This window comes from Lampris incognitus, chromosome 13, assembly GCF_029633865.1.
Source record: "Lampris incognitus isolate fLamInc1 chromosome 13, fLamInc1.hap2, whole genome shotgun sequence".
NCBI classification, from domain to species: Eukaryota; Metazoa; Chordata; class Actinopteri; order Lampriformes; family Lampridae; genus Lampris; species Lampris incognitus.
The window spans coordinates 32,859,441-33,003,619 of NC_079223.1; the positions used below are offsets into that span (position 1 = coordinate 32,859,441).

Here is a 144,179-nt window from a genome sequence, read left to right on the forward strand (position 1 = left end):
GGAAACCGGCGGCACTGCGTGACGCTTCGGCTCAAAATGGACCAGCCACTTGTTGAATCTTTTTTTTCTTAATCCCCCTCCCCTTTTCTCCCCATATAGTCGGCACAATTCAACCATAATTGATAGACATGGACCCTTTAAGAAAGGGTTTCCGGGTTGAGAGGACGGAGCGAGGACTAGGATGGCTGGAGCAGCGCCATGTTGCTCAGATCAGTGAAGACGTTTCGCCTCTCATCCAAGAGGCTTCCTCAGTTCGTGCCTTTCTGACTAGACCAAGCTAGTCTGACTGACTGGTGATGAGACTCAGAATTTATCCTCTTGGAGTCGTTATCAGAGCTATACATGTCCATGGCTCTTTGTGTCCCGATGTTTACCAACGCCCGTCGCTAACAGAGCCATAGATATGAGTGGCTCTTTTGTGTACCGATGTCCAGCCGCGCCCGTCGCCATCGGAGCTATTGATTTGCATTTGTTTAGCAGCGACGGTCGTTGGGGATGTTAGTTTCGACTTCATTATTCAGTGGTCATGAGAGTCGTTGGAGCCGTTAGTGACCGACTGTTGTTCTTGGAGGCTAGGCTTCTTGAGTCTCCTGGGTAGAGACGAAAGGACGGCATTGTAAGTGGGAGATAGGTGGTGTCGCAGACCTCCTCCTCTGTTGAGGGATGGTTTTTCCAGTTTCGCATAGATGGCTTCCTTCACCCCTCTTTCAAACCATCTATCTTCTCTGTCCAAAATGTGTACGTTGCTGTCCTCGAAGGAGTGTGTCTTCTCCTTTGGGTGTAGATAGACTGCTGAGTCTTGTCCTGAGGAGTTTGGTCTTCTGTATTGGGCCATCCGTTTGTGTAGTGGTTGTTTGGTTTCTCCTATGTATAGGTCAGTGCAGTTCTCATTGCATTGTACAGCATACACCAGATTGCTTTTCCGGGTGTGTGGTACACGGTCTTTGGGATGAACCAGTCTTTGTCGGAGTGTGTTGCTGGGTTTGAAGTATACCGGGATGCGGTGTTGTTTGAAAATTCTCCTGCGTTTCTCGGAGACCCCAGAAACATACGGGATAACTGTGCTCTTCCTTCTGTTCCTTTTCTTCTCGTCGCTCACCTGGTTGGTATTTTTGGGAACATGTTGCAGTTTTCACAAAAGTCCAACTGGGGTAGCCGCAGGTTTTTAAAGCTCCCCTCAGGTGTTTGTGTTCATCTTGTTGGACCTGAGTGCTGCTGGGCACATTGTAAGCTCTGTGTTGCAAAGTTCTGATGATGACCTGGATGAATGAGAACATTCACAGACAGGGGAATGGGGTGATGATGGGACAGCAGAGGTGTCCAAAGTCTGTGGTGGGCCCGGAGCCCATGGACTGCTGTAGAGCTTGCTGGGAGAGGGTCGAGGAGAGAACGTGCATGCCCTCTCACCCTCCGTCATTTCACTCTGTGGCTGAGACCCACTGCATTCAGATGAGGGACCCTCTGCACCAGCCCTCGGGTTTTGTGATGGCCTTGGCTCTGCCATACATAGATTGACTCGATTGTGATGATACAGGGAGCCCTCGACCTCTACCAGATAAGACCGTGGGGCCACTTTCTGCAGACACACTCCCCGTTGCCAGATGCCAGTCCTGTCTCCTGGTAGTGGCTTCATCCGAACTGCTTCTCCGACTGCGAGCTCAGGTAAGGCCTTAGCAGTCCTGTCGTAGATGAGTTTCGAGATTTGTCTCCTGTGCTGCAGTTTATCTACAACATCCGTAACGACACGTGGCTCAAGAAGTGCATCAACCACTGGCAGAGCTGACTTCAAACGCCGTGACATCAGTCGTTGGGCAGGACTGCTGTCCATACCCTCCGTTGGGGTGTTTCTCCATTGTAAGATTGCCTTCCAGGCATCTTCGCCATCCCGTAGTGCTTTCTTGCACAGGTTCTTTGCGATTTTGACCGCTGCTTTCGCCTTCCCGTTTGCCTTGGGATGCCTTGGTGAGGAGGTGATATGGTCAAACCCCCACTCCATAGCGAATTGGCGAAACTGAGTACAGGCGAACTGGGGCCCATTGTCGGAAATGACCCTGTCAGGTTGCCCATAACGAGCAAATTGAGCTGCATCGTTTTATTGTTGTTTCCGCGCTAAGGTCTGGCAGAACACCAATCTCCCAGAAATCTGAGTAGTGATCAACTACCATCAGAAAGTCTTTCCCACTGTGTTGGAAAAGATCCAGACTTATGATTTGCCAGGGGCGTGTGGGCAGTTCATGGCTCAGCATTGTCTTCTTTTGCTGCTCAATCGCTCATTGCATGTAGAGCATTTATTGACATAATCCTCGATTTTGCTCTGCATTCCAGGCCAGTATATGGTCTCCCGTGCTTGTCTGTAGCAGGCCTCGCCACCGATGTGACTGCCATGTACTCTGGCAAGCATCTCAGGATGCAATGATTTTGGGATCACCACTCTTTGCCCCCTAAACAAGACTCCGTTCTGGACACTTAGCTCCTCTTTGATAGCCCAGAACTCTCTGACTGCCTGCTCCGTTTCATCCTTATCAGCGGGCCAACTCTTCAGGATAGTAGACTTCACGACTTGCAGCTGTCTGTCATTGTCTGTGTGTTGCTGTATCTGTAGCAGCCTTTTGTCTGTGACATTCAGATAGTCGGCCATATTTATGTGCTCAATTGCCAGCTGCTCGTCCACCATACTGCAGACTGTGAGCTCTGCATGCATAGAGCCAGGGTGTGTTTTGGAAGTGACAGCCCTGCTTAATGTGTCACTCACAAACATGTCCGGTCCTGGTTTGTAGATCACTCTCAGGTTGTAATTCTGAAGAGCCAGTAGCATGCTCTGCAAGCGCTTGGTAGCATTGAGGAGAGACTTGATGAAGACTGCTATGAGGGGCTTGTGATCTGTCTCCGCTGTGATATTGTCTCTACCATATAGATAATGATGGAAACGCTGGCAGGCAAATACTATGCTAAGACATTCCTTCTCTATCTGCGCATAGTTTTGCTCTGTAGGCGTGAGTGCCCTTGACGCGAAAGCAATAGGCTGTCCCTCCTGCATCAGACAGCAGCCCATGCCATGCTGGCTGGAGTCACTCTGTACTGTGACGGGTTTTGACACATTATAGTATCGCAGCACAGGCATCTGTGTCACAAGCTGTTTTATCTCCCTGACAGTTGCATTGTGCTTCGGCAGCCAGTGCCAGACTGTGTCCTTGTCTGTGAGTCTCCTCAAAGGCTCGCATACTTCTGAGCCGCGGGAGAAACTTAGCCAAGTACGTGACAAATCCGATGAGTCTCTGCACACCCTTGACGTTGGATGGGGCTGGCATGTCCAAAACCGCTCTGACTTTCTCCGGGTCAGCTTTTAGACCTGCAGCCGAGAGGATGTGGCCATGGAACCGCACATCAGACACTCTAAACTGAAGCTTCTTGACACTGAGCCACAGTTTCACTTGTCGACAGCGGTCCAGAAGGGCTACCAGCTTGTCATCATGGTCCTCATTTGCCTCGTCCTCGCTGTCGCCACAACCAATGATGAGGATGTCGTAAGCTATAGGCTCCACTCCCTCAAGCCCTTCCAACAGCTCATGCCGTTTCTTCTGGTAGACCTCTGAGGCTACTGACACACCAAACGGAAGTTTCAACCATCTTTTCTGGCCCCAGGGGATCCAAAAGGTGGTCATGAGGCTGCTAGCCTCATCCAGTTTACACTGAAGAAAAGCATCGACCAGTGTGAAGACCTTAGCTTTAGGCCGCTTATAGAGCATATCCTCCAGTGTGGGCACGAGGTAATGCAAGCGTCCGAGTGCCTGGTTGAGATGGTGTGGCTGTAGATATATATGCAGCTTTTCTGGTCTTTTGACTATGACCATATTGCTGATCCAATCCAAGGGCTCACTGACTGATATGATATGACCCTCTCTTTCATATTGGTCGAGCTGAGCCTTCACAGCTTCCTTCATAGCCACCGGAACATTGCGTGGTGCACTCTGCACTGGCTGAACCGCTGGATCCAAGTCAAAATGAACTTCTCCAGGGAGTGCCTCCACAAGACCAGTGAAGACATGCTGATATGCTCTGATGACTGTACTTCTGGCGAGAGGCATGGTGAGGCTGTCGTCCACTGCGTTGAGCCCTTCTACTCTGAGCTCCTCTCGGATGGTAAAGTGTATGAGCCCCATTTCCTCTGACGTGGACCCTGACAGCAGTGGCAACTGTCGTGTATTTACAACCTCAAAATCCAGCTTGTATTTGCTGCCCCGTACAACACACTCAGTGGTAAGGACCCCAAATGATGGCAGACCTTGGTCTGAGTACATTTTCAGTGTGGTGCTACTATGCTTTAGTTTCTCTTTGGCAGCTAGCCTCTTCTTGTCCCTGAGACTCATGACATTGCACGTAGCTACTGAGTCAAGCTGGCATCTCTGTAGTTTGCCATTCAGGCGGAGATTGACAAACCATTTCCTGCCTTTTGTTCCCACTGCACCAATGCTTTCTGTTGCATACACATCATTTGTGCCCATGACTGTGTTGTCTTTATCCGTGTTCAGTCCCTCAACTGCGTGGAGTTTACCATCCTTTTTCTTATTTTTATTGCAAACTCTCGCAAAGTGATTGGCTGTGCCACAAGCATTGCACGTCTTGCCATATGCTGGGCAGTGTTCTCTTCCCCACTCGTGCTGTGCCACAGTTTTTGCATGTGGAGAGGCCCCTACCTTGAGATCTGGGGTTCCCACTCACCTTCTCTGTAGTACTGGCTGATCTTTTGAATATTTGTTTCCCTACAACATTGACATTGTCCACGAGTGATCTCTCCTGCTCCATGGATCTCAACTGCAAATCACTCAGCTCTGCTGCTCTGCATGCTTCAATAGCACTGACTAGAGTCAAGTCCTTTTCCCTTAACAAGCGTCTGCGTGTGCCCTCTTTAGCAATGCCGATGACTATTCTGTCCCTGATTAAGTCATCTCTTAGGGCTCCATATTCACATGTGGAAGCTTTCTCCCTGAGCCGTGTTACAAAACAGTCTACTGTTTCACCTTCCTCTTGTTTACAACAGCCAAAAACGTAGCGCTCATAAATCACATTTTTTTGCGGGTTTGAAATACCTTTCCAATGAGTCCAGCATGACGGTCGCGTCTTCTTGCTGCGCGTCGATCAGATTTAAGTTGTGTTTGTATACATGTCGACATTCAACTCCCATGACACTCCTCAGAGTCGCCTTGTTGTCCTTGTCCACCAGCCCTGTGGCTAAAGCATAATCTTCACATTCTGCTCGGAAGATTTCCCAATTCGCACTCAGGTTGCCACTGAGCTTCATCGGAGCTGGCGGGGGTATGGTCGCGGCCATGGCTATTCACTGCTTTCACTGCGGTACGGCTAGCTAGCATTAGCAAAACAAAAAACTTGCAAAACTCGCTTGACGGCTCAATGTCCCTTCAGCCACCAAATCGCCTAATCAAAGGTCCACTTCTGACACCATGTTTGAGCTAGCGGTGTGTAAAAACGAGGCATACTCCAAGTTAAGTTAAGGGGCTTTAGTGTCGAACTGTTAAGTATCAGCAATACTGCGTGCCTTACGTAACATTAACTACAGTTAACATCCACTGGGTGGTGATATAATACCTCCCGTAACAGTGTGCGCCTTCTGACCAGAGATTAGGCGTTATTACTTTCTTTTAATGTCGCACTGATACTGTTCTTTTGGAGACACCTTCCTCCGTCTGCAACGTCAGACGGTTTCCGGCAATGTACGCATTTCCTCTTAAATTAGTCAACTAGATCACATGACCAGTATCTTGCCTATTCAACGTAGCTCACTTATCTGAACAGTAGGTGTCATTATTACCCCAAACATTGTGAAACCAAAAGTTATATTTACAATTTTTTACGATATGATTACACAACAACACTTATACTAAACAATTTCCTCTGGAGAGGTTTTTTAAGACATTAAGAAAGAAGTACATTTTCCTGCTACAGCTACAGTGAGCCTCCTCAAAAATCCTCTGCACCAGGATGAATACGAGAAACTTAAGGCTCACCTGTTGAAAACGTTTGAACTTTCTGACGCTGAGCGGGCCGGCCGGCTTTTCTCTCTACAAGCCCTCGGTGACAGTAAACCGTCTGAATTTATGGACAGGATGCTGGATCTCCTGGGAGAGCACAAGCCCGACCTCTTCTTCATCCAACTGCCTTCTCAGGTACGGGCTGCTTTAGCCAACACCGCCATCACGGACTGTCGTGCTCTGGCCGAGGAGGCTGATAAACATTTTCCTGGCTGGTCAACAGCACTGTGCGGCCGCTTTTTTCCTGCCCAAACATTTGCATCACTGCCTGGAGAGACAACAGTTGCCGCCGCAGCAGCAGCTCCTCAACAGCGGCAGGATCACGTCAGGGTCACCAATGTGGAAACTGCAGGAAGTAGAGACGGACAATTTCTCTCATTGACTACACGAACGCGTGTCATTTATTCTTCCGTACAAAATCACCATCTGAGCAACATGGCGCTGCTCCAACCATCCTAGTCCTCGCTCCGCCCTCTCAACCCGGAAACCCTTTCTTAAAGGGCCCGTGTTTACCAATCCGGGGAGGGCCGCAGATAACCACGTTACCTCCGATACATGTGCAGTCGCTAGCCGCTTCTTTTCACCTGACGGTGAGGAGTTTCGCCAGGGGGACGTAGCGCGTGGGAGGATCATGCTATTCCCCCCAGTTCCCCCTCCCCCCAAACAGGCGCGCCGACCGACCAGGACATATACCCACATCCGGCTTCCCACCCGCAGACAAGACCAATTGGGTCTGTAGGGACGTCAGACCAAGCCGAAGGCACGGGGATTCAAACCGGAGTTCCCCGTGTTGGTAGGCAATGGAATAGACCGACGCTACCCGGACTCCCTTGCTGAGTCTTTAAGAATTCGGGTTCTGGAGATTTCCACCGGTGCTAGATAGATGTACATCATACAGTTTGACTTTCGACAGTTAACAGGAATAAATTCCTAGAGACGAATCAAACTACAGAGACTGGTTTACGTTCCAATATTGTTCTGTGATGATTGTGTCACGGCAAGAGCAGGAGAGGAGTCAAACGCAGACAGCAAGGACATGCTGGGTTTGAACAAAGCCTTAATAACAAACAGCAGGAACAGGTGGCAGGTACAGACAGCGGGAAAGCTCACAAAATGACATGGCGATCTGGCGACCAAGAGTCTCCGTGGGTGTGTGAGACGAACTGACAAAGAGCCCGACTGACCAAGGGGCATATATACATGGGGGGGGGGGGGGTAGGGCGCAAGTCAGGACAGGACCCGTACAGCCAATCGGAGAAAGGGGAGGGAGACTGGGCACAGGTACCGCAAAGCCAATGGGAGAAAGTAACAGGTGCGTGAAGCCGGGCAATCAGGGTCACGGGCGCAGGTAACATTGAAACATTGAACCATCTGCTGGGTCCATACTTGGTCGGTTCGTACTGTCATGGCAAGAGCAGGAGAGGCCCCAAACGTAGACAGCAAGGATAGGCTGGGTTTGAACAAAGCTTTAATAACACAAACACTTACAAACAGCAGGTACAGACAGCAGGAAAGCTCACAAAATCATTTGGCGATCTGGCAACCAAGAGTCTCTGTGAGTATCTCTGGGAGTGTCTCTGTGAGTGTGTGAGGCGAACCGACAAAGAGCCCGAGTATATACTTAGGGGGGCCAATCGGGGAGATTGGGCGCAGGTCAGGACAGGACCCATACAGCCAGTGGGAGAAGGGAACAGGTGCGTGAAGCCGGGCAATCAGGGTCACTCAGGCACACGGGTGCAGGTGAACTGAAACAACAATCGGGATGGGCGAGCCCCGATGACCTAGATCACACACCCACAACAGATTGAGCAGTGATAAAACGACATCCATGTACTTGTCTACTACAAATATCTCCAGACTCAACCAGACGAACACACTTCCTCTCTGCTGTTCAGCGTTTGTGTTCATAGTTAACACTAACAAGTAACCCTTTAAACTGCAGGCCACTCATTAGACAAGAATAACCAAGTAGTACACAGGTAAATAGATGAACTGAACTAGGATGAGCGGTAATTAGTGAGTGATAAATGAGTAAAATAGGATCTTTTCTTTATCTCGTTTGCTTCCTTGTCATTATAATGTGATGTTGAATATAATCGACATCAAACACTGTATGGGATAAATTCACACATCACATTGTACAAAAAAGTGTCTTAAATCTTTTGTGTCACAGGGATGAATAGTAATTATAGTTAAACTGGGATCCATCCATCCATTATCCAAATCGCTTATCCTGCTCTCAGGGTCGTGGCAGTTAAACTGGAATGAATATGAGGTGAATATTGAATGAGCTGCTGAGTAACATAACATAGTTAAGAGAGCACAACATTCAATAGTCACCTTATATTTACACCATCAGGAGTCAGAAATGACTCATTCATGCCAAAAATTTAAATTTAAAAGATGCAAAAAAAAAAAAAAACAACCCTGAAACTCATCTGTCATCTCATCACAGCTCAATAAGATAAGATCTGATTCTCTTGATATTTGATGGATTTGAAACTGACAGAAACTGAAGGCTTTATAAAGTTTAGACTTGTATACTGGGAAAACTGGTAAATGTGAGTTAGTGCTGTTTTTCAGCCCACCCAGCACTTTTAAACCAGTACAGAGAAGTTTAATGCTTTAGACACAACACACTTATAGAGTCATATTTCCTTTTATTAGTTCATTATTTAAAAAAGAAAGTCACCACAAATATGTGGAATCCCCTCATCTCTCTCTCTCTCACACACACACACACACACTCATACGCACACGCACACACCATGAACAAGTAGGAGAAGCTTATAGGAGTGCTGGTTATCGTGTTTTACTCCAGTTCAACCAGTAAGTCTCCCTCTCCCACTGTCTCTCCAGGCTTACAGTGAACACTCTTCACCTAGATACACACACACAAACAAAAGAAGCACATATTACTTGCATGTACATTACACAAACACACTAATACAAATGGCTTAACACAGTTACAAAAAGACAAAAGGATTATACATGGATATAATGATCAATGAATATTATTGATCTGTCTTATAATGATGTTGTTGCGTGGATAAACTGGAGATTACTGCAATCGTGCTTTTCCTTCATGCTTTGTATTGGAACTGGTTCTGCTGTTCATAATTAATAAGTAGTGAAGTTGAACCAAAAGAGCAGCAGTAGTCGTAATGATAGCACTAGTTGTAATATGCTAACAGTAGCCATAGTAAAGGTAGTACTAGTTGTAATATGTAAGCAGTAAGAGAAGTAGCAGTCATAATAGTTGTACCAGTTGTAATCATTTGGCAGTAGTAATGTAGTAAGAATAGTAATGTAGTAAGAAATGGAAACGGATGATCCACTGTGGCGACCCCTAACGGGAGCAGCCAAAAATAGTAGTAATAGTAGTAGCAGTAATAGTAATGTAGTACTAGTGCTGATAACTTAACAACAATAGTAGTAGTAGTAGCAGCAGTAGTTCTAATATGTTAGCAGTAGTAGTTCTAGTTGTAATACCTTGGCAGTCTTGGCAGCAGCCATGCTGTTCTGCATCTTCATGGCTTCAATCACACAAATCTCCTGACCCTCTGCCACCTACAGACAACAAGAGATCATAGCAGATATAAATGTAAATACACACACACACACGCACACGCACACACACACACACACACACACACACACACACACACACACACACACACACACACACACACACACACACAGATATCTTTACCATATCCCCAGGCTTGACAGAAACAGCTACCACTGTGCCAGGCATGGGTGACCTCAGGATGCTGCTGGTGTCTTCGGGAACTTTCTCTGGCATGTAGGAGCTCAACTCAACAGCCAGTCTGGGCAGCACACGCACTTGAAACTACACGCATGCACGCACACACACACACGCACGCACGCACGCACGCACGCACACACACACACACACACACACACACACACACACACACACAGAGATATGAATAGATATATGCTGACAGAACTCATCAGAACCACAAACACCAGACGATAAGACAGGATCAGTAATTTGAGATTTTCAGCAGTCACCAGAGCCACTTTTAAGAATTGATATTAACTAGATCCTTCTGAAAATTCAATTTAATGTTCTCTGGTTTTAGAAGGTTGACTGTGGCCTCCTCCCCACAGTGGATACTACAATATGACTTCACTGCTTTATGTCTAAATGGAGAGTTGCATGTTAAATATATTTTGGTCCAATATCCCCCCCCCCTTTTTCTCCCCAATTGTATCAGGCCAGGCCAATACCCTACTCTTTTGAGCTGTCCCGGTTGCTGCTCCACCCCCTCTTCCAATATGTGGAGTCACCAGCTGCTTCTTTTCACTTGACAGTGAGGAGTTTCGCCAGGGGGACGTAGTGCGTGGGAGGATTAAGCTATTCCTCCCAGTTCCCCCGCCCCTCCCAACAGGTGCCCTGACCAACCAGAGGAGGCACTAGTGCAGCGACCAGGACACACACCCACATCTGGCTTCCCACCTGCAGACACGGCCAATTGTGTCTGTAGAGAAGCCCAACCAAGCCGGGATTAACACGGGGATTCGATCCGGCGATCCCCGTGTTGGTAGGCAACAGAATAGAACACTACGCTACCCAGATCCCTGGTCAAATATTTAATGGTAAATGCAACAAAACAATTTTCAGTCATTTGGCCAATTGCATGACAATACTTTCTTGGTCAAATCTATCTTTTAAATAAGTTGCAGAACGTCTTTCTGACTATGGCAACCATTCTGTTAGAACAGACCAATTTGTCTGTTAAGATAAACTGTTTCATGAACAGATTCATGCAATAAAAACACTGATATTTTAAGTCATCTGGAAAATTATTAAAAATGCATTTCCAGGAGGACATATACATACAAAGGTATGCATCCTAAACAATGAATTTAGACATATTTCCAAACCATCCATCATTGGTATGGCATGGTTCTACTCATATCAATTAATGGTTTTGTTCAAGTACAATCACAACTGATGGATAATGCAGTGGATTCAAGTAATAAAGTCCTCACTGTGTACTATATTGATGGTGAATTTGGTGTTGTCCTGCTCACAATGCCTATATATACCAGAATGCATTGCTGCATGCTAGCTTCTATAGTGTCATCCATAAAATCCTACATGCTAATGTTGTGGGACGTAATTTCCATGTTTGGAAATGTAGCTCAGCCGAGATCATGTGTTTTTGAACAGCGTCTTCACAGTAAATTAGAGCGGAGATTAGAAACCCAAACTAAATTAAACTAGTTTTTCTGTCCGCAAACTGACATCATGATACGTTAATTGACGGACAGGAATAAAACTTTCCTTTGCAGTCCAGAGATACAGAAACAATCAGGGACAACTGCAGGTGTTTTTCATATGCTATCCCTGTTGCAGATGGAGATAAGGCTGAAAATTGGAGAAATTTCCCTTTAACGTGAACAAGTTTATTCACAGTAACGAAAAAATACTTTACAATCTATGTATGACCCAACTGTTAATATAACACCAATCTGTCGGAGTCGGAGTTTTATCAGGCGAAGTTTGGATTCTTGGTGTGATATGAATGTTAATACTGTGATAAACTAGAGTGGATTTACAATTTCCTGCAATTTCAAACAAAGTGTCAAACAATTATATGTAAGCTACATATAAATTGGCACATACATAACATACATGTTACACATACATTACACAGACATGTCTGTCCTGAGCCGGTTGAGTTGGTAAAGTAAAAAAGGTCATGTTGTCTGACTCGAAGGAAAAAAACAACGTGCTCCATAATATTAAGATTACTTGTTTAAGGGTTAAACTCGAGATTAGTCTGAACCAGAGGGACAGAAGTCAACCAGGAATACTATCTCTTAGGAGCAAAAATGTGTGAAAACCTGGGACTTCCAGTTTGCTAATGGAGTGGTTAGATGCATAGTGAAACCACGTTCCCTATTGCAATTTAACCACAGAATAACTCATAACTTCAACATTTATCAGTGAAAGGGATAGATGACTGGGAAAAGAGACATCAAAGGCTATATAAAAGAAAAAGAAAAATGCCAAAAACTCCAGATAAAAGTGCCTTGGTGGTGAAAACTAGCCACATCAAAGCAGATCACGCTAGTAATCGAAGTGAATCTGCCGAAGGCCAGAGGAGCCCTGAAACAAACATACACCCAAAAAGACTCAGGGCCTATGCTCGTCTATGACTTTTCCAGATCTGCCGCCCTGTGTCTCACTGAAACCTTGCTTAGTGAGCATATCACGGACAGTACACTTCATCTGCCACAGTTCCAACTCCGCGGGAGGAAAAATGTCCTGAATTTGTACCAGATTTTGAGAGTAGATCTTACAACTGGGTTATTTGTAAAGCCAGAGGGGTTGGTTGGAATAGAAGAAGTTAAATAAAGCTATTAGGGAAGATGAACACAAGACAGTGCCTCTAACTTATACCATGGCAAATCCATTGATTTAAACCAAAAAGAAATGTTGTGGCTGTGTGCTGCCCAATAATATAGTTGGAAATTTGGGAGAGATAGTCCACCATTGAATTTGCATCTCTGAAGTACTGATTTACAGATTCTGGGTGCCTTTCCACACAATAGAAAGCTAGAAATAGGTTTATCAATTGTCCTAAAAAAAAAAAGAGTTTTATCAGGAATACGGGGAGACACTGGAACAGAAACAGGAATTTGAGCAAGATGTTAATTTTAAGTGTTTTAATTCTTCCAATCAACGACAGATGTAAACTTCCCCATCTTTGAAGGTCAGAATTATTTTAGACAGTAAAGGGGGGGAACTGGCAGAAAAGGGAGGTTAATGTTCTGGTTACATTGATCACCTGGTATTTAAAGCCAGAGGGATTCAATTTAAAAGGGATATCAGACTGTTTAAGTTGTAATGCCGGAGCATCGATAGGAAAGCATTCAGTCTTGGAGAGATTTACTTTATAGCTTGAGAATGAGCCAAATCGCTGAAGGATGGATAGAATAGCTGGTATAGAATGGTTTGGATCTGAGACATACACCAGTAAATAATCAGCATAACGTGATAGCCTGAATTCCATGCACAATTGTGATGTCCCAGTAAAAATGTGAAAGGACCTTAGAAAGCTTGACAAGGGCTCCATTGCGAGTGCAAACAATAGGGAGGATAAGGGACAAAGTGAAAAAACTGGATTGAATGCTGTTGGTGGAGATACTAGCTTGTGGAGATGTATAAAGTAGGAGTATTCAGGAAATAAATACATTTCCCAGCCCGAATTTACTTAGTTCAGTAAACAAGTAATCCCATTCAACCCTGTGGAATGTTTTTCAACATCGACTGAAATGAATACTTCAGGTGTTGTTGTGGTAGTTGTAGAATAAATAATATTGAAGAGGGTATGCACATTATTTAACAGCTGGCGCTCCTTAATAAATCCAGTTTGTTCATCCGAAACAATAGTTGGAAGGATATTTTCCAAGTGATGGGCCAGAGCCATAGCTAGGATCTTAGCATCCACATTTATTAAGGAGCGAGGTCTGTAAGAGCTGAGCTGCAGAGATTTGGATCTTTGTCTTTTTTTTTAGAAGCAGACTTATGGAGGCTCGTCTTGAAGTAGGAGGGAGAGAGCCTTGTTGCAGTGCTTCCTTATATACAGAATACAAAAGTGGGGCCAGATTAGCCTGAAATCGTTTAAAAAAATTCAACTGGAAATCCGTTGGGGCCAGGAGCTTTATTGTTTTGCATGCTTTTCATAGCAAGGGTGATTTCCTCTCCAGTTAATGGTGAATTGAGTTCTTTAGCAACCTCAGGGTTTATAACAGGGAAATTGAGACTATTAAAGGAAAATTTCATTTCAATGGCGTGAGATGGCAATTCAGACTTATATAAAGAAGAATAAAACAAGCAAAAGACAGGGTTGATGGTGGTAGGATCAAATGCAATGTGCCTGATGAATCTTTTATCTGAGGGATCATGTGAGAGGCTGCCTAGTGATGTAGTTGGTGAGCCAGGAGCCGGCTTGCCTTACTGCCATGCTCGTAATATGTGGAGCGTGAATGCAAAAGAAGGTGTTCTGCATCAGCGGTTGTGATGAGATCAAATTCAGTCTGTAAATCAACATGACGTTTGAGTAAACTGGCAGAGGGGCAAGTACCAAGTTGTTGATCCAATTTACTAATGTTAATAGAGAGCTCTTGCAGTTTGGCTTACAGTGAGTAAGAAGGTCAAAAAGTCATTTTATGGAAGGTCTAAGTGTTCAGGCTGTTGAGGAACCTCACAGCCTGAAGGATGAAACCGTTGTATAGTCTGATGGAGGCAGTATGGATACTCCGGTACCTCCTGCCAGAGGGGAGGGGAGTGAAGTGGATGTGGGAAGGGTGGGTGGGATCCTTCACAATGCCGGGTGCACCGTGCATCATAGATGGCCTGGATGGATGGGAGAGCAGTTCCTATGATCTTTCCAGCTGTCTTCACTATCCGCTGTAGGGATTTTCGGTCAGAGGCCTTGCAATTCCCATGCCAGACAGTGATACAGCTGGTCAGAATGCTCTCTATGATGCCTCTGTAGAATGTGATGAGGATGGGTGGGGGAAGACTCGCCTTCTTCAGGCGCCACAGGAAGTGAAGATGCTGTTGGGCCTTCTTGGAGAGCGCAGTGACATGTGAGGACCAGGAGACGTCCTCTGTGATGTGAACTCCCAGGAACTTAACACTCTTGACTCTCTTCACGTCCGTATCATTGATGGTCAGAGGGGTATCGTGGGCGCTGGTCTTTCTGAAGTCAATAACAACCTCCTTGTTAGGGTTTGTAGAACGAACCCAATAGCGACAACACAAGACAAAGTAAAGCACCAACCTGGCAGGACTCGTAGAGGAGAGCCGGCCGGGCCTGGACAGAAGGGGGAGGCGCTTCAGGCGGAACTTGAGAATAGCTTCTTAAAAACGGGAAAACGTAAACTGCTCCCTTAAAGTCCGAAAGGGAAAAAACGTAAACTGCTCCTTTAAAGTCCGAAAGGGAAAAAAACACAAACTGCTCCTTTAAGGTAGAAGTCCAACCGAGTAATAAGATCCACAGTGAGAGAGGAGAAATTAGAATATCAAAAACTTGATCTCAACTAGAAAATCACGATGGGAAAATCCAATGGGGAAAACACAAAGAGAGTTCTTCTCCAAACAAGCTCTCAAGGAGAACTGACACAAGGGAATAATCAAACAAGCAAAAACACGGAGAATACTACAATCTGTACTCCACCGGGAGACACAGAAATGTCACAAAACTCGAGACGAAGAATTTACTCACGGGACTGTTCAGGACGAACTCGCGACGAGTTCTGGAAAGCAAACAAACTTATACTAGAGTGGTTAACGAGTAGGTAGGCTGCAGGTGTTTCAGACGCGCCCTTCCCCCGCTCTCATTGCTGGTTGCCAGGTTGGTCAACAGACCGAGCCCTAACAGTACCCCCCCCTCTACGGGAGCCACCAGGCGACCTGCCAGGCTTGTCAGGGTGACGGCGATAGAACTCAGCGAGCAGACCAGGGTCCATGATGAGCTGGCGGGATACCCAGCTTCGTTCCTCCACCCCATAGCCCTCCCAGTCAACCAAATACTGGAACCCCCGTCCCCTGCGTCGGACGTCCATCAGCCAACGGACCTTCCACTGTGGATGCCCATCCACAATCTCAGGGGGAGGCGGAGCTGGGGCCGGAGGCATAAGGGGGCTCTCGGAGACAGGCTTTACTCGGGACACATGAAAAACCGGATGGATCTTCATGGAGGCCGGGAGCTTAAGACGCACAACTGCAGGACTGGGTACTTCCTGGATCTCGAAGGGTCCAACGAACTGGGGATTCAGCTTCTTGGCAGAGGACTGAAGGGGGAGATCCTTGGTGGACAGCCAGACTCTCTGTCCGGGTTGGTAAGCTGGTGCTGTGGATCGGCGACGGTTAGCTCCTCGTCTGGCACGTTCCGTAGCACGGAGCAGCGCAGCCCTGGTGATCTCCCAGACACGACGACAGCGGTCCAGATGAGTCTGCACGGAGGGAACCTCCACTTCGGACTCCTGTGCAGAGAAGACGGGCAGCTGGTAACCCAGGGATGCCTCAAAGGGCGAGAGGCCGGTGGCGGAACTGACCAGGGAGTTGACCGCATACTCGACCCAGGGGAGAAACTGACTCCAGGAGGTTGGCTTCTTGGCAGCGACGCAACGGAGAGCAGATTCCACACTCTGGTTCATCCTCTCAGTCTGTCCGTTAGTCTGCGGATGATATCCCGACGAAAGGCTGACCGAGGCGCCCAACCCCTTGCAGAAAGCACGCCACACACGGGAAACAAACTGGGGCCCTCTGTCTGACACAATGTCCTTGGGAAGTCCATGCAAACGGAAGACGTGGCTCATCAGGAGGTCAGCGGTTTCTGAAGCAGAAGGAAGCTTAGGCAAAGCCACCAGGTGAACACCCTTGCTGAAGCGATCCACCACCGTCAGGATCACTGTGTTGCCCTGAGACGGAGGAAGTCCAGAGACAAAATCCAACGCCACATGGGACCAGGGCCGACTGGGAATAGGAAGGGGCTGCAGCAGACCAGCCGGTGCCTGGTGAGAGGCCTTGCTGCGGGCACAGATGGTGCAGGCCATGACGAACTCCTTGACGTCCCTCCTCATAGTGGGCCACCAGAACCGTCGAGCTATGAAAGTGAAAGTGCGGTGGACTCCAGGGTGGCAAGCGAGCTGACTGGTGTGGCCCCATTTGAGGACCCGAGACCTCACTGAGTCCGGAACAAACAGTCGGCGAGGCGGCACGTTGCTCGGGGCTGGACTGGAGCGCAAGGCGCGCTTGACCACCGTTTCAAGGCCCCAGGTCACCACGCCAACGACCTTGGTCTCAGGGAGGACGGGACTTGGCTCCACCGTTACAGGTTCCTTAAGGTGTTGACGAGACAGAGCATCTGCCTTGGTGTTGCGGGAGCCAGGACGATAAGTCAGTGTGAAGTCGAACCGACTGAGGAAACTGGCCCACCGTGCCTGCCGACCATTGAGACGTTTGGTTGCCCGGATGAACGTCAGGTTCTTATGATCAGTCCAGCTGGTAAATGGATGCTCTGCCCCCTCCAGCCAATGGCGCCATTCCTCAAGTGCAGCCACTACAGCGAGAAGCTCCCGATTACCAACATCGTAGTTCTCCTCGGCGGGAAGGAACCGGCGGGAGAAGAACGCGCAAGGATGAACCTTCTGGTCGGTCTCTGATCGTTGGGAGAGCACAGCCCCCAATCCGGTGTCCGAAGCGTCCACCTCAACTATGAACTGCCTCTTGGGATCGGGATGGAGTAGGACGGGGGCACTGGTGAACCTCTCCTTGAGCGACAGAAATGCAGAGCGAGCAGCTGGGGACCAGACGAACGGCTGAGAGGGGGAGGTTAGACGGGTGAGGGGTTCTGCTACAGAGCTGTAGTTTCGGACGAACCTCCTGTAAAAGTTCGCGAACCCGAGGAAGCTCTGCAGTTCCTTACGTGACTTAGGATCCGGCCATTCCACCACCGCTTTGATCTTGCGAGGATCCGCTCGAGTCTTGCCTCCCTCCACGATAAAACCTAAGTAGTCCACTGACTCAGAATGGAACAGGCATTTCTCAGCCTTGACGAACAGCCGGTTACGAAGGAGGCGTTCGAGAACCTGCCGCACGTGCTGGACATGCTCCTCGAGGGACCTGGAGAAGATGAGGATGTCATCAAGGTAGACGACAACGAATTGGTCGAGCATGTCGCGAAGGATGTCATTCATGAGTGCCTGGAACACCGCCGGGGCGTTGGTGAGGCCGAACGGCATTACCAGGTACTCATAATGACCACGGGGAGTCTTAAAGGCTGTCTTCCACTCGTCCCCTTTCCGGATCCGAACGAGATGGTAGGCGTTCCGGAGATCCAGCTTAGTGAAGACAGTCGCCTGGGTCAGGGGTTCGAGGGTGGAGCTCATCAGAGGCAGGGGGTATTTATTCTTGATGGTGATGTCGTTGAGTTGGCGATAATCAATGCAGGGTCGGAGACCACCATCCTTCTTCTTAACGAAAAAGAAACCAGCTGCCACCTGGGAGGATGAGGGTCGGATGAGCCCTGCCGCCAACGATTCTGAAATGTAATCGTCCATAGCAGCCTTCTCGGGAATGGAAAGGCTGTAAAGACGACTGCTAGGGAGAGAGGCCCCAGGACGGAGGTTGATAGCACAATCATATGGCCGATGCGGAGGGAGAGACTGAGCCCGCGTATTGCTGAAGACCTCCCCGAGATCATGATACTCGGGAGGAACAGAGGAAAGATCGGGAGGAGGGGCAATCGGAACAGTCTGGACTGCTGGACCAGGTGCGGCCTGAAGACACCGGGCGTGACAGGAGGAGCTCCACTCCAAAATGTTACCAGACGACCAAGCAATGTGTGGCTCATGCTGAGCCAACCAGGGACGCCCCAAGATCACAGGAACTAAGGGAGACTGGATGACGAAGAACTGAAGGCTCTCCACATGGTTTCCAGCAATAGTGAGAGACACGGGACAGGACTGTCGGGTAACACTGGCCAGGCGGCGCTCATCCAGAGCAAAGGCCTCTATTGGCCTCTCCAATTCCTCACATGGAATGTTAGCTTGAGCAGCAAACGTAGAGTCCAAGAAACACCCATCAGCTCCCGAATCGATGAGTGCGCCTACAGTGAGCCGCTGGTCTGCCCAAGCCAGGGTAACGCTCACAAGATGGTTAGCCGGAGCAGGATGGCGGGAACAGGAAAGACGGCTCACTAGGATCTCCCGGGGTCCCAGTGAGCCTAATCTTTTGGCCGCGTAGGACACTCGCTGATCCGGTGTCCCTTAAGACCGCAGTAAAGACAGAGACCTGCCTTGAACCGGGCCTCACGTTCAGCGGGATTCAGTCGTGTACGCCCAAGCTGCATAGGTTCCTCCTCTGTCACTGTCTGGGAGGAGGAGAGGCTTGCCACAGGGGAAGTGGAGTGCGACGAAGAAGAGCCCCCTTCGGAAGCTCTGGATGGCTGAGAGGTAGAAACGGTTCCCCGTAGACCTCGCTCGCGCCTTCTCTCGCGGAGACGTCCATCGATGCGGATGGCAAGGCTGATAAGGTCGTCGAGAGAGGTAGGATCCTCCCGGGTGGCTAGCTGATCCTTGACGGCATCGCTGAGGCCCCTACGGAAGGTTACCCGAAGTGACTGGTCGTTCCAGCCACTCTCAGCCGCAGCCAGCCTGAACTCGACTGAGTAGTCAGTGACACTGCCACTGCCCTGCTGGATCCTGCTCAATCGGACACCCGGATCCTGACCGTACGCTGGATGATGGAATACCTTCCGAAGCTCAGCCACAAAGTCATCGTAGGAAGAGCAGAAACTGGCCCCCATGGACCAGGAAGCAGTGGCCCACTGAGCAGCGCGGCCAGTCAGCAGGTTAGTCACGTAAGCAACTCTTGCAGCATCTGTGGTGAACCCCCTGGAATGGTGGGCGAAGACAAGCTCACACTGCATGATGAACGTGGCACAGGTCTCAAAGTTGCCATCAAAAGGCTTGGGATTGGAGATACTGGGCTCCCGGAAATCCGAAACATAAACGGTAGGATTGTCTAAGGCAACGGCTGCGGGCACTGCTGGAGGAGGGGCGGCCGGAACTGGTGGGACAGCTGGCTGGATGGTGATAGCCGCTGTGAGAGTTTGCAACTGCTTAAGAACCTCCTCTTGTTGGCTCGCGAGCGCCGCTTGCTGGGCCGAAAGAGAATCCACCGAAGCCTGGAGGGGTTGCACCTGAGCCCGGAGGCCCTGCATGGCAACAGCGGCCTCTTGTAGTTGCTGGCCGTGGGAGGCTGTAAGTTGAATCTGCTTATAGAGAGCAGCCTGGACAGGATTGGCGTCTAGGTTGTCTGGGTTCATAGTGAGGGCGAGTTCGTACTGTTAGGGTTTGTAGAACGAACCCAATAGCGACAACACAAGACAAAGTAAAGCACCAACCTGGCAGGACTCGTAGAGGAGAGCCGGCCGGGCCTGGACAGAAGGGGGAGGCGCTTCAGGCGGAACTTGAGAATAGCTTCTTAAAAACGGGAAAACGTAAACTGCTCCCTTAAAGTCCGAAAGGGAAAAAACGTAAACTGCTCCTTTAAAGTCCGAAAGGGAAAAAAACACAAACTGCTCCTTTAAGGTAGAAGTCCAACCGAGTAATAAGATCCACAGTGAGAGAGGAGAAATTAGAATATCAAAAACTTGATCTCAACTAGAAAATCACGATGGGAAAATCCAATGGGGAAAACACAAAGAGAGTTCTTCTCCAAACAAGCTCTCAAGGAGAACTGACACAAGGGAATAATCAAACAAGCAAAAACACGGAGAATACTACAATCTGTACTCCACCGGGAGACACAGAAATGTCACAAAACTCGAGACGAAGAATTTACTCACGGGACTGTTCAGGACGAACTCGCGACGAGTTCTGGAAAGCAAACAAACTTATACTAGAGTGGTTAACGAGTAGGTAGGCTGCAGGTGTTTCAGACGCGCCCTTCCCCCGCTCTCATTGCTGGTTGCCAGGTTGGTCAACAGACCGAGCCCTAACACTCCTTAGTTTTTTCTATATTTAGGAGGAGGTTGTTGTTTTTGCACCTCGCTGCCAGTTGATCCACCTCCACTCTGTATGATTCATCATTGTTGCTGATGAGACACTGTAGTATCATCAGCAAATTTTATAATGAGGTTGGAGGTGGATGATGCTATGCAGTCATGAGTCAGCAGGGTGAACAAGAGCGGACTGAGCGCACAGCCCTGTTGCTGGATGCAACAGTATGATGAGTCATACAAATGATACACACAGAGATGGATGCTAACTGTTCGAATTTAGCCTTGGTGTAAAACCTGTAAATTTGCATACTCATGACTAGGGATGGGATGATATAGGATTTTATCGCAGATCGTGATAACAAAAACATCTATATTTATTTATTTATTCATATTTATTTTTATTTATTTAGCATTTATATTTTTGTTATTAATACCATTTTGTTGTGGATTTTGTTCAGTATAATAGTAAATGAAAAATAAATAAATTAATTAATAAAAATGTAAAAAAACCCAACGCGTTGAGCCGACAGATTCTCTGAAATCTGTATGCTAATTTTCAGGAACATTCCCAGTAATACCACATACAGTAAATGAGGGGCAGGATTAAAGAAGAGGACACAAGGTTTTCAATATTGGATTTAGCAAAGAAAATCTCATGTTCACTGCTGGGACGGCTTGGATTATAACCTCTCTTCATTCGGTACATTTGTTATTAGCTACCAGGACAAAGGAAGACAGGAGGACGATGTTAGCTCAAGACTACCACACAGTGGCTTTCGGTGAGAGTAAGAGAAGGATTCCTGTGCCCCTGCTAAACTTCCTGTTGGTTCCTTGCTTGGCAACCAGCTTTCCCACTGCACCAATCACATGCAGACAGACACACAGCCAGTCTTACCGATGTGCCCAGGTATTGCAGATTGATCTGTCCTGAAGCATCTCTGGACATGGACTAAAGCACAAGACAGAGACATTTCAGAAATACTTTCTGTACATAACATTATCCCAGCACATTCAAACAGGACTCATTATTGATATATCCCACATTAGATTACTAGTCTATGATGACCTCTAAGATAGAAAACAGTCTGAACTACAGCATGGAGAATGGCATCAGTACGTCCTGACCTGAGTATACAAACGTCATCCTGTCATCACCAAATCCTTATAAGAGACAGGACGTTAAATATCCTAAAGAATCACACCAAACCAAGTATCTTTAATATCATCAACTGTAGTTTTTACTATATAGCAGCTATCAAATATAGGGTATCGTCAGTGAATCAAAAGGTGTCTAAATGCTTAACAGTCAAATCAAACTAGTCACAACAAATCAGGCAATCACCGATACTGATACTAGTTTGAGAAATTGGGCCGATGTCGGGTTAAAATGGAGTATTGGTATCGAAGATTTTACTAAAGACTAAAATCAGATACCAAAAGCCACGAGTAAAGTCATGAATAAATCAAAATGACTGGATTTACAGCATTTTGGGCACAAGGAAGCCTGTTTTTTGTTAATGGTGGAAAAGAACTGATTCTATCTCAATTATTTTGCCCATCGAGCCCAAGCAAATGGTCTAAATCTGCACTGTTAAGTAAAAGCAATGGATGGCATTGGTACTTGGTATCGGCTTATACTTTAAGAGTCGTACTTGGAATCGGTATCAGCAGTTGGTGCAACAAACTTATTAGGAGGACTCCTAACAGTAATGTATGGTTATTGTGCTACTAAGTGGTACAGTGGTATATAATTTGGTAAAGCTGCAGTATGCCAACTGTCCTGGCCTGACTGCAGTGCATGTGGTTACTGTAAATGAAGATGTGACAAAGTTCAAATTGTTCATTCACGACTATGCGTGCATTGGCTATGTATGAGAGCTACCTGCAGCATCCTTTGTGTGCCATTGATGGTAAGGGGAAGCAACTGGGAGGCCAAGTTCCACTCACCACTAACCACAACCTCCTCACCTCCCACCTCCACCTGCGAGAGAGAGAAGATAACCAAAAAGACAGATGATGGATATCAGTATGTGTGTGAGAGAGTATGTGACAGAGAGAGAGAGAGAAAAATAACATTGTACTACTTTTTGTGATCCAATAGTGACACAATGAAACATGACATCAATCAAAGTCAAACCATGACAGAACTTTACTGGCTGCTTCCAACAGACCATCACTTAAACAGCTTTACTGACTAGCTTTTGCAAGTAATCCTACACAGATTTGTATGTTTAATTTTTACATTTATATGTTTCTTATAATTACATTATTAAGAGTGGGGTGTCCATGGGAAACTAGCAGAGATTTAGTGATGTGACAGGTATGTGAAATGAAGGATCAACAGAAAAACAAAAATCATCTTTATTTGGCCATGTATGTTTACACATACACATACACGGAATGTGACTCCGGTTCATTGGCTCTCATTGTACTTATATAGAATAACAACACAAAATATACACATTTAAGTGTCTTAATGTCAGTGGTACCCACATCATCATGCATCATTGAGTGAGTGTGTGTGTGTGTGTGTGTGTGTGTGTGGCTCACAGTGTAGACATTTCCAGATCTTTTAACAGCCACAGTATGATATTCCTTTTCCAGCTCCACACACAGCTCCCACTGATGGCGCTCCTGTGGCATGATGGAAACTCTGAAAAACACAAACATACACGCACACACGCATGCACACACACACACACGCGCACACACACACCCAGCTGATGTTTGAGGCAGGTGAACACTAACACAGAAAAAAGATGCAAAATGAAAGCTGACATGTTCAGGGGAGACACAAGAACAGGTGAGTAAGTTAAACTAAGAGCCTGTTCTCTTAGGATAATTTTAAAACGGTTCCCACTCTTAATAGGAAATCCTTTTCCAGGACTTTATCTAGATATCCATGCCAGGCGTTGCTGACAGAAGGTCATATTATTCAGTATTATCTAACAGTGGAAGTCTCAGCAGTCTCTAAATGGACTGTGTGACTGAACACACTGATGTCACATCTCAATACACAAACACATGGAGACAAATATGAAGAAATCAGCTAACAAAATACCGTTTTAGAACCTTACTTTGTAATTTTCTACAGTCTCAATATTCAAGGACACGTGAACAATTTTATCCTTTTCAAGGTGTTTTCCATGACCGGAAAACTAGTCTATAAAGTTCCAGACTTTCCAGGATTTGTGGGAATCCTGCTCAAGTTTGTTCTCTTTTGGCTAACTTTTTTTCTTTTAATTAAAAAAAAAAATCTTTATGTCAGCATAATGGCTTCGTGAGGAAGCTAACTGCTTAATGGAGTCGGCATTGCGTGTGTTTGGTGTCGCTTCATGGTGTGGTGTGACTATTTTTGATTTGTTCACCTTGTAAATAAATGCAATGCCGAAAATTAAATGAAAGTTTGAGCATACCATTTTTTTTTCCTTTTTCTTTCAGGGCTTCTGTTATTTGTCAGTTGAAACTGGAATATTTGTGGAACCACAATCACAATTTATGTCATAAGAAATCTAAACCCTATCGAATGCAACCACTACAACCAGTCTAAAAACAACAGATTGGGATTTTTCTTGTGTGTCACAGGGTGTCTGCAGGTATCAGTGTCAAATCTAATACTTTTAAAGACTTTTAAGACCAAATATAAATAAATTTAAGACCAATTTTAGGACAAATCATGTAAGCTTCAGTGGACAGGTGACACTGGTAGGGGTAATTCTAAGTTGAGAGGAGTCAAATTAATTAGGGTGACCAGACGTCCCGGTTTGTCCAGGATTGTCCCGGTTTCAAGCTGGGTGTCCCGAGTCCCGTCAAATATCTGTAGAATAGTAAAATGTCCCGGTTTCAACATCCATCCCCCACCATGTCCGGTGAAACAGACAAGCTTGTCAGTGCGTGCCTATGCGTGCGGGTGTACACGAACATGCGGCACACTTTTTAGGGTCCCCATTTGGGATTTTGAAAATCTGGTCACCCTAACTTTTTCGCATATTTGTTCTAGTACAGCCAGCTCCATAACCATTACACAGACAAAATATTTTTGACACTTTGGTTCATTTCATTTTGAGAATTGTACATCTTCTCCAACAGGTCAGTGCAGCAGGAAATCTAGATTAAGTGGGGAGGTTAGCATTAGATAAACTGTGGTATTTACAGGCTATTAAAATTTTTGGATTCTGCTGCAGAAGAACTTATCAGACTCTGACAAGAATAAACAAAACCTTATAAAACTTTAATGTAGAAACTAGGACCTCATGAATTCAAACTTAAGATAATTTACTGACTTTTAAGGCCTTAATACTTGTAAAATTTAATTTAAGACTTTAAGGATCTGCAGACATATATTGACCTAGCAGACCTGGAGTGACCGACATGTCTACAAGGGGGATCTCAGGGGAGGGTAGCTAGCCATCTCGTTGACAGTCTTCTTACCGCTGACTGCCTTGAAATTTATGAGAGCGGAGCTGAGAGGAGATGTAAAGAGCTGCAGCTGAGGCGATCAATTCCCTCTGCCCCTCCACACTCAGCTGGTGACCTTTGAACCCATCGGGGTAAACCTCAGGCAGGAAGTTGGTGCTGATGTCCCCAGAGATGAAGCGAGGGTGTGTAATGATCTCTCGCAGCAGAGGGATGTTGTGAGCCACGCCTGGAAAGAGACATTGTTAAGTCGAGTTAAATTAAATCAACTCAAGTCAAAACAAGTTATAAACTCATGTGGTCTTGGTACAAAAACATACAAACACAATAACAGTAAAGCATCAAACAGACAACTTAAACAACACAAAAAGTACCCCTCACAAATACCATTCTCTCTTCAATGCCAGTTTTGCCAAACAGAAGCTATAATCAACTAAAATGAAAATGAAAATAAATAAATGGATTAATAGCAGAGAAAATGTTCATTCATGGTACAGAGCTCATGAACTTCAGTTTTGTTGAACTATTGAATACATTGCTATACATACAGTGCATCCGGAAAGTATTCACACACCTTCACTTTCCCCACATTTTGTTATGTTACAGCCTTATTCCAAAATGGATTAAATTCCTTTTTTTCCTCACCAATCTACACACAATACCCCATAATGACAAAGTGAAAAAGGTTTTGTAGAAATTTTTGCAAATTTATTAAAAATAAAAAACTGAAATACAGGCTCGTAGCCAGGTAGGTGGTTTTCATGTCTGACCCCCCCCCCCCCGAAACCCCACGGCCCGTCTGAAATGGCACCAATAATTATTTAGTAATCGTTTTGATTATTTGTCACCGCCCCTCTAGCCTACTCATACACTGCATCTATCGTGACTGACAGGCGTTAAACCTGTCAGTTAATTTGTTTCCAAACATGATGTATCTTATTGGTCTGTTTCGTAAAACAAATAAAATCACACGCTTTTGATTGGCTCAGGAGTCTGACGAGTCAGCTAAGCAACCTGCCACTGGTTATGCTAGCTAAATGGTCGATCTATAGTTTGCTTTTCAAAAGCAATTGAGCCGCCGAAAGCTACCTGTAAATCAGGCAAGAGCAGTAAAGTTAATATTCGTAAAATCAGTGAATTTTTTTGTTTCAACGTGTCCCGACTCAAAAAAGAAAAAAAAAGAACATTACAGATGATCTTGCCAATAACGTTACCGATTTCCCAGAGCAAGTCTTAGCAGACCCACTGCCCTCCTCCTCGGAAACGGAGCCAGAGTTAGCAGACCCGGCGTCCTCTACCTCGGAAACGTTTTCACGGCTTTGTGGATTATATTGGTGAGAAAATATCAGACGAACAGAGAAGAGAAATATACTCACTGGACTGGACGGCCAATATCGGACAAACATTCCCTACAAAACTAGGAGGTAAACTACCTTTCCAACGTCATTGGATTGACCAGTGTAGCTGGCTAGTATACTCAACAAGGTCCGACGGTTGTTTTTGTAAGCACTGTGTTGCGTTTGCAGTCGAGCATGTGGGCAAGGGAGGGCACAGAAAAGCTGGCAAACTAATTAATGTCCACTTCTCAGACTGGAAACATGCTTTAGAGACGTTCAAAGACCATGCACAAAAGGCATATCACAAGGATGCATGTTTGAAAACGGACAATTTCCAAATGGTTCTCAACAATAAAATGGATGCAATTTCACTGAGGCTAGATTCTGAGAGAAAAAAGCGAGTCCAAGAAAACAGAGAAAAACTCAAAAGCATCATTGCAACGTTTATTTTTTGCGGTCGCCAAGAACTCGCCCTGAGAGGTGATATTGATTCAGGACCAGTGACATTGAATGAGCCAACTCACAATGACGGAAATTTCAGGGCTTTACTCAGGTTTAGGGCTACATCTGGCGACACAGTACTGTTACAACACTTGAGTAAATGTGCAGCAAACGCTAGCTACTGCAGTCCTGATGTACAAAATGAAATAATCAGCATAATTGGAGATGTGATAACAAACAAACTGGTGCAGAAAGTAAACTCCGCGCAGTGTTTCGCTGTGTTGGCAGATGAAATGAAAGATGTTTCAGGGCGGGAGCAGCTTTCTGTCTGTGTCAGATACGTGAACCAGCATGACAGCCAATATAGCATCAGAGAGGATTTTTTGTCCTTTGTTGATATCGAGAAGTTAACCGGGGAGGCAATCGCCAATTCAATCGAAAGTCAGTTGACAAATGCAGGCGTTGATTTACAGTTTTTACGTGGCCAGGGATACGACGGCGCATCTGCCATGAGTGGCCGTTTAAATGGTGCCCAAGCTAAAATCAAAGAGAAGCACAAGCAAGCAGTTTATGTGCACTGTGCCAGCCACAGTTTGAATTTGGTCCTAAACAAGTGCTGCACTGTACAGATGGTGCGAAATTGCTTTGGAATTGTCTCGGAAATCTGCACTTTTTTCCATGATTCGGCTTTGCGGTCTGCCAGTCTGCGACACGAGACGGAGCGTCTTTTACCCGACTGCAAGAAAACGCGACAGACGAAGTTGTGTGAAACGAGATGGGTCGAACGCCACGACGCAGTATTTACATTCAACGAGCTTTTAGACCCTGTGCGATCCAGCCTGCAGAAAATCAGTGAAACCTTCACAGGAGACACATCTGTCAAAGCCACTCAGCTCTTTAATTCAATTGACAATGCAGAATTCATGCTGTCCATGAATGTGAGTGAGAAGATGCTTGCGAAAACCTACCACCTGTCCACCTTCCTTCAGAAGGAAAATTGTGACTTGGTGAGTTGCGTTTCAGCTGCTGATGCTGTTATTAAGCAGGTAGATGAGATGAGGGCTAACTCTGAGATGGAGTTCAGGCAGATTTTCCAAAAGACCTCTTCCCAAGCAGCCAAGTATGGGGTTGAATTTCGACCACGAAGAGGCATGGACTGCAATGAGGATCCATTGAAGGCCTGTGAAAATCACTACGGGCAAAAGCTTTTCATAGTCATGCTTGACTTTTATTCATCACAGATGAAGGAACGCTTCAGCAAACACAGAAATGTGATCTCCAACCTCTGCTCCTTACTGCCATCTAAGGTCAGCATGCCGAACGACAGCTCAGCTCAAGCGCTCTCCAACCTGTATCCTGATGAAGTGTCACCGCATCTGGAAGTTGTAAATTCAGAAATTGACACCTGGCGGGATAAATGGAAAGATGCAACTTATGTTCCACAAAATGCCATTGAGGCATTAAATGCCTGTAACAGTGAGTTGTTTCCAAGCATCTTCAAGCTTCTCCGCGTTTTGACCACGCTTCCTGTCACCAGTGCCCATGTTGAGAGAAGGTTTTCCCGTCTGGGAAGGATCAAGGACAAAATGCGCAGTACAATGACGGAAAGAGGGCTTAATGGACTGACATTGCTCTCGGAGCACAGAGACATTGTGGTGACGCCGGAAGAGGTACTGGACATTTTTTGCAGACAAAAAAGACGATTGGACCTGCTTTTATAAGTTAAGACCCACTTTTATTTATTAATGCATTGATGATTATCTATGAGCCATTAATACGTTGACATTTACGGTACGGTTGGGTATTAGGCTATAGTATACAATGTGGGAGTTTTATTTACCGGTAGCTTTCGGCAGTGTTGCCCGACCCCCCCCCCCAAAAATATGTTTCTGGCTACGGGCCTGCTGAAATATTGCATGTACATAAGTATTCACACCCTTTACTCAGTACTTCATTGAGGCACCCTTGGCAGCGATTACAGCCTCAAGTCTTCTTGGGTATGAAGCTACAAGCTTGGCACACCTATATTTGGGGTATTTCTCCCATTCTTCTCTGCAGATCCTCTCGAGCTCTGTAAGGTTAGATGGGGAGCGTCGTTGCACAGCTATTTTCAGGTCTTTCCAGAGATGTTCAATGGGGTTCAAGTCTGGGCTCTGGCTGGGCCACTCAAGGACATTCACAGACTTGTCCCGAAGCCACTCCTTCATTGTCTTGGCTGTGCGCTTAGGGTCATTGTCGTGTTGAAAGGTAAACTTTCGCCCCAGTCTGAGGTCCTGAGCGCTCTGGAGCAGGTTTTCATCAAGGATCTCTCTGTACTTTGCTCCATTCATCTTTCCCTCCATCCTGACTAGTCTCCCAGTTCCTGCCGCTGAAAAACATCCCCACAGCATGATGCTGCCACTACCATGCTTCACTGTAGGGATGGTATTAGCAAGGTGATGAGAGGTGCCTGGTTTCCTCCAGACGTGACGTTTGGCATTCAGGCCAAAGAGTTCAATCTTGGTTTCATCAGACCAGAGAATCTTGTTTCTCATGGTCTGAAAGTCCTTTAGGTGCTTTCTGGCAAACTCCAAGCGGGCTGTCATGTGCTTTTTACTGAGCAGAGGCTTCCGTCAGGCCACTCAACCATAAAGGCCTGATTGGTGGAGTGCTGCAGAGATGGTTGTCCTTCTGGAAGGTTCTCCCATCTCCACAGAGGAACACTGGAGCTCTGTCAGAGTGACCATCGGGTTCTTGGTCACCTCCCTGACCAAGGCCCTTCTCCCCCGATTGCTCAGTTTGGGCAGTGGGCGGCCAGCTCTAGGATGAGTCCTGGTGGATCCAAACTCCTTCCATTTACGAATGATGGAGACCACTGTGCTCTTCGGGACCTTCAAAGCTGTAGAAATTTTTTGTACCCTTCCCCAGATCTGTGCCTCAATACAATCCTGTCTCGGAGGTCAACAGACAATTCCTTTGACTTTATGGCTTGGTTTCTGCTCTGACATGCACTGTCAACAGTGGGAACTTACACTCACTGGCCACTTTATTTGGTACACCTTGCTAGTACCGGGTTGGACCCCCTTTTGCCTACAGAACTGCCTTAATCCTTCGTGGCATAGATTCAACAAGGTACTGGAAACATTCCTCAGAGAGTTTGGTCCATATTGACATGATAGCATCACGCAGTTGCTGCAGATTTGTCGGCTGCACATCCATGATGCGAATCTCCCGGTCCACCACATCCCAAAGGTGCTCTATTGGATTGAGATCTGGTGACTGTGGAGGCCATTTGAGTACAGTGAACTCATTGTCATGTTCAAGAAACCAGTCTGAGATGATTCGAGCTTTATGACATGGCGCGTTATCCTGCTGGAAGTAGCCATCAGAAGATGGGAACACTGTGGTCATAAAGGGATGGACATGGTCAGCAACAATACTCAGGTAGGCTGTGGCGTTGACACGATGCTCAATTGGTACTAAGGGGCCCAAAGTGTGCCAAGAAAATATCCCCCACACCATTACACCACCACCACCAGCCTGAACCGTTGATACAAGGCAGGATGGATCCATGCTTTCATGTTGTTGACGCCAAATTCTGACCCTACCATCCGAATGTCGCAGCAGAAATCGAGACTCATCAGACCAGGCAACGTTTTTCCAATCTTCTATTGTCCAATTTTGGTGAGCCTGTGCGAATTGTAGCCTCAGTTTCCTGTTCTTAGCTGACAGGAGTGGCATCCGGTGTGGTCTTCTGCTGCTGTAGCCCATCTGCCTCAAGGTTCGACGTGTTGTGCGTTCAGAGATGCTCTTCTGCATACCTCGGTTGTAATGAGTGGTTATTTGAGTTACTGTTGCCTTTCTATCAGCTCGAACCAGTCTGGCCATTCTCCACTGACCTCTGGCATCAACAAGGCATTTTCGCCCACAGAACTGCCGCTCACTGGATATTTTCTCTTTTTCGGACCATTCTCTGTAAACCCTAGAGATGGTTGTGCGTGAAAATCCCAGTAGATCAGCAGTTTCTGAAATACTCAGACCATCCCATCTGGCACCAACAACCATGCCACGTTCAAAGTCACTTAAATCACCTTCTTCCCCATTCTGATGCTCGGTTTGAACTGCAGCAGATGGTCTTGACCATGTCTACATGCCTAAATGCATTGAGTTGCTGCCATGTGATTGGCTGATTAGAAATTTGCGTTAACGAGCGGTTGGACGGGTGTGCCTAATAAAGTGGCCGGTGAGTGTATATAGACAGGTGTGTGCCTTTCCAAATCATGTCCAATCAATTGAATTTACTAGAGGTGGACTCCAATCAAGATGTAGAAACATCTCAAGGATGATCAGTGGAAACAGGATGAACCTGAGCTCAATTTTGACTGTCATAGCAAAGGGTACATGCAATATTTCAGTTTTTTATTTTTAATAAATTTGCAAAAATTTTTACAAAACCTTTTTCACTCTGTCATTATGGGGTATTGTGTGTAGATTGATGAGAAAAAAAACGAATTTCATCCATTTTGGAATAAGGCTGTAACATAACAAAATGTGGGGAAAGTGAAGGGGTGTGAATACTTTCCGGATGCACTGTATATGCTCTATACAATATATCTCCTATCTCTGATATATTCTCCACACCATTGCACTTTATCACCTCTTATTTTCCCTGTATATAGTCAATCCTTGTGTATATATTTGAAGATTGTTGTGTTATAGTGTTGTTATTCTATGTTGAGTACACAGAGAGCCATGAAACCGGAGTCAAATTCCATGGCCAATAAACGTGATTCTGATTAATGGCAGCAGGAACAAAAGACTGCTTCAATATTTTGTCTATGACTGATCTTAAATTTCTGTTGTAAAGGATGAGTAAGATCATTCAGAATACAGAGGACCTTGTTTAGGATGAAGGTCAGTGTGGATCTAGTCTCATCTCAGAGGGACAAAGAGATGAAATACAGATGCACTGGTATGTACTGACACTGATTTTATGTACCTCTGATGACGTAGTTATCCAGGGCATCCTCCATCTTGGCCAGTGCCTCCGCCCGTGTAGCACCATAGGTGACAAGCTACGGAGAGTACAGGTTATTCTGGTACACACCAAACTCAAAACTTGAACAGTGGTGTCAAGAAAAGCCACACTGATGACTGAGCCTGTGCTGAATGGCAGCCATTGGAACCAGTATAATGCTCCCATCACCAAAATGCAATGAAATACTGAAACCAGCTTTTCCATAATGAAACATTAGAACGGTTCATGTATCTCGCATCTTGTACATCTTATTCTAGTCTTGGATTTTAAAAATGATCCACTCTTTTACAAATTGTATTGTAATGTAGGAGCTTTACCTTGGAGATCATGGGGTCATAGTAGATACTGATGTCACTGCCTTCCTGGATGCCGCTGTCTACTCTCACCTGACAGAGAGAAGATGAGGAAAAAGTCTTATTTACTGCTCTAAATGATAAAAAAAAACATCAATAAACTAGACGAGTGCACTCAGTGGAGTGCAGATCTCTGCCAGGCGTACATTTCTCCTCTTCTCCGGTGTTCCAACTTGGAGACAAACCCTTTTTTTTTTTAAAGATGGTCTTTTTGGCATTTTCCGCCTTTATTTGATAGCAATAGTAGAGAGACAGGAAAGAGAGAGGGGATGGCATACAGCAAAAGGTCTGGCCAGATTCGAACCCAGGCTGCTGCGGTAAGGACTCAGCCTTATATGGTACGCGTTCTACCAGGTGAATCACCGAGACGCCCAAGACAAACCCTTTTTTCGCCTACAAGGAGAAGGAAAATACACACACGGACAGAAAAACCAGTGTTTTTCTCGCCATTATATGACTTTTGCACAGCGCCCAAGTCGATTGAACAGGAAATATGGAAAGTTAACATGCAGCGCTCAAGCTAAAAAAATCTACCTAATAAAAATGTTTTGCCTTTCAGTCTGTGGATGTGCAGCCTCCTAGGTGGACACTCGCATGAAAGTGACCAAGTCTGACATGAAATGACAGAGATCCGGCTATCATAATTTCAAAGCCCTTATTAAAAGACTTCAAATGTGTTTAACTGTTGCGGTTTTCATGATATAAAATGAATGAAGGTGAATGGTTGCTCTGCTGACTGACTTTCATTCATGAAACAGCGGTAAGAAAACATAGCTCAGCCATGGGAAATGTTTTATTGTAGCTACTGAGATGAGTGGAAAGGCAGTTGGTCCAGATGACATACCTGTGGAGGTATGGAGATGTTTAGGAGAGATGGCGGTGGGGTTTTTAACTAGATTGTTTAACACAATCTTGGAAAGTGAGAGGATGCCTGAGGAGTGGAGAAGAAGCATACTGGTACCGATTTTCAAGAATAAGAGGGATGTGCAGAACTGTAGATACTACAGAGGTATAAAGTTGATCAGCCACAGCATGAAGATATGGGAAAGAGTAATAGAAGCTAGGTTAAGAGGAGAGGTGATGATTAGCGAGCAGCAGTATCAGTTTCATGCCACGAAAGAGCACCACAGATGCAATGTTTGCTTTGAGAATGTTGACTGAGAAATATAGAGAAGACCAGAAGGAGTTACATTGTATCTTTGTGGATTTAGAGAAAGCATGTGACAGGGTGCTGAGAGAGGAGGTGTTGTATTGTATGAGGAAGTGGGGAGTTGCAGAGAAGTATGTAGGAGTGGTGTAGGATATGTATGAGGGAAGTGTGACAGTGGTGAGGTGTGTGGTTAGAATGACAGATGGGTTCAAGGTGGAGGTGGGATTATATCAAGGATCGGCTCTGAGCCCTTTCTTGTTTGCAAGAGTGATGGACAGATTGACGGACAAGATCAGGCAGGAGTCTCCATGGACTATGATGTTTGCGGATGACATTGTGATCTGTTGCGAGAGTAGGGTGCAGTTTGAGGAGAGCCTGAAGAGTTGAAGGTACTGGAGAGAAGAGAAATGAAAGTCAGTCGGAGCAAGACGGAATACCTATGCGTGAATGAGAGGGAGGACAGTGGAATGGTGAGGATGCAAGGAGTAGAGGTGATGAAGTCGTATGAGTTTAAATACTTGGGGTCAACTGTCCAAAGTAATGGGTAGTGCAGAAGAGAAGTGAAGAAGAGAGTGCAAGTAGGATGGAGTGGGTGGAGAAGAGTGTCAGGAGTGATTTGCGACAGAAAGGTACCAGCAAGAGTTAAAGGGAAGGTTTACAAGATGGTTGTGAGACCAGCTATGCTATATGGTTTGGAGACAGTGGCAATGACAAAAAGACAGGAGGGGGAGCTGGAGGTGGCAGAGTTGAAGATGCTAAGATTTTCATTGGGAGTGACAAAGAAGGACAGGATTAGGCACGATTATATTAGTGGGACAGCTCAGGTTGGACAGTTTGGAGACAAAGCAAGAGAGGCACGGTTGAGATGGTTTGGACATGTGTGGAGTAGAGATGCTGGGTATATTGGGAGAAGCATGCTGAATATGGAGCTGCCAGGGAAGAGGAAGGCCAAAGAGGAGGTTTATGGATGTGGTGAGGGAGGACATGCAGGTGGCTGGTGTGACAGAGGAAGATGCAGAGGACAGGAAGAGATGGAAATGGATGACCCGCTGTGGCGACCCCTAACGAGAGCAGTCGAAAGTAGTAGTAGTAGTAGCTCCAGTAGTTTGCGAGATTAGCTGCACGCACACACACAAACACACACATACACACACACACACACACACACACACACACACACACACACACACGCACGGGTGCGCGTGACTAAACACAATATCACCTCGAGGGTACGGTCTGGAGGGGATAACTATTTTCACCACACAAAAAAAATAAATCAGTGTCATGAAAATTATTTCCATGGAAGTAACATGAAAGGAACAACCAGCTGGCAGAACAAACTCAATTAACAATAAAGTTTTAAATGTCAAGAAAAATCTGGATCAAGAGCTTCTAGTGCTGTTCTAAACCTAACCACATGGAGGGAGATGCAATTTACTGTTAGTATTCACCTAGAATCATCCATCCATCCATTATCCAAACCGCTTATCCTGTTCTCTGGGTCACAGGGATGCTGGAGCCTATCCCAGCAGTCATTGGGTGGCAGGTGGGGAGACACCCTGGACAGGCCGATTCACCTGACCTACATGTCTTTGGACTGTGGGAGGAAACTGGAGCACCCGCAGGAAACCCACGCAGACACAGGGAGAACATGAAAACTCCATACGGAGGATGACCTGGGATGACCCCCAAGGTTGGACTACCCAGGGGCTCGAGCCCAGGACCTTCTTGCTGTGAGGTGACCGCGCTAACCACTGCGTCACCGTGCTGCCCTCACATAGAATCAGTCATCTGAACCCCCCCCCCCACACACACACACACACACACACACACATAAAATCCCTGATATACTTACATCCTTGAGGTGAAGGGGTTCTTTATATCGAGTCAGCCGCCCAATAGAAGGAAGACCAAAGGACTTGTAGGGGTCCTGACAGACAGGACACATACACAGAAAACAAACAAAATAGTAAAAGTGGATTAGATTTAAATAGAAAGAATGAAACACTGAAGCAAAACCTACTGTGGGTTAAAAACATACATGTTTTTGTCCCATGACTAAAGCACTATAGTCTATCTAACTAAACAATAATAACTGCACAGCTAACGTGAATGTCCCTTGCATATTTCTGAACACAATGTAGATGATATTATGGTAGCTTGGTAGCTTGCCACATTCTCCCTCAGTTATTAAACCTATATAGTTTTGTTGGTGACATGTTTGAAGTACATAAACCATCAATAATTCATAATTCATATGATCTTTTGTAAATAGCAAAAGATCTGTTGCTGTTGAGATCACTTTATAAAGATATATTCAAATTATTTTCTGCAACTGCAATAAAAAGAGATGGGTTGGGGTGTTCGGGTAGTGTAGCGGACTATTCCATTGCCCAGCAACACAGGGATCACCGGTTTGAATCCCTGTGTTACCTTCAGCTTGGTCGGGCATCCCTACAGACACAATTGGCCATGTCTGCGGATGGGAAGCCAGATGTGGGTATGTGTCCTGGTTGCTGCACTAGCGCCTCCTCTGGTTGGTCGGGGCGCCTGTTCGGGCTTTGGGGGGACTGAGGTAACAGCGTGATCCTCCCATGTGCTACGTACCCCTGGCAAAACTCCTCACTGTCAGGTGAAAAGAAGCAGCTGGCGACTCCACATGTATTGGAGAAGGCATGTGGTACGAGCGGTCAACGTGTCTACTTATCCATGCACGTTACACTACCCCCCTCCTTCGGGAAGCGCGTCCCCACGCTTAAGCATATCAGCTCCTTCACGCCTCTTGGCGCGTATGCTTCCGTTGGCCTTACGGTCTCACAGTCCCACTTCTGACACCAATGTAGCGAATTCAGAGGGCAACGACAGGAACTGCTGCGGCCAGGACGCGAACCCGTATTGCCCGCACCGCGGGAGACATCGCTGACCGCTCGACTAAAGGGTCAGCCAGCGGCCAACGTGTCTACTTATCCATGCACGTTACACTGGTAGTCTGCAGCCCTCCCTGGATCGGCAGAGGGGATGGAGCAGCGACTGGGACAGCTTGGAAGAGTGGGGTAATTCGCCGAACAGGTTGGGGAGAAAAAAAGGGAGGGGAAAAAAAAGTAATGAGTTTGCAGAGGCATTGGTGCTGGGTTCTGTGCTGTTGGTTTGGATATTAAGGTCAGTGTTGCCTCATTTTATGATTATAGTGTTAAAAAAAAACAGTGAATGAATGAAGTTTGAACTGCAGGCTGGAAAGAAACAATAACTTCAATTTAAGTGACTTATGGCAACTAAGGAAACAACAGAAAATGTAAATACAATATTTACTGACCAGTACAAATGACATTAATGATTCTCTGAAACATTCAACATCCTTTATTTCATCAGAGACATGTGACTTCAATTAAATTAAAATAAGTCAAGTTTCCTTTATTAATCCCTTTGGGGAAATCCAGTTACTGCAAATGGAACCCATCCTAGCTGTGATCTGTGTAGCTAGGAGCAGTGGGCTGCCACCTTCATGCTGCGCCCGGGGACCAACTCCAGTTCTTTTCCTATTGCCTTGATCAGGGGCACAGACAGGAGTATAAACCCTAACGTGCGTGTTTCTTTTGCTTGTAGGGGAAACTGGAGCACCTGCAGAAAACCCACCGCAGACACGGGGAGAACATGCAAACTCCACACAGAGGATGACCTGGGATGACCCCCAAGGTTGGACAACCCCAGTGTTCGAACCCAGGACCTTCTTGCTGTGAGGCAACAGTGCTAACCACGACAGCGCTAACAGCCTCCTGATAAATAATGCCACCGCTGTATGTAAGGAGATGGATGTTGGACTGTTTTAATTAGCGCTTTGTGGTTTCTGGTTGTTGGTTGTGCGTCATTTCATCTTGTTCAATCTCATGTTGATGAACCACATAATGTTTTAATTTCACTCAATTTAAAATTCAGGAGGAGCTCGTGACTTTGAACACTAATTAACACTACTGACTAACCGCGTCAATCTAATTCCACTTGAGGGGAATTAAGTGTCTATCAGACAGTGAAGTAAAGTTAAATGTCACATTACTGTAAAAAAGATCTCTGTTGGCTGTGTGCACGGCTGGAAGGCCATGCTAACTGGTTCTGCATTTGTATTAAACTCAAATTCCTGATTCATTTTGAAGGCTTACTGAAGAAACCTTTAATTCATCATTTATGTTGTAATCTATGGCAAGATGTTTCAGTTGCTAATCTTCATCTGTGTGCTAGTGAGCATTCACTGTTATCTGGAAAACTTCGTTATTTTGGTTAAAGGCCTGAAAAGACTGCAAAATAACATTTTACCTACTCTACTCTTCAATCTAATAATACAGGGGAAAAAACTTGAGGCAATCTATTTAAAATATGGAGGTAGATTAAACAACACTAGCCTGTAGTCATCTCTTCTGATCAGGTTTTTTTTTTTATCTGACCGTGACAACAGTTTGAATTCCATTGGTCGAGTCAACTCAATTTTATTTGTATAGCCCAATATCACAAATTTGCCTCAGTCGGCTTTACAGCAACACAACATCCTGTCCTTAGACCCTCGCATTGGATAAGGAACAACCACCTAAAAAAAAAACCTTTAACAGGGAGAAATGTCAAGGATAGCAACAGAGGAGAGATCTCTCTCCCAAGACGGACAGACATGCAATGGATGTTGTGTTTACACAATTTACAGAATACAACACTGCAAGAGGATGACAGAATTATAACATATACGAAGAGCATTCGTGCTCTTCTGGAAACATTAAATATCAGTATGATTGGACAACAACAACAATACATTCAAATACTTTGCAGAGATGTTGATGCTACTAACATGATCATATCTTTCATGTCCTTTTTGTATACTCCTTTTTAATGCACCCATTCTTATTTTCATAACTTCTTTCTATTTGCCAGCAGCCACCCCCACATGTGCCCTGGCTCTGCCAAATGACAGAAGCTAAGCAGGTGTGGGCCAGGCTAGTACTTGGATGGGAGACCTCCTGGGAAAATGAGTTGCTGCCAGAAGTGGTGTTGGTGGGCCATGAGGGGGCAGTCTTCTCTCTTGTTCTAATAAAAACAACAAATGCCAATGCAGTGACAGGGACACTGTGCTGTAGGAGATGCTGTCTTTCGGGTGAGACGTTAAACCGAGGTCCTAACTCACTGTGGACATTTAAGATCCCATGGCATTTATTGCAAAGAGTAGGGGGTCCCCCAGTATCAATCAATTAAGTTTCATTTTATATAGCGCTTTTCTAGCTTGCAACAGCCACTCAAAGAAAGCGCTTCGCAAAATTTCCAACCTGGCTCTCTCTATTTGGCCACCTATTTATCCCCCTATGTAACTGGCTCAGTGACTCCTCCCTCTCCACCTCAAGCGGATGTGTGGTGAGCGTTCTGGTGCAAAATGGCTGCCATGCATCTCCCAGGTGGGTGCTACACATTGGTGGTGGTTGAAGTGAGTTACCCCTTTCAATGTGAAGCGCTTTGGGTGTCTAGCTAAAGCACTATATAAATGTCCATCCATCCATCCATTATCCAAACTGCTTATCCTACTCAGGGCATGGGATGTTGGAGCCTATCCCAGCAGTAATTGGGCAGCAGGCGGGAGACCCTTGACAGGCCACCAGTCCATCACAAGGCCAACACATTCACACCTAGGGACAATTTAGTATGGCCGATTCACCTGACCTACATGACTTTGGACTGTGGAAGGAAACCGGAGCACTCGGAGGAAACCCACACACACAAGGGGAGAACATGCAAACTCCACACAGAGGACGACCTGGGATGACCACCAAGGTTGGACAACCCGGGGGTTCAAACCCAGGATCTTCTTGATGTGAGGCGACTGTGCAAACCACTGTGCCACCCCTATATAAATGTAATGATTATTATTATTATTTACATGGTTGCTTCAGAAACAACACGTCCTTAAGATGATAATTTAAGCTCTAATGTGAAGTCCTCTTAACAATGTCTATGTATAGTGGAAAACTGAGGAAGACTACTAATGAAAAACTCACGCTCATCACCATTTCTTATACACTGCTAATTTTTCTGTTATAGGTCATTCTAGATGGGTTAACTGGGACTCTGGTCTCATCTGCACACATGTGGACACACTCCTACCTCTATTAGCGTTATAGCAACGTAAAAAAATTATAATTGATCTCAACTTTCAATCTTAAAAATGTTTCATAGAATCACCACACAGAAATATACATACAAAAAAATTAACACACACACCTCGGCATACACACGACTCTCTATGGCCCAGCCATTGATGGGGATGTCTTCCTGTCTGTGCTGGAGAGGATATCCTTTGGCCACACGGATCATCTGCTGAACAAGATCCAAGCCCGTAATACACTCCGTGATGGGATGCTCCACCTTGGATTCAAAATGGAAATAGGATCAAGTTTATACACCTTTCCAAGTTGAACCGTGTTTCCATCCAACTTTTAATGCAAATTTTGTCATTTCAGATAAGTAAAGCTGTAAATGGCAAATACTGAATAAAATGTCCAAAATTCACATAAAGGTTTATACGCTTGCTTGAAGGGGATAAACCTTTATTTGGTATAAGGAAATATGATAAGTTGTGATGGAAATTAATCTATAACATTAAAACAAAAACAAAGTGTAAACAGAATGTAATCACGATTGTCTGTTTCTCCATCTTAACTCCTCTCCATCTTTCTGGTGGTGTTTTAGTAGCACATATAAAACTAGGTTCAGGGTTTTCTTCACTTAAACAGATCTGATGGAAACGTGACCTAATACATCTGATGTTCTTTGGACGTTTAATTCTTTTGTTGGGATTTATTTAAAAGTTAGATGTGGGCATCTGAGTGGTGTAGCAGTCTATTCCGTTGCCTACCAATACGGAGATCGCCGGTTCAAATCCCCGTGTTAACTCCAGCTCAGTCGGACGTCCCTACAGACACAATTGGTCATGTCTGCAGGTGGGAAGCCGGATGTGGCTATGTGTCCTGGTCGCTGCACTAGCGCCTCCTCTGGTCAGTCGGTGCGCCTGTTTGGGGGGGGACTGGGGGGAATAGCGTGATCCTCCCACACACTATGTCCCCCTGGTGAAATTCCTCACTGTCAGGTGAAAAGAACAGTCTGGCAACTCCACATGTATCGGAGGAGGCATGTGGTAGGCTGCTGCCCTCCCCAGATCGGCAGAGGGGGTGGAGCAGCGACCAGGACGGTTCGGGAGGGTGAGGTAATTGCCCAAGTACAACTGGGGAGAAAAACGGCGAGGCGAGGCGAGGCGAGGCGAGGCGAGGCGAGGCGAGGCGGGGCGGGGGGTATAAAAAAAAGGCGGGGGGGGATAAAAAAATGTATAAAAAGATATAAAACATGACTAGTGTGGTAAAGCTACTGCTGTCTGTTATAACCAAACACACCGAACCAGAGATTATCCATCGCTTCAGACAATTTTCCACAAATGAAAACACCTTAATCAGATGACTTTACTCTTTATTGTCTTTTAATATTCTTGTTATTCAATATCTTTACCCTGCTCTATATCTGCATTTAATGTCTTTTTTTAAACTTCATGTAAAGCACTTTGAATTGCCTTCGTATATGGAATTTGCTATTTAAAAAAAGAGTAAACTTGCCTTGTTTCAATAAATATATTGACAATGATTAAATATTCTGCCTGTTAACACAATAATGATTTCATCTATTTGTGTTAGGGGGAAAATAAGACTCGTGTCCTTTGACAAACACACCTCATGGACAAATCTTCCAATCTGTTCACACTGACCTGTAGCCGGGTGTTCATCTCCAGGAAGTAGAAGTTTTTCTGGGAGTCAACAAGGAATTCCACAGTGCCAGCCGATGAATACTGAACAGCTTTAGCTAGCTGCACCGCCTGTTCACCCATCGCCCGACGTGTAGCTGAATCCAGAAACGTACTATAAAATAAAAAAATGTATTAAAACCAGCAGTATTCTCATTCAGGATTCTGTAAATACAATCAACAAAATGGCAATTAAAAAGAAAAAAAAAGCAAGTGATAAGAGGAAGAAAAGCATGCAAAAACAAGCACAAATTTCATTAACTTAACAAAACACTGGATTTACATATTCATGACTGGATGACATCTGACATCCTGTACAGGGACTGCCAACATTCAAACTAAATGTGAGCCTCCTGTCACTCACACAGTCACATCACGCTTTCTTTCTCACATGCTCAAATTAATACTTTGATGTAAAACATCAACACACAAACATCTGAAAAAAACCCTGCAAACAAACATCACAATCCATAACCCAGTTCCACTAAAGATTTGTAACTCAGTAGCTTTTCGTCATCGATGAATGTGTTAAAAATAGATTCGTAGTTTACAATATTAACAGTTGTAGTTTCCAATTTTGTTTTGTTCCCTGTGGTTTTATTGTGAACAACTTCCTCGTTTGTGCAAACCTTTAGCAAACAGAAAATCTTAAATAAGCGCACACAAAATTTCATTCGACATGTAAATCATCTGATACGAACAACATTTTACATGCAACACTACTCTTTGCACGCAGACTTTGTATACCGATGAGCACATAAGACAATTTTTTTGATCAGCCAATCAGGACACAGTGAGATTGTACGATAAGTTTCTGATGGTGGACGAGAACGTTTGAAGAACTTGGTTCGTTTGCTTTTTCTAAACCGGTTGAAAGGTGACCACCATAGCTGGTTATCTGCTTGGAGGGGATTATGGGTTTGGTCACGTCTGTCTGTCCGCGACTAATCTTGAAAACTACTGGACCTATCAGCCTAAAATATTTTGCTAATGTATGAGTGTATGATGGAGAGCTTCTACCGGTTGCGATGATTCAAAACCATCGAAAAACGTTTGTTCTCGCTATTGCCGCTCCCTCCCTCCATTCACTCCCTAGCTCGCTCGACCAACGCTGCTTTCTGTAGCTGCCCAATCTGAGTCAACCGTGTGCATGCACCACTCACATCTACGTTTGACTTGGATTGGGCAGCAACATGATCAAAAGTTATTAAAATAATTTTGATAATCCAAAAACTGTGAAAATTATAAAGGAACAGCTTCCTCTAGGTTGCAGTCAAAACAGGAAGTGTTGCATATTCTTGTCGCTGCCCGATCTGAGTCAACCGTAGATGTGAGTCATGCATGCGTGAATGTAAACGGTTTACCCAGCTTTATTATATTATGAAAATGAAGACAGGGTTAGGGTTAGACTAAAATGGTCGCATAGCAAACCTTTTCCTTTTGAAAAGTGCAAGTTCATATTAGACTTGGTCACATTTGTGCGAGGAGCCGCCTAGGAGGCTGCACATCCACAGACTGACTGGCAAAATGTTTTTATCAGGTAGATTTTTTCAGCTTGAGTGCTGCATATTAAAATCTTTTATTTTCCATATTTCCCGTTCAATCGACTTGGGCAGTGTACAAGTCTTATAATGGCAGGAAAAACACTAGTTTTTCTGTCCGTGTGTGTGTGTGTATCTGTCTGCTGCTGATCTCCATACTACTGGGCCTGTCAGGCTAATAATGTTTGTGCACAGTTATGACTGAATGATCAAGAACTCTCATGGTTACAGTGATTCAAAACCATCGAAAAACCTGTTTTATACTGAGTGCTAACTTCTAAGCTGGTCTGTCTCTAAGTCCGAGTGCTGGAGAAGAGGAGAAACACCTGGTGGAGATCTGAACTCTAATGGGTGCACGCTTCTAGTTCTTAATGTTTCTCACAAATTTCACATTAGCTGTCTGTCTCTATCTATCCCCTCCGAGAATCGCCACCTTAACGTGGTGGGTTTGGGTGTCCCGGTGATTCTGGGAGCTGTGTTGTCGGGGGCAATAGCCCCTGGTAGGGTCTTCCAAGGCAAATTGGTCCCAGGGGGGGCCAGACTAAGATCCATTCCCAAGAAACCCAATGAAATTGCAACAGCAGAGCTACAGCACCTTGCCTAGAAAAGGGAAACTGGGGCCCCCTCATGGAGCCAGACCTGGGAAGGGAGCTCGCCAGTGAGCGTCTGGGAGCTAGGCCTTGGTCCATGGGGCCCAGCCTGAAAAAGCAACATGGAGCTACCAACCCATAGACCCACCACCCGCAGGGATGATCATTGGGGTTGGGTGCAATGCAGGCCTGGCAGCAGGCAAAGGCGAGGACCAGGGCATGCCGACTTCTGGCATTACAGACTGGTCCTCGGGACATGGAATGTCACCTCTCTGGCAGGGAAGGAACCTGAGCTGGTGCGGGAGGTGGAGCGGTACCAACTAGATATAGTTGGGCTCACCTCCACACATAGCCTGGGCTCTGGTACCAAATTCCTGGAGAGGGGCTAGACTCTTTACTTTTCCAGAGTTGGCCAAGGTGAAAGGCGCCGGGTGGGTGTGGGGATACTCCCAAGTCCCCAGTTGAGTGCTGCTGTGTTGGAGTTCTCCCCTGGAAATGAAAGGGTCGCCTCTATACGACTGCGAGTCGCTGGGGGGAAGGTTCCGACTGCTGTGTGCTTATACATCAAATAGCAGTTTGGAGTATCCGGCCTTCTTGGAGTCTCTGGGTGGTGTCCTGGATAGGGTTCCGCCTGTGGTCTCTATAGTTCTGCTGGGGTACTTCAACACTCGTGTGGGCCATGATGGAGAAACCTGGAGCGGCATGATTGGGAGGAACGACCTCCCCGATTGGAACCCGAGTGGTGCCTTGTTATTGGACTTCTGTGATAGTCATGGACTGGCCATAACAAACACCATGTTCGAACATAAGGTAGTTCATAAGTGTACCTGGTACCAGAACACCTAAGGCTGAAAATCGATGATAGACTTTGTGGTCAGATCATCAGATCTGCGGCAGTATGTTTTGGACACTCGGGTGAAGAGCGGAGCAAAACCGTCAACTGATCATCACCTAGTGGTGAATTGGATCAGATGGTGGGGAAGGCTGCCAGACAGACGTGGCAAAACCAAACGTGTAGTGGGGGTGAATTGGGAATGTCTGGCGGAGGCCCCTGTCTGTGAGGTTTTCAACTCCCACCTCCGGAAGAAGTTCTAGTATATCGCAAGGGAGGCTGGGGACATGAAGTCTGAGTGGGCAATGTTAAAAGCCTCTATTGCAGATGCGGCAGATAGGAGCTGTGGTCATAAGGTCATTGGTGCCTGTCAAGGTGGCAATCTAAGAACTTGCTGGTGGACATCGGCGGTGAGGGAAGCTGTCACGCTGAAGAAGGAGGCCTTTCGGGCTTAGTTGTCCCAGGGGTCTCCTGAAGCAGCAGACAGGTACTGGGAGGCCAGAATGGCTGCAGCTTTGGCGCTCACGGAAGCAAAAACCTGGGTGTGGGAGGAGTTCAGCGAAGCTATGGAGGAGGACTTTCTCTTGGCCTCAAGGAAGTTCTGGCAAACCATACGGTGACTCAAGACGGGGAAGCAGGGCTTGACTCAGGCTGTGTTCAGCTGGGGAGGGGAACTGCTGACCAAGGTGAGGAGTGTGTCCATTTTGGGAACCTCAGAATTGCATCTCTGCTCTTCGCAGATGATGTGGTTTTGTTGGCTTCATCAGAATGGTTCCTCCAGCACGCACTGGGGCAGTTTGCAGCTGAGTGTGAAATGGCCGGGATGAGATGGTTCTCTCCCAGAAAATCGTGGATTGCTCCCTCTGTGTTGGGGATGAGTTGTTGCCTCAAGTGAAGAAGTATCTCGGGGTCTTGTTTACAAGTGAGGGTAGGATGGAGTGGGAGATTGACTGGCGGATTGGTGCAGCATCAGCAGTGATGCGGACGTTGTACCGGACCATTGTGGTGAAGAGGGAGCTCAGCCAGAAGGCAAAGCTCTCAGTTTACCAGTCAATCTTCGTTCCCTCCCTCACCTATGGTCATGAGCTTTGGGTAGTGACCGAAAGGGTGAGATTGTGGATACGAGCGGCTGAAATGAGTTTTGTCCGTAGGGTGTCTGGGCTCAGCCTTAGAGATTAGGTGAGGAGCTCCGACATCTGGAGGGAGCTCAGAGTAGCGCCGCTGCTCCTTCATGTCGAAAGGAGCCAGTTGAAGTGGTTCGGGCATCTGATTAGACTGCCTCCTGGGCACCTTCCTTTGGAGGTTTTCCAGGCACATCTAACTGGGAGGAGACCCCGGGGTACACCCAGAACTCGCTGGAGGGACTACAAGTCCAATCTGGCCTGGGAACTTCTTGGGATCCCCCAGGAGGAGCTGGAGGGCGTTGCTGGGGTGAGGGACATCTGAAGTGCCCTACTTAGCTTACTGCCACCGCGACCCGATCCTGGAGAAGCAGCTGAAGATGAGACGAGATGAAATGAGATGAGATGCCTGTCTCTATTACCTAAAATACAGCATTGACATAATATATTACACAATTGAACTGACCTCGAATGTCATCTCAACAAACTGAATTCACTGCAAAATTGAGAGGTATATGACCGACCCAAGACAGCCATAAGAAAGACAGCAATTTTTTTTCTTTTTTACTTTCTCCCCAATTGTACTTGGCCAATTACCCCACTCTTTTGAGCCACTGCTCCACCCCTCTGCTGATTGAGGGAGGGCTGCAGACTACCACATCAGAGGTGCCAACATTGAAAAGTTGAAAACCAGAACAGCAAGGGTGAAAAACCAGAATTTGCCCATAAAAACCAGAACATGGTCATCGGTGGCGAAGTGAACTTGAAAAAAGTACCTGAGACTATTCTAAATGTATTGCTGTTGATTTAATGTTATCATTATTCATTTCACGTGTATTTGAAAGGGTCAAATGTAATGTAATTTAATGTCAAACAACAGTCAGTGAATAAGGCTAGAACTGCTACATCAAGTACTGTACGTTAAATTACTGTATATTTGCTCCACTACAAGGCTTTGAAAAGCACAGCACTATTCCTTTAAATTGGATGCCATTAGACAATTTTCCAAGGTAAGAGAAAAGCTAACATTTTTTTAGGGTGGGTTAACCATCACTTTAACATAGGGAATTCCCCATAGACTATTAGATGACATTAGATCAGTATTTACACCGATCAGCCACAACATTAAAACCACCTGCTTAAACCAGTTTTTTCATGATTAAAAATGCTTTAAACTGTATAAATGTCTCTGTAAACCCTTAATGTTTCATTATATACGTGTACTTACATAAGCAGATAATCAATAGATAGAAATTGTGCTCTATAATAAAACTGGTAAATAACGTCTCTGCGTTGATAATTCCACACACTTCGATCAGTGAAAAATCCGTCAACTGATTTGTTATCTCTGATGACCTTTGTATAGCTGCCATGTTTGATAGTTTTATTGAGCTCTTTTAAATCGTTCAACCCACCATGTTTGGAAATGTCGCATCTGCAGTACTCACAAGACTCATAAAAATCAGAGTTTACTTGGCTTGATAAATGAAAATAGTTTAGAATATTGATCTCTAAACTTTTGGGGGCAAGTCCTAACTTTCTTTGAGGTACACACAGTCGTCATTGGCACTGCATTTAATTTTCTCGATAAACTCACACAGGTTCTTGCTACAGAGAAAAAGACCGCTTACGTTGCAGCTGTTATTGAACTCTTGTGGTCTTGATTAGTCCCGCCTATTTTGGCTTCTCATTGGATGCCCAAGTTAAACTCTGCTATCGGACTGCTAGATAACAGGTGGGGGGGGGGGGATCCAGAAAAAAACGTAGCATTTATGACCTTTCTCGTAGCACCATAGCAGAGGGTCAAATCCGTAGCTACTATGGGTAAACCGGAACAGTTGGCACCACTGCCACATGCCTCCTCTGATCATCATCATCGGCAGTCACTCGGGTTCGAGTATGACTGTCCTCCTTCTTGGTCCTTGTGGGTCTTCAGGTGGGCAAAGAGGCCAATCCTGGAGCCGCATATTTTGGTGCAGTGTGGGCAGGGGTGGGTGGTGGTAATTGTGGGATCGGTTTGGGCCTTTTTGGTGGAAACTCCCTCCTTTCTGAGTCTGCGCTTGTCTTCTGCAGCACGTCGGAGATCATTATTATAAAGTGCAGCTCCTTCCCGGACAAGTTTTTTCCAGGTCGCCCTGTTGGTTGCTGTGTCTTCCCAGGTCTTAGGGGCTATGTGGCATTTTTTGATGTTCGTTTGGATGTTATCCTTATTCCTTTTCTTTTGACCACCCAGGGCACATTGTCCTGTGAGAAGCTGGGAGTATAGGACTTGTTTTAGAAGGCGAGAGTCAGGCATACGGATGACATGGCCAGTCCATCTGAGCTGGTGTTGGGCAATGGTGGCAGTGATAGCGGGAATGTTAGCCTCCTCCAGGACGCTGGTGTTGGTGCGTCTATCTTCCCAGGTGATCTTGAGGATTTTTCGGAGGCACCTCTGATGATGTGCCTCTAGTACCTTCAGGTGCCTGCTGTATGTGGTCCAGGATTCTGATCCATACAGTAGGGTCGGCAACACTACCGCTTTGTAGACCAGAATTTCCATTCTGGCCTGGAGGTCGCAGTTTTCAAAGACCCTTTTCCTCAGTCTTGAGAAAACCCCACTGGCACAGCTGAGGTGGTGGTGTATTTCCTCATCAATATTAGCTTTGGAGGATAGGAGGCTTCCGAGGTATGTAAAGTGGTCCACATTTTCCAGTCTGGTTTTGTCAACATAGATAGTTGGGGGTGGAGCAGGGTTATTTGTGTTGGGTGGTGGCTGGTAGAGGATCTGGTTCTTTTTTATGTTAAGGGCCAGACCAAGCTGCTTGTATGCCTTGGCAAAAGCATCCAGAATGCACTGTAGGTCCTCTTCTGAATGGGCCACAAGGGCATTGTCATCGGCATACTGCAGCTCCATGATGGATATGGTGATGGTTCTGCTTTTAGCCCTGAATCTGTTGATGTTCAGGAGTTGTCCGTCGGTTCTGTACATGATTCTGACTCCTTGTGGCAGGTGTTTACCCATTAGATGGAGGATAGTAGAAATGAAAATGGAGAACAGGGTAGGAGCAATGACACAGCCCTGCTTGACTCCAGTGTGAACCCTGAAGGGTTCCGTTTCATCTCCACTGCCACTGAGTGCTGTGGCTGACATATTGTCATGCAATAGTCTCAGTATCCGGATGTATTTGTCCGGGCAGCCAATTTTTGTCAGAACCAGCCACAGAGCCTGACGGTTCACAGAGTCAAAGGCTTTGGTGAGGTCTATGAAGGCCATGTATAGTGGTTGATTTTGTTCCCGGCATTTTTCCTGTAGTTGGCGAGCAGTGAAAATCATGTCCATGGTACTTCTAGTTGGGTGAAATCCACTCTGAGACTCAGGAAGAATGTTTTCTGACAGGGGGAGGAGTCTATTAGCCAAAACCCGGGCAAGAGTTTTCCCAGTGGTGGATAGGAGGGAAATGCCACGGTAATTTCTGCAGTCTGCTTTGTCTCCCTTCTTAAAGATGGAGACAATGAGGGCATCCCAAAGTTGTGCAGGGATTTCCTCCTTTTCCCATATTTTGAGGAGCAGGGCGTGGATGTGACTAAGGAGAACTGCCCCACCATCCTTCAGGATTTCTGCTGGGATGCCATCAGGTCCAGTGGCCTTGTTGTTCTTCATCTTTCTTATGGCATCCTGCACCTCGTCCCGACTGGGTGGTGCTCCCATATTCTCACTGATGGGTCGTTGAGGGAGTTGGTCAAGGGCCTCCATCTCAGTAGTTGTGTCCCTGTTCAGTAGCTCCTCATAATGCTCTTTCAGCAGCATTAACCCATCTTTGGAGCGAAGGGGGGCTAGGCAGCGGCGGCTCCTCTGATACAGGTGGAGTCGCCAGCCGCTTCTTTTCACCTGACAGTGAGGAGTTTCGCCAGGGGGACGTAGTGCATGGGAGGATCATGCTACCCCCCCCCCCCGAACAGGTGCCCCGACTGACCAGAGGAGGAGCTACTGTAATGACCAGGACAAAAACCCACATCTGGCTTTCCACCCGCAGACACGGCCAATTGTGTCTGTAGGGACGCCCGACCAAGCCGGAGGTACTGCAGGGATTCGAACCGGCCATCCCTGTGTTGGTAGGCAATAGAATAGACCACTACACCACCTGGATGCCCCTGACAGCAAATATTTTCAGTGATTCACAAAAGGCAAAAAGTGATAAGAGCAACTTTCACTGTATGTGTTTTCTTTTTATACAATGGCTGCAAATGTTCAGTGGGACAGACAACACTAAGCAATACCCTTCATCATCATGCTAATGATAAAATTGTTGGTTTAGGAACAAATATTCAGGACATTTCCAAAGCTTTACCGATATGCATCACTTTCTGTTCTTATGCATATCTGAAAAAATGAAACAAACAACAAAACTGAGACATCTCTGGGTTTTCTATGGGTGCAGTTAACCTGCTAATACTTTCTACAATCTTCCTAATGAAAAACCCAAAGCAGAGTTGAGGTGTTACTGACCTCGGAGCTTCTTCTACAACCTTCTGGTTCCTCCTCTGGATAGAACATTCTCTTTCATTCAGCCACAGAGCATTACCATGTTTATCAGCCAACACCTGGACACACCACACGCATGTTATTACCCCCATTCTACATCCCTGCCGAACACACACATTCTACTTTAGAGCACATATATGAAGAACACACACACAGGACTACAAACCCAGAGTTGTACTTGTTAAACTGAAGAGATGCCTGTTATATGTGTGTGCGTTTGGTACCTGTAGCTCTATGTGTCTCGGGTTGTCGATGTACTTCTCAATCAGCAGCCGGTCGTCTCCAAAGCTGGAGGCCGCCTCCTGAGATGAGAACCGGAAACCTTCCCTGGAACACACACACACACACACACACACACACACACACACACACACACACACACACACACACACACACACACACACACACACACACACACACATACACACACAAGGACAGATGGAGGAAAAAACTCAATTGCAGAAGGAGGACAGACAGACAGACAGACAGACAGACAGACAGAAAGACAGACAGACAGAGTTTACCTGGTCTCTTCATCATTCCAGGAGATCCTCATTCCTTTTCCTCCTCCTCCTGCAGATGCTTTGATCATCACTGGGTAACCTGACAAACACCACAGCAGCCTTAAAAGCAGGTAAAGTCAGTATATTTGTTGGAACGGTATATCAGATGATGTGTAGCAAATCTTAACAAGTCTTAAACTTTCATCTAAAACATATCAGTTTTTTTTTTCCTGTGTATTTGAATCTATGTGTGCTTCTGTAGTTATGTATGCCCTGTCAACTGTATTCTGAATAGGGAGGTTCTCTCACAGATATTGACTGATTGATTGATTGATTGATTGATTGATTGATTGATTGATTGATTGGCTGATGATTGATCAACCTTTATTTAAACAGAAAAACTTATTGAGACTTCCATCTCTTTACAAACATGACCTGTTCTTAACAATTTTAAGAAAAGAGACATTGATTGAAGTAGATACAGAAAACCTGCATACTTAGTATCTAGTTACAACTAATCCATCTATAAATAGTTAAACAAATATACAGAAAAAATTGCTTTGTAAGTACATTTTCTTGCTGTTTTTTGGTTTTAAATCTGGCAGTGTTAATCTAATAAGACTATCAACCATGAGTACAGAGAAACCACAGGAAAAGATTCAACCATCTTCCCAACAACAGTCGTTGGGTTTATATGGTGACTCGTGGTGACTGGTTAAGCTAACAACAGTATTTAAACTACACTATGATGTTGTGATGAACGTAAGGTATAAAGCTCAGGTGATGGACTGTTGCTAATAAGACAGAGTAAGACTAGATATCTCCAGATCAGCGGTGTCGCCCTCCAGTTCAATGCTAAAAATCCTATTAAGAAGTGCTGGGTGACATCCTGTTTCATACAACACAACACGTGCACACACAGTGCATGTACACATGCATATATACATAAGCACACATACAAACAAATCTTGACAAGAGCTTCTTACCGATGTCCTGTGCGATCTTCACAGCTTCCTCGGTGGTCTGAGACAGCGAGGGCATCATGGTTAGTAATGAGCCGTCTGAACAGTCTTTCTATTGATGTAAACACTGAGTTCTTGAAATTCCTTACTTGTCTGATTATAAGACGGTGGTTTTTTTATTAAATCACATCTGAAAAAGTGGGATCATCTCACATCTGAGGACTGGGCTTTTTTTCTAGATTCCCCGCCCCTTTATCTCCCTAATTGTACCAGTCCAATTACCCCACTCTTCCGATCTGTCCCGGTCATTGCTCCACCCCCTCTGCTGATCTGGGGAGGGCTGCAGACTACCACATGCGTCCTCAGATACATGTGGCGTCGCCAGCCGCTTCTTTTCACCTGACAGTGAGGAGTTTCGTCAGGGTGACATAGCGCATGGGAGGATCACGCTATTCCCCCCAGTTCCCCCTCCCCCCAAACAGGCACCCTGACCAATCAGAGGAGGCGCTAGTGCAGCGACCAGAACACATACCCATATCCAGCTTCCCGTCTGCAGACACGGCCAATTGTGTCTGTAGGGATGCCCGACCAAGCCGGAGTTTATACAGTGATTCGAACCAGCGATCCCTGTGTTGGTAGGCAACGGAATAGATCGCCATTCTACCCGAACACTCTAGTTTTGAACTATTTTACCATAACATGCATATCTATCTTCTTCACGCATGGAAGGCAACAAATATGCGTAGTATGAAAATTTTATGTACAGAAAGATAATCCATTTTTAGGATTTTGAATGTGGTTGTGAAAACAGTTAAGTATAATTGCTAATGCTAGGCTAACGATTACAAAGTATTAACGATCTGTTTCAGAGAAGGTGTTATTTCCCTTTTTTTGAGAGGAGCTGCTAATGATCCTGGTAGACATCCTGTGATTGAGCTTAGTTAGGGCTAATCTCACTGTTCAACATGCGTTCAAACTGCATGCAGACATAATCACCAGTTTGTATGACTCTATGTAAGTAGAACATAAAGTAAAACCCCAGAAACCAAACCATCCCTTTAAGGAAAAGATATCACATAGCACATCTTTGCGTGCAATCACACACTTGCTCTCTACTACTTTTTTCCATCACTGCAAAGAGCTAACTGTTAAACTTTAACCCAAACAAGACAGTTCCCTTCACCCAAACTGAGATAACAGAAGGAATAGTAATTTGAAGCAATCATTTCCATTCTGGTCCCATGTGGTTTGGTGATATAAAATGTGGGCTAAGTAACTGATCACATTTAATTTGCAAAGAAATTTGACAGAAGAGAAAAATAAGACCGCCCAGACCATCATCACTTGGATGCACATACTTCCATCTTTTACTATGGCTAACTAAATGATGAAAGCTGCACATTGCTCATTATGATTTTCACAGAGACAGTTTCCAGATGACATATCATCAAAGTTTACTGCTATCAAGAATAAATATTTAATCTAAGAGGAATTTAAACACCAGTGGCCAATTAAATCAGGAGTTAAGCCAGGAGACAAAGCAACTCAAAAACTTGACCTAAAAACAGAGACCCTGACTCATCCCGTCCCTCTCACGCTCACTTTCATACAAAATACAAAACGGGCAGCCAGGCTGAAAACGGTTTCATTATCTGAATGCAGCGTGTGTTATATAACCATTTGTGTGTTGGTTTGTTTGTATGTGCCATTTCCATGCTCACACTGCTGTGTGTGTGTGTGTGTGTGTGTGTGTGTGTGTGTGTGTGTGTGTGTGTGTGTGTGTGTGTGTGTGTGTGTGTGTGTGTGTGTGTGTGTGTGTGTGTGTGTGTGTTTGCGAGAGAGAGCGAGAGAGAGAGAGAGAGAGAGAGAGAGAGAGAGAGATTAAATGGGCATACTGGTATTTCCCTGTGTGTGTTAGTTTATGTGTGTCTTTGTGTTGTGTTTCAACATGGCTGACCTTACCTTGACCACCCCGTCGAACCCTGGTATGGTGTTGACCTTGGCAGCCTTAGCAATTAGCTTGCTCTGGATCTTATCTCCCATGGCCTCGATAGCATGAGTGTCCGGGCCAATGAAGGTCACCCCCTCTGCAGCCTAGCAGAGGTACACCACTAGGTTGGTACTATTGCACTTTAGCAACACCTACTCCAATGATGAACATCACTGAATAACTTTAGTTATGGTGGGTTTTTCACTGATGTGGTTTGCCATATTTTCTTGACTAGGTGAGGTTCAATGACATTATCATCTTTAAATCAACACAGCCACTGTATCTATACATCCAGAATAATACCATGTTTACAGCATTTTAATTCAACTGGTTTCCAATACAACAGTCTGTTCACATTATTCAGATTAAATGTTTGCTATTGTGGGGCTCAATCTTGGGACTTGTCCACCAACAGGTGTCACTCAGCCCCAACTACACTCCTGTCTAGCAAGCTTTATTGACTTTTGGCTAAATTCTGACTTTTAAATTATCACAAAATTAAACTGGTTTCAATGGGGACCTTTTGTGTTACTGGGCTGGGTTGTTTTCATGACTTCCTGGCTGAGCCCCTGAAACAAGATCCAGGCAGTGGTTATAAGAATCAACAGTTCCTGAGACAGGTTGAATTTCTTGAGCTGGCGGAAAATAACATCATCATCCTTCCGGCAGACAAAGGCAGATGCACTGTTGTATTAAACTAGACAGACTATCATGAGAAAGTTATGATGTTACTTAGCAACATGAATACTTATGAGGGACACCACCGAGCCACTGGTTCAGATTTGTGAACGACACGTGGGTTAAAATGAAATCTCAGGATGTACCACATTTCACCAACTACATTAACTCTGGACAACCACATCAAGTTCACCGGGGAGAATGTGAAAAATGACAGGTTAGCCTTCTTAGACAAGGAAATTGCAATTGATGATGAAGGACATTTGACTGTTGACGTTTACCATAAACCAACACATACTGATCAGTACTTAAGGTTTGACTCTCATCCACTGGAGCACAAACTAGAAGTAATCAGGATGATGTACCACTGAGTTGACAACGTCCCCACCGACACAGCGGCTGGGGAAGGGAAGAAATCCCACATTAAACAGGCCCTGGTTAAGTGTGGTTATCCTAACTGGGCGTTTGTCAAAGCCACGAAGATGTCCAAACAGTGTACCAGTCAATCAAAGAGAGGAGAGGGACAACAGCTGTCTAAGCATAAACCAGTGGTGATTCTGTATGTGGTGGGAGTGTTGGAACAGTTGAGATGTGTATTTTTCCAAACATTGCATCTCAGTTGCTTCAAACCCCAAAACACGCTGCGCCAGAAATTGGTCCACTTCAAGTATCGGGTCCGCCGATACAAACAGAGCAATATAGTGTACGCTGTTAAGTGCCAGGAGGATTGCAGTGACTTGTACATTGCGGAAACTGAACAGATGCTGCCCAAGAAGATGGCACAACACAGGAGAGTGAATACGTCAGGCCAGGACTCCACATAAAATGTCCCCACAGGGTAGGTGAGGTTGTTCACTCACTCACTCACTCACTCACTCACTCACTCACTCACTCACTCACACACTCACACACTCACACACACACACACACACACACACACACACACACACACACACACACACACACACACACACACACACACATTGTCATCTAATATTCTTATCAAAAGCCTTGCCCCCCGTGATGTTAAAAAGGTGGATGATAGTCAAGGGGAGAACATGGATATCTAGCCACAGCCAAAAGGCTACTGTCAAGGACAAATTTGGCTTTGATTTCGATTATGGACTTCTCACAAGACACATCCTGGAGAAGTCCCACTGAGTAGTGTGTGTGTGTGTGTGTGTGTGTGTGTGTGTGTGTGTGTGTGTGTGTGTGTGTGTGTGTGTGTGTGTGTGTGTGTGTGTGTGAAATAGAGACTCTGTGCTACTCACCAGTCGCCTGGCAAACTCTTTGTTTTCAGACAGAAAGCCGTAGCCAGGATGAACCTTTACCAAGAGAAAACAGTATTTCAATATGGCTGTCTGCTAGCTGCCGCTTTCTGTACATCCATCTCTTCCATTTACAGCCCAGGACTCCTTACAGTAATCTTGGGCTTTAGTGCACCAAATCTAAATATTTATATTGTTTTATTGTCCATCCTGTCATGATGCCATTCTTTAAAAAAAACACTCCGCTGTGTATGAATCATCAAAAGGAATAATGGTGTAACACCAGCAGATATAAGGACAGACTGTCTGAAACATCATTTATAAACCTCATAACTAAACTATGGGCCACCGTCTACCTTTCATGTCTTTGCTCTGCTTACCGCCTGCGATCCGGTTGATGTGACGGCATCCATGATGGCGTCCATGTTGAGGTAGCTCTTGCTGGTCGGAGCAGGACCCACACACACTGCCTCGTCAGCCATCTTCACGTGGACCTGCCAACAAATGCACAGACGGAGGTGAAGAACAGGAATATTCTGTCTGGCTTCATCCTTCCTACGACAATCTGAATCTGTTTATTTGACAAGAGTGTTTTCAGATAAACAGGCGGTTTAGCTGGTGCAGCGCTCGCTGTGACCCTTACAACAGAAAATGTAAGAACTATTTAAAAAATGTACAAAAATGAAAAATAATCTGAGGTAGAGCTGGACAACACCACTCATGGAAGACAACAACTCTTACTGCTTGATATAAAACAAAATCTAGCAATGTCTAATTTTTTTATGAATGGCATTAAAAAAAATTATCACACCTGACAAATAACATAATTTAGTCTGATTTAGTGACTTTTTGGAAAATAGCTTTATTTCCTCTTCTAATAATCCCCATTATCATTGATAGGTTGATAAATTCTTTGCAAATGGAGTTTTCATTTTTTGTTTGCCCCCCCCCCCTTTTCTCCCCAATTGTATCCAGCCAATTACCCAATTCTTCCAAGCCACCCCGATCTCTGCTGATCCGGGGAGAGCTGCAGACTACCAGATACATGTGGAGTCGCTAGCCGCTTCTTTTCACCTGACATTGAGGAGGTTTGCAAGGGGGACATAGCGCATGGGAGGATCACGCTATTCCCCCCTGTTCCCCTCCCACCCCCCCAACAGGCACCCTGACTGACGAGAGGAGGCACTAGTGCACATCTGGCTTCCCACCCGCAGACATGGCCAATTGTGTCTGTAGGGATGCCCGACCAAGCCGGAGGTAACACGGGGATTCGAACCAGCGATCCCTGTGTTGGCAGGCAACGGAATAGACCGCTATGCTACCCGGACGCCCGCAAATGGAGTTTTGAAAGTTAAAGGGTACATACACTACCGTTCAAAAGTTTGGGATCACCCAAACAATTTTGTGTTTTCCATGAAAAGTCACACTTATTCACCACCATATGTTGTGAAATGAATAGAAAATAGAGTCAAGACATTGACAAGGTTAGAAATAATGATATGTATTTGAAATAAGATTTTTTTTACATCAAACTTTGCTTTCGTCAAAGAATCCTCCATTTGCAGCAATTACAGCATTGCAGACCTTTGGCATTCTAGCTGTTAATTTGTTGAGGTAATCTGGAGAAATTGCACCCCACGCTTCCAGAAGCAGCTCCCACAAGTTGGATTGGTTGGATGGGCACTTCTTGCGTACCATACGGTCAAGCTGCTCCCACAACAGCTCAATGGGGTTCAGATCTGGTGACTGCGCTGGCCACTCCATTACCGATAGAATACCAGCTGCCTGCTTCTGCTCTAAATAGTTCTTGCACAATTTGGAGGTGTGTTTAGGGTCATTGTCCTGTTGTAGGATGAAATTGGCTCCAATCAAGCGCTGTCCACTGGGTATGGCATGGCGTTGCAAAATGGAGTGATAGCCTTCCTTATTCAGAATCCCTTTTACCCTGTACAAATCTCCCACCTTACCAGCACCAAAGCAACCCCAGACCATCACATTACCTCCACCATGCTTAACAGATGGCGTCAGGCATTCTTCCAGCATCTTTTCATTTGTTCTGCGTCTCACAAACGTTCTTCTTTGTGATCCAAACACCTCAAACTTGGATTCATCCATCCACAACACTTTTTTCCAGTCTTCCTCTGTCCAATGTCTGTGTTCTTTTGCCCATCTTAATCTTTTTCTTTTATTGGTCAGTCTCAGATATGGCTTTTTCTTTGCCACTCTGCCCTGAAGCCCAGAATCCCGCAGCCGCCTCTTCACTGTAGATGTTGACACTGGTGTTTTGCGGGTACTATTTAATGAAGATGCCAGTTGGGGACCTGTGAGGCGTCTGTTTCTCAAACTAGAGACTCTAATGTACTTATCTTCTTGCTCAGTTGTGCAACGCGGCCTCCCACTTCTTTTTCTACTCTGGTTAGAGCCTGTTTGTGCTGTCCTCTGAAGGGAGTAGTACACACCGGTGTAGGAAATCTTCAATTTCTTAGCAATTTCTCGCATGGAATAGCCTTCATTTCTAAGAACAAGAATAGACTGTCGAGTTTCAGATGAAAGTTCTCTTTTTCTGGCCATTTTGAGCGTTTAATTGACCCCACAAATGTGATGCTCCAGAAACTCAATCTGCTCAAAGGAAGGTCAGTTTTGTAGCTTCTGTAACGAGCTAAACTGTTTTCAGATGTGTGAACATGATTGCACAAGGGTTTTCTAATCATCAATTAGCCTTCTGAGCCAATGAGCAAACACATTGTACCATTAGAACACTGGAGTGATAGTTGCTTGAAATGGGCCTCTATACACTTATGTAGATATTGCACCAAAAACCAGACACTTGCAGCTAGAATAGTCATTTACCACATTAGCAATGTATAGAGTGTATTTCTTTAAAGTTAAGACTAGTTTAAAGTTATCTTCATTGAAAAGTACAGTGCTTTTCCTTCAAAAATATGGACATTTCAATGTGATCCCAAACTTTTGAACGGTAGTGTATATCTCTTGAAACTATCCATCTTTTTATTTTTTAACACTGAATACATATTGCAGGAAAAAAAAGCCTCACGGTGTTGAACAGAATAATGAAGACACCTGCAGCAGCATCAGGCATGCTGAGCTGAACTGGACTGAGCATCTGCACACATGATATCTTCATCTGTTGGCTGAACTGTTATCTTGTATCGGTGACCTTACAGTCTGAAACACTTGAAACTGAATGTCTTTATGCATCATGCTCAATAATCCAGGTAAGAAAATCAAAGAAGTCTCTCTTGTGTCCAGATGAACTGATTCAACTTTCTTTGACTTGAAACTGAACATCTGGATGGTGACCCCCCCCCCCCCGCTAGGAGAGTGACAGTCACCAGAATCAATCCCATGGATTAACATGAACATGTGAAACAGAAAAGGTGTGAAATTTGTCAGCGCCCGAGTGCTTGTTGGTTTGTGTGTGTGTGTGTGTGCTGGGGGTTGATTCACTCAATCTTCATCTTGTCGTTCTATAGAAGTGTTAAGGGGCAGAGGTCTTAATGGTTAGGAGACCATTTTGATTGAAATATTTGGAGGCTGCTTCCTGTTGCTTTGACTGTCCATAGCTCTCTCAGTCAGGTCCCAACAAGGTTTTACAGGGAAGCATCATGATTTAAAAAAAGTAAAGTTCCAGCCATGTATTCCACACACAATACGGCACGGTGGCAGAATGGTTAGTGCTGTCGCCTCACATCAAGAAGTCCCTGGATTCGAATCCCAGGGTTGTCCAACCTTGGGGATCATCCCAGGTCATCCTCTGTGTGGGGTTTGCATGTTCTCTCCATGTCTGCGGTGGGTTTCTCCGGGTGCTCCGGTTTCCCCCACCATCAAAAAGACATGCATGTTAGGGTTAATACTCCTGTCTGTGCCCCTGACAGAGGCATGGCAAGACGAACTGGAGTTGGTTCCCGGGTGCTGCCCACTGCTCCTAGCTACACAGCTAGGATGGGTTAAATTCAGAGCGTAATTTCCCTGCAGGGCTCATTAAAGTATATCAAAATCAAAAAAAAAAAAAAAAACAACTATGAGTTTTCCTGCTGTGAAGGGCTTCATTTTGGCAACAGGCTTCAGTAATTGTTGGAGTAAAAGATTTCATCTTTTGAAAAATTAGGCTTGGTGAATTAGGGTTTGATATAAATACTTGATAATTTCTGTTTCAAAGAAAACCACAAGAGTGGTTTTCAAAGCAAATCCCTGGAAAATCAGCCCAGGCCATTATAAAATCACCATATTTTCAATTATTCATTTAACACCCGATTTTATCCACAACAACTTGTAAGAGTCAGAAAATAAAAGATAAATTCACATTACCACTGACATCATAGAACGCTACACAGTAATCATGTCATAGTAGTACTAAATGTAGTAGTAATAGTACATATGTGGTAGTAGTAGCATATGTAGTAGTAGAGGAAACAGGGGTCAAACAGGGATGCATCCTCGCACCCACCCTGTTTGCCATCTTTATTCAATTCAATTCAATTTTTTAGTCATTATAAACAATGTGCAGGCACATGTTAAAATTTAAATGAGGGCTGTGGCTTCACCAAACAGTGCAAGACAGACACAGACAAACACAGCAAACACATTATAAGATATAGCAAACACAATATAAGATATATATTATTGCTGCCATACTCCACCTCACTGGCAAAAAGCTGCCACAGGGGATCCCAATCCTTTACAGAACTGACGACAGGCTCTTCAACCTTTATAGGTTCAAGGCAAAGAGCAAAGTCTGCAACACCACCATCATGGCGCTTCAGTATGTAGATGAAAACACCGTCGCAGCACACTCCACAGAAGACGTCCAGGACATTCTGAATGCCTTTGCCAACGAATACAGAGCCCTGGGTCTAGCATTAAACATAAAGAAGACCGAAGTCCTCTATCAACCTCCACCCAACCAGCCCACCATTAAAGTGGACAACAAAATTATTGAAAACGTTGATCACTTCCCCTACCTCGGCAGCCTCCTCTCCTCAAAAGCTGACATCGACTCTGAGGTGAACCATCACCTTAGTTGTGCCAGTGGCACTTACACCAGACTCAGGAAAAGTCTTTGAAGACCGGAGCCTAAAGGCCCAAACAAAAATCCTGTAAAGAGCTGTTGTTCTCCCCACCCTGCTGTATGGAGCAGAGTCATGGAAGACCTACAGCAGGCACCTGACAGCCCTGGAACAATACCACCAAAGATCCATATGAAAGATCCTGAGGATCAGCTGGAAGGACATATGCACCAACATCAGCATTCTGTTAGAAGCCAACATGACAAGCATCACCACCACAATAATGCAGCACCAACTCTGATGGACAGGCCATGTAATCCGCATGTCCAACACACGTCTCCCCAAACAGAACCTGTACTCCCAGCTGAAGGAAGGTCAGCGAGCTCTCAGTGGGCAAAATAAACGTTTCAAGGGCAATATTAAGACCAGTCTGAAGAAATTCAACATTACAACAAGCAACTGGGAACAGCAGGAAGGAGGTGCACGTCATAATGGAATGCCACTGTGCCGCCACGAAAAAGCAACAGCACCGCAAGGAGAGAGAGAGAGAGAAAAAGACTCAACCGACACCACTTTCCCCTGTCCACACTGCACCAAAGCATGTGGATCGCGGATCGGCCTTTACAGCTATCTGAAGACCCACAAGTAAGACAACCCAACAGAGAGGACAGTCATACTCGCTTCAAGTGACCGCCAATGATGATGATATGTAGTAGTAGTAGTAGTAGTAGTAGTAGTAGTACTATATGTAGTCATAGTAATAGTAGTATATGTAGTAGTATTAGTACTAGATGTAGTCATAGTAGTACTAGTAGCAGTAGTATATGTAGTAGTAGTAGTAGCAGTACATTGACTACTTAGTATTCATGTTACGTTGAGTATATTTAGTGTAGGAGTCTCTTAGATCCTCTATAGTAGGTGAATAGGAGAATTAAAGTATTAAGTAAATTTACACTGACACAAGTCAGTATAACAGACATGTTAAACTAAAGTAGAAATAGAAATGAGAATCATCTTAACAAAATACCTAAATTTCACTTTTATGGATAAATTTGAAAGGACGTGAGAATGGATGAGAGTATCTATTTAGAGAACTTTCACCAGGTACAGCAGAGGTGAAAAGGAGAGGCCTCATGCTTTGTAAAGCCATCCTGTAACCCTCATGTCAGGAATCATTCACCCAGATGAAATGTCCTAAAAAGAACCCTGAACTTTGAACCCCACCGGACATGGGACATGGCTCTGCAAGGGAAAAACTCAGTTCACCTTTTGGGATGAAGTAAAATATATCTCATTCAGTTAGATGTGGAGTAATTTATTCAATATGCTGCATCTGAGGTTTGTGCTCTGATGTTAACACCACCTGCTGGCCGCAGCTCACACCTAACCAAACACTCCAACTTATTTTGAACTTTCTCAGTTGTGTGAGAGCATAAACTCAGCAGACCAGTCAGGTTTGGAAATCACACATTTGATGATGAAGATGAGGAACATCATGACAGTACCACACCAACACCACCAACATCTGCTGCCTCAGCAAGATCCTGACATGCAGTATGAGTTAGAGCCAGTCAGTATATGGCTATTATGTAATATATGCTGATCTGAGACTAGATGTGTTGTGGGATTGTGTTTCTGGTAAATTTTGTCATTCCCTGGTCTTAAAGGCTGCACTGGCTACCTGAAGCAAAGGCTACCTGTTTGGTCATCATATCCACATTACTGATTATTTATCTACACGTTCTACTGTGTACATATCTTATGAAAGCACCAATAGACATTCACTAAATATCATCACGTTATCCACATGGAGGTGTTCAGTCAGATATATGGTGATAATTGATTTTGCCAGCATCGTCCAGTTATAGTGTGAATGGCTAAATTAGTTGTAATTACTACTACTATGACTTTCAGCTGATCCCGTTAGGGGTCACCACAGCAGATCATCCGTTTCAATTTCTTCCACTCCTCTAAATCTTCCTCTGTCACACCAGCCACCTGGATGTCCTCCCTCACCACATCCATAAACCTCCTCTTTGACCTTCCTCTTCCCTGGCAGCTCCATATTCAAATAAAATCAAATCAAATCAATTTTATTTGTATAGCCCAATATCACAAATTACAAATTTGCCTCAGTGGGCTTAACAGCAACACAACACCCTGTCCAGGATTCAGCATCCTTCTCCCAATATACCCAGCATCTCTCCTCCACACATGTCCAAACCATCTCAATCTTGCCTCTCTTGCGTTGTCTCCAAACCGTCCAACCTCAGCTGTCCCTCTAATATACTCATTCCTGTCCTTCTTCATCACTCCCAGTGAAAATCTTAGCATCTTCAACTCTGCTACCTCCATCTCCGTCTCCTGTCTTTTCGTCAGTGCCACTGTCTCCAAACCATATAACATAGCTGGTCTCACTACCATCTTGTAAACCTTCCCTTTAACTCTTGCTGGTACCCTTCTGTCACAAATCACTCCTGACACTCTTTTCCACCCACTCCACCCTGCCTGCACTCTCTTCTTTACCTCTTGTCTGCACTCCCTGTTACTTTGGACAGTAGACCCCAAGTATTTAAACTCATACGCCTTCGTCATCTCTACTCCTGGCATCCTCACCATTCCACTGTGCTCCTTCTCATTCGTGAATATGTATTCCATCTTGCTCCTACTGACTTTCATTCCTCTTCTCTCCAGTGCATACCTCCACCTCTCCAGCCTCTCCTCAACCTGCACCCTACTCTCACTACAGATCACAATGTCATCTGCAAACATCATAGTCCACGGAGACTCTTTCCTGATCTTATCCATTAAATTAGTTGTAATTATCAGGCAAAAAAAGTGTGAATCCAGCATAATGCTTTCTCATTTCTGTGGCATTTTCCCTGCTGACCAAACCTCTGTCTGAATTAAATGAGAGCAAATGGAGAAAATGGATTGTGACTCACAGCGCTGGCGTCCACGTCACTGTGCACGGCTACCGTCCTGATACCCATCTTCCTGCACGTCTTCATTACCTGGCAGAGACACAAGCACACAACCAAACATGAGACGCCAAAAACATGGCCCCTGTATCGCTGAACAAAATAAAACATTTAAAGACAAAAGAAAGACTAAATGTTTTATGGGCTTATCATTCATTTTATGCTGATGACATAAAACTTCCTCCAAACCGCTGTTCTTTCTCTCCTGGTCCGTTGTAAATCAACATGACTGATGTGTGTTGTTTCTTTATGACAGAAACAAAAATGGAGAAATGTGTTCTTACCCGGCAGGCAATCTCTCCTCTGTTGGCGATGAGGATCTTATCGAAGGTCTGTTGGAAAGAATAAAACAGAGACTCAACAGAGCTTTCTTTCCACTCAACCACCGCAATCAACGTGGAGAAAAGACCAATTTAAAAAGAAAAATGCTATCAAGAGTCATTCATGAAATTGGGTCACTTTTTTTTTAATTCATCTGAGAATGGAAATGCTGTTGCTCTGTATGACAGCTGTATTTCTTGGGGACATAGGAATGACAATACGAGTAACTCTATCCATAGGTGAGTTTCTGTTCTCTCAATGGTTCGTGTTAAACTCAGAAATAAACATAAACCCATTTACACACAGTCAAATCCTAAACCTTCCCTAATTCTACAAGTGGGGTGTGACTTGTACACTGCGTTTGTCTGAAGTGAGAGTTTTATTCATATACCACTAAAAGTAAAGAGCATATCGTCACCTTCTTAAAATAATGGCCTAAGTCATATTTTCATGTTTTTCAAAAAACTGAATAAACTGAAACAAATATAGAATATATGATATTTCTTAATCATTTCACACAAAAAGGTCATGACATTGACAACCTTTTTGTGTGAAATGATTAAGAAATATCATATATTCTATATTTGTTTCAGTTTATCCTGTTTTTGAAAAACTTGAAAATATGACTTAGGCCATTATTTTAAGAAGGTGACGATATAGTATAACAATGTCTGGAAAATGGACCAATGGAACAATATGAGCTTCTTTAAGTCCATATAGAAGAAATCAAGCTGTGTGAGCTGTGTGGTTCAGAGAGAGATGCTGCAGTCTGTGACAAAATAAAGAGGCAGTCAGCACATATTTCTATGCCCACTCTTCCTCCTTATTACAATGCAGTTTTTCTCCAATTCACCCATTTGGAAGTGAACATTAATTTACATAAAAGTGACCAAAATTATTTTTGTATTTAAATAACTGATATCTGCACTTTTCTGTGGATTTGATCACCTCTTATGAGCTACTTGGGGATGCACACCAGCACATGTGCCTCCATATTGCCTCTATCACTGAAAGATGTCCTGCTCCTCTGCTGCTGCTTAACTCTCATCTGACCTGACTACTCCATCACTCTCTGCACCATGTCCAAGAACTGAATCATGTAGCATTAAATCCTTGTCTTCCATATGGTGTAAATTAAGTATTTGTGAAAAATAAAAGCGGTATACCACCTTTTCACTGGGATCATGGACAGTGCTGTAATGTGCCTTACAGGCCTGCGTGCAGCATCTGGACTGGAATGAGGCAAACTGAAAGACAGCAGAACAGAAGGAGAAGATCAACTCCCCATCAGACTCATGAGCAGGAGAAACTAACAGCAAAGAGGAAAACTATCTGGACATACTGATACTGTTCAGCAAAACAAGCAGGAGAAATACGAAATATCACCATACGTCTCATTCATTTAATGTCAGGGTCCATTACAGATACATGGCTTACGCTCCAGAGGCTCTGATGTTTCAACACTGTGGATCTGCAGTCTAAACACTGAAACAATGCAAAAAGGTCAAAGGACTGTTGCTGATTAAATGTATAGCAGAATACAGACCACATATACAGATGTGTGTCTTTTAGGAAGTTGACTGCCAAATGTGGTAAACATGGCAGCTAAGTTCAAACAAAATAACATGGGTGCCTTTCTCTAAACTTATCAAGCTATCAAGATCAGTCGGTGCAATAATGTGTATGAAGAAGGTCAGGCTGATTGCATGGATGAAAATGGGGGACGCAGCCAGTGCATGAAGGACCAAAACCAGCAGGCACTTTGGATGACACCCACTTTATCTGCAGAAGACTCAACTAAGCAATGTTGTACTTAAGCAAGAATTAATTCTTTAGTTGTGTTCAAAACAGAGGGATTACCAAAGCAAATGAACTGCATCCATGCTCTCAGCAAGCCAGGGCCACGTCTCTGATTTGACACGAACATTTAACAGCTTCACTGACAGAAAATGCTAAATACTATTAACTATTTTTGATCTTCATCCCCATTTTACAAACGCTCATATGTGGAGTTAATGAAAATAGTTCTGTTCTTTGTTGAACCTTGGGAAAGTTCTGCTGCTTCTCAGGTTGACAGCAAACTGACATGTCTGGCAGACAGACAATACTACATATAGTTGCCAACCAGTACTCTGCGTTTGGATTTTTTTTTACTGACACCACTTTTTCAGTCTTTAAATTTATGAAAACAGATAAAAAAAATTACACAAACAATGGTGCACAGCTGCTCTTTTTTGGAACTCATACCTTGTTATACTTAAAGCATTTATCATCTCTTTGGTTGGTCGAAAGCTTTTTCTATCTTTCAGTGTTGTCTTCAAAGTCAGCTTTCAATTTAGCATCTCTGTTGATAACCAACTGATCTCTGGTGTGTCTTTATGCATTTTGCACCACATGCAGGATGCATGGTACCAGCTATCTTTGTCCGTAAGAATCTATTGCATAAAGTCAGAATCATTCATCCAAATCCAAATGAAAGGAACATTGCTTGGTCTTTTTTTTTTCATTCACCCTGTCAGACTTTATTTTTTGGCAATGTTAGCTATTGTTAGCAAGATGTCCTGATACATGTTCAATAATCCAGGTAGGGAAATCACAGAAAGTTGAATCAGTTCATCTGGACACAACATTTATTGAGAGAAACGTTTCATCACTCATCTAAGGGCCCGACACACCAAACCGACTAATGGCGACGAAGGCCGACTGTTGCGTCGCCTCACATCGCCTGCCATCTGGGCCAAAAAGTAGCACTTGAAGACACTGCAAAAACTACAGCCGACAGCCAACTAGCATGTATATTCTGCACTGATTCGCTAAGCTGAACAGCCAATCAGAGTGATAGCTCTCATCAACGGGCTCCGCTGATTCAACATGCTGAGTCGCCCAAAAAGCTGCCGACAGGGGTCTGACTAATGTTGACGGTTCAGGACACACCGCAAAAACTAGGGTCACAGATGCTCACCGATGGCCCAACATTGGCTGACATGTGTCAGGGCCCTAAGTGATCTCTTCAGTCTCAACTGACTGCAGGTATCCCCACCCTTATAAACAATACAGTGGCATAAATACCGAAAACAATCAGTTTCATATGCCAATTGCCATGACCATCAACTAGAGCTACAATGGCCATGTATACTATTCACAGAGGATTGGGGAATAGTTGCAATCACAGCATTTTAGATGGTGACAGGTCTGTAAAAACAACATAATGGACCCGGAAGTGGAGCAACTGCGGACGAAAGTTTCAGCCTGCCTCAGCAATGCAAAGGCGCCACCATCCAACATCAGTAGAGATGAGAGCAAAGCTCTCACAACTCTCAGTAAGGACAAAAACATCATCATCCTTTCTGCAGACAAAGGTAGATGCAGTGTTGAATCAAACGAGACAGACTATCATGAGAAAGTTATGATGTTTCTTAGCGACATGAGCACTTATGAGCCCCTGAAATGAGATCCAGGCAGTGGTTACAAGAAAAAAGTGATAGATTGTCTGAAGCTGTTAAAATAGGAAAACGTTATTAACAGAATTTTGTACCACAGATTATACCCAGGGGAAGCTACACCTAGTCTGTATGGGTTACCTAAGATACATAAACAGGATGTGCCATTACGGCCTATTGTTTGTATGATTAACTCAGTGACCTATAACATCTCTACGTTTCTGTCATCTATAACCCGTTGGTAGACAGTAATGAACATCACGTTCAGAGCACTATAGATTTTGTGGATGAGGTGAGGGACACCATTATAGAAAAGGATGAACAATGGTCTCTTATGATGTTAACTCTCTTTACGTGCATTCCTGTTGACGAAGCAGTGGAGGTGCACCGTATGAAATTACAAAACGACCCCACCCTTAACACTGATCAAGTGCGTCTGCTCTGCTCCTGAAGCTATGTCTTCAGTCCACGTGCTTCACATACAGGGGACAGTACTATAGGTAGAGGCATGGGTGTGCTATGAGTTCCCCAGTCTCACCTGTAGTAGCCAACTTGTATATGGAGGAAGTGGAAAAGAGGGCTCTGATGTCCTATCCAGGTAAACCACCTAGCCATTGGTTCAGATTTGTGGATGACATCTGGGTTAAATCTCAAGTTGCTCAGTTGCTTTCAAACCCCAAAACACACTGCGCCAGAAGCTGGTCTACCCCAAGGATCGGGTCCCCCGACACAAACAGAGCAATATAGTGTATGCTGTTAAGCGCCAGGAGGATTGCCGTGACTTGTACATCGGGGAAACCAAACTGACGCTGGCCAAGAAGATGGCACAACACAGAATAGCTAACACGTCAGGCCAGGACTCCATAGTCTACACCCATCTACAGGCCAGTAGCCACTCTTTCAAGGATGAGGATGTGCACATCCTTGATAGGGAGGAACGATGGTTTGAACGGGAAGTCAAAGAGGCCATCTATGTGAAGAGGGAACAACCATCCCCGAACCGGGGGGGGGGGGGGGCAACTTACAATGCTGTGGTTGCAAACATTCCCAAATCTTCGGTGAATAGTACACATGGCCATTGAAACGCTAGTTGCCACAATCATATTTGCATATGAAACTGATCGTTGGTTTCCGTCGTTATGCCACTGTATTATTTATTAAGGTGGGGATACCTGCAGTCAGTTTAGACTGAAGAGGTCACTTAGATGAGTGATGAAACGTTTCTTTCAATAAACGCTGTGTCCAGATGAACTTATCCAACTTTCTGTGATCAATAGCTAGATGGTTATCATTTTGACTGGCAGGCACATTGTCCCATCCCTTTAACTCTACAAACTTTAGTTGAACTTAAGTTAAACCTAAGAGAAAAGTTTGATGGCAGTCAGAAATTTTAGCAATCAATGAAGTAACGTTAGAAATAAAGGGGCATTTTTGCCGAGAAACAAACTTTTCTTTTACGGACAAGGTGAAAGTAAGATGATATTTAATAATCTCTAAATTTGCGCACGGCTGGGGACCGTTACTACTGCTGACATGGGAGGATGAAACATGACGAAGCTTTTGTATTTTCGTTTGCTAAAATCTTGGGCAAGTAAGATAACAGTCCGATCTATTCGTCTCACCTTTACAGAGAACAGCAGTCTCTGCACAGCCTCTGAGGTCCTGCTCCTGTACGCCGCCATGTCTGCTGAACGCCCAGCCTCTCCGCACCGCCGTGGTGACGTAACCGTGACGACTTAGCTCCCCTTCACCCAATCACAACACGGGAAAAGAGCTCACGCCTCTCAGGTTGGACTCTTAACATATCAAGTTTGAACTCTATTTTATGTTTTGTTCTTGTTTTATGGTAAAGCATGTTGCATTGCTTTTTATGTATGAAATGCTTATTGTAAAAAGAAATTGATTTATGTGTAGAGTCATATCTTAAGAATATTCATTTCATATATAAGAATATTCATTTGATATAGTTGTTTTAAAATTGTAACTAATTACGCTCCATTTAATTGTAAATGAGAGTATATGAGAATATGAGAGAGACTATAGGATACGATCCATCCTGAAACAAAGAATCTGCTCCTGTTCAGTAGAATGAATTTGCCGTGCTTTGACCAAAGTATTACATGTTTCCATAGCGACCACTGCCCTGACAGCTGTGATGGGTACAACTCATTCAGTTTTATTCTTGATCAGCTCTATTTTCTCGGGTAGGAAGGACTGGTATGGCCTTCATGAAGGGAGCATACTTTAAGCCACAAGTGAAAATAATCTCCATACTCTTTAACAATGCTAGAAGACCATAAGAAGACATATAAGCTTCTCTGACCTGTGGAAACTAAAGTCAGCCATGTTATTTTTTCTTCCCTGAAGAAGCATTATTCATAAGAACCTGGATGTGTCAAAAGGTCCGGAGACCTTCTGTTCATGTTGCATATGGGACCTTTAGGTCATAGGTCACAACTGTCAGAGGCCAACACCACAGTGTATATGCGAGGCAGCAGGACATATTTATGACTGTGTGGGCCAGACTGAGGAATACATTTTCCTTCCAATACTTCCTCTTTGCACAAATTTTAGCCATACATGCACAGAATGAGAGCCTTCCATGTCGGCTTGCATAACAACAAGCAGAGCCACTATACAGTATCTGAATAGTTAGGCCTGGTGACTGACCTTTACTGGATTGCAAGAAGAAAATAAGGAATCCAATCTTATAAATGAGATTTATTAAATCATAACAAATATTTATAAAAAGATGTTGGGAGGAAAAGTATGAGCCTGACATTGTGCAAAATAAATGAATGCTTTAATTGCAAAAACACTATTGAAATGTCAGCGTTCTGGCTGGACCTCTGACAGTTTGTCTTCCCTTTGTCTACAGTGGGCTGTGCCATTCAACGTAGTTGGACATGTGTGTCCAACCCTGGAGACACCATCTCTGATGAAGGAGAGGACTCATAGCTGCTGCTGACTGCAGGAGACCCATCAGAGGTTGAAAGAGAAGAGTCATGGACCTGCAGAAAAGAACCAAAATGTCATGAAGGTTTCTCTAGTTTGGAATGCTATAGCTTCAGCTCAATAACATATTATAGAATTTAATGCATGCATTGTGGATTGCACAGCACTTTTAAACTGACATTTAATATCATCTTTTTTGCTTGTGTATTCTTCATCATGCTTACTATTGCATCATATGAGCAAGGGGAGAGACCATGCCTGTACTTATATAAGGAGAATGTAATTGCGCAGCACGAGTGTCTTTCTGATGGGGCTGTGTTGTGTTCTGACCTTCATCATGTGTTTGTGTAGAGATCTGGGGCACTTGTAGGACCTGTCACATGCTTTACACATGTAACTTCTGCCACACGCGTGCACGTGCATGTGCATGTGCGTTTGTTGCTTGAAGCTACTGGTGTCTGTGAAGCATCTGGCGCAGATGCAGAAACCACAGCTGAACGGCTTTTCCCCCTGAGAGAGACCAATACAATCCCCACAGTTCACCCACAATGGAAAGCCATCACTGACTCACTGAGAACACAATTCAGACATTGACCAGGACATTGTTACATGGTGGTGTGTTGTTACATGGTATTACATGGCGGTGTGTGTTGTTACATAGTGGTGTGTGTTGTTACCCGTGTGTGTCTGTTTGTGTGTCCTCAGAATCTCCAGCCATGCGAACACGAACATCGTGGAGCATCTGGGGAACGGACACGGAAACGGCTTCTCCCCGGTGTGAACGCGCAGATGGTTGACCAGTTTGCACCGGGCCATGTAGATCACGGTGTGGCGCAAGCAGCCCTCCCATCGGCACACGTACCTGATCTGTCTTGGACCCCCTACGTGTTCCACGGTGACATGCGCCACCAGCTCGTGCATGATGCCATAGGTGTTCCCGCAGAGGCGGCAGAACCCACCTCCAGTCCAGTTGGGCTCCGTCCAACTACACATCAGCTCCTGTTTGATGCACTGCTGCTGCACGTAGTGGAGAAATCCTGCAGGGCGCTGCGCCATCAGCGAGGCCCCCAGCGGGTCTCCTCTGCTCCCTGCCATGACTCTCCTGTCTGGCTGCTGGTCAGGGGGTCCGGGGAACAGGAGCTGTCCGTAACCATATGTGTGGGGGTCCTCATCGGGGAGGTGCTGGTGGAAAGAGTCGGGCTGAGTGCAGGGGTCACCAGGTGCTCCTGCAGCCTCTCCCCGATACATCTGGCTACACAGCAGGAGGTCCGGGGCTGAGTCGGCATTGGAGGGCATGCAGGAGGCACCCGAGGAGGTGAAGGAGGCTGCGGTCTGGCCGTGGTGCAGTTGTGAGTAGTAGTTATGAGGAAAAGAATGAGGTGCTCCGGGCTCCATGAGGATTCTAGGGTCCGCGTCCATCTGCTGCTGGACATCCCAAAAGGAGCAGGCTGCTTTTGGGTAAACTGGATTCATGAATCACCACATGAAACCAGAATAAAAAAGAAAGAAAAAAGATTTAGCAAGCTGAGGATGAACTTTTAACTTTTTACATTTGTGTTAAAAGCCAAGCTGCACCGTGGCCAAAAATACCAGAAAACAAATTCCACAAAGATGTGTGAAAGTTTGAAAAGTATTTTTAGATTAATTTCCTCTTTCAGTAGAAAAGAGAGCAGCGCTGCAAGTCCGTCTGAGACTGATGTGATGCTTTTATCTGCTGCTGCCTTTTACCTCCAACAACCCCGCCACCCCGTTAACCCCGATGGTCACAGCTCGACTGGATGATTGGTCGCCTCCAAACTGCCACTTCTGCCAGTCGGCCAATAAAAAGTCCTCCCATCAATTTGCCCCGATGTGTGGGGGCAGTGCTACGTAAGTATAGTCTGTGTGTGTGTGTGTGTGGGGGGGGGATTTTAAAAAAAACCCAGTCCCCTGAGGCACCGGCTGGGAGATGGAAACAGGGGAACAAGTTGAAAAAGAAAATCAAATCTTCATTGATGTGAAATCATTGGATTAATTAATGGAAACATAAATTACAAACATCCTTTAGGAGGCCATAATGAACCCCTGAACGGTTAGTGAATCAGTAATTATAGTTACAAATTTTTGGTGAAGAATTATTTGACAAATTCTCACAAAATAAACTTATGACTCTTTGTGATTTGTTCAATAGAAAATCTGTGGGAGGTGAAAAGCAATCACTTCTGGATTATTAAATTATTCTGTTAAGTAAATATAAGGTGTGGACACCATGTACATGTAATGTGCATAAATGGGCACTGCATGGTCAACCGATCAATAGGATGAAAAGTAAGTGAATTAAACGGTGATATCAGAGGAGAGGATGATGCACCTCCAACGAGGAAGATTTCTTTCTTTTTCCCAGATTTTACATTTAGAGTAAACCATGATGCCACCCTCCTGCAGACCACTGCCCATACAGGGAGGTATCCTGTGAGCTGCAGAACCTGCAGCTCATGCAGCATGTGGTTCCCCCTGTTACTCTTTTCTTCATTGTGCTTTACTCCTCTACTTTTCATTTTACATTGTACTCATATTTTATTAACAGGGTATGTTTTATCGTGTGTTTTATCCTGTTTGCTGTTGTATTTTTTCACTTTTATTTTCCTTTTAGTTTTATTGTGATACATTTCATAAGTTTGTTTTTGCATTATTATTGTCGCCTTTGTTGCAATGTTATGTATAATCATCATTATCATGGCTGTTCAGAATAATATTAGTGTACTTTTGTTGTTTTTATACGGTCGTTTGTTTGCAGGCTTGGTCGGTTCCATATTAACGTAGGTGCCTGGCGGTGTGTGTGTGTGTGTGTGTGTGTTGGTTTGGTCTGTTTCATATAAAGAGGGAGGGAGAGGAGGAGGAGGAGGAGAGAAGGAGGCCTCCTCACAGGAATGGGACGTGGCCTGTGTTGTGCTCCCTTTGACTCTCCTCTCCTCTCCTCCATACACACACACACACACACACACACATACATACACACACACACACGCGCACACACGGCGGGCCTGACGCGGAGCAGCAGGGGGTGAACAGACAGCAGCGTGCGCCTCCTCCAACCGGAACCCACAGGACGGAAGCAGTCCGCTCCGCGCGCGCCGATTTGCCCCGGTCGACCGAAGAAGAAGAAGGCGGTTCGTTTCCGGGCGGCGGCGGCCGCCACAGCCGCACAGCCGCCGTGTGTCCAGCATGAAACGGGCTGCGCTGCTCAGGCACAATGGCCTCGTCTCCCCGCTGGGGAACAACAACTCCGGGGCCTCCAACGCCGCTCCTCCGCCCCAGCAGCGAGTTCCCGCCGGCGCCGCCTCCGCCGTCGCCGGCTCCGTCCCGGGCGGAGGAGGAGGCGGCGGAGGAGGAGGCAGAGAAGGAGGAGGCCTCCTCACGGATTATTCCAACAAAGGCCCGGCCATCAAAACCGAGCTGGTGTGCAGATGGACGGGGGCCGGGCGGAGCTCCTCCACGCGGACCGACCGGACGTCCGTCTGCGAGCAGACCTTCAGCTCCATGCACGCGCTGGTGGACCACGTCACCGCCGCGCACGTGGCCGCGGGCCTGGACGCGCTCAGCCACGTGTGCATGTGGGAGGCGTGTGCGCGCGCCGGCCGGTCGTTTAAAGCCAAGTATAAACTGATCAACCACATCCGCGTGCACACCGGGGAGCGGCCCTTCGCGTGCGCCTTCCCGGGCTGCGGCAAGATGTTCGCGCGCTCCGAGAACCTCAAGATCCACACGCGCACGCACACGGGTAGGTGTTGAATGCACAGTGACGTCACTCTGTACGCCAGGTAAACAACAACAACACAAAGACATTCACAGGCAGGACTGTTTCTTGTCAGGGCCCCGTTCACCACCGACTCGCATCCTTCTCAGTGGAGGCGCGTCATGTAAGCAGCTCAGGAGTCACGTAAGGTGACCGGTAGCAGTCCGGAGCACAGCAGACCATCAGCATCTGCGTATCTGTCAACAGTATGAACAGTGTCACCGCCATACAACCGTTAAACACAGAGTCCTGCAACTCTGCCAGTAGATTCCAGCTGAGAAGTATAAAGTATTTCTGATTCTGAGGAGTCATGTAAGGTGACTGGGAGCTGCTGGGGGTTGAATCAGGATGGCAGTAAGGACGGTGTTCAGGCTTCTGTCACAGATAAGCTTTTTCAGATGGCATACCGTATTCTGTTCCTCAACCTCTTTTACGTCTAACTTGGCTCATTTTTATCTATTAACATATAATAACACGTTTAAAGCTGTAGTCTTTGGTCTATGTTTAACAAAAGAGTATTGTATCTACCAAAACCAGTCACAGATGTCTTACAGCTGAGAGAACAGTAGCTACAACATGTAACGGGATTTTCATTTTTATTTTATAAGAATGTGAGTTTTTTTTATCATAGATGTCTGATACTGCAGATGTTATTTTAGCACACATGGCAGAACAGAATATAACTGAAATGATGCAAGAAGCTAATGACCTTTAAAATATTAGCAATGATGTCTAATCCTACTGCGAGAACAGAATCGCTGCAGAGATGACACTTTTATTATTAACTGTATTTTATTTGAATATTCATAGCTTGGTGTTTTTCTCCTCATTTCAGGTTACACACAAAATCTGCGGTTGGTCACATCAAGTAAAAACCATCACAGTCTCATATCCCGTACTCCAGGTTCCTTTACATTAAATGTGTATTTTATTTTTAATTAGTTAAAAACACTGTATAGACCTCCATAATGAGGCTATTCTCAAAAGTATTTGAACATATTAAAGGTCCAATCTGTGATTTATGTGACCATATCAAATGGAGGTATATCTCCATACATAACTGAAGAGTTTGAGTTATAGATGTAAAATAATCATCTTGTGTCTTTCTCAGCCGATGGTAATAGAACATGTAGGTCTATTTGACTCCAGCCTTTACAACCATTAGAGATGTGAACAAACCTTTTACAGCATCAGAAAACATTAGAAACTCAGATTTAGTTGTTGTTTACTGTTAGTCCTTGTATTAAGACACATGTCAATCAATCTGGGAGTGACAGCAGCTTCCTGTCCTGTGGTTTGTAGTTTGGTAGCAGGGCAACCCTTTGGTTTACTTTTGGATTAAAGACTAGCTTTATTATAACTATTATTGGTTATGGGAAGGGATGCACCTATATAACTGTTTCACGGGTGACACCGATTCCAAGTAAAGCTTTAAAAACAGTACCAATCCAATCCACAACTTTTACTGAACAGTGCAGATTGACACCATTAGTTTGGACAAAATAACTGAGAGACAATCAATTATCCCACCATTATAGAAACACAGGCTTCCATGTGTAAAAAATGCAGTAAATCAAACCATTTTTCTTTTATTGATGGCATGTTACTTCTGGCTTTTGGTCCTGGATTTTAGTCTCAGGTAAAACCTCTGATACCATACATCCATCCATTATCCAAGCCGCTTATCCTACTTAGGGTCGTGGGATGCTGGAGCCTATCCCAGCAGTCACTGGGATAGGATCCAGCATCCCACATCAGCTCCAGCATCAACAACCTCTGATACCAATACTCCATTTTCTGATACCTCTATCGGTACATCCTGAGTGATGGGGTTTACTTTAATCCATAGGCTAACCATCGATAGGTCCAGGACACTGATAACCTTTCATAATCTGTCTTGTCTTTCAGGTGAGAAGCCGTTCCAGTGTGAATTCTGTGAGCGCCGTTTTGCTAACAGCAGCGACCGCAAGAAGCATTCGCAGGTCCACACGGCCTCCAAGCCCTATGACTGCAAAGCCCTGGGCTGCACCAAGTCTTACACCCACCCCAGCTCGCTCCGCAAACACATGAAGGTCCACATCAAGTTGTCTCCTACCTCTGAACCGCACCATGCCTACGAGTCCATCCTCCATCAGCAGCCTCTCCCGGCTACCCTCGAACCCCTCAATCTTAAAATGAACCACCTCGCCTCCTCCTTCCCCGACAAAATGGCTCATTTCCCGCCTCTCTCCAGCGCCAGCTTGGACAGCGGCTCTGCCCGCGACTTGGACTGCAAGCTCCTCCTGCGGAGTTCGTCTCCTGTGGCAATGCCCCTCGACCTCTCGGTGTCCAGCCTGGTGAAGAGCCGCCTGGCACAGCAGAAACAGGGCAGCAGGAGCACGCGGAGGACCCAGCGGTCGGTCAACCCGCCATTACCTCAGGTGTCGAACATTAAGGAGTGGTACGTGTGTACCAGGACTACAGCCCAGCAGGAGTTTGGCTTATTAAATCCAGAGGACATCAAATCAGAACCGAGCGATGATGAGGAGTATAATACATAGGACAGACCGACTGATAAAAAACCAACACAAGATATCAGATATCATCAGATGCAGGTTCAGCCAGAGGACGGTGTGAAAAAGGATTTCTACAAAACTGATTTCCAAACCGGGTCCTACAATGTAGTGGTCACCTGCTAGCCCTGGGTAGGGGGACTGGAAGCTGTGGTTTGGATGGTTTGTGGATTTGTGGCTATCTCCAATGGATATTCCCACACAGTTCCAGTCCACGAAGCCTCGGTTTCAGATGAACGGGACTTGCTGATCTCCTTCCTCCTCAGTCGAAGAATTGCCCTGAGGTCCCTTTGGGATGGGATTTGAACCTCACACACAAGAAATCATAAACAGAGAAAAAGATCCGTTTCAGGGTTTGCTGAAAACTCCCTTTTTAAGCCGTACAAAATTAAACCTGTGATTTAGGAAGATGTTTGAATCATAGTTTCATTTCATGACAGGGTGGGCAAACAGGACAGGTCATCATAGTTGTAGAAATGTGTATTTTTCTGAAACCGTGTGTTTAATCATGACATCAAGGCAGGTAGTCGCCCATTTGATTTCATGGTGTAAAGGACAGGTTTGTCATGGAGGTCGATTAATAATGAATCCCTGAAGGCTGATGGAGACACACAGAGGATGTTTGCCAGTGTATTGTTCCTCATTCATACACACAAGACAGATAAATGTCTTATAGACTGGACTGGAACATGACCCAGTAAGACTGCAGACAGATTCACCACCTCCATCCACCACCTGTTTACTGGGAAACAAATTAAATCGATGAATTGAACAAAGTGAATGAAAAGGAATCAAAACAAACCATTAGGCTTAGATATATTTTTTTAATATTATTATGTGGGTGTCTCATAAATGTGAATATTAGTAGATCTTGTTTTTAATAAAACAAAAATATCCACATTTAGAAATAAAGTTTTTTTCCCAAATTATAAAGCCAGCCATCTAATCGTTTGGCCAGCCTTGGAATTTAACCCAGTGAACAGACATCCCCACAACATCTCTGTGTTCTCCAAGCAGCCTTTGTTATCAGGATGGGTTATCAGGAAGCTGGTGAACAACAGAATTCTGTCAAAATCACTAAAATCAATCAACCAACATGAGATTTCAGCACAGAAGGCCAGGGGACTTTTTTCAGTTTTAGATCACATTTTTGAAACAGTTTGGACCTTGACTACTACTAAATACATCCATCACCACGTCTGAATCTGTTCCCAGGTGGTGACTTTAGTAGGCAAGATTGTTCAAAACCCAAACGCCAACACTGGTGCAGAGGTTAGTGATCCCCTGAGGTTCATGATCCCCTGATGGAGTTAGGGTTGGTCAATATGGAAAATATTATAACAATAACCACAGCAATTTTTCTCGATACACATAGTAAAAGTTTCATGTTTAAGGCTCCATCCATCCATTATCCAAGCCGCTTCTCCCAATCGGGGTCACAGGATGCTGTAATCTATCCCAGCAGTCATTCGGCAGCAGGCGGGGAGACACCCTGCAAAGGACATGTTTAAGAACATGTTTAAGGATCCAGCTGAGGTTCATGACGTTGAAGTGCTTGGTAATGTAAAATATAATATCAGACCAAAACTAGTTTATCAGATAATACTCCCTCAGATATCCCACACCTCATTTTGTGAGAAATTTTAGAAGTTTAGACAACAAAATTGTATATTATGTTATGTCCTCTGCGTGGAGTTTGCATGTTCTCCCCATGTCTGCGTGGGTTTCCTCTGGGTGCTCCAGTTTCCTCCCACAGTCGAAAGACATGTAGGTCAGGTGAATCGGCCATACTAAATTGTCCCTAGGTGTGAATGTGTCGGCCCTGTGATGGTCTGGCGCCCTGTCCAGGGTGTCTACCCACCTGCCGCCCAATGACTGCTGGGATACTCCCCAGCATCCCGCGACCCTGAGCAGGATAAGCAGTTTGGATAATGGATGAATGGCTGTTATGTTAATATCTGAATTTCATCCTGATACAAAAGCAGTGAAAGTGGATAAATGATAATATTCAATTGTTGCCCGGCCCTAACTCTAAGAAGTGTTGGTCAGTCGAGAACAAGCCCAAGAGATTTACTTCAAATCTCCATTTACGGTTTCATGTGATCTTTCATGAATGAATTGATGAAGTGCAGAAATGCTGTCAAAGGTTCAGTTAGATGTCCGGTGCTGTAAATGTCTTTCTGGCCTTCTGTGACAAATCACACTGTAGAAATATATTAATTTAACCCTGAACAGCCCCAATAAGTTCTGACATTTACGTTCAGTATCATGCAAAAACTGAGGCCGTCATCTGTGAGACCAGTTTAACAGAGAATTTAGCGGTTAAAATATTCATCTTTACGACACACACTGTTCTGTTTCTATCAGTTTTCCTTCTGCAGATGACGTTCTGGTTACATCATGTCTTTGTTTCTTGGACAAATCGTGTCTCGATGCTCTTCGGTGATGGAGTCCTGTCAGCTGTGTTTGATGCCATTTAATGTCATTTAATGGATCTCCTCTTGAGTCCAGTTAGTTGTCGGTCTTCAGTCCTGCTGATCGAGATGTGAGATATAACAAGATGACTCTTTACTCTGTTTATACTTGGCACAAAAATGTGTATTAAGTAAATCTTATACCAATCTGATTTAGTCAAACCACATAAAAAATCCAAGTGTAAATGGACCCAAGGCACATTGAAGAAGGATTTCAATCCGATTGCTGAAAGACTTCATTAGTCTGGACAATATTTACACTGACTGCGTCCGGATTGTCCCTTTCAGTTTTGGTACCAAGTCTGGTCTGGTTGAGGCGGGTTAAGCAGACTGAACCAGAAGACAGGTTAGTTTTAATAGCAACAGTTTTTACTAAAAACACGGCTATAGAAGAACAGATCATTTCCAAGTTGGGTTTTCATTAGCTTTGAAGACTTTGACATATTGAGGTGCTTTTTTAGATTGACTGAGGATTTTAAAGTAAAACCTGATCTAGAATAAAACTTGAGATCAGGCCAGACCAGCGTGATGTTAATAATGTCCATTACAACAGAAGCTTCAGGATGGAGTGAAAACAGATATCAAGTCATCGTTGTGTGACTGACTGGTTGATGTTTTTCCTCTCATAAAGGCACAAACAAGTAAACACAACAAACAAAATGACCATAAGTCAACTGGTTTCTCCCGTTTCATAGATTTAAACCAAATTTTTTTTTCTCACTTTCATCTGTAGTTGTTGTCGTTAAAACAGATTTTACTTCTGGTTCATTCTGTTTCCTCCTCCAACAGATAAAACTTGGTGCTGGTTATCCTGTATAGTGAATGGGGTCTAAAATTGATTTTAGCAGGTTTTGAATAATCTTGGCCGTGTGATGGCCTGGTGGCCTGTCCAGGGTGTCTCCCTGCCTGCTGCCCCATGACTGCTGGAATAGGCTCTAGCATCCCCGTTACCCTGAGAGCAGGATAAGCGATTCAGATAATGGATGGATGGATGAATAATCTTGTCATTTGCTGACTGGTCTTGGATGCTTGTATTGGCCATCACCTTCTGTCGGTCCAAAGTGTTGGTTCTGAGCCAGCTAACTCTGGCTGGGTACAGTGGTGGAGGAGGTCCATTCAGATGTACTGTTAGCCTAAATATTGTCCAGCAAATTGGCTTTAACAGACACCGGGACACAGCAGAAGGTGAAACAAGGGTTATAAATCACCTTTAACATCTCAGAGTGCGTCCACACCAACATGGATGAATTTGAAAATGCATCTTTTTCTCTGCTGGTTTTCCATCTACAAAAAAATGGTTTCCTGTAGACCTTTTTCATGGCCAGTGTACTTCTGTTTTGTCATAGTAGGATAAAGATGGTTCATCCTATTGCCCGTAATGTTAAAAAGCCAACTTTCTGTTGCCTTCGATTTTGTCTGTGACCACTTATTTTGTGTTTCAACACATCATGTACCACAAAACAATTGTTGTTATTGACATGTGTTTATGTTTCTGTTGTCAGACAACTAAATCAACAAAAAAGTAATTTGATCAAAGGTCGCACAATGCTAACTGGCTAATCAAGGCTAATGGTAATTTCTGGGCTGTGCATCTTGTGACCCTTAATAAAATCACTTTGTTTCTAGCCATGCTGTTGTCTGACAACAGAAACATAAAGACATGTGAATGACAACACCTACTACTACTACTACTTTCGGCTGCTCCCGTTAGGGGTCGCCACAGCGGATCATTCGAGAATGACAACACCTGTATTGTGTTATACGCTGTTGTTGAAGCACAAAGTGATCACAGACAGAATAGAAGGCGACAGATAATTGGCTTTTTAACATTGTGGGTGGGATAAGGGAAGAACTGATCTTTACCCTTCTTTGACAAACAGAGGCACGTAGGCCATGTTTGTGAAAAAAGGTCTAACATTTTTATTGTTTCAGCATTTCAATGTGGATGGCAACCTTTATGATAATTGCAAAACACTAACATGGACAAAAAACTTTCTACTCATTTTCAACGTTAAAACAAAATGGCATTTTCAAATTTCTCCTGATTAGTGTGGACATAGTCTACACTCTTTTTCCCCCGGAGAGCAGCACCATGTCGCACCATAGGCATTGGTTTAATGTTAATTTAATGGTTTCTTGTTTAGTTTAGGAGAGAGACATTTATTTTCATCAGTGGTCATAAGTACTCAAGAGTATTTAACCCCCTTCAAAATCTTTGTTTATGGAGACAGTGTCAGCGGATAAGATTACCTCAAATAGAAACACAATGGTGGAATAAATTCACAGACACATTCACTGCCATGAGGATAAGGAGTAAAACGAATGTCCGTGAAACAGATTTTCATTCTTAAAGGGATCCTCTGAGGAAATGTGGAGATGGAGGAGATGTGGAGATGGATGAAATGTGGAGATGGAGGAGTCTCAGGCCTTGACTGCCTTTCAGTGGCACATGAGTTGAGACTACATAGAGCGTATCTGGTCTTTCTTTTCAGAAACTCGAAAGGCATACACATGAAAGCTGAGGTTAAACAAGTGCTCTTCAGAAAGGTGTCGGTCGGTGTGAGGGTGTGACACGCTCATGTCCACGGCCTCATATCCATGCTGGGCAGCTCAACAGAGAAGGCTTTTTTTTTTTTTAGGAGACTGAATTGATGTTGTCTTCGGCAGCCGTCATTTCCTTTGTGCTAAAATGGCGACAGAAAGCCAAAATACATCAAATAAACATCCGGCTCCATCTAATTCATCTCTGCTCAGCGGAGAGGATAAAGGAGGAGTGCGGGAGAGAAATATGGGGACATAAGGGCAATAAGAAAAGGTCAATCCCACAATGTTGTCAGGATGTGGATCAAACCCATTTAGTTTACACCAGGAAAACAAAACCGAATTTTATCTTCCTGTGTAAACCTTTCAAACCTGTACGCCTGGACCATACCTTTCAATGTGACTGTATTGTTTTACAAATTGTGTGTATGTGTGTGTGTGTAAGTGTAAGTGTGTGTATGTGTGTACTTGTTGGATTGAAAATGGAAAATGCTCCCAGATCCAGTGTGTGTGTATGTGTGTGTGTGTGTGTGTGTGTGTGTGTGTGTGTGTGTGTGTGTGTGTGTGTGTACTTGCGTGTTAGCTAGCGTACATGGATGGGTGCAAAGAATAACAGTGCTCCAGCATCCCATATATACATTAGTGTGTGTTGTGAGTGAGTGTGTGTGTGTGTGTGTGTCCTGTGTAATATGTTGAACACTTGCCATATAGAGATATGAGACTGCGTTTACCTCTGAATGCTTATTATTACTGTTTCTTGCTGTGCGTGTGTCCATCTGTATGTATGACAAGCTGGCCTATACCTGCTGCGCGGTTGTAATATTTTATGAGTGAGTATTATTGTGTTCAAATCTATTTTCCCATGTTTCCTTATTGACTCATTAAAACTTAGTATACAAAAGATGTGCCGTGTTTGACTGACTCACTTTCACACATTTACTGACATGACAGAAAATCTGTTGCTGTTTAATATCTACCAGTGATACGTGTATATTATGTCAGGTACATGACCTCTGAACTCTCAAGTACACAAAAACAGGAGGTTTAAGTTGTGTGTTTTAAAAATGAGTCCATCTAAAAAGGCTTGAGTGGATGTCATGAGGGTACATTTCTCAAAAGATGTGCGTTGAAAAAAAATTAAATCCTACATCATGTATAAAAGTACATAACCTGTAAAGTAGTTGATTTGCCTTTTATATGGTGAAATATATGAATTTAAAATTTATTATGCAATAACAGAAGCAGCTAACTGTTAGCTACTGTAAAGAGACTGCTGGCGTTTCTACTCCACATTCGTTCATACTGGACTCCATGTTGGATGTACAGCCACAATCTGTTGAGTGAAGCCACACAGTATGGATTGTGCTGAAAAGTTTTTATATGGACTAACCCTTCTGGCCAGATGTTCAGTGATAACGTCATCGGGTGTATAAGATGGCAAACTTTACATTGACATTTACATTTAAATTTACAATTACTTGTTCACAGACACTTTGATCCAAAGTGACTTACACGAGAGCCAGATGTTACCATATATCATATCATAGTAGTACGATATGAAGTTGTAGTAGTAGTAGTAGTAGTAGTAGTAGTACATTTGCTACATAGTAATCATATCATAGTAGTACTATATGAAGTTGTAGTAGTAGTACATTTGCTACACTGTAATCATATCATAGTAGTACTATATTAAGTAAAAAGTAGTAGTACAGTTAAGGTAAAAATTATTAGCCCCCAAGGAACTATGGAACATTTCCCTAAAATTCTGCCCAATGTTCGCATCATTCATAAAACGTTACATAGTAAAACATTCATCAATTTTAAGGCCCCTATTTGGTACATTTTGGAATGTAAAATAAATCTTCAGGTTTGCTTTACACCAAATGTAGTTTCACAGTGTCTAGAACAGCTGTACGTTGCATCATTGCAAAGCACAAGGAGACAAATTCTGTTAGAAACAAACCTGGGCGTGGTCGAAAGAGCAAGATTTCAAAAAACTTTGGAGAGGAAAATAGTCAGAGATTTCAACAACAATCCCCAGATCTCTGCCCAGATTATTATTGCTGAACTGGCCTCTTCTGGACTTGATGCTTCAAGGAAGACTGTTGTGAGGGCTCGTCATCGTGGTGGGCTTCGAGGTCATCATCCAAGTAAAGCTCCATTGCTCACACAGCGGCACATCCAAGCCAGACTGAAGTTTGCCCGTGAACATTTGAAACATGGGCATGAGTTTTGGAAGTCTGTCCTTTGGTCTGATGAGACTAAACTTGAGCTGTTTTGGCACATGGATGCTGCTTTTGTTTTGCGAAGGAAGGGAGAGGCCTTCAACCCCAAAAACACAGTTGCCACAGTAAAACATGGTGGTGGGAGCATAATGCTGTGAGGCCGTTTTGCTGCTTCAGGCACAGGGAACATTGTTTGGGTGGATGGAATCATGAATAAAGAAGATTATGTTGACATTTTGAAGGATAATGGAAAGAAATCTGCTGCCAGTCTAGCTTTAGGCCGCTGCTGGGTCTTCCAGCAAGACAATGACACGAAGCATACACCCAAGTTGGTCCAAAACTTTTTGAAGGAAATGCTATGAAAATTCTCTGTGTTAATGGTAATAAGTCATTTAAATTAAAACATGCGAGATGATGCAGTTGGCGAACACATGTAGTATGAGGGTGGGTGTTTGAATTAAAATAGGGATCACTTGGCCACTAAATTGGGAGAAGAAAGGGAAAAATCAGAAATAAATTTATAGGAAAAAATTAAAACATGCGACAACTCAAAGATTTTCTCTAAAGTGAGGGATGAAACAAGGTTGCCTTGTTTCTGTTTTTTTTTTTTCCTCCTGCTGGCTCAGGTTTTTTGCCATTGTATATTAAATCCAGTAGGTTAGAAGGTTCTGTTGCTTATCATAATCTTATAAGTCAGTTGGCAGATGATACATTATTTCTTAAAAATGCCTCTCACGTAGAATCACCTATAAAGATAATTGATTTTTTTGATTTTTTTTGATTGAGTAAATCAATAATCAAGATTATTGATTATTGATTTACTCGAGCTTCAGGTTTAGGAATGATAGAGGGACCGCTCAGGTTGTGCGGTTTGGAGCCAAAGCAAGAGAGGCAAGATTGAGATGGCTTGGACATAGGTGAAGTAGAGATGCTGGGGTTGCTTCACTGAAGCCATAAAAAACAATAAGGCTGTCCATACTCTTTTTCATAGGGAGTTTACCACTTCTCCATAGGTGGCAGCTGACTGGCTCCAGTTTGATCAGAATATTCCATGGAAAAAAGCTGGACAAAAAAGTTAGATGTCTCACAAACAAATATGATTTACAGGTGCAGGAAAAAAATAAAATAAAACAACAACAACAAGAAAAACTGACGCCAAGCAGGAATCGACTCCTTTCAATAGTTGCCGCAGCTTGTTTTAGCTCGGTTTGTTGAATCCATCGCATTTGGGTCACAGACGCCAACAGTCTGTTTTTAGCGCCAGCAAAGATTCTGCAGCAAATAAATTACGAGTTACTGCTGGGTCACAGTGTGATATGGTCATCCTAAATTTCTGACACTGTCAGACTTTTGTCCAAGGTGGTTGGTCACAAGACCGTAATATCGGCCGTTTTTGAACCTGTATCACAGTGAAAGCGGACAAATCGCACAGGCTTTAGGAAGAAACTAAAGTAAAAATTCAGGTAAGGTTGTTTTTTAAAGATATAAATATCTTCAGAGTTTGACTGAACTTGCAAAAAAGAAACAAAAACAAACAAATAAATAAATAAAACGTAGTATGTCTCTGTTTTTACCTTTCAGCTTGAACTGAGCGATATGGCCCAGTTTAAACTTGAACGTACTTGTTTAGAAATGAAAAGAATTGTTTAAACCCAATTTGGAAAAACGGGGAAATAGCGCCCTCTGCTTGCCAGGTGCGCGAGTGCGCGCGACGTGTATGCGTACATGCACGCGTACGTGTACGCGCGTCTTCGCGCGTGCGCAGAGCTGAATTTCGATGCGCATGCGCGAACGACGAGCGCGTGTACGTGTGCTTGCGCGTGTACGTGTGCTTGCACGTACGCATACACGTCACGCTGTCCAGCTTTTTTCCATGGAATATTCTGATCAAACTGGGACCAGTAAGCTGCCACCTATGGAGAAGTGGTAAACTCCCTATGAAAAAGAGTATGGACAGCCTTATTGTTTTTTATGGCTTCAGTGAAGCAACCCCAGCATCTCTACTCCACCTATGTCCAAGCCATCTCAATCTTGCCTCTTGCTTTGGCTCCAAACCGCACAACCTGAGCGGTCCCTCTATCATTCCTAAAACTGAAGCTCGAGTAAATCAATAATCAATAATCTTGATTATTGATTTATTCAATCAAAAAATAAATTCAATAATCTTTATAGGTGATTCTACCGGAGAGGCATTTTTCAGAAATAATGTATCATCTGCCAACTGACTTATAAGATTATGATCAGCAACAGAACCTTCTAACCTACTGGATTTAATATACAATGGCAAAAAACCTGAGCCAGCAGGAGGAAAAAAAAAACAGAAACAAGGCAACCTTATTTCACCCCTCACTTTAGAGAAAATCTTTGAGTTGTCGCATGTTTCAGTTTAACTGAGTTATTACCATTAACACAGATGTAGCGCTCCCCTCAACAGTTATATTAATAAGGGCAGGGCTTTTGGGTTCTTTTAATAAATTTTAACCCTGATTAACTCAGTTTTAATTATTGTCCTGGATCCCTTTTTACAGTACACACCTGCAGTTTTTTAAACCTACCTATTATGAACTTACCTTTAAAGTTATGGTTTTAATAAAGATTTCTAACCAAATGTGTCTGTATGTCTCCTTCAATATGAAATCATTCTCTCTAAGCAGGTAAGTATAATAAAATCACACAACTCAGGTTTTACAGAAAAATAATTCTCAATTAATTACTTAACTAAAAATGAGTTTTGATTTAAAATGAAAAAATAAAATAATAATAGGAATGTTCTTCAAACTGAAATTTCCCTTTCTTCAGGAAAACCCTCTTAAGGTTTTTCAACACTCTAAGTGTGTAAGGGATTGAGAAATTGCCTTCATTAAAAGTTTAGAATACCCCCTCTATTCTTTGGATTAAATACAATGTGGGTTTACACCACCAAGTCAGTAGGTGGCGCTGCAGCACTTCTGGGGATCAGTACGAAAGAGAGCAAAGCTTCCTTAAGTCAGACCGGAAATAAACTGGCGCGGACTTGAGTGACAACGTATTTTCATCGTGCCTCTTTTTGATTCACAGATCCACAGTGCTATTTAGCCTGTATATCATTTGCTACCGCTCCGGATATCCCCTAGGTCTGGAGCCAGTAACAATTGGGGGCCCGCCCGGGATTTAGCACCGCCCAGCTGAGGAAGCAGTAACTGTGACGACGAGATCCTGGGCCCAAAGCTTCAGGGAAGACTGCTACAACACGCGTCATCCATAGAGCCATAGCCACAGGTGTGAAGTCATCATGTCAACTGTAACCCCCCGGCAGGTGCTGATATTCCAGATCCAGAAGAAACTCTCAGATTTGAGAACCAGTCAGCTATAGGCCGTTGCAAGCGCGATTGATGATGGCAAAGGGACTTGTAATGTTAAAGACCTATGTGAACCAAAACTCTATGACTTGATTGTTAATTATGTCAGAAGTGAGAAGCTGGAAGCTATGGAAGATGAAGGTATGGCTAACCTCCTCCTCCTTGATGACATGATCAATGGGGCGATACTAGCCCAAGACATCGGAGTGGCTGAAGCTAGCCAGGCCACACCCCTCTTGATGGAAACTGAACCATACACAGACCCATCTTTCTTGAACAGAGACATCCACACGCATTCAACCTCCACGGACAGACATTCCCACCAATCCATTCACACCAGCCAGAGGTCCCACCATGCTGATGCCAACCAAGTCCAGCCTCAACGGTGCCGGGAGTGCTCCCCTGGGTTGTGTGAACTCATCCTCCACTATCACGGATCAGGTGGTAAGGTTGGCTGATATAACTACCCTGTTTCCACGCAGAGTTTAAGGTGCATGGTGGTCAGATCTCTGATGCAGGTTCTGACATCTCATAGTAGTCTGGGTAAACAGATTGATGAGGGGTTGCGAGAAGGGTTTAGTGAGACAGAGGTCATAAGAACCATACTTAACATAACTAAACCTGGTGTATTCAGGGAGATGTTAATCAACAAAGATGACCTCACAGTAGATGGTTTGAAGCGGTTTCTCTGCTCCCATATAAGAGATAAAAATGTTACTGAGCTGTTCCAAGAGTTAGGTAATGCCAGACAGCAAGACAAAGAGAGCCCACAACAGTTTTTGTACAGAATTATGGGGTTAAAGCAGCAAGTTCGTTTTGAATCACAACAGCCTGGTGCATGTTTCAGCTATGATGAAAAGCTTGTGCAGGGCACTTTCCTTCACACACTTTACCAGGGGTTAAATGAGAGAAATAGCCATGTTAGGCGTGACCTAAAGCCCTTCCTTTCAGACATGCAGGTCAGTGATGACTTTCTCTTAGAGCAGGTCACCAAATCTACCAGTGAAGAAGAAGGGAGGGTAAAAGGCCTAGGTACAACAGCCAAAACCAGACCAGTGACTGTTAGTGCAGCTCAACATGACAGTAATGAACAGACTGGCCAGACTAAACAGACTAAAGTCGACTCTGAGTTACAGGCTAACTGTGCTGCTATTCAGGAGCTGACAGCACAAGTGTCCACTTTAACCAAGCACATGGCCCAGATGGTGAAACCCACTGAAAATGTTACTTCCAGAGGCCCAGGCTTAACTATGAAATGTCCCCAGTCATCAGTAACGGAGTCCAAGAGTAGGTGCAATGACTGTCCAAAATGGCAATGTGAGTTGTTCCCACTGTTTTATCTGTAGCCAGACAGGACATAGGGCCATTGGCTGTCTGCAGAAGAGGATGTCGGGAAACGGGGGGAGGTCGTTGGAAAGGGGCAGCCAGCGATCTTCAGCAGCAAAGAAGCCCCCAGTAAAGGTCAAAACAACTGATTGAAACACACAATGTCATCAAACCTCAAGAAAACGTGTAGCCCAACTTGTTGGAAAGTGATGTATTGTTTCTTGTTCAATCAACGGCATCCCTCTCCAAATGCTGTTGGACTGTGGGGCTCAAGTAACCGTGGTGGGGAGAGAATGGCTCAAGAAAACATTGCCTAGTGTCAAAATCCAGCCTCTTGCATCCTTATTTACCAACCAACCCCTTGAAGTATCAGTGGTGAATGGTACAGATGTTCCCCTGGATGGTTGGGCAGAAATCGACCTTCAGATCTGTAGTTTGAATCATGGACATGTGACTATCCAAGTACCAATAGTGATCAGTCGGGACTGTAACCATCCCCTACTAGGTAGCAATGTCCTTGCAGAGATTATCAAAGAAAACGCAGGGCAGGGCGATAGGCTGGATGTTACAGCTATACTTAAAGAAGCTTTGAGTATCACTGAGAACACAGTAGAGGCCTTAGTTTCTGTTCTCCAGATAATGGCCCCTGAGGAGACACCACCCCATTGTAATGTAAGAGTGAGTAAGAAATGTCTCACTATTCCCGCAGGCCAAATCAGAGAAGTGAGATGCAAGGTTAGGGGGTGGCCAGAGGGTGGCACAAGGTTGTTTAAGCCTAGTCCAGAGAATAACTACCCTGAAGGTTTAGAGCTGTTTCCAGCTCTAGTAGATGTTCCTTGTGGGTCAGCAAAATGTACTTTAGTCCCCATTCAGAACTCCACTAGGCATGATATACACTCACCGGCCACTTTATTAGGCACACCCGTCCAACTGCTCGTTAACGCAAATTTCTAATCAGCCAATCACATGGCAGCAACTTAATGCATTTAGGCATGTAGACATGGTCAAGACGATCTGCTGCAGTTCAAACCGAACATCAGAATGGGGAAGAAAGGTGATTTAAGTGACTTTGAACGTGGCATGGTTGTTGGTGCCAGACGGGCTGGTCTGAGTATTTCAGAAACTGCTGATCTACTGGGATTTTCACGCACAACCATCTCTAGGGTTTACAGAGAATGGTCCGAAAAAGAGAAAATATCCAGTGAGCGGCAGTTCTGTGGGCGAAAATGCCTTGTTGATGCCAGAGGTCAGAGGAGAATGGCCAGACTGGTTCGAGCTGATAGAAAGGCAACAGTAACTCAAATAACCACTCATTACAACCGAGGTATGCAGAAGAGCATCTCTGAATGCACAACACGTCGAACCTTGAGGCAGATGGGCTACAGCAGCAGAAGACCACACCGGGTGCCACTCCTGTCAGCTAAGAACAGGAAACTGAGGCTACAATTCGCACAGGCTCACCAAAATTGGGCAATAGAAGATTGGAAAAACGTTGCCTGGTCTGATGAGTCTCGATTTCTGCTGCGACATTCAGATGGTGGGGTCAGAATTTGGCGTCAACAACATGAAAGCATGGATCCATCCTGCCTTGTACCAACGGTTCAGGCTGGTGGTGGTGGTGTAATGGTGTGGGGGATATTTTCTTGGCACACTTTGGGCCCCTTAGTACCAATTGAGCATCGTGTCAACGCCACAGCCTACCTGAGTATTGTTGCTGACCATGTCCATCCCTTTATGACCACAGTGTTCCCATCTTCTGATGGCTACTTCCAGCAGGATAACGCGCCATGTCATAAAGCTCGAATCATCTCAGACTGGTTTCTTGAACATGACAATGAGTTCACTGTGTTCAAATGGCCTCCACAGTCACCAGATCTCAATCCAATAGAGCACCTTTGGGATGTGGTGGACTGGGAGATTCGCATCATGGATGTGCAGCCGACAAATCTGCAGCAACTGCGTGATGCTATCATGTCAATATGGACCAAACTCTCTGAGGAATGTTTCCAGTACCTTGTTGAATCTATGCCATGAAGGATTAAGGCAGTTCTGAAGGCAAAAGGGGGTCCAACCTGGTACTAGCAAGGTGTACCTAATAAAGTGGCCAGTGAGTGTATATCTAGCACAGAGAACAATCCTTGGAACTCTTGAAGAAGTCATTGATGTGAAACCAGTCAAGTGTCCCACTTTGAGTTCTGAGCCCACACCCCAACCCACTGCCCAAACATGCTCAGCTCAGTTGAGTACAGACAAACAAACTAATATGAGCAAAGGGAAAGACAGACACTCAAATGCGCAAACGACAAAAGATAACTGGCATCCACCTGTTGACTTGTCACATCTCGGAGAAGATGAACAGAAGATAGTTAGCCACATGTTATTCAACGAGTCAGATGTGTTTGCCAAGGATGACGCAGATATAGGTTGCATTCCAAACCTGAAACTCAAAATCCATATAAAAGACGAAACACCAGTTCAAAATTCCTACAGTGCGATTCCAAAACCACTGTACAGAGAGGTAAAGGAATATGTACAGAACCTGCTCAACCATGGATGCATTAGAAAATCCACCTCACCGTATTCCTCTCCCGTGGTCTGTGTTAGAAAAAAGACATGAGCCTACGTCTATGCATTGATTTCCGTGGGCTGAACAGCAAAACAGTCCCTGACTGCCACCCACTTCCACGCATCCAGGATCTGCTGCATAACCTTGGAGGCTACTCATGGTTTTCAATACTCGACCAAGGCAGGGCATACCATCAAGGCTTTGTCGATGAAGGCTCCAGGCATCTGACGGCTTTTAGTGCGCCTTGGGGGCTGTATGAGTGGCTCCGCCTCCCCTTCGGCCTGACCAATGCTCCAGCAGCCTTCCAGAGATGTATGGAAGGTGTTCTTGATGGTCTGAGGGACGAGTGCTGCTCCCTATACCTGGATGACGTGCTCTTCTTTTCCAAAACCTTTCATGACCACGTGGAGGATCTGAGAAGAGTGCTGTGTCGCTTACGGGAGCATGGTGTGAAGTTACGCCCAAAGAAATGTGAGTTGTTCAAGCGCCAAGTGAGGTATGTTGGACGCCTGGTGTCAAGTGAAGGTGTTCAGGTAGACCCTAAGGACATGGAAGCAGTGCTTCAGTTGAAGGAGAAAACATGGGAGAAGCCCGCGCCCTGTTAGGGTTCTTACGCTACTATCAATCCTTCATTCAAGACTTTTCCAGGATAGCACAGCCGCTGTTTAAGCTTCAAGAGGGCCCCGGGGAGTCTAGTAAGTACACTGTTACATCTACGTCTGCCAAGGCTACACTGAAGAGCACTAAAAGTGGCCAATTGCCATCCAAGACACCCATACAATGGACAGTGCTATCGTGTCTCGCCTGGTCAACATGTTGACCAACCCCCCCCATCTTGGGATACCCAGACTTCAATTTACCATTCATCTTACACACCGACGCATCCAACAAAGGCCTGGCGGCAGTGCTCTATCAGGAACAGGGAAATAAACTCCGTGTCATTGCTTATGGATCCAGGACACTCACATCTGCTGAGAAAAATTACCACCTCCATTCTAGCAAGCTCGAGTTCCTCGCCTTAAACTGGGCGATCTGCGATAAGTTTAGGGACTACCTGTATTACGCACCTACATTCACGGTATACACAGATAATAATCCCCTGACTTATGTTTTAAGCACGGCCAAGTTAAATGCTGTCGGAAACCGCTGGGTGGGTGAGTTGGCCGACTTCAATTTTACGATCAAATACAGGCCAGGCAAGGCAAATATTGATGCTGATACCCTCTCTCGGTATCCATTGAAACTCCAAGACCACATGAGAGAATACACAGAGACCATGCCCCCCGATGTCATCTCCGCCGCCTTGCAAGGGGACCGGGCCAAAAGAGATGAGAATGTGCCATGGATGGCAGCATTACAGCTGGGCTCCATTGATGATGACTCACCTCCTACGAGCACGCCCATGTACACTGCAGAGGACATCAGAGCTGCGCAGAAAGATGATGTGTCTATCTGGGAACTGATAACCTTAAAACAAAGAGGATGGAATCCTAACGATAAAGACAAGAGACAGATGGGACTGGAAACACGAAGACTGATACATGAGTGGAACAAACTCAGACTTGACAAGGGAATTCTATACAAGCAGACAGAACAACATAAACAACTCGTTCTTCCCAAGACGCTCAAGTCCACTGTACTAAAACACCTGCACGATGACATGGGACACATCGGGGCTGACAAAGTCATCCACCTGGTGAAGCAGAGGTTTTATTGGCCATTCATGCAGTGAGAAATCAAAGATTATGTCATTCGCCAGTGCCAATGTATCAAAAAGAAGCGACCCACCATCCCAGAAAAAGCACCAATGGGCTCGATTACAACCAACAGTCCCTTTGAGCTAATTTCTGTTGATTACCTCCATCTTGAACCAAGCTGAGGAGGTTACGAGTACATCTTAGTCCTGGTAGATCACTTCACACGATTTGCACAAGCCTACCCGACTAAGAACAAGTCAGGCAAAACCACAGTGGAGAAGATTTTCCATGACTTTATTCCACGCTTCGGGTACCCTCAAAAACTACATCACGATCAAGGCTGGGAGTTTGAGAACAGACTATTCCAACGACTTCAGCAGCTGGCGGGAATTGCCCATTCTCGAACCTACACAAGCAATGTGGACACACTAAACGCAAAGCGGAAGACTTGAATGAACAAAGGACATGAGAGACTCTTGACACTGACAAACACTGACCGTGACGTTACAGCTAGACAGTTGACTTGTTTAGTTCTAGATGTCCGTAGACATCTCTGAAAGCAGGGGAGAGTGTAAGGGATTGAGAAATTGCCTCATTAAACGTTTAGAATAACCCCCCCGCCCCCCTATTTTTTGGATTAAATACAATGTGGGTTTACACAACCAGTAGGTGGCGCTGCAGCACTTCTGGGGATCAGTACGAAAGAGAGCAAAGCTTCCTTAAGCCAGACCGGAAACAAACTGGCGCGAACTTGAGTGACAACGCATTTTCATCGTGCCTCTCTTTTTGATTCACAGATCCACAGTGCTATTTAGCCTGTGTATCATTTGTTACCGCTCCGGATGTCCCCTAGGTCTGGAGCCAGTAACAAGTGCATTACAAAACACTATACTTTAACACCAAAATGCATTCTCCTAGAAAATCACAATTAACCAGTCTCAATGTCACTTAAATTCAACCAATATAATTCGTGCCCCCCCACACACACCTGGATACTGTCCCCTAAAGCCGGCAAAACCAAAATTATGTTAAAACAAAATATAAAGTTGCAGGCCTGGTGCTTGTGATCGTTGTGGCCCAAAACTTTAATGGCCCCTTCGCTCCTCCGTGAGCAAAAGAACAAGTGTGGTACCTGAGACAATGTTCCCGGTTTGTCTTTCTTCAACCGTCACGGTTGCAGGTTTAGCAGCAGGTTGGCATCTCGCGCAGTCACCGCCTGATGTCTATCCTCTCTCCCGCGTCGCCAGAAACACGCTGAGTGAAGCCCTGGTTGCTCCAAACTTCGTCTCAGGTCTCTGCTCTGCCCTCTGGCTGGAAGCAGCAGCTCACCCCTCCAACAGTTCAACTGAGCTAGCTAAACTTAAGCTAGCAAATGTCCGTTCACGGGTAATGAACAGACTCTATGCTACACGTCGAGCGCTTAGCATTAGCAGTAGCACACACCTAAACGCTCTTTGAATTTCGGGTAGAAATTCCTCACGTTCCGACAATATATTGTGGTGGACACGTATTGGGGACAGAATTCAACCCAGGAACTAAGGGTTAAGTCATGGTTGCCCTGGCAGGTTAACGCAGGGTTAAGTTATGGTTGTCCAGCCAGTATTCTGATTATTCTTGCCACCTCCGCTCAGTCGAGCGGTGGGTTTTGTTTGTCTCGCTGATTTACCGTGATTAAAGAAAGTTGCCTACACGGCTAAAGTGTGAACCTACGGTCTTCTCCGTTCCTTCGGCTCTACACTGGTGACCCCGACGTCGGTTTTCGGATAAGTTTTCTGAAACCACACACATTATGGCTACGAACGCCGTTGCAATTAAACTGCCGGAGTTTTGGGAGTCTTCCGCGGCTACATGGTTCGCGCAGGCTGAGGCACAGTTCGCGCTCAGAGACATAACAGCAGACGAGACCAGGTACTACTACGTAGTGGCAGCGCTGGGGGGCGCTACGGCTTCCAGGATAAGCGGTTTCATAACCAACCCACCGGCCGATGGTAAATACGCCGCACTTAAACATCTCCTCCTTGAAACTTTTGAACTGTCAGCAACGGAGAGAGCACGTCGCCTCTTCGCAATTCAGGGCTTGGGAGATGGCAAACCATCGGAGCTAATGAGCAGGATGTTAAACCTACTGGGTCAAGAAAAGCCATGTTTCCTGTTTATGGAGCTGTTTCTGCGCAACATGCCGCCCCACGTCCAGACTGCGCTCGCTAACTCCACCATCACTGATCCCCGTGAGCTGGCAAAGGAGGCTGACCGATTCTTCGTCGCTACACAACGTTCCTCCCATGCCGGGGTGCTGGCTCCTACCTTCACTGGCCCCCCGCCGACATCGCGGGCGTGGCCCGACGGTGGCGCCACAGCATCAGACCGCTACAAGCCCTCTGGACTCTGTATGTACCACGCTCGATTTGGTGCGAAAGCTAAACGGTGCCGTTCCCCCTGCAACTACAGGCCGACGGGAAACGAGAGGGCCAACACTCAGTAGTGGCCATGAGTGTTGGCGATACGAGCAGGCTACTCTTCATCCTCGACACCATCTCCGGTCGGCGATTTCTTTGTGACACGGGCGCACAGAGAAGCGTGCTCCCTGCTACTGACGTCGACATCATGGGCGGGGAGCGGGGCCCCCAGTTGGCGACGGCTGACGGCAGCCCTATCCACACCTACGGCGTGCGGTCTGTAGAACTGTGTTTTGGTGGACAACGTTTCACGTGGGAGTTCGTCATGGCCAATGTAACGCTTCCCCTCCTCGGAGCTGATTTTTTGTGCGCTTACGGTTTGCTAGTGGACATTCAGAACAGCCGTCTGGTCGATGCCTTAACCTTCTCCTCCTTCGCATGTACGCGGAGGGAAGCGGCCTATGCAGGTCTAGCCAACTCTCTCTCAGAGGCAGACAAGTTCACCCGCCTCCTCGCTGAGTTCCCTGACCTCACCCAGCCTACCTTCTCTGCACCCACCGCTAAGCATGGGGTGGAGCATCACATTGCTACGAAGGGGCCCCCGGTCTACGCCAGAGCCAGGCGTCTCGACCCCGCCAAACTCGCCATTGCCAAGTCTGAGTTCGAGCACCTGGAACGCATGGGGATCATCCGCCGCTCTGACAGCCCGTGGGCGTCCCCACTCCACATCGTCGCTAAGCCTGATGGAGGTTGGCGCCCATGCGGGGACTACCGCCGACTAAATGACGCCACCACGCCTGACCGCTATCCTGTCCCGCATATCCAGGACTTTTCTGCAAACCTGTCTGGCAAATGCGTCTTCTCAAAAGTCGACCTGGTCCGTGGTTATCATCAAGTTCCCGTGCACCCCTCAGACATCCCCAAGACAGCGGTGACAACCCCATTCGGCCTATTTGAATTCCTACGAATGCCATTTGGACTCAAAAACGCGGCCCAGTCCTTTCAGCGGCTGATGGATTCAGTGCTCCGTGGCCTTCCTTTCATCTTCGTCTATTTGGACGACATACTCATCGCCAGCGCCTCCGAGGAAGAACACCTGTCCCATCTTCATGCCCTCTTCACACGCCTCAGCCAGCATGGGCTGATCGTCAACCCGGCGAAGTGCCGGTTCGGGCTGACAGCCATTGATTTCCTCGGGCACCGCATCACTGGGGACGGGGCAGTCCCCCTGCCCTCAAAGGTGGAAGCGGTGGCGGCCTTTCCGCGCCCCCAAACAGCTCGTGCGCTCAGGGAGTTCATCGGGATGGTGACATTCTACCACCGCTTCATTCCTCGAGCCGCCTTTATCATCCGGCCACTGTACGAGGCGCTGAAAGGCATGTCCCCCAACCAGGCGGTCGACTGGACAGCAGAGCGGGACCGTGCGTTCACCGAGACTAAAGCTGCGCTCTCCCAGGCTACCCTGCTAGCGCATCCTTCACCTACAGCGCCTATTTCCATAACCACGGATGCATCGGACTATGCTGTTGGTGCGGTTCACGAACAGTGGGTGGGGGGGGCTTGGCAGCCTTTGGCCTTTTTCAGTCGCCAGCTTACACCCCGAGAGCGCAAGTATAGTACTTTTGACAGGGAACTCCTCGGTCTCTGGCTCGCCGTCCGGCATTTCCGTTTCCTGCTAGAGGGCCGCGAGTTTACTGCGTACGTGGACCACAAGCCCCTCACGTTTGCCATGTCCAAGACGGCCGAGCCATGGTCCGCTCGCCAGCAGCGACAACTCTCCTACATTTCGGAATTCACTACCGACATCCAGCACGTCGCTGGTAAGTCTAACCAGGTAGCTGACTGCCTGTCTAGGGCAGTGATTGGAGCGGTCCACCTAGGCCTTGACTATGCACAGATGGCTGCTGACCAGGCCACGGACCCGAGCATCCTCCGTCTCCGGGCCTCCGACACGGGGCTCCGCCTGCAGGACGTTCCTTTCAGCGACACAGGTGTCACCCTCCTGTGTGACGTCTCCACAGGACAGCCCAGGCCCATCGTCCCGCACAGCTGGAGACGCCCCGTATTTGAAGCTGTGCACGGCCTCTCTCATCCAGGCGGTAAGCCATCCGTGCGCCTGACCTCTGCTAAGTTTGTGTGGGAGGGACTTAAGAGAGACGTGAAAGCGTGGGCCGACTCGTGTGTTGCCTGTCAGCGGGCTAAGATACACCGCCACATTAAGGCGCCCCTGGAACGCTTCGCAGTGCCGGAGAGACGATTTGACCATGTCCACGTCGACCTGGTTGGTCCCCTACCCCCCTCCCATGGGTTCACCTACCTCTTCACTGTGGTGGACAGGACTACGCGCTGGCCTGAAGCTGTTCCCCTGGCATCCACGACGTCTGCTGATGTGGCCCGGGCTTTTATTGGGTCGTGGGTCTCACGTTTCGGTACGCCTTCCGACCTTTCATCTGACCGTGGGCCACAGTTTACCTCAGAGCTATGGAATGCTGTGGGTGAGGCTCTGGGCGTCAAGCTTCACCGCACTACCGCCTACCACCCTCAGGCGAACGGCCTATGTGAGCGCTTCCACCGGTCCATGAAGGCTGCGCTTTGGGCTACTCTCAAGGACTGCAACTGGGTTGACAAGCTCCCATGGGTCATGCTGGGCCTGCGGACCGCCCCGAAGGAAGACCTACAAGCCTCCTCTGCGGAGCTGGTGTACGGCACGCCGCTGCGAGTCCCAGGCGATTTCATGCCCAATGCAACGCGTCCCTGGTCAGCTGTGGACCAACGAGCCTCCTTGCTGGACGGGGTCAGAGCTTTCACACCCGTCCCTACCGCCCAACACGGCGCTCCGGTGTCCCAGGTGCCCCCAGGTCTGCAGTCAGCGGACTACGTGTTCATCCGTCACGACGCACACCGCCCCCCTCTGCAACCCCCTTATGACGGCCCCTTCCGCGTCCTGGAACGGGGAACTAAGCACCTGGTGGTGGATTTTGGGGGCACGGCCGAGCATGTTTCAGTGGACCGAGTTAAACCCGCACACCTGGACTTGACGCAGCCGTTGGAGTTAGCCCAACCTCCTCGTCGCGGTCGTCCCCCGGCTCCGCCTCCTCCCCCCGTGGAGGCCCGAGCTGCCTCTTCTGCTCCTCAGGCCGACCTCCACAGGCCCGCGTCAATGCCTCCCACAGACACTCCGGCCCCTGTTATCCGGAGCCGCCGCGGACGGCCTGTCGTCCACCCGCGCCTGCCTGACTTCGATTACTAGGGCGAATTCTGGGGGGGCTCATGTGGTGGACACGTATTGGGGACAGAATTCAACCCAGGAACTAAGGGTTAAGTCATGGTTGCCCTGGCAGGTTAACGCAGGGTTAAGTTATGGTTGTCCAGCCAGTATTCTGATTATTCTTGCCACCTCCGCTCAGTCGAGCGGTGGGTTTTGTTTGTCTCGCTGATTTACCGTGATTAAAGAAAGTTGCCTACACGGCTAAAGTGTGAACCTACGGTCTTCTCCGTTCCTTCGGCTCTACAATATCATTTATACTCTCATCCCGACTGTTGTGTAAACAATCCTAAGATATAAATTACACAATGGTTTGTGCACTCTAAACTTAACATACAACACAGAGGTTATCTGTATCGCGCTCACTCGCCACTATCTTCCGGTTCCGTCGTCCACCGTCCCTCCCCTCTCTCGTCCGTGCCGAAACACCTCCCCGACCTGTACTCCTGCAGCATGTCATCAACGCCCGTAAATGCTGGTTTAGACAGTTTCCAGGAAAACACTATACTCTTTAATAAACAAAAACACAACACACTTTTTAAAATGATTTTAACCTTCTTAAACCCTTTTAAACTAAACCTTATTTAAATGTTTTAACACTATTTATACTATAGCATCACCCCTTATAACCACATGTTTTAACTGGGTTACAGTAATGTAAACTACTAATAAGACACGTTAGTCCGTAACTAACGGTTCTGACCCTTTAGCCGAGCGGTTAGCGATGTCGCCTTGTGGTGCAGTACACCGCGTATCGAATCCCGCACCGTCAAGAAAATAACCGGTTACATTACTGTAAACTACTAATAAGACACGTTAGCCCCTAACTAACGGGTCTGACCCTTTAGCCGAGCGGTTAGCGATGTCGCCTTGTGGTGCGGTACACTATATCGGATCCCGCACCGGGCAAGAAAATAATCGGTTACAGTAATATTAAACGATGTGTCGTGTAATGTTTTACGTTTTGTGTAACACGTAAATAAAACGTAAAACGTCTTCTTTTCTTTTCTTTTTTTCCTTTTTGTGATCGCCCCTGAAAATGTGCTCCTGAACCGACGACTGTATACACAGCCACAGAAAGTTACAAAGTTTAGAGTATTGACATTTATTGATTTTGAAAAGTGTTAGAATTTCATCTGTGAGCTTACGAGACAAAGGTCTGTCGACGAATTTTAAGTATTTGGAACTCCGATTGTTTTTTTTTTACTACCAGATACAATTTGGTGATGAGACTCAGATGAGACTCAGAATTTATCCTCGATAAATTCTGAGTCTCATCAGCAGCCAGTCAGACTAGCTTGGTCTAGTCAGAAAGGCACGAACTGAGGAAGCCTCTTGGATGAGAGGCGAAACGTCTTCACGGATATATAACAAGTCCAGTTGCACTTGATTCAGATCCTTTGGTACTACTCTGTTAATTGTTCTTAGCACTTATTGTATTCACTAATTTAAAAAAAACTCTTTATTGCACTTTTACTTTAGCACTGGTTTTGCTCTTAGACGCTTGTTTAGATGCAATTATGACCTCTGATGACTAGTAGTTCTCCGGATTTCCTATGTTAAATGCACTTATTGTAAGTCGCTTTGGATAAAAGTTTCGGCTAAATGACTGTAATGTAATGTAATAAAATATTTTAAAATAATTTTGGATAAATAAAAATCAATCTACAACTTTATATCAATGTAGTTTTTAAGCGGTGCAGCCTCTTCTACGTGGGACATGTGTGTCCATGTGTGTGTGTCCATTTGTTGCATGAGATACGCGCACCGTGCACCGCTTACTTCACCACCAGGTTTGTGATTATTATTTTGTTATCATTACAGAACCTAAGCACCTTGCTATGTGCGCGAAAAAGTCTTTCCGGTTTAGTCAGTACACGGATTATGCTCGTATGTTAGCAGTAGCCTCACAGCAGCAAAGCTTTCGGGTGCAGCAAAACAAATAAAAACAAAAAATGAAGAGGAAGAAAAAAAACGACAGAGAGTGGCTTTACAAAAGTTCTTCTCGGGGCCTAGCCCAGCATCAAAATCCACAGAAAGCCAGCTTCAGTCATCGACCCTCCGCACCCAAAGACTCGACATCCAAGGTAGGCGAGCCTACAGTAGGCCTATCTGATGATGGTGACGTTAGCAGCAGAGCAGCAGCGGGTTGCAACTCCGAGGAGGACGGTTCTTTAACAACGACACAAAAGCACGACGAGCAACGATGGACAACAGAGGAAGAAAACATAGCAAAACAAACTGGTTCACTACAGAGAAGCAGGACTTTGGTACGATGTCAGAGGACAAGACAGAACAGGTCACAGAACGTGAGCCAAACGTTTATTTCACAGAACAGCTGGACCCAGGCAGGGTGATTGCAAGCTATTCTTCTGACCCTGCAAAGTTGGATAACAATGACGACAAAATGTGAGATTACTTAGCATCAAACAAACCGTGTCGAAATATTGGGGATTTTTCTGCATCTCTGAGAAAATACGGAGATACTAACCGAAGCTTAACCAAGGAACATCTCTTTAGGAAAAACTCTAAATGGAGAAGTCCTGTCGAGAGAACGGTTGATATACTCACCCTCTAGTGGCTTGGTTTTCTGTTATTGCTGCAAGTTGTTTTGTAAAAGAGACACTGCATTTACCACCGGACTTAATGACTCAAAAAATGCTTCCAGTCGCTTACATGAACATGAAAACTCTATGGACCATCGCAGTGCGGTGCTTAGTCTATCGTCATTCGGAAATAAAAATGCACAAATCGATTCAAATTTAGTACATCAAGTCGAATCCGAGAGAGCACACTGGCGCAACATTCTAAAACGTATAGTAGCGACTATCTGATTTCTTTCTTCCCGAGGACTGCCCTTCCGCAGTGATGAGGAGTTATTAGCATCGCCCCACAATGGGAACGTTTTGGGCTGCTTGGAGTTAATTAGTTGCTTTGATCCGCTGTTATCAGAACATTTAGCGAAATATAGAAACAAGGGCAGGGGAAATACTAATTATTTGTCCTCTACCATTTGCAATTAGTTTATTCAGCTGATGGCTGAAAAGATCCTGCGTGTCATTGTTAAAGAAATTAAAGATGGCAAGTATTTTTCTATCGTTGTCGAGTCAACACCTGACGTCACACGATGTTGATCAGCTCGCCTTGATAATTCGCTATGTCCAGCAGAAGAGTGACGAACCTGTGGAGAGGTTTTTAGACTTCATACCACTGCATGGTCATAGCGCAGAACACATGGAGACAACGCTCAAATCAGCATTAAAAGAATTGGACCATGATTTACTGGACTGTCGTGGCCAAAGCTACGATAATGCCAGGGATATGGCAGGTAAATATTCTGGACTTCAGGCTAGAATAAGAAAGGAAAACCCTCTCGCTGAATTTGCACCATGCTCTGCACATTCTCTTAATTTGGTTGGTACATGTGCAGCAGAATGTTGCCTAGAAGCAGTTTCGTTTTTCGGCTTCATTCAAAGTCTATACCACTTTTTCTTAGTTTCGACACGGCGGTGGGAGATTCTAACATCACACCTCACAAAATGCGAGCGAGGTCTGACATTGAATAGCCTTTCTGCCACTAGGTGGTCTGCGAGAGCTGACTCAACGAAGGCTCTGAGATTTGGCTAAGAAGCCATTCAAGAAGGGTTGAACGAAATCTCTGTTGACCATGGAACCCCAAAAGCAGCGCAATACGAGGCATGTCAATTAATAACAGCAATGGGCACCCTTGAAACTGCAGTTATGACTGTAGTATGGGATGACATTCTCAAAATAATACATTTATCCAGCAAAGCGTTGCAGGGGGTACAAATAGATATATGCACACAGTTCCTATTCTGTACAATTCACTTATAGAATTCACAGGCAAGGCCAGAAACAAATTTGAAGCATACGAAGCAGAGGCTAAAACTCTTACTGCAACTGAGGGCTACAGGGCTGATAGCCAAAGAACTCGGGCAAGGAACGTAATGTTCGGCGAGCGTGCAACTCCAGACGTCAGACGCTCAGGAAGGGATGCATTCTTGATTGACACACATTATGTCATCTGTGACTGCCTGTCACAGGAAGTGCGACGACGCAACGCCGCCTACAAAAACGTGGAGGAAAATTCGGTTTTCTTACAAATCCGAGAAACACATCCGAGAAATGCGTGCAGCGACAGAACATCTCAAAGAGAAGTACCCACGTGATCTTGAAAATAACTTTACGGAAGAGTTTTGTCAGTTCAGCTCAATGGCAAAGGGTGAACAATCAGTCATGGGCAGGTATAAGAAGCTCAGAGAGCTTGGTCTGGAGAATCTATTCCCTAACGTGGACATTTGCCTTCGCATGTATCTGACATTACCCATTGCAAACTGCTCTGGAAAAAGGTCGTTTTCTTTGCTGAAACGCATTAAAACGTACCTGAGATCAACAGTAAAGGACAAGAACTGAATGCTTTTGCAGTGTTGGCGGTTGAGAACGAATTTACCACCTCCCTGGATTACGATGACATCACCGAAGAGTTTGCAAACTGGCAACTTTTGGTAACTTCTATATAAAAATAAAGAAACTTTTCCATATACTGTATTATAAAGTTAAATGTAAACAGCAAATATACATAGGCCATAGTTTTATGTTGGATGTTGTCAAACAAAAAGGTTCGATAAAAAACTGAAAAGCAGCGGCCATGTTCTGAAAATACTACAAATAATAACAAGGAGTGTTTCATTATTTCGGCCTAGGGCTGATGCAAAATAAAAAGCAATACAGCACTGAATTACATCTCCTGGTGTGAAAATGAAAAATAAATACAATATAAAATATAAGAAAATAAAATCAGTGCCCTTAGGAGCAATGTATCACATGTGTGATTAACTTGTGAGTCTGAAAGGCACCTCTTAAAAGGTACTCGCTCAAGCTTCATTCTATTTTTAAGTTTTTCTTCAGAAAAATCAGTTCGTCCACATTGTCAGTGCTGAGTACAGATCTGTTGGCAGTCACTATGTCACCCGCTGTTGAGAAGACCCGCTCGCTGGGGACTGACGTGGCAGGTACAGCCCGATAACAACGTGCCAACATGGCTAGATTAGGATAAACAGACTCATGATCCTTCCCCCAGGCAAGCGGATTGGAATCGATTGAAATGCACTCCTCTGCCATGTAGGCATACACTTCATCTTACTATTGCACTTGGGCGCATAGATGTTGAAATGTAGAAGCCAATTGCTTCTGTAATGGTTTTGGCATTGTCTGGTTTGGTATCTAGAGGCTGCTTAAAAGCAGCGGGGATAATTAGTTGTTGCCCGGCTCTGGTGACTGGCACATCAGGGTGATGTCAACTTACATGCGTTAGCATGTTCGATGTGTTTCCACTGACGTACCGTACAACTGCTGAACAACGCTGACAAACAGTCTTTGTCGGATCAACCACTGGCTCTCCATCGCTGCTGTAGTCCACTGCGAACCCCAAATTTTCGCACACAGCTGATTTGAAAGTAGCAGGCGGGTCTTCTAGCTCCTGTGTCTCATTTACACTCACCGTCGTAGTCCACGTGAAAGCGTCCGCTTAATGTTTTGGCATTCCTTCTGCTCTTCTTGTTCCTTAATGGCGGTTGACAAACAGCGTTGAAGTGCTTTATCGCCACCTTCTCAATTGGAGTGTGGATCAGAACGGCTATTTTTACAGTCTATGAGCTATACTCTCGCCTTTAGGCTATGTCAGTGTGACTGACTCTCAGACGTATTCGTCATACGGCTGCATGTACCGAACCGTGACGTCCGTACCGTAAATTCGCGGGACGAATACATATACCGTTACACCCATACTGTATCCTCATTTAAATAAAAAAGCCCTGTCATACAATTCCTCCCCCCACAATCACACAACCATCTCTTCTCAACCCCGGGAGTCGACTACGAGCTATCCTTAGGGAAGGTAGACTTCCTGGGTCTTAGGCGATTTTTCAATCCCTTCACCAGACTGGCCGGCCAGATTCTGCACAGAGAGTGGGTCAAGGAAGAATATGAGTTAGGCATCCCGGACGAGCCCCCAAACTGTTGTGGCAATTATTTAATTCCACTCTGACATTACATGAGGAACGAGACAAAAATCTCTTACAGTATTGTCACAAGATTTTAATATATGTTCAATGAACAGACACAGGTGCTTGAATGTGCACCGATCAATACAGTACAGTCTCTCTTATAGGGCAGTTGTCTGTTCTTCTCCTCCTTAACTCATGTCTTCCAGCTCTCATCCACCAAGGCCACTTCTGAAATTAGTGTGGACAGACTGCTACACTCAGTGAGTCACCCATACATTCCTCTGCTATCAATCAACAATTAACAATAGGCCTTTATTTGTGCAACTGGAGAATACACTTTATAAGACTACCTTGGTTCTATTACACATGGACTTTAAGCATCTATCTAACCAATGTAAGGTCATAGTGAAAGATTAAAAGTAAGCAAACATCAAATATGAGTTGCCCTCACAATTGTGTACACACAACATCCATTGCACGTGGTCTATCTTGGGTGCGAGATCTTTCCTCTTTTGCTCTCTGAGGTTTCTTCCTAATTTTTTCTCCATTAAAGGTTTTCTGTTGTTATTTTGGTTTATTTTATGGAGTTGTTCCTTATCGGATGCTAGGGTCTAAGGACAAGATGTTGTGTTGCTGTAAAGCCCCCTGGGGCAAATTTGAAATTTGTGATATTGGGCTCATAGATGTATGAGCGAAAAGTGGGCGTTTGTTAATCTGGCATGGGCGTTTCTTGTAATGGTGTGGGTGTGTATTGCACTGTGGGGGCATGTGTGTACTAGCGGCAGGCTGCAGATAGATACACTTGGTTGATGGCTTACCAAATCACTGGAGCTCCTCCTCTTTTGTCTTTCTCTGTCTTACACACACACACACACACACACACACACACACACACACACACACACACACACACACACACACACACATGCAAAATGTAGTTTTCCTGCACTCTCTAGTGGGCTTTCATGTCCATTATTAAAATGACAAAATTCCTGGGCTTCTACTGCCCATTCTGTTGAACTTAATGGAAAGAAGAACTGGAGTTGGTCCCCGGGCGCTGCAGCTGCCCACTGTTCCTATACAATAGGATGGGTTAAATGCAGAGAACAAATTCACTGTAAGAATACAATTTGTTATAAGAATACAATGTCAAATAAAGTGGCTTTCTTGTGATTATATTACCTATCATTGATATAATCATGAATTTGCTTGATATGTTTAGATGCATTCCATGTTATACTTGATTTGCCCAAGTTAACACGTCATGCCAGAGAGACACGGCTCTTCATCACTGCTGAGGCATCCCAGTGATCAGGATAACCCCTATCTGCACCAGCTGTTGGTGCAGGTAGTAAGGTCAAACCCTTTATTGTTATTTCTTGCACATCTTTCTTCACCTGAGAGTAGCCGTGTTTGATCACAGACATGGGCAATAGCTGTTTTTTGTGTCAACATACTACAGGCGCTTTTTTTTTCTGACCATAGCCCACATACTTTGTTTAAACTGGTCAAAACTGTACGTTTCAAGGGGTCGTCACTGTGATGGACAATGGATGGATGTTTGAAGTGTCACAAACTGAATTTAGGAGGGTTGGGGAATATGTATCCTCGAATGTCTAGAAGATCTTTTATGTCACCACATATCAGTATAATGAAAGGCTTTAAAAAATTTTTTTCAAATTTAGAAAAAAAATACATTAAATGTGAGCAATGTCAACATCCTAAAAAACATTTATATTACATTTAACTAACAAAAGCTGTCATTTCTCAAAACAATATGCTTGACAAAGAAATCCCACATGATGGAAAAACTAATCAATGATACAGTGATTCTGACACTTCCAAAATCCCAAATAACCATTACAGACAAAACAAAAAAACCCCCACATAACTGGAAACTATGGTAAAATATTTTGTCAAGGTATGGTCGATAATGTCCCCAGTTTGGAAACAAGAGTTTGACAGTTCAAGTTAAAACATTAGAAATAATTCTCTTAAGGCTGCTGCCTGCTTCGACATTTGGAATTGGGGGGATGTGCGTCTGACATATTTTGCCACCTTTGCGAAACCGATACTTTGAAGTCTACGTGTTATATCTGCATTTGTCGGACTCTTTGCAATGATACTGTTACGGTTTGTGGAAGACCCCAAGCGCACGACACCAGACAGAGATGGGGTTAGCCGAAAATTGGCGTACTTTATTCCTTACGCGTACAAATAGTCAAACACAGGGAGGCAATGAGCGACAAGAAAAACGGAAAGTCCAAGGAGAAAAACTCGCGGGTAATCCAAAACGGGAACACGGCAGGATACTAAATAGGATACTAAAACATAAACCAAGGGCTGGGGTGAGTTCGGAGAGAAAAGGACCGTGAGGGAAGAGTAGCCGCTACTGCGGGGAGGTTACAACACTAACTGACAACGGGCGCATGGGAGGCCACCAAACTTAAGCCCAGCCCTGACGGTTAAGCCCAGCCCTGACGAGCTGATTGGCTGCCGGCGCGGAGTGGGCGGGCCACGGCGCGGGGTGGGCGAGCCGTAACAGATACAGCCTTCTTGTTTATAATAACAATGAATGACTTTGCTGCCATGTTATTTTCTGATGAGATGTAGAAGGCTTAAAAATAGTTGATATAGGGGTGTTCGGGTAGCGTAGTGGTCTATTCAGTTGCCAACCAACACGGGGATCGCTGGTTCAAATCCCCGTGTTACCTCCGGCTTGGTCAGGCGTCCCTACAGATATAATTGGCCGTGTCTGCGGTGGGAAGCCGGATGTGGGTATGTGTCCTGGTCACTGCACTAGCGCCTCCTCTGGTCGGTCGGGGCACCTGTTCGGGGGGAGGGGGAACTGGGGGGAATAGCGTGATCCTCCCACGCATTACGTTCCCATGGTGAAACTCCTCACTGTCAGGTGAAAAGAAGCGGCTGGCGACTCCACACGTGTCGGAGGAGGCATGTGGTTGTCTGCAGCCCTCCCCGAATCAGCAGAGCGTGGGGTAATTGGCTGGATACAATTGGGGAGAAAAAGGGGGGAAACGCCAAAAAAAAGGAAAGAAGAAGAGTTGATATAGGTTTGATAAAGAATAGCAAACAAATAGGCGCCTATAGTTGATTAACTCTTTAGGACCTCTCCATTTGATGTGAGTGTGCTTGCTCATGTTAGCAACGTCAGGCCACGCCACGCTCACAACGGATGTGTGTTTGGTATTAAGACGGCGTTCAGCGCATACAAACTCAACCTCTGTGAACAATGAGCCCTCTGTCTTCACTGCCCTCTCCCTTTGTTAATTACTCTTCTTCTCTGGACAAATGTAAGACAGGAGGATGTCTATCATGTTCTTGATGATGGCTTGTGGCGGGTGGAGGTTGTGAGGGAGGTGGTGTGCCAGCGTCATTTCCCAGGCATCCACCAGCAGGATGTCCATTTCCTTAAACATGGCCCTGAGCACGGCGTCCAGCTGCAGCGAGTACCAATCGCTGTTGAAAAAGATCATGTCATTTTTCAGCTGTTGGAGGTTGGCCGAGCGAATCACCACGAGGGTCCCTGGGGCCCGGTCCAGAAGTCGCACCAGTGCCCGTCGGATGTGACGCAGCCGGTTGATGAAAGATGCGGATGGGTGGACCGTGGCAGCGGTATTTCAGGAGGATGTTGTGTGTGCTGTCCACTGCCATGTAGGGCCCGACCTGTTTAGGACTGTGTAGGTTGAACTCCTTTAACACTTAAAATGAAAAAAGAAGTGATTTAGAGGGGAGAGTTTTTCTGTAAGAGAGACCCATAAAGCTGTCGGTGCTATAAATAAATAAATAAATCACAGGACCAGACTAAATAGACTCACTTGGTACAAAGGCAGTGAGGTATTCAAACCACTGTCTGCCGGTGGAGTCCCCATACATGTTGACCACTTTGTCCTTCAGGCACTGAACAATGGCAGAGGGGTCATTGAATTGGTGCATCGTAATCCCGGCCAGTGGCCTCCATGAGCCCTGGTAGTAATATCCAGATGGTATGAACTTAACAGGCTTTGATTGCACGCTGCTGCTTTCTAACTCTGATTTATCTGAAATAAGAACAAGACGTGTTGCGGGTCATTTTAAAAAACACAACATGTACTATACATATCCATGTCCAATATAGTATCCATTCATATGATCCTTTACCCTTCGTCTTTGGTAGCACATTGATTCTGTCTGATCCTGAAGCCTGAATTTTAACTTTGAGGTTTACACCACTAGGATAAAGGAAAGAAAAAATGAATTTTACTTGATGTTGAACATAATAGTAATAACACAACAAACTAACAGCCCTTTGTGATATAATTTCCCCAGCAGCACGTTACAATAAGGCATACTTTATAAAGGGTTAATAAGTGGTGAGTAACTATAGTTAGTTGCTGTTGTACGCTGCAACAATTGACTTACGTATGAATTGGACAACATTTTCATGTTTTACTGGTCCACTGCTCACTGAGAATGTGAATTAACAGACCTAATCGGTCACATGGTTTCTGAGAAAACGTGTATGCCTATTAAGTTTTTATTAATGCATTATATCATCTTATTACTATTTTATAGTGTATTAAAGGTCACCTTGATAACAAGTCAGTTTGGTTTAAATTCAAAGTTTCTCACCAAAACACATTGTGCAGTGAAGCCTTTCATTTGAGGTCTAACAAACATATTGAATGCATTTCCTTCCTCATATAAAACATTTTCAAATTATTTATTAACTGTTTTGAGAGCTGCATTTTTTTCTTTTTTATATATCAGATGGCAATCTTCTCTTTTGATTTAGTGGATATGGCATATTACCGCCACCACCTGTGGAATTGCATGAAAAGGATATTTTAACACTACATACCTCTGGAAGAGCAATGCCTCTTCATTGGCGATGAGGTCTTTCTGGTAGCCTCCCATGGCATGGTTGATTCTGGTGTCGCAACTCAATGTCTTGGGCTTGTAACAGTACCAGGGCTCTGCTATGTGGTGGTCGGTGTAGTTGCACAGTGGCTGCTGGCTGGGAGGCAGACACATGTTACATATCGTGGTTTCAGAAAGGGAGTTGGAGTGGAACAGGCTCTTGAAAAACACCCGATCGGGTCTCTCCTTCCTCACCCTTCGCAGCACGGCCACCGCCTCGCTGGAGTGCACCAGCGTCACCTCCACCTGAACTGAGCCATCCCAGAGGAGCGGGAGGACAGCGGAATAAAAGTCAATCTGGTGGTCCACAACGCGACCCGCCACCCCGGCGATGAGCTCTGGAGAGTGCAGGCGGGCCACCAGGAAATCACCCCCATAGCGCTTGGGATGTCCCTGGAAGTCTTTAATTTGGACGAGCACCTCTATTTGGTCCCCGACGTGCCATTCCCTCCTTCCTCCCGCCCCTGGCAGGATGGTGAACAGGTTGTGAACGGGGCCACTCGTCTGCTGCAGGGGCGTCGCTGAGGCGGAGGAATGGGCTGGAGGTTCGGGCCATGAAGTGGAGTCTTGGAGGTAGCGCTCCTCCAGGGCTTCCTTGGGAGACAGCTCCTGGCCCAGATCGGTGCACAAGCTGTGGTTGTGGTACAGTAGTGTAGTTCCCCCCTGGGTGACGTTAGAATCCTGCTCTGGAACTGGTAGAGCCTTGAAACCGTTTGGCTGTTCGGATTCTGAGGAGAAAGAGATGTGAATTTGACTGCAGCAATGGAGGTCTTTTTGGAGGAAATACTTAAAATGATACATCGTTGAGCCCTACAGAACACCCACCAATGGTGTTCTAGGGTGTGAGAAGTATCAAATGCAAAAAAATGTCCAATGTTTACAGAGTGAAATGATATGTTAGCCGTTTTACAACCCTTAGCTCGCTGAAATGCTGTCTGGCATCATTTAGACTCGAACAGAAAAAAAAAACGTCCCTGATAACTTGAGAAGTATTGAGAAGCTTATCACTTTGCGGAAACATAAATAAATGAAGGTACAAGTGACAAGGAGATGTATCATGGTTTTTGACGATGGCATCGTTGAACTGTGCTGAGTCCCTGCAAAAAGATTCAGCAGCGTTAGGTTTCTCATTACAGAGGTGATCAGGAAGTGGAGGTTTTGTCTGTATGATTCTCAATGCCTGCCAAATATTTTTTAATGATGTCTGGGTTCAAAGAAAGGGAGCATGTCTCACATTACTAGTGACGCATTGTAGATTTATACTAAGAATTGACTTTGATGTAGAATAGTTCAGAAGTGGATGTACTTATGACACAACTTGTGATTTTCGAAGAAACAATCACTAGTCATCCTATGAAGAACATTTAGTTATAGTTTCTCAATAACTCCTTCTAGCCAATTCTAATGAAAAGGTCCATCTACGACTTGAATCATAACTTGTCATGAAACAGCCCAACGTTTATCCTAAATTTAAACATTTTCACCCATCTGTTTTTTTTTCTCCAAAGAAGAGTTAATCCTCAGTGTTATATTCCTTTCGGAGTCCCACATATCCTCTCTGCCAACACAACACAGACTCTTGTCAGTCTTGGACAATTTTGCTCCCCACCTCCAGTGTGATGATGTTGCGCAGCAGGAAGATGAGGCCGAACAACACCAACAGGAGGAGGATGAGGGGGTATTTGGGCAGAGTACAGGACATGGTGACCCCCTTCTGTTTCACATGTTCAAGCCCTTTCTCACATTTCGTGTTCACCATGCTGATGATGGCTCCATGTCGTTTTCAGCGCCTTTGGTACTGCATGGCACAAAATAAATAAATAAATAAATAAATAAATAATTGCAGGTAGGACAGACAAACAGATTAGCAATTGTGCAGCTTAAAATGTGGTTGATATCTTTCTCAGGTTGTAAAACCTAACAGTAAAGATTACAAAATGAAATGAGTAACTATTATGCAAATGTTTTTAAAAGTAGATTTACTTAACTGTATTTGGTTATGAGAACTCAGTTATTGGTGATTGTTTGTATAACTTTATCGGATTGAGTACCATTCATTTTATGTGGGATTTCAAGTGAACAATTTAATCAAATTATATTACAGTTGATTAATTTAAATTATGTGCCTTAATCAACCATCTCAAAATTACATCTGCACACTATATTCATATATATTTAGTCAACGGGTCTGTTGCTTGACAAATACAAGTACCGACATGTCTTTGTAAGATCTGTGGGAATTCCTCCCCACATCACTCCCCTTAGTGAAAATGTAATTTTTGTCTATTACCAAGTATCTCACCTCTTTTGAATATTTGATTCTTATTGGTCAGTTAAGGCACACTGCGATTGGTTATTGCTGAATAGTGGACCGCTGTCCAGACTGTTGTCAAGCTGTTTTCAGTTGAGCTGTCCGATAAGACCTGTTCTCAGGTCTATGTGGACATGTCCACACTGTTTGATTGGCATCTCCCTGACTAATTTAGTTAATTATACCTGTTAGAACAGAAAACTTACCCTTCTGGTTCTTTAGAGACATGATACAAGCTGACCTGACTTCATACCATACATACCTCCACCCAACCTCAGTTTCAGAAAAGGTCTACAAAAACACCTGTATGTGATGGTCTGGGTCTTAAATGTAGACTTGCACAGTCAGCCCTATATCACATTAGCTCATCCTAGGCTCAGGATATAGGTTATCAAATAGGCATATCAGTGATATGCAAAACTTGTGCAACACTGGTCGTCATCATCTAGACCAGGGACGGGCAATATTATCCAGAAAGGTGGGTGAAAGTTGTTGTTCCAACCAAGCAGTTACATGCCTGATCCCACTAATCAACCAGTAGAGTCTTTGCTGACGAACTTGATTAGGAGACACAGGTGTGTAATTGCTCGGTTGGAACAAAAACATTCACCCACACTGGCCCTTTCTGGATAAGATTGTCCACCCCTGCTCTAGCCCCTTCACATAGTTCGACTTCCTGCTCCCAGACACAGTTGATTCTCAATGTATCCTTTCCAGATTGATATCTAGCTGGGTAAAAACTAAGCTGGTGAGATTTAGGCGAGCTGCACAATGCTAAAATTAATGTGATTCACGTTAGCAAGCTAAATAAAGAAAAGTCTGGTCACAGGGTTCCCACGCGCCCTGGAAATCCTGGAAAATAGCTGCCCAATTTTCCAGTTATGGAAAACGCATGGAAAATGAGAGAGAAAAAAAACTAAAATGTCCTGGAAAATAGTGTTGTCCTGGAAAATTATTTCAACATTCTTCTATTTCCCTTTAGCTTAGAATTAACTACTAGGCGATCTATCGAAGCTCCCCAAAATGAATATTTCCCATATTTCTCACCTGACACAAACACACACACACACACACACACACACACACACACACACACACACACACACACACACACACACAAACAAAAGCCCACACGAAGCTCCCAGTTCTTGAGTCGTCATGCGCTCCATTTGGTCTTGTTGTCATGTTGTTAACGTAGCTTATTAAACTAAAGACAAGTAGTCTACGGATTGATTGACAAAGAAAACAGGAAATATTGGCTACTTTGCATTTGAGGCGAATTATCCAAGAAAGGCAAAGGATTCCAGCAAGCCCAACTGTATGCAAGCGATGCTACAGATGAAGTTCAAGTTTGTGAGTTTTCTCCATCCCTACTTGCTAGCTTGTTTTGCCTGCAAAGTGTGGTGTATTGATAAATGTTCTATCATTCACTGTGGATACGGAACTACTTATTGTTCACATGTTGTTGACCGGATGTAACCCCGCCCAGAAAGGATATAAATATTAGGTGCAAAAGCGCCAAAACCCAGAACTGCGCTCTCCAATGCCTTGACAGTCAGGTGGACATGTACAGCCGAGAGATATGAATAAAAGCTCCTTTACATAAAGTCATCTCCGGGTACTTTGTTAAGAGTTGGATAATAATGAATGAATCAATCAATCAATCAAGTTCCATTTTATATAGCGCTTTTCTAGCTGCAACAACCACTCAAAGCGCTTTACATTTCTGGTCAAATCTGAATTTCAGACACGTGTTACAATAGAACACAAGCAGTTTTCTGTACAATTGCTACCTATTTCGTATGCGTAAGGCCAACGAAATGTGATTTACAACGATTAATGTGGTGTTCCCAACACAGAATATTAACCAGTGGGGTTTTGTTGGTTTTGAATGTGCACCGATCAATGTGATTGGTGCTGAATGAGGTGGAGGTCGTCTATTGGTTGTTCCTGAATAGTATATAAAGCAGAATCGCCACCAGGGCGTTCTCTTGGTACTCCGCTCTACTCGGGATAGCTAGGTTGTTACAGAGTAATAATAAATATACTACGTTACTGTCATAAGTCTGCCGTGTGCACTTTCCAGTTATCTGCTTAAACAGTTTAGAACATTATTAGTGTTTCATACACGACAGCTTTGGCGACGAGGATGGGATGTTTAAGTTGGAAGTCACAGAGTTCGCATGCCAAGCAGCTCCAGGGAGGCAGAAGTAAACGACGAACAACCAGTGTAATGTCCGTAGACGCCTTGTCTTACTGACATAAGAATAATTCAAGAACGAGCCGACTTTGTAGGTTCTTTACTGTGTAGCTTTTACTAGCGTTCATCCGACATACAACCTTCATCACCATGCGCTTCTCACTTCCTGTATACGTCACACGCACTGCACGTACACCCGTGAGTAGGTCAAGTTAAACACGTGACCTTTCATTCATTACATCTCCCCCTCTAAGATGATTTTCTAACCTGTATATCACCCCCCTTTTCACAAAAAATAAAAAATCCCCCACAATACACAAGTCCATACGCCTCACAAATCCAGCCGGATTGCAGGCTTGCTCACCCTGCCAGAGCGAGTAACATATGGTGTGGAAGTTGGCATTTCTGCTGCTCGGGACTTATCCGTGTTTCCACTCTCCCCTGGAGTGACATGGTCAGGATCCCTGCTGACAAAGGTGAGTGTTTTAGGTGTGGCCAACAGGTGGCGCCTGTTCCTTCTGTAATGTTCACCTTGAGCTGTCTCCACTATGTAGGATCTGGGAGTGGAGCTCTGACTGTGAACAACTGCTGGCATTGTCCATGTTTTCTGTCCATCAAGTTTGGTGAGTACTGCGTCACCCGAGTTCAGTGGGCGCAGTGTCCGCACGCCGTTCCTGCGGTTGTAGTAGAAAGCCTGCCTCGATTTGGCTGCGGCGTCAGCGGTTTTGATCAGTTCCTCTTTAGGCCAGGCCGGTTTCAGGTTATGCTGCAATGTGGGTAAGGTGGTTCTGAGTCTCCTACCCATGAGCAATTCCGCTGGACTGGCTCCAGTGGAAGAAGAGGGTGTAGCTCTGTATGTCAACAGGGCGAGGAGAGGGTCTTCCTGTCTTAATATGCTTTTGGCTATCTGAACAGCCCTCTCTGCCTGTCCATTACTCTGCGGGTAGTGTGGGCTTGAAGTCACATGGATGAAATCATAATCCTCACTGAACCTCCTCATCTCTTCTGAAACTAGCTGTGGCCCATTATCGCTAACTACAATTTCAGGGATACCAAAACGTGCAAATGTAGCCTTCAGCCTAGCTACAACCTGACTGCTAATAGTTGTTGGTAGATTTAGGATCTCCAAAAACCTGGAATAATAGTCAGACACTATCAAGTAGTTTTGCTTTTTGTACTCACACAGGTCTATGCCAACTTTCTGCCATGGTCTGGATGGGAGCTCACTTGACATTAAAGGCTCTTTTCTCTGTGTGTTCTTGTGTTCTCTGCAGAATTGACATTGCTGTATCTTTGTTGTAATGTGCTCTGTCATTTTGGGCCACCACACTGACTGGCTAGCTCTCTCTCTGCACTTAACTATCCCCTGGTGCCCGTCGTGTATTCTGTCTAAGATCACCTCCCTCATCTCTGTGGGAATGACGATACGACTGCCTCTGATGACTAAACCATCTACCGCAGATAACTCCCCTCTCACCTGATAAAAGTCTCTGACTGTCTCCGGCACTTTATCGACATACTCAGGCCAGCCGTGTCTGATGAAGCCCAACACTGTCTGGAGCTGCAGATCCCCATCCGTGCTCTGTTTTATCTCCTGCATCCTTTGAGGTGTGGCAGGCACCTGGCACACGATGGCATCAATGTGCGCTGCAACATCATCATGAGAAGCACCATCTCCGTAGCACTGCTCTGGGCCTCTGGAGAGTGCATCAGCCACAGCTAAAGTTTTGCCTGGTGCGTATTCAGCCACTGCATTGAAACGCATCAGCCTCATTAACAGTCTCTGGCACCTAATGGGCACATTATCCAAGTCTTTGCTGTTCATGAGAGGCACTAGTGGTTTATGATCGGTGACAAGTCTGAAATTGTCAAGCCCAAACAAGTACTTCTCGAACCTTTCACATGCCCAGACGCTGGCTAAGCACTCTTTCTCGATCTGTGCGTACCTTGTCTCTGCGTCACTCAGCCGTCGGGAGCAGTAGGCCACGGGCTTCCAGTGTTCCCCGTGCTGCTGGAGCAGAACGCCTCCCAGCCCGTAGCTGCTGGCATCTGCTGACACCACCGTAGCCTTAGTGACGTCATAAAAGGTGAGTACCGGGGCGGTGGCGAGTGCTGCTTTAAGGTCTTGGAATGCTGTGTTCTGTGCAGGTCCCCACAGCCACTCTGTTGTTGCTTTAAGCAGTCCATAAAGCGGCTGACCTACAGTGGACAGCTCTGGGACGTATTTTGCCAAATAGTTCACCATCCCGAGGAACCTCTTGAGTTCCGTCACGTTCTGGGGCTGAGGAAAGTTCTCTATTCCGGCCACTTTGTCCGGGTCAGGTCTGACGCCTGCCTCGTCGATGATGTGACCAAGGAAGCGGACTTGTTTCTGTTTGAACTTGCATTTCGCTTGGTTAAGTTTGAGACCTGCTGTTTCAATGACCCCCAGCGCCTCTGCTAGGCGCCGGTCATGGATTTCCTCAGTCTCTCCATGTATAAGGATGTCATCCATGTACACCTCTGTGCCCTCTAGCCCGGTCAGAGTTTCCGCCATCTTTCTCTGGAAAATCTCTGGAGCACTCGTTATACCAAATGGAAGGCGGCAGAAAGCATACCTCCCAAATGGGGTGATGAAAGTGGTGAGCCCCCTGCTGTCTTCATGCAAGGGGATCTGGTAAAACCCACTTGCTGCATCCAACGTTGTGAAGAACTTTGACCCTGCGAGCCTTGGCATTATTTCCTCCATAGTGGGCAGCACGTATTTCTCACGTTTCACCGCTCGATTCAGCCTCCTGAGGTCAGCGCAGCAGCGAACCTCTTTCTTGTTCGGTTTCAGCACCGGCACCATAGCGGCGCACCATTCTGTGGGCTGAGTCACTTTTTCAATAATGCCCTCATTTTCCATGCGCTGCAGTTCTTTCTTAACCAGTGGTACAAGTGGCAGCGGTATCCGTCTGGCTGTATGCACCGCGTATGGCTGGGCACCCTCCACCAGAGCTATTTTCACTGGGTCTGTTTTCAGCAGTCCACTTGAACCGAAAACTCCACTGACCTCATTCATCCGCTTCACTAGACCCATCTCCACTGCCTCTGGACGACTCAGCAGACAGCTGCCTCTCCCCTTGATCACATACACTGGAAAGGAGTATTGTTTCTCCTTGTAGTTGGTTGTGGCTTGAAACTGTCCTATGCAGCTGATGTTTCCACCTGGGCTTATGAAGTATGTGTCAGGAGGTCCCAGTTTTATGTTTGGCTTCAGCTTTTTAAATGTCCCTTGGTTGATAACAGTAGCGTCAGCCCCCGTGTCAATTTTAAAGGTTATTGGTACATCACTTATTGTTAAACTAACAGTCCAATCTTCCTGACTGCTCTCTTTGCCAACTTCTCCCAGAAAGTACAGCTGTTTAACCTCTTCAGTGACTTCTCTCACCGCTTTAGAGTGACATACACGCTCCCAATGTCCCTTTTTATGACACTTGTTGCACTTACTGTTCGTTGCAGGACACTTCCGCTCATCGGTGTGCTGCGTCTTGCCGCACCTCCCGCATTCATCTACTTTGTTGGTTGCAGGTCTGCTGCCACCATGACGCTGTCCGCCCTTTTTGTTTTGGCGTCCGTCCCGCCGTCGGACAACATTGACGTTAGCCAGCTGGGCCTCTGGTTGGTTAGCTTGGAGGCTGAGCTGCTTTGTTATTGCCTCCGCCTGGCGCACTTGTTCAATGACTTTCACCAGAGTAAGGTCCGCTGTGAGCTGGAACTGACGGGAGAGCACCTTATCTTTTGTGCCCACTACCAGACGATCTCTGATATGTTCATCCCTCTTGTCCCCAAACTCACAGTGTTCAGACAGCTCATACAATGTCCGGATGTACATCTCCGCTGTCTCTCCTGGCTGCTGGCTACGTTGATAGAAGCACGCCCTCTCATGTATGATGTTACGGCGGGGAATAAAGTAGTCGTCGAACTTTTTCAGTACGATATCATAGTCCACTTTATCACCCTCCGCCGCGAAGTCAAACGAGCTGAATATCTTTTCAGCCTCGCTTCCCATTGCATAAATCAGCGAACTCACTTGAATCTCCCCGTCGTCTTTATCCAGCTTTGTCGCGAGCCTGAAGCGCGAAAACCGTTGTTTCCACTCCGGCCATTCAACGGGGCAGTCAAACTTGAATTCACTCGGCGGATTAAACTTCGGCATGACCGCTCGTGTTCCGATACACAGACTATTCTGACACCATGTAATGTCCGTAGACGCCTTGTCTTACTGACATAAGAATAATTCAAGAACGAGCCGACTTCGTAGGTTCTTAACTGTGTAGCTTTTACTAGCGTTCATCCGACATACAACCTTCATCACCATGCGCTTCTCACTTCCTGTATACGTCACACGCACTGCACGTACACCCGTGAGTAGGTCAAGTTAAACACGTGACCTTTCATTCATTACAACCAGAGAGACGTTCGGTGAGTGAAAGGACCGTCGAACAGAAGATGGCATCCGGTAAGCCAGAAGATTTCCACTTCGAGGAAAGTGAGGAACGTTTTGATAGTTATCGCCAGCGGTTAGAGCAGTACTTCGCAGCAAATGGATTGGACACTCGAGATGAGAAAACCAAAGCGGTATTTCTTATGGTGGTAAGAAAAAGGGCGCATAGCTTGCTGATGGATTTGTGCGCGCCAGATAAGCCATCGGGTAAAACATATGAAGTACTGGTGGGAATGCTAGAAAAGCACTACATCCCGAAAACCAACTTTATTGCCGAGAGATGCAAGTTTCACGGAAGAAACCAAAAGGAAAACGAAACAATAAGTGAGTACATTGCAAGTTTGAGAAAGTTAGCAGCCACATGCAAATTTGGAACATTTTTAGATGAAGCACTGCGTGATAGGTTTGTCTGTGGAGTTAAGAGCAGTGAGCTAAGAGATCGGTTACTCAATGCTGCTCACACAAAAGACTTAACGTTACAGCTTCGCAGTAGAAATGGCATTTTCTTTTGAGGTAACAAAAGGCAACAGTGCGCAACAGTTTGCACAGAAAGGCTATAAAGCTAATGTGGTAGAAAAGAAGGCTAACCTAAAGCATAGAGAGGCTACGGTAAAGTCTACAGCTAATGGAAAGCCCTGCTATCGCTGCAATGGAAAAGGCCACAGACCGGATGAATGCAGGTTCAAGGACGCAGAGTGTCACCAGTGCAAGAAAAAGGGACACATCGCAAAAGCATGCCGTTCACCTAAAGAAGGACGCTATGGCAAGGCATCGAAAGGGACCAGGCATTTGGAATGTTGCCACGCTCTCAAGCACGGGACATGTACAAATTCCAGCGCTATCAAGCAGCAGGGAAGACTTGGTTGCAACGCTCCCCAGCACGTGGACCAGAGCAACGCTCACAGTCTTCGGGCAGATGGAGATCCTATCCAGCCTCAGCTCTGCAGTGCCAGAGACGACTGCTGTGTGCCGACAAGGTGCATGGTGGATGCTGTACAGAACATTGACACTGGTCAGACATTGGACAGTGGAGGGGCCGAACTTTTTGCAATGGACACGGGTAAAGGTGACATTGTGAAACCCTACTATGTGTATGTCAGTGTAAGTGGTACAAGGGTGAAAATGGAGGTAGACACTGGCGCAGCCGTGTCAGTGATATCTGAAACTCTACTTAAACGCAGGTTTAAAGATGTGAAACTTAGTCCTGCAAATTGTGTGCTGAAAACCTACAGTGAGGAATCATTGCCATTGATAGGAAAATTCACAGCAAAGGTGAAATGCAAGGAACGCTCAGAAAAGCTAGAACTACTAGTCGTGAAAGGAAGAGGTCCTGCATTAATGGGCAGAGACTGGATAAGTCAATTAAAGCTGGACTGGTCAAGAGTCAACAGAGTGGCTCCTGATACAGTGGATGATGTGTGTGCCAGACATGCATCAGTGTTCAAACCTGAGCTAGGCAAGTTAAAAGGTATTGAAGCCAGACTACATGTAGTTCCAGATGCAGTGCAAGTTCTGTAAGCCTAGAAACGTGCCTTATGCATTAAGAGAAGCCGTAGAGAGAGAACTGGCAAAATTGGAAGCTGAAGGTGTCATCTCACCCATTAATTACAGTGAGTGGGCAGCTCCAATAGTTTGTGTGCCTAAAAATGATGATAGTGTGAGAATATGTGGAGACTACAAGGTCACCATCAATCCATGGTTGAATGTGGAACAGTATCCACTACCCAAAACCCAAGATTTATTTGCTAAACTAGCAGGAGGTCAGCAGTTTACCAAATTAGACTTGTCGCAGGCTTATCAGCAAGTTCTGTTAGAGGACAGTTCAAGACATTACATAACTATCAACACACACAGAGGGTTGTATCACTACAATAGGTTACCCTACGGTGTTGCTAGCGCCCCTGCTATTTTTCAAAAGATTATGGATCAGGTTTTTCAGGGCATGGAAGGGGTCATCTGTTATTTAGATGACATCTTAATTACTGGAAAAGATACAGAAAGGCACCTGACTAACTTGGAAGAGATGCTTAGTAGACTTGAAACTTACAATCTCAGGGTTAAAAGAGAGAAGTGTGCATTCATGCAGAACAGCGTTTCATACTTAGGGCATGTCATTGATGCCATGGGCATACATCCAATGAAGGAAAAGACAGATGCTATTCAGAGGGCTCCAGTTCCGAAAAATGTAACTGAACTCAGGTCATTCTTAGCTCTGTTAAACCACTATGGGAAGTTTATCCCTAATCTATCTACTCTGATTCAGCCAATGACAGCATTGCTGCATAAAGATGCAACCTGGGAATGGTCAGAGAAATGTCAAAGTGCATTTGATAGTGCAAAGAAGTCTCTTCAGTCAGATAAATTGTTAGTACATTTTGATACAGAGTTACATATCATACTAGCATGTGGTGCTTCTCCTTATGGAGTTGGTGCTGTAATCAGCCACAAAATGAAAGATGGAAGTGAGAGACCTATCACATTTGCATACAGAATGTTAACTAAAACAGAACAGAATTACTCTCAACTGGAAAAAGAGGCACTGGGTCTTGTTTTTTGAGTTATGAATTTCCTTCCTTTATGGAAGGAAATTCTTGTTATTGACAGACCACAAGCCACTGTTGAAAATTCTGGGGCCTAAAACAGGTGTGCCAACACTGGCTGCCGCTAGATTACAAAGGTGGGCTCTAATTTTGGCAGCGTATACATACGAAATCCAGTACAAGAAGTCAGAGTAGCATAGCAATGCTGATGCTTTATCAAGATTACCTGTGAAGCCTGATGTAGATGTGGTGTCAAACCCAATTTACAGAGTGTCTTACCTGGAAGACTTACCTCTTACTGCTAGAGAAATAGCCAAAGAAACAGACAGAGATCCTGTGTTAAGAGTGGTGAAACAGTTGGTGTTAACTGGATGGCCTAAACATGTACAGGATGAGTAACTGAAGCCTTATTTTCAGAGAAAATTAGAGCTTAGCATTGAGGATGATTGTTTATTATGGGGTTACCGTGTGGTAGTGCCTGATAAATTAAGAGACAGGCTATTGTCTGAATTACATGAGCACCACTGGGGAATAGTTAAAATGAAGTCCCTCGCCAGAAGTTTATTCTGGTGGCCTACATTAGATGACAGTATTGAATGTGAAGTGAATCAGTGTACTATTTGTCAGCAGCAGCGTAGTATGCCTGCTACCGCACCGATACATATGTGGAAATGGTCTTCGAGTCCATGGGAAAGAGTACATCTTGATTTTGCTGAGGACCACAAGCAGATGTTTTTAGTAGTGATGGATGCCTATGCTAGATGGCCAGAGATAGTTACCATGTCCACTACTACTTCATCTAAGACAATTGAAGCAAAGAGAAATTTATTTGCAGCTTATGGGTTGCCTAAAGAGGTTGTAACTGATAACGGACCTCAGTTCGTATCGCAAGAGTTTGAGTCATTTTTGACTAAAAATGGAGTAAAACACATCAAGTCACCTGCATACCATCCTGCAAGTAATGGTTTAGCTGAAAGATTGGTCCAAAATCTTAAGAAATCCCTTGCAAAGAATAGAGCCATTGGTGGTATGACGCTTGAGCACTGTGTAGCAAATTTTCTGATTGGGTACAGAAACACACCTCATATTAAGACAGGAAAGACCCCAGCTGAGCTATTTCTGAGAAGACAGGTGCGAACCAGGTTGTGTCTTATCAAACCAAAGTTCTCTCAGAGAATGCAGACCAAGTCTGAACCAAATCTTCCCCGTGTTAGGTCTTTTAAGGTTGGTCAACACGTGTTGGTAAAAAATTACAGGGGAGGGGAGAAATGGTTGAATGGAGTTATAAGTGAAGTGTTGGGTCCTGTCACATACAGTGTTGAAGTAAATGTAAATTGTGTGAAAAGACATGTGAACCAGATGTTGGGTGTCAAGGGAAATCCAAATCAGACTCAAATGGACTCTTGTGATAGAGCTTCTTGGGAGATTGATGATTTCAACGCAGACACTGATGCGTCAGAACATCCTGAACCACAGGTTGTGGAAGAACGACCTGTAGAACCACCACCGCCAGTTGTGGAAAGGAACACTCGTCCTGTGAGAGACAGACGTCCTCCTGATAGACTGAACTTGTGACTGACATGCAGATTGGTTATTGAAAAAAAAAGAGAAAAGAAATCTGTAGTGTAATGTATGGTTACTGTTGAAGAAATACTGTACATGGTTATGAGCTTAAGAGCAAAAAGGATATGTTAGAATCCTAGAAAAAAAATGAAGTTGAATTTACAGGGGAGGAGCTGTGGTGTTCCCAACACAGAATATTAACCAGTGGGGTTTTGTTGGTTTTGAATGTGCACCGATCAATGTGATTGGTGCTGAATGAGGTGGAGGTCGTCTATTGGTTGTTCCTGAATAGTATATAAGGCAGAATCGCCACCAGGGCGTTCTCTTGGTACTCCGCTCTACTCGGGATAGCTAGGTTGTTACAGTGTAATAATAAATATACTACGTTACTGTCATAAGTCTGCCGTGTGCACTTTCCAGTTATCTGCTTAAACAGTTTAGAACATTATTAGTGTTTCATACACGACAATTAACTTATTCACATGTGTTGTGTCCATATACATACATAGTGATGCATTGTGTTCTGTTAAAGCTATTTACGTTGGAGACCGCTAGGTGGCACTACTATGGTTAATATGTTCCAGGTACTTTGAGTTACGTGTGTGTAGAAGGAGTAGAAGAAGTAAAACGTGTCGATGAAAAACAGTGCTAAGTAAAGTACATGCGCCCCTGGACCTCTGCTTCGTGTGCTGATGTCCGATACTGAACCAACTACACAACAAAGTGGCGACGAGAGTAGTAGTGACGAAGAGATGGCCTTGCTCTCCTTGCAACCTCCTGTCGTGTTCCTGGAGTGCCCAGGTGAACCGAAAACCGCATTTGCTGCGTGGAAAAAGTTGTTCGACAATTACCTGCTTGCTATCGGGGGAACTGACTTTCCTGCCGAGAGAAAGAGAGCCTTGCTAGTTCACTGCTTAGGAACAGAGGGACAAAGAATCTACAGCACCTTGCCGCTCACGGCTGATACCTGCGATGGATATGTGCAAGCTTTGGAGGCGTATTTCACTTCGAAACTGAACGTTGTTGCCGAGAGGTACCGCTTTAGGCAACGAGCTCAAGCTGTGGGTGAGTCAACGGATCACTATGTGGCAGCGCTGAGCGAGCTCGTGAAGAGATGTAAGTTTGGCAATATGGAAAGTGAAATGCTGCGTGATCAGATCGTAGAGAATACAAATAATCCTCGTATACGTGAGAGACTGTTAATGGAGGAGGACCTGACACTTGATAGAGCTTTGGAAGTAGCTAGGCGTACTGAAGATGCTATAGCTGATGCAAAAGTCATTGCTGATGGTGACACAAAGCACGTCGCCGCCGTTCAAGTGCAAAAGAAGGCGCGCAAGCCAAAGTACAAGACCGTTCAGAAAACGGATGCAACCCACACATGCTATCGTTGTGGTTCAGCTGACCACCTAGCCAACGATAAATCCTGCCCTGCGAAGGACTGCAAATGTAAAACATGTGGTAAGATGGGAAATTTTTCTAGAGTGTGCAAATCCTCCCAAAAGTCTGATAATGAAGTGACTGTGCCTGATATTACTGTCTTAACTGTTAGTTCTACAACTGAAACAGCTGCTAAGCTAATGTGTACTGCACCTACTACTGCAAAGGCATGTACTGTTGAGTTACTTGTTGATACAGGGTCTGGTGTTTCTATACTACCTGAGAATGTTTGCAGTGAATATGTTGGTTCAAGTAAGCTAAGTGAACCTAGAATGCAGCTTGTTACATATTCCAGAGAGAAGTTGAATATGCTAGGATGTCTTAAAGCTGACATTACTTACTATGACAAGAGTGCCTCCACAGACTTTTACATAGTGAAATCAGTGACACCTATACTAGGTATGGACCTGGTGACTGCTCTCCAGCTACAGATCAAAGGAGGACAGTTAATACCTGAGACTGCCAATGTTTGTGCGACACGCCACCAAACTGAAGCTCCGCCCACTACCAGCAAACAGAAAAGTGAGACTTCAGCTGCGTTTGGATGTGCAAAGGACTTTGTACACAAAGTGAAGGTACGACCAGAAGTGAAGCCGGTACAACAAAAGCTTCGAAGCTTATCACTTTCAGTCCATGATGCCATTTCCGATGAACTCAAGAATCTGTAGGAAAAGGGGATTATTGAGAAAGTTGATGCATCTGAATGGGTATCCCCAATTGTAGTCACTAAGAAGAAGACAGGTGGCATACGCATGTGCGTCGATTTGAGGGAACCTAACAAAGCAGTAGTCATTGACAGCCATCCCTTACCACTGACTGAGGACATACTGTCTGAGCTGCGGGGATCTGTCATGTTCTCTACCCTGGATCTCAAATCTGCATACCATCAACTGAAGCTGCATGAAGAGAGCAGAGGGTTCGCCGCTTTCATTACACATGAAGGCCTGTACCAATACTGCAGAGTTCCTTATGGACTGAGTCCTGCCCCTGCTACATTTCAGAAGATAATTACAACGATCCTCAGTGGCCTCAAAGGGGTGTAATGTTACCTCGATGATGTAATCATCCACGGATCCTCAGAAGCTGAACATGAGGCCAATCTCCGTGCTGTGCTGCACAAAATCAATGAAGCGAGACTGAAATTCAATGTTGACAAATGTCAGCTCCGTCAAACTACTCTGAGCTTTCTTGGCCAAAAGATCAGTACAGAAGTTCTGCAGCCAGATGACTCTCATGTCACTGCTATCCTGAATGCCCCGTCCCCCACTGATCCTGCAACCCTGCTCTCATTTCTTGGTCTGAGTGCATTTTACAGCAAGTTTGTGCCCAACTACGCAACTGTTGTTGAACCTATGAGAGCTCTGCTGCAAATGGACAGTTCATTCCAGTGGAATGATGCAGCTCAAGCAGCATTTGACTGAGTCAAGAAGATGATCGTGAATAGCCCTGCTCTAGTGCTGTTCAACCCCAACAAGCCTACCATAGTCTCTACAGACACTTCAGACTATGGGCTAGGTGCCGTCTTGACTCAGCTGGACAGTACTGGTGAGGAACAGACTGTTGCTTTTGCATCTCGCAGTCTGTCGGACGCTGAGAGAAAATATTCCATCGTCGAGAAGGAAGCGCTGGCCTGCATCTGGTCTGCTGAGAAATGGTGTACATGGCTCTGGGGAAGGAGATTCCTGTTATGCACCGATCATCAAGCGCCTACAACACTCCTGACTACAGAAGGCAATAACCGTGCTGGTCTCCGGATAGCCAGATGGTCTGCTCGCCTGATGGAGTTTGACTATGATGTTGAATACAGAACTGGATCTTTTTTTTTCTTTTTCTGATTTTCTCCCAATTTAGTGGCCAATCGATCCCTATTTTAATTCAAACTCCCACCCTCGTACTGCATGCGTTCGCCAACTAATCAAAACATAATCTAAGTGCAAAATACAGAGAGAACTGAATCAGAAAACCTAAGTTGACTGATAGTGTTTTCTGTATATGATAGATTTGACTTATTTTAAGACAAATGGTCCTTGCTGAGTAATCTCACATTTTGAAGATTTAACAATAATTAAATTGGTTGGTTTGAAAACTTCAGTGTTTCAACACAAGCAGTGTCCCAAAATGATTTGCATAAACTGAACCAAGCAGGTTTTATGGTGTACTTTCTACATCGAGTATTCAAGTTATAATGCCATTAATAATAAAATGGTTCACTTCATTTGTCATTGTTTTTATTTTAAAGCGACTTTGAGTATTAGTAAAGCGCTATATAAGTTTATTATTATTATTATTATTTTACACAGAAAAGGGTCAATAGAAATCTACAGATATATAAAAAATAAGATAGGCTGCACATGCAAGAAATAATATAGGGTTTGACCTTATTATCTGCTCCAACAGCTGAGGAAACCAAGCTTTTTCTTTTTTCCTGATGTCTTTGTAGAAACCTCCCTGAAGATCATACAATGTTTTCAACCTCCACAGTTAGTTTCCTGTCGTCCAACGAGCCGATGACTGAAGAATGTTGATCCACTGGCTTGCTCTTCAGCTTGTGGATGGATGAATGCCTGACTACTAGAATGCAAAACAAGGTGTAGGAAAATGCTGTCCACTCCCATGATGTCATGTTAATTAACATAATAAAATAAACTATAGCCCACACGGTTCTATAATGATGAAATGAGAGCACATATAGCCTCTATTGTATTTTTGATAAAGGACATTTTTAAAGGGTCTATGATTGTTATGTGATACACTGAAACATGCTATGTTTTATATGTCAATATGAACCTGTTTTCATTTTTAAAGGGTCTGTGATTGTTATGTGATACACTGAAACATGCTATGTTTGATATGTAACTATGAACACCAGTTTTCATTGTCCATTTTGGGGGAGTTCATCCAGTCTCACTCCAAGTAAAAAGATATGAGGCCAAGTTTGCAATGGGGAGAGTCTTACTGTTCATTCAACAGGTAAGGGTGAGAGACACGTCGAGGTCAAACACTATTTATTGCATGTCTTCCTTCACCTGAAAGTAGCCATGTTTACCAATTACATGGGAGCTAGCTGTTTTTCTGTCAAGATATTATATTCTCTTTTTTTAAATTATTATTATTTCTGATTTTAGCCCATTTTGTTCAAGACTCCTCCAGGTCAAGACAACATATAGATCAGGTTTTTCAGCGAAACTGGTTCACCTGTTGTTCTCACTCCATACATCTTCCCCCCAGTTTCACCACATCCCAGGCATTATGGGAGGCCAGGGTTCAAATAACGCAGTATATCTTTCAGGGGAGTCCTTTTTTCCCCGCTACTCACGTGTCACATGCACGCGCATACATGGACGTGTGCGGTTAATTGCAGGGTTACTGCGAAAAGCAGCTACTATACAGAGAGGATACTGTCAATAACCTTTCACTTCATACTGAGAAAATCTAGCCATGCAGGTAACACAACGAGATAGAAATCATTCACTGTTGGAATGTTTATCAGTCGAGCAAACAAAAACAAAAAAACCCACAGTGACTCGGCCAACAGTTTGTGCTATGCCTCTCCACAGATCAGACCTAGCTTAGATCACATGGCAACATCGTAACATGTCCACAGGCTCAACTGTTGGTCTCAGACAAAACAGCCACAACCTAAATGCACACAAACGCCTATAGTAAAACATACTGGAGGCCACTTCACGATGATAAAACACCATAATACAGTACCCATCACACTTCTGTTCAACACCTTGCAAAAATAGAATTGAAACACCACGGTCCTAAATAAAATGTTAATACCACACAAGGTACAGCATACAAGATGCAGGTGCATATCACACATTGGGGTTTCAGTCACGAAATGCCCCCCACCCCCACACATTTCTCATATGGGTGCCGATACAGCCAACACAGCCACATACAAGATACATTGTGACGTACTTTATTAGAATGTGAGAAGAGTACCTTTATTTTGAAGTTTATTTGCTCCCTCTAGCCTTCCTCACGCGACTTTACTTCAAGAAATAGTTTGCTGCCTGATAGCAGTACAGTCCAGCTTTCCATGCGGAGTATCATATGTTTGCCCAGCTCCTGTGCTTATTGCTTCTATCTACGTTTGTGCCTTGGAGAGCATCGTCTGTAAGTTCAGTTGCGACATTATTTAAGTGATTGATGATGTCTGTCATAAGAACTTCGTTGTATTCATGTTAATACGAAGATAGCTATGTGTAACGTTAGCTTCTCCCATTTTCTGTTAGCTAGTTAGCCAGCCAGGCTTTCGGTTGCTAGTGTAAACTACTAATAAGACACATTAGCCCCTAGCTAACGGGTCTGACCCTTTAGCCGAGCGGTTAGTGATGTCGCCTTGTGGTGCAGTACACCCCCATATCGAATCCCGCACCGGGCAAGAAAATAACCGGTTACATTGGTGGCAGCGGTGGGATCCGGAAGTGCGCAGATCCTCAGAAGTCTCTTCGGAGCGCGGGAATAACAAAGCGCGAGGGCGCGCTTCCGGGGAGGGTGACGACTGTAAACTAGTAATAAGACACGTTAGCTCCTATCTAACGGGTCTGACCCTTCAGCCGAGCGGTTAGTGATGTCGCCTTGTGGTGCAGTACACCCCGTATCGAATCCCGCACCGGGCAAGAAAATAACCGGTTACACTAGTTAGCTGTGTCAGCTCCGTGGTAGAAATGTCACGTTATTCTGTTTGCCCGTATTCCGCCTATATTATAGCATATTGATCTATGTTATACGTACATTATTTACAATTAGTTCATAAGTCATTCATAAGTCGTGTGTGATGTCGTAATTCCTAGGTTACGTACAGCTATTTACATGCAGTTATGTAGCCTACAATTATTTACATGCAGTCATGTGCAGTTATTTACATGTGTTATGTAGTTATGTCATAGACATGTGATAACATTTTATAATTTATGCAATGTTTATTGAAACATTCTTTCTCTGTATTGCCACCCTATACAGTTTTACAAAAAAAGGGTTGAATTCTCAATGTTCTTCAGTAAAGTTCCTCAACTTGGACCGGGACTCTGTATTTCTTGGGGATTCTTCATGTTGGCTATCTGTCGGCCTGTTTATACATGGACACAAACACGTAGGACAGAATATACATTATTGTAAACTGAGCTACTGTACACATCTATCGTTTTATTTATACATTCATGTGAGGCAGTGTGTTTGGACCCAATTGCAGAGAAGAGTACTAAGTCGCTTTACTGGACTTCAGCAAACACACAATAACCCCAAAAACCACTGCGAAACAGGGCAGGCAGAAATGCAAACCAGAATAAACATAAAATACTAAACAAAGGACAGACTCTCTCTCACACACAGAGGAGGCAGACGAGGGTTCAGGAGACGCAGACCGACGCGAAGCCTCTCCAAGACTTCATGCCGTATGTTTGCAAAGCACCTGGTCAAATAGTCCCCAGCACAGGTGCACCTAATCACCGGTCCATCAAGGAAACTGGACGCAGGTGAACCAAAGCATCAATCAGAGGATGGCGAGCCCAGATCACAGACCATGACAGGTGCCCCTATTCACAGGCCAACCAGTACGCAGGTGCCACTCATACTGGCTGATTGCAGGCCGATAGGGAAATGTCACCTGTTGGCTGCTGGCCAGTGATCGTGTCAATCCATCCAGCCATTATCCGAACCGCTTATCCTGCGGGGATGTTGGAGCCTATCCCAGCAGTCATTGGGCGGTACCCTGAACAGGCCACCAGGCCATCACAGGGCCGACACACACACACACACACACACACACACGTTCATACCTAGGGGCATTTTAGTATGGCCGATTCACCTGACTTACTTTTATACATTTACACGTGTAATATTTAAGTTGTTATTTCGTGTCCCCTTGCCTACGAATGAATATTAGTTCCTACCTGCCATTTGTAGCGATTGGGGCGATCCCCGCGGAGTCAACAGAGTGGAATGGATGAACTCCAGACAAAAATCTTCATACCTCAGCTATTGACAATGCCATATTTTTCTCGATGCCTGCAAGATTTACCAGAGAATCACCAGGACAGTAGAAAAAAATCATCGGTTGCCCTCTCCCTCCTCTTTCAGACATTGCCCACAGCCGGACCCTCTCAAGAGCCAAAAGCATCATCAAGGACAATTTACACCCCGGCAACCACCTGTTTGAAATGTTACCCTCTGGCAGGCGCTTCAGGTCCGTCAGATCCAAAACCACCAGATTCACCAATAGCTTTTTCCCAAACGCAATAATCGCACTAAACAAACATAGTTAAACCTCTCAAAGCCACCTCTCGCACTTTAATGCTTGCACTTTATCCCATTGCTGCTCCTTTATCAATCTTGTCTTGCTATTGTGTACCTTATTTCATTGCTGTTTTATCCCATTGCGTTTTTCAATCATTCTTGTCTTTTTAACGTGTGCTTTTTATTTATTTTATTGTTGCACCACAATGGAGTTGCACTCCCAATTTCGTTGTATTGAAAAGTACGATAACAATAAAGGCATTCAACATTCAACATAAATGTCAACGACATGCACAGAATTGTCGACAACTTGCACCTACCAGCAAAGGGGTGAAAAGTTTTAAGCTGTACATACTAAGTTACGTCCACAATTAGTTGGATCAACGGACGGACGGACGGAATTATGTGTAGGATATATATATCGATATAGATATAAATATATATATAGATACATATATATTTAAAGATATAGATAGATAGATAGATAGATAGATAGATAGATAGATAGATAGATAGATAGATAGATAGATAGATAGATAGATATGTATATATATACTAGGAAAATGTTCTCACCAAAACAACCAACACGATCTGATCTTTACGATATAATCGATGATGAAATATAGGATAATTCATATCATACATGTGATGAACGAACGAATTTCAATCCATTCATCAAGCTTCTTTGCCAATGTACAGTGCATCCGGAAAGTATTCCCCTTCACTTTCCCCACATTGTGTTATGTTACATCCTTATTCCAAAATGGATTAAATTCCTTTTTTTTCCTCATCAATCTACACACAATACCCCATAATGACAAAGTGAAAAATGTTTTGTAGAAATTTTTGCAAATGTATTAAAAATAAAAAAACTGAAATATTGCATGTACATAAGTATTCACACCCTTTGCTTTGACACTCAAAATTGAGCTCAGGTTCATCCTGTTTCCACTGATCATCCTTGAGATGTTTCTACATCTTGATTGGAGTCTACCTCTAGTAAATTCAATTGATTGGACATGATTTGGAAAGGCACACACCTGTCTATATAAGGTCCCACTGCTGACAGTGCATGTCAGAGCAGAAACCAAGCCATGAAGTCAAAGGAATTGTCTGTGGACCTCCGAGACAGGATTGTATCGAGGCACAGATCTGGGGAAGGGTACAAAAAAATTCTACAGCTTTGAAGGTCCCGAAGAGCACAGTGGTCTCCATCATTCGTAAATGGAAGAAGTTTGTCCACAAGGTAAAATTGGCTACAGCTAAGGCGGAGTTCGCCATCATGGAGCGTCTGGGTATAGTGAGGCGTTCCAACAGCCCACGGGCTGTTGGAACGCCTCCACAAGGACTCTTCCTAGGCTGGCCGACCAGCCAAACTGAGCAATCGGGGGAGAATGGCCTTGGTCAGGGAGGTGACCAAGAACCCGATGGTCACTCTGACAGAGCTCCAGCATTCCTCTGTGGAGATGGGAGAACCTTCCAGAAGGACAACCATCTCTACAGCACTCCACCAATCAGGCCTTTATGGTAGAGTGGCCAGATGGAAGCCTCTGCTCAGTAAAAGACAGCCCGCTTGGAGTTCGCCAGAAAGCACCTAAAGGACTCTCAGACATTGAGAAACAAGATTCTCTGGTCTGATGAAACCAAGATTGAACTCTTTGGCCTGAATGCCAAACGTCACGTCTGGAGGAAACCAGGCACCTCTCATCACCTTGCTTATACCATCCCTACAGTGAAGCATGGTGGTGGCAGCATCATGCAGTGGGGATGTTCTTCAGCGGCAGGAACTGGGAGACTAGTCCCGATCGAGGGAAAGATGAATGGAGCAAAGTACAGAGAGATCCTTGATGTAAACCTGCTCCAGAGCGCTCAGGACCTCAGACTGGAGCGAAGGTTTACCTTTCAACACGACAACGACCCTAAGCACACAGCCAAGACAACGAAGGAGTGGCTTCGGGACAAGTCTGTGAATGTGCTTGAGTGGCCCAGACTTGAACCCCATTCAACATCTCTGGAAAGACCTGAAAATAGCTGTGCAGTGACGCTCCCCATCTAACCTTACAGAGCTCGAGAGGATCTGCAGAGAAGAATGGGAGAAATACCCCAAATATAGGTGTGCCAAGCTTGTAGCTTCGTACCCAAGAAGACTTGAGGCTGTAATCGCTGCCAAGGGTGCCTCAACCAAGTACTGAGTAAAGGGTGTGAATATGTACATGCAATATTTCAGTTTTTTATTTTCAATACATTTGTACAAAACCTTTTTCACTTTGTCATTATGGGGTATTGTATGTAGATTGATGAGGAAAAAATGGATTTAATCCATTTTGGAATAAGGCTGTAACATAAAATGTGGGGAAAGTGAAGGGGTGTGAATAGTGTAACGTGCGTGGATAAGAAGACACGCTGGCCGCTGGCTCGCGGGTCTGATGACCCTTTAGTCGAGCGGTTAGCGATGTCTCCTGCGGTGCGGGCGATACGGGTTCGCTTCCCGGCCGCGGCAGTTCCTGTGGTTGCGTTGTCCCCCGAATTCGCTACAATACTTTCCGGATGCACTGTATGTGTTAATCGCTCAGTACTCAAGCACCTACAGGTAAACCACGTTGCGTGTCTTACTATCTGGCGCTAGGATAGAAAGCTTTTCTGCACTACCAGTTGTGGAGGCAGGTATATACAACTGGCCGAGTGAGAAACATGGAGCAGAAAGATTTACTCCAATCGTTTTAAAAGTCTGTGTTGGCTTATGATAAATGATCGACAATCAAATGTCCGCCATCACCAATTGCAATTTCACAGTCTAAGAATCCTAACCTGTAATTTTACAAACCTACCAAACTGTGCTCCAGTATTTAAAAAAAAATTTTTTTTAAGTTATATGTGGTCCATCTGGAGGTCACGTTTTTGTTTTGTTTTTTTGCTTGCTTCTCCAGATGGAAAATGTTTAAAGTCGCTTAGGTTAAGTTCAGTCATAATGTGATAGTGTGGCAGGATGAGGAAAAACACAGGAGACGAAGGCGAGTTTGATGTTTATTCCTCAACTCCAAAAACCAAAGTGAAGCAGGAGCAACCCTGCACCAGCAAGCCCGGGAACGTAAACCACGCCCACAGCCCTGCTGGGTGAGAGGCACAGCCTCCAGTGTCCGCCACAATATTTCCATGAGTAATGGGGGAGATGTTTGTCTGTGGACACTACACTCCGTTGCCACTCGGTGGCACTGTGAGACGATGGACGGCGGAGAGGGACTGCTGTAAGGGGACAGAAGAAGAATAAGCGGCGCGAGCAACATAAACTCAATTTCGCAAATAAACATACATACAACAACATACACTTCTGGCAATGACCCATCCGCCCTTGGCACCATGTAAAGCGGCGAGGCCCACGGGCTGTTGGAACGCCTCACTATACCCAGACGCTCCATGATGGCGAACTCCGCCTTAGCTGTAGCCAATTTTACCGTGTCGGTTTACCCCGTGTTTAGTAACCGCGGTGGAAAAGGCAGGTGTAGTCACCGATGGAAAATCCGCCAGCAAATGTTGAAAAACATCACCCAATGCTAAAACGTTAGCGTGTGTTAACGGCCCGGCTCCCACTGTCTCGCACGGAAAACTGGCGAAAGACACAGCATCAATTAAACGGCGGTTTGCAACATCAACAAGCAGACCATTAGCACCAGGCCCGTAGCCAGAAACATATTTTACAACAGGGGGGTCGGGCAACACTGCCGAAAGCTACCGGTAAATAAAATTCCCACACTGTATACTATAGCCTAATACCCAACCGTACGGTAAATGTCAACGTATTAATGGCCCATAGATAATCATCAATGTGTGGTGGACACGTATTGGGGACAGAATTCAACCCAGGAACTAAGGGTTAAGTCATGGTTGCCCTGGCAGGTTAACGCAGGGTTAAGTTATGGTTGTCCAGCCAGTTTTCTGGTTATTCTTGCCGCCTCCGCTCAGTCGAGCTGTGGTTTGGTTGTCTCTCTGATTTACCGTGGATTAAAGAAAGTTGCCTACACGGCTAAAGTGTGAACCTACGGTCTTCTCCGTTCCTTCGGCTCTACACTGGTGACCCCGACGTCGGTTTTCGGATAAGTTTTCTGAAACCACACACATTATGGCTACGAACGCCGTTGCAATTAAACTGCCGGAGTTTTGGGAGTCTTCCGCGGCTACATGGTTCGCGCAGGCTGAGGCACAGTTCGCGCTCAGAGACATAACAGCAGACGAGACCAGGTACTACTACGTAGTGGCAGCGCTGGGGGGCGCTACGGCTTCCAGGATAAGCGGTTTCATAACCAACCCACCGGCCGATGGTAAATACGCCGCACTTAAACATCTCCTCCTTGAAACTTTTGAACTGTCAACAACGGAGAGAGCACGTCGCCTCTTCGCAATTCAGGGCTTGGGAGATGGCAAACCATCGGAGCTAATGAGCAGGATGTTAAACCTACTGGGTCAAGAAAAGCCATGTTTCCTGTTTATGGAGCTGTTTCTGCGCAACATGCCGCCCCAAGTCCAGACTGCGCTCGCTAACTCCACCATCACTGATCCCCGTGAGCTGGCAAAGGAGGCTGACCGATTCTTCGTCGCTACACAACGTTCCTCCCATGCCGAGGTGCTGGCTCCTACCTTCACTGGCCCCCCGCCGACATCGCGGGCGTGGCCCGACGGTGGCGCCACAGCATCAGACCGCTACAAGCCCTCTGGACTCTGTATGTACCACGCTCGATTTGGTGCGAAAGCCAAACGGTGCCGTTCCCCCTGCAACTACAGGCCGACGGGAAACGAGAGGGCCAACACTCAGTAGTGGCCATGAGTGTTGGCGATACGAGCAGGCTACTCTTCATCCTCGACACCATCTCCGGTCGGCGATTTCTTTGTGAGAGAAGCGTGCTCCCTGCTACTGACGTCGACATCATGGGCGGGGAGCGGGGCCCCCAGTTGGCGACGGCTGACGGCAGCCCTATCCACACCTACGGCGTGCGGTCTGTAGAACTGTGTTTTGGTGGACAACGTTTCACGTGGGAGTTCGTCATGGCCAATGTAACGCTTCCCCTCCTCGGAGCTGATTTTTTGTGCGCTTACGGTTTGCTAGTGGACATTCAGAACAGCCGTCTGGTCGACGCCTTAACCTTCTCCTCCTTCGCATGTACGCGGAGGGAAGCGGCCTATGCAGGTCTAGCCAACTCTCTCTAAGAGGCAGACAAGTTCAACCGCCTCCTCGCTGAGTTCCCTGACCTCACCCAGCCTACCTTCTCTGCACCCACCGCTAAGCATGGGGTGGAGCATCACATTGCTACGAAGGGGCCCCCGGTCTACGCCAGAGCCGGGCGTCTCGACCCCGCCAAACTCGCCATTGCCAAGTCTTAGTTCGAGCACCTGGAACGCATGGGGATCATCCGCCGCTCTGACAGCCCGTGGGCGTCCCCACTCCACATCCTCGCTAAGCCTGATGGAGGTTGGCGCCCATGCGGGGACTACCGCCGACTAAATGACGCCACCACGCCCGACCGCTATCCTGTCCCGCATATCCAGGACTTTTCTGCAAACCTGTCTGGCAAATGCGTCTTCTCAAAAGTCGACCTGGTCCGTGGTTATCATCAAGTTCCCGTGCACCCCTCAGACATCCCCAAGACAGCGGTGACTACCCCATTCGGCCTATTTGAATTCCTACGAATGCCATTTGGACTCAAAAACGCGGCCCAGTCCTTTCAGCGGCTGATGGATTCAGTGCTCCGTGGCCTTCCTTTCATCTTCGTCTATTTGGACGACATACTCATCGCCAGCGCCTCCGAGGAAGAACACCTGTCCCATCTTCATGCCCTCTTCACACGCCTCAGCCAGCATGGGCTGATCGTCAACCCGGCGAAGTGCCGGTTCGGGCTGACAGCCATTGATTTCCTCGGGCACCGCATCACTGGGGATGGGGCAGTCCCCCTGCCCTCAAAAGTGGAAGCGGTGGCGGCCTTTCCGCGCCCCCAAACAGCTCGTGCGCTCAGGGAGTTCATCGGGATGGTGAGATTCTACCACCGCTTCATTCCCCGAGCCGCCTTTATCATCCGGCCACTGTACGAGGCGCTGAAAGGCATGTCCCCCAACCAGGCGGTCGACTGGACAGCAGAGCGGGACCGTGCGTTCACCGAGACTAAAGCTGCGCTCTCCCAGGCTACCCTGCTAGCGCATCCTTCACCTACAGCGCCTATTTCCATAACCACGGATGCATCGGACTATGCTGTTGGTGCGGTTCACGAACAGTGGGTGGGGGGGGCTTGGCAGCCTTTGGCCTTTTTCAGTCGCCAGCTTACACCCCGAGAGCGCAAGTATAGTACTTTTGACAGGGAACTCCTCGGTCTCTGGCTCGCCGTCCGGCATTTCCGTTTCCTGCTAGAGGGCCGCGAGTTTACTGCGTACGTGGACCACAAGCCCCTCACGTTTGCCATGTCCAAGACGGCCGAGCCATGGTCCGCTCGCCAGCAGCGACAACTCTCCTACATTTCGGAATTCACTACCGACATCCAGCACGTCGCTGGTAAGTCTAACCACGTAGCTGACTGCCTCTCTAGGGCAGTGATTGGAGCGGTCCACCTAGGCCTTGACTATGCACAGATGGCTGCTGACCAAGCCATGGACCCGTGCATCCTCCGTCTCCGGGCCTCCGACACGGGGCTCCGCCTGCAGGACGTTCCTTTCAGCGACACAGGTGTCACCCTCCTGTGTGATGTCTCCACAGGACAGCCCAGGCCCATCGTCCCGCACAGCTGGAGACGCCCCGTATTTGAAGCTGTGCACGGCCTCTCTCATCCAGGCGGTAAGCCATCCGTGCGCTTGACCTCTGCTAAGTTTGTGTGGGAGGGACTTAAGAGAGACGTGAAAGCGTGGGCCGACTCGTGTGTTGCCTGTCAGCGGGCTAAGATACACCGCCACATTAAGGCGCCCCTGGAACGCTTCGCAGTGCCGGAGAGACGATTTGACCATGTCCACGTCGACCTGGTTGGTCCCCTACCCCCCTCCCATGGGTTCACCTACCTCTTCACTGTGGTGGACAGGACTACGCGCTGGCCTGAAGCTGTTCCCCTGGCATCCACGACGTCTGCTGATGTGGCCCGGGCTTTTATTGGGTCGTGGGTCTCACGTTTCGGTACGCCTTCCGACCGCGGGCCACAGTTTACCTCAGAGCTATGGAATGCTGTGGGTGAGGCTCTGGGCGTCAAGCTTCATCGCACTACCGCCTACCACCCTCAGGCGAACGGCCTATGTGAGCGCTTCCACCGGTCCATGAAGGCTGCGCTTCGGGCTACTCTCAAGGACTGCAACTGGGTCGACAAGCTCCCATGGGTCATGCTGGGCCTGCGGACCGCCCCGAAGGAAGACCTACAAGCCTCCTCTGCGGAGCTGGTGTACGGCACGCCGCTGCGAGTCCCAGGCGATTTCATGCCCAATGCAACGCGTCCCTGGTCAGCTGTGGACCAACGAGCCTCCTTGCTGGACGGGGTCAGAGCTTTCACACCCGTCCCTACCGCCCAACACGGCGCTCCGGTGTCCCAGGTGCCCCCAGGTCTGCAGTCAGCGGACTACGTGTTGATCCGTCACGACGCACACCACCCCCCTCTGCAACCCCCTTATGACGGCCCTTTCCGCGTCCTGGAACGGGGAACTAAGCACCTGGTGGTGGATTTTGGGGGCACGGCCGAGCATGTTTCAGTGGACCGAGTTAAACCCGCACACCTGGACTTGACGCAGCCGTTGGAGTTAGCCCAACCTCCTCGTCGCGGTCGTCCCCCGGCTCCGCCTCCTCCCCCCGTGGAGGCCCGAGCTGCCTCTTCTGCTCCTCAGGCCGACCTCCACAGGCCCGCGTCAATGCCTCCCAGAGACACTCCGGCCCCTGTTATCCGGAGCCGCCGCGGACGGCCTGTCGTCCCCCCGCGCCTGCCCGACTTCGATTACTAGGGCGAATTCTGGGGGGGCTCATGTGGTGGACACGTATTGGGGACAGAATTCAACCCAGGAACTAAGGGTTAAGTCATGGTTGCCCTGGCAGGTTAACGCAGGGTTAAGTTATGGTTGTCCAGCCAGTTTTCTGGTTATTCTTGCCACCTCCGCTCAGTCGAGCTGTGGTTTGGTTGTCTCTCTGATTTACCGTGGATTAAAGAAAGTTGCCTACACGGCTAAAGTGTGAACCTACGGTCTTCTCCGTTCCTTCGGCTCTACAAATGCATTAATAAATAAAAGTGGGTCTTAACTTATAAAAGCAGGTCCAATCGTCTTTTTTGTCTGCAAAAGATGTCCAGTACCTCTTCCAGCGTCACCACAATGTCTCTGTGCTCCGAGAGCAATGTCAGTCCATTAAGCCGTCTTTCCGTCATTGTACTGCGCATTTTGTCCTTGATCCTTCCCAGACGGGAAAAACTTCTCTCGACATGGGCACTGGTGACGGGAAGCGTGGTCAAAACGCGGAGAAGCTTGAAGATGCTTGGAAACAACTCACTGTTACAGGCATTTAATGCCTCAATGGCATTTTGTGGAACATAAGTTGCATCTTTCCATTTATCCCGCCAGGTGTCAATTTCTGACTTTACAACTTCCAGATGCGGTGACACTTCATCAGGATACAGGTTGGAGAGCGCTTGAGCTGAGCTGTCGTTCAGCATGCTGACCTTAGATGGCAGTAAGGAGCAGAGGTTGGAGATCACATTTCTGTGTTTGCTGAAGCGTTCCTTCATCTGTGATGAATAAAAGTCAAGCATGACTATGAAAAGCTTTTGCCGGTAGTGATTTTCACAGGCCTTCAATGGATCCTCATTGCAGTCCATGCCTCTTCGTGGTCGAAATGCAACCCCATACTTGGCTGCTTGGGAAGAGGTCTTTTGGAAAATCTGCCTGAACTCCATCTCAGAGTTAGCCCTCATCTCATCTACCTGCTTAATAACAGCATCAGCAGCTGAAACGCAACTCACCAAGTCACAATTTTCCTTCTGAAGGAAGGTGGACAGGTGGTAGGTTTTTGCAAGCATCTTCTCACTCACATTCATGGACAGCATGAATTCTGCATTGTCAATTGAATTAAAGAGCTGAGTGGCTTTGACAGATGTGTCTCCTGTGAAGGTTTCACCGATTTTCTGCAGGCTGGATCGCACAGGGTCTAAAAGCTCGTTGAATGTAAATATTGCGTCGTGGCGTTCAACCCATCTCGTTTCACACAACTTCGTCAGTCGCGCTTTCTTGCAGTCGGGTAAAAGACGTTCCGTCTCGTGTCGCAGACTGACAGACCGCAAAGCCGAATCATGGAAAAAAGTGCAGATTTCCGAGACAATTCCAAAGCAATTTCGCACCATTTGTACAGTGCAGCACTTGTTTAGGACCAAATTCAAACTGTGGCTGGCACAGTGCACATAAACTGCTTGCTTGTGCTTCTCTTTGATTTTAGCTTGGGCACCATTTAAACGGCCACTCATGGCAGATGCGCCGTCGTATCCCTGGCCACGTAAAAACTGTAAATCAACGCTTGCAATTGTCAACTGACTTTCGATTGAATTGGCGATTGCCTCCCCGGTTAACTTCTCGATATCAACAAAGGACAAAAACTCCTCTCTGATGCTATATTGGCTGTCATGCTGGTTCACGTATCTGACACAGACAGAAAGCTGCTCCCGCCCTGAAACATCTTTCATTTCATCTGCCAACACAGCGAAACACTACGCGGAGTTTACTTTCTGCACCAGTTTGTTTGTTATCACATCTCCAATGATGCTGATTATTTCATTTTGTACATCAGGACTGCAGTAGCTAGCGTTTGCTGCACATTTACTCAAGTGTTGTAACAGTACTGTGTCGCCAGATGTAGCCCTAAACCTGAGTAAAGCCCTGAAATTTCCGTCATTGTGAGTTGGCTCATTCAATGTCACTGGTCCTGAATCAATATCACCTCTCAGGGCGAGTTCTTGGCGACCGCAAAAAATAAACGTTGCAATGATGCTTTTGAGTTTTTCTCTGTTTTCTTGGACTCGCTTTTTTTCTCTCAAAATCTAGCCTCAGTGAAATTTCATCCATTTTATTGTTGAGAACCATTTGGAAATTGTCCGTTTTCAAACATGCATCCTTGTGATATGCCTTTTGTGCATGGTCTTTGAACGTCTCTAAAGCATGTTTCCAGTCTGAGAAGTGGACATTAATTAGTTTGCCAGCTTTTCTGTGCCCTCCCTTGCCCACATGCTCGACTGCAAACGCAACACAGTGCTTACAAAAACAACCGTTGGACCTTGTTGAGTATACTAGCCAGCTACACTGGTCAATCCAATGACGTTGGAAACGTAGTTTACCTCCTAGTTTCGTAGGGAATGTTTGTCCGATATTGGCCGTCCAGTCTGTTATGTCTGCACACATCGACAGTGCTGCATTTGATTTGGTGCTGTTCTATTGTGCTGGGATCGATTGGTGATGCCTGCGGGCTCTGGGTTGTTTGATTGGGTCTGCCTTTGATGCTGTGTCAGTATAAATAAAGAATGCCACGGAGAGGTTGTGTCGAGCGACAGCGCTGTGTCCTGAAGTGATTTCTAAATACAATATTGGCGACGAGAATGGCTGATATCTCTCTCCCACCACCTGCCCCCTTCCTGGCATTACCTGGCGAGCCTCCGGTACCATGGACTCGCTGGCTACATAGTTTTGAAAATTACATCATCGCCTCAGGGCTCGACGACGTGAGCCAGGCTAGGAAGACGGCTCTGTTGCTACACTGCTTGGGAGCAGAGGGTCATCGTGTGCTCGGGACTCTAGGGAACGTCACAAGCTTTGACGAAGCTGTGGGACTTATGAGCACCCATTTCGCTGCTCCACAGAGTGCCCTCCTTCTGCGATTTATATATTCCGTCAGTGACACCAACTGCCTGGTGAGTCTGTGCGGCAGTACGTAGCTAATTTGCTAGGGCTAGCTAGCTCATGCAAGTTTGGCGCGCTTCAGGACGAGATGGTTCGCGACCAGCTAATCGAACACACCAACAACGCAAAGGTGCGTGAGACTCTCCTGCTGGAAAAAGACGATCTGCTGCTGTCCAGAGCAATTACCATCGCACTACAGGTAGAGGGAGCAGATCAGTGTGCTGCTATGCTAAATACACAGCAAGTGGCCACCTCCAGTCAAGCTGCCAACGACTCCTCTCTCTACTCACGGCTGCCCCTCGGGACGCAACCCAGCCAGAGCGAGGCGGGCGCCGACTCCACTGGGGACGTCTTGCAACTGCAACGACGGCGTTCTCGGCCCCGCCCTCAACAGTCCTGTGGTAACTGTGGGTCTCGGTCTCATGTTTCAAGGGCTCAGAACTGCCCTGCCCGTGGCCAGACATGCCGTAGCTGCGGTAAGCACAATCACTTTGCCAACGTCTGTCGATCTTCCCCGGCTGGGTCAGAGGGCCACACCCCCCAGTCTTCAACCGCCGTCATTCACAAGGTGAGCTCTGGGCCAGTGTCATTCAAATCATGCACAGTCAACATTAATGATGTGTGCATCCCCCTGCTGTTGGACACCGGTGCAAGTGTGTCTCTCCTGAATGTTGATACCTACAGTCAATTTTTCGGTTCACTGCCACTGTCCGCACCCTCAGCTGTCCTCTGTGGGTATGGTGACTCCAAAATCGATCTGGTTGGCTCTCTCCAAGTGACTGTCCGCTATGGAACCAAGCTGGTGCCCAATGCAGTTTTTCATGTGGCACGCCGTGGGGCCAACCTGATGGGCCTGGACCTGTTCTCCACTCTGGGGTTCTCCCTCTTAGACACAAGGGGGGCAGCAATCCTGACTGTTGCCACACCTTGGCAGCAGAAGTGGCCATCGCTGTTTATGGGGCTGGGCTGCCTCTCCGCCTTCGCCCATCAACCTCTCCTCAACCCTGCTGTGAAATCTGTCATCCAACCACTGCGCCGCATCCCGTTGGCTCTCCGTGATGGGGTCTCCGCCGAGCTGCAACAACTGCTGGAAACTGGCATCATTGAACCGGTGGACGCGTCACCTTGGGTCTCAAACCTCGTGGTGGCTAAGAAGAAGTCGGGGGGCCTGCGTGTCTGCGTCGATCTACGTGCAGTAAATAAGGCAGTGGTCCCTGATAAGTATCCACTGCCCACCTCAGAAGAACTCACTGCTCAGTTCTATGGCTCTGAGGTGTTCTTCAAGCTCACCTCAGACAGGGGTACTTACAGGTGCCCCTCCACCCCAGCAGCCGAAACCTCACAGCCTTTGTGACACATGCAGGAGTGTTTCGCTACACCAGGATGCCTTTCGGTCTCAGCTCCGCCCCTAGCTGCTTCCAGAAAATCATGGTCTCCGTGCTGGCTGGCATACTGGGCGTGGCCATTTATCTGGACGATATAGTGGTACACGGGCCCACCAGTGAAATCCACGACAAGCGCCTCAACATGGTCTTCGCAGTCCTGTCCAAGCACAAGCTAACTCTCAATGCTGAGAAATGTGTCCTCTCTGTGCCAGCCATCGACTTCGTGGGGTTCCGGCTGTCAGCGAGCGGTGTAACTCCACTACAATCCAACGTGGACGCCATTCAGGCCATCCCTGAGCCCAGCTCGGCCGCCCAGGTCGCCTCCTTCCTGGGTATGACAAGTTACTACCTGAGGTTTCTTCCCCAGTACTCTGCGACCACAGCCCCCCTGCGCCAGCTGCTGCATAAGGACGAGCCATGGGTGTGGTCAAAGGCATGCAGTGACGCTGTGCGTGATCTCAAGACTCAACTGACTTCACCACCAGTGTTGGCTCACTTCGACATCTCCAGCTCCACCTTTGTGACCTGTGACGCATCAGCCACAGTGATAGGGGCTGTGCTGTCTCAAACCCAGAACGATGTGGAGAAGCCCATTGCCTTCGCCTCCCATGCCCTCAACCTGACCGAGCAGCGGTACTCCGTGGGTGAGCGTGAGGCGTTAGCCTGTATCTGGGCTTGTGAAAGGTGGCACCTCTACCTCTATGGCCGCTCCTTCACCCTCAGGACAGATCACCAGGCCCTGACAGCGCTGCTGTCCACATCTGGGACAGGCCACAAACCCCTGAGGCTGCACCGCTGGTCTGACCACCTCCGCCAGTACAACTTCAGCCTGCAGTTCACCCCAGGCAGAGACAATGTTGTCGCCGACCTGCTCTCTCGCTCTGTCTCCACCCCAGCTCCACAGACGGACACTGACTGTGTGGAAAAGGACATTGTCCAAATGCTACACACACCCCTCCAGGCCACTGTCTCTCTGCAGGAGCTGAGGGCAGCCTCCGAACAGGACCCTGTCCTCTCCCAGCTCCGCACCTACATCCAGAACGGCTGGCCTCACAAGGTCCCAGAGGAGCTGGCTGCGTTCGCCCGACTCAGACAGGAGCTCTCCTGCTGGAACGACACCTGCGTGGCACGTGGGTTTTGCACAGTGGTCCCAGCTGCTCTCCGTGCACGTGTTTTGAATACGGCGCATGAAGGCCACCTGGGCATTGTGAAACTGAAACAGCGCTGCCGAGACCTGGTGTGGTGGCCGGGGATAGACAGAGATATTGAGGCTCTGGTGAAGGACTGTTCTGCCTGCCTTGTGAGTGGCAAGACTGGCCACCAGGCTCCCCCATCCCTGCAACCTCTCACCTGGCCCTCTCAGCCCTGGGAACACCTGCAGTTGGACATTTGTGGTGAGATCCATGGAGTTCCCCACCACCAACGCTTCATGGTGGTCGCCTACGATCTACACTCAAAATGGCCTGAACTCACCACTTCCGGCACTGTGACCTCACAGATCATCATCGACTTCCTGGACTCTCTTTTCTCTCGCTGGGGCCTCCCAAAGACCATCACCACTGACAACGGCCCTCAGCTGGTCTCTGCTGAGTTCACTGCTTATCTCGAAAGCAAGGGCATCCGTCATATACGCACTGCGTACTACCATCCCCAGGCCAATGGCGGCGTTGAACTTTTTCACCAGTCACTGAAGAATGGCCTCAGAGCACACATGGCCCAAGGGTGCTCTTTCACGCAGGCCATCCGTCACACTCTGCTGCGCTATCGGGCCACACAGCACTCGACCACAGGCGTCTCCCCAGCCTCTCTCATGCTAGGCCGGGAACTGTGCATGCCCCTTGACAGGCTCCGCCCCTCCACACCTCAGGCACCTCCCTCTGGGGTCAGAGCCTCAGTCACTCGTCAGCAGACGCGGATGAAGCAACGGTTTGACCAGTCAAAACGAACCAGGGTGCCAGACATCAATGTGTCAGACTGGGTCAGGGTCCGCAGGCCCCACAGGGACAATAAAATGGCTTCATACTGGTCCTCTCCTCTCCAAGTCACCCGTCAGCTGGGCCCAGCCACTTACCTCCTCAGCGATGGCACTCGGTGGCACTCCAGTCGTCTACGGAAGGTGTCAGCTCCGCCACACACAGCTGGTGACACAACCATAGCCATTCCCTCAGCATGGCGAGACGCCCC

The 144,179-nt window shown here is 45.7% G+C and overlaps 3 protein-coding genes and 1 pseudogene across 4 annotated transcripts; 1 reads left to right on the top strand and 3 right to left on the bottom strand.

Moving 5' to 3' along the window:
- Positions 1–8,687: 8,687 nt before the first annotated feature.
- On the bottom strand, positions 8,688–68,604 carry pcca (propionyl-CoA carboxylase subunit alpha). Of its 2 annotated transcripts, XM_056291704.1 has the most exons (23): positions 68,534–68,604; positions 64,641–64,718; positions 63,435–63,482; positions 63,115–63,183; positions 55,523–55,636; positions 55,146–55,199; positions 53,169–53,300; positions 51,231–51,267; positions 50,266–50,344; positions 49,966–50,068; positions 49,706–49,800; positions 41,097–41,247; positions 39,566–39,709; positions 35,175–35,249; positions 32,134–32,202; positions 31,778–31,853; positions 25,037–25,250; positions 23,156–23,258; positions 22,488–22,586; positions 21,501–21,554; positions 9,760–9,900; positions 9,540–9,617; positions 8,688–8,928 (listed from the first exon to the last, which is right to left on the bottom strand). In XM_056291704.1, exons 1-23 carry the CDS (start codon positions 68,591–68,593, stop codon positions 8,860–8,862), a joined length of 2,142 nt encoding a protein of 713 aa, XP_056147679.1. In that variant the 5' UTR covers positions 68,594–68,604; the 3' UTR covers positions 8,688–8,859. The 2 variants fall into 2 exon arrangements, with proteins under 2 accessions (XP_056147679.1, XP_056147680.1); XM_056291705.1 differs by lacking the exons at positions 49,706–49,800; positions 50,266–50,344; positions 51,231–51,267; ... (5 more) ...; positions 64,641–64,718; positions 68,534–68,604 and having other exon boundaries at positions 49,966–50,032.
- A 1,086-nt stretch (positions 68,605–69,690) lies between these two features.
- LOC130122502 (zinc finger protein ZIC 2-B-like) lies at positions 69,691–71,339 on the bottom strand. Its single transcript, XM_056291433.1, has 3 exons — positions 70,544–71,339; positions 70,197–70,376; positions 69,691–69,922 (listed from the first exon to the last, which is right to left on the bottom strand). The coding sequence occupies exons 1-2, from the start codon at positions 71,337–71,339 to the stop codon at positions 70,315–70,317; spliced, it is 858 nt and encodes a 285-aa protein (XP_056147408.1). The 3' UTR covers positions 69,691–69,922; positions 70,197–70,314.
- Positions 71,340–72,365: 1,026 nt separating this feature from the next.
- On the top strand, positions 72,366–76,586 carry LOC130123169 (zinc finger protein ZIC 4-like). Its single transcript, XM_056292300.1, has 2 exons — positions 72,366–73,626; positions 75,550–76,586. Exons 1-2 carry the CDS (start codon positions 73,071–73,073, stop codon positions 76,179–76,181), a joined length of 1,188 nt encoding a protein of 395 aa, XP_056148275.1. The 5' UTR covers positions 72,366–73,070; the 3' UTR covers positions 76,182–76,586.
- A 30,745-nt stretch (positions 76,587–107,331) lies between these two features.
- Positions 107,332–110,666, bottom strand: LOC130122503 (NXPE family member 3-like; annotated as a pseudogene).
- Positions 110,667–144,179: the final 33,513 nt, after the last annotated feature.

Bases quoted from the DNA above. Each gene is read 5' to 3' on its own strand.
- pcca (XM_056291704.1), bottom strand. From the start codon at position 68,593: ATGGCGGCGTACAGGAGCAGGACCTCAGAGGCTGTGCAGAGACTGCTG. The intron at 51,268-53,168 runs GTAAGGTCAGCC...TCGCTGTCTCAG, and splicing joins GGTTCGACGGGGTGGTCAAG to ACCACCGAGGAAGCTGTGAA. The intron at 35,250-39,565 runs GTGTGTGTGTTA...CCTGTCTGTCAG, and splicing joins AGAGTCGTGTGTATGCCGAG to GACCCCTACAAGTCCTTTGG.
- LOC130122502 (XM_056291433.1), bottom strand. From the start codon at position 71,339: ATGAATCCAGTTTACCCAAAAGCAGCCTGCTCCTTTTGGGATGTCCAG. The intron at 70,377-70,543 runs GTAACAACACAC...GGTCTCTCTCAG, and splicing joins ACACAAACAGACACACACGG to GGGGAAAAGCCGTTCAGCTG.
- LOC130123169 (XM_056292300.1), top strand. From the start codon at position 73,071: ATGAAACGGGCTGCGCTGCTCAGGCACAATGGCCTCGTCTCCCCGCTG. The intron at 73,627-75,549 runs GTAGGTGTTGAA...CTTGTCTTTCAG, and splicing joins CCACACGCGCACGCACACGG to GTGAGAAGCCGTTCCAGTGT.